Source organism: Phoenix dactylifera, chromosome 7, assembly GCF_009389715.1.
Source record: "Phoenix dactylifera cultivar Barhee BC4 chromosome 7, palm_55x_up_171113_PBpolish2nd_filt_p, whole genome shotgun sequence".
In the NCBI taxonomy this organism is placed as follows: Eukaryota; Viridiplantae; Streptophyta; class Magnoliopsida; order Arecales; family Arecaceae; genus Phoenix; species Phoenix dactylifera.
This window is the reverse complement of record NC_052398.1, coordinates 9413751-9557607: the sequence shown is the minus strand read 5'-3', so window position 1 is coordinate 9557607 and position 143857 is coordinate 9413751. Positions and strand designations below refer to the sequence as shown.

Genomic DNA, 143857 nt, shown 5'->3' with positions numbered 1-143857 from the left:
GCGCCGGAAGAATTTTCTGAGGCCTAACCCTCGGATGCCCGGCTTAGCGCCGGAAGAAGTTCCTGAGGCCTAACCCTCGGATGCCTGGCCTAGTGCCGGAAGAATTTCCTGAGGCCTAACCCTCGGATGCCTGGCCTAGTGCCGGAAGAATTTCCTGAGGCCTAACCCTCGGATGCCCGGCTTAGCGCCGGAAGAAGTTCCTGAGGCCTAACCCTCGGATGCCTGGCCTAGTGCCAGAAGAATTTCCTGAGGCCTAACCCTCGGATGCCTGGCTTAGTGCCGGAAGAATTTCCTGAGGCCTAACCCTCGGATGCCCGGCCTAGTGCCGGAAGAATTTCCTGAGGCCTAACCCTCGGATGCCCGGCTTAGCGCCGGAAGAATTTCCTGAGGCCTAACCCTCGGATGCCCGGCCTGAAGAAGTTCCTGAGGCCTAACCCTCGGATGCCTGGCCTAGTGCCGGAAGAATTTCCTGAGGCCTAACCCTCGGATGCCTGGCCTAGTGCCGGAAGAATTTCCTGAGGCCTAACCCTCGGATGCCTGGCCTAGTGCCGGAAGAATTTCCTGAGGCCTAACCCTTGGATGCCCGGCCTAGCGCCGGAAGAATTTCCTGAGGCCTAACCCTCGGATGCCCGGTTTAGCGCCGGAAGAAGTTCCTGAAGCCTAACCCTCGGATGCCCGGCTTAGCGCCGGAAGAAGTTCCTGAGGCCTAACCCTCGGATGCCTGGCCTAGTGCCGGAAGAAGTTCCTGAGGCCTAACCCTCGGATGCCTGGCCTAGTGCCGGAAGAATTTCCTGAGGCCTAACCCTCGGATGCCCGGCCTAGCGCCGGAAGAATTTCCTGAGGCCTAACCCTCGGATGCCTGGCCTAGTGCCGGAAGAATTTCCTGAGGCCTAACCCTCGGATGCCTGGCCTAGTGCCGGAAGAATTTCCTGAGGCCTAACCCTCGGATGCCTGGCCTAGTGCCGGAAGAATTTCCTGAGGCCTAACCCTCGGATGCCCGGCTTAGCGCCGGAAGAAGTTCCTGAGGCCTAACCCTCGGATGCCCGGCTTAGCGCCGGAAGAATTCCCTGAGGCCTAACCCTCAGATACCTGGCCTAGCGCCCGAAGAATTTCAAGAGTCGGGAGTCAGCGAGACGCTACCAAGAGTTAAAAAGAAGAAGGACGAAAGTGAAATGAAGAAACTCTATTTGCATTAACTTTCATTGTTTCAGGGCCGAGACCCATACAACTTGGCAAAACGCCAACACACAAAGAAAAGAACAAAAATACAGAAGGTCAGCTTGGAGGAACCCCCGGGTCGGGAACACCGGGCACGTCCGCAGGGGGTAGGAAGACGGTTGGAGAATCAGCAGGCAATGGCGCCGGAGGGGAGTCGAGAAGGGAGATCCCACTCAGGTCAATTTCGGGGTACTTAGCCGACACCCTTGCCAGGCCTTCCTCGAAGCCTAAGACAAAGGAGTCGGACCCCGCGTCCGACATGTCACGGACGAACTCGTCAGACTGACGATAGGCCTGTACCGCTTCCGACATATCACGGGTGAACTCGGCGGACTGACGATAAGCCTGTACCGCCTGACGCCCGATCTCCGCACTCTTCTCGGCCAGCGCCGCCTCTGCCCGCTCCATAATCTGAGCCTTCGCCTCCAAGACCTTCGCCACAATCCGGTCATCCGCCTCGGAGGAGACCCTCAGCAGATCAGCCTGAGCCTCCTTGTGCTTCGCCTCGGCAGCAATGCGAGCAGCCTCAGCCTCCTCCAGGCGCGAATGAAGCTCCTGGTCGCTCGCGCGGAACTTCTCCAAGGCCGACTCCAATTCGCCCAGCTTGGCTTCAAGAGACCGGGTTCGGTTGCGGGCGTTGTCGGCTGACCGCTGGGCCTTCTCCCACCTCTCTCGGTAGTCGGCAGCCTTCCGGGACTGCTTCTCGGCCCGCTCCTCCGCCTTCTTGATCTCGCCCTCGAGACCCGAGGCAACCTTGAGTTGCTCCTGAGCCTCCAACAGTTGCTTCTCGAGGGTGACGAAGCCGAGTGCCCGCTCTTCGGCCACCTGGAGCCTCGTCTCGAGGTCCCTGGTCGTCCTCCCCGCCGCAGCCTGACCTCCCTCCTCTACTGCCTTCAGTTGGCTCTCGGCCCTCGCCAGAAGCCTCGCCTGTTCCTCGTAGCACTCCTCCAGGCGGATCATGTACTGGGCGAGCTAAGAGATAAGAAAAACGAGGGCGTCAGGCGGGGATCAACAGAGCCTATGAATGATGAAAGCGACCAAAAGAACACTCACCGACATGAGACAGACGCAGCTGGCAGCCCCAACGTCAGGGACCCTCATCTCCCGGACCCGCCTGCGGTCCTTCTCCAGCAGCACCGTCTCGATGAGGTTTCGGGCGCCGGCGAAAGTGAAGGCCGACCCCGACTTCTCCCCGGAGTCGGACGGTGGTTCTGCAGCCTTACCCTTACCCATCGCTTGGGGAAGAGTCATGCTGACCATGCTCGGGGCGGGGACCGCCCCTGGAATTGACAGGGTCCCGCTCGGCCGGGGCCTCGGCGCGTCCCTCCTCGTATCATCCAGAGCCGACCGAGTCGAAGGCTGGGCTGGTGACCGATCACGTCCGACCCGTCCATCTCGGGCGCGCCCGGGTGATGCCTCCGGAGAAACGGTAGTCTCGGCATCGGAGGGCTGATACAGCGTCAACTGCCGGTCCGCACCCGCGGCGTCCCCCTGATCAGTGGGTCCGGACCCGTCCGTCGGCGTCGGAGTCACCTGCTGGCGGGACTTCTTCGCCGGTGGGGCCCCGCTCGGAGGAGCTCGTTTCTTCCTCCGGACTGCTTCCAGTAGGGACGTCCTACCAACAGCCGTTGCCTTGTCCGACCGCATGACGTCGTCGATCTCTGCAAAAAGGACGAGGTGGTCGGAGGTTGAGAAACTGAAGGAATGAACGAGACGAAAGAGGAGAAAAGAGCTAAAAAAGAAATGGTGGCGGGCTCACGGTCAGCGGGGACCAAGCTCAGACCGACGTTCACCAAGGTATCCTCGGAAATAAGGCGAGCCACCGGGGGGAGCCGGCCCTCGGCAACCAACCCCTTCAAGACGGCGACGCCATCGGATTCCTCCCTTGACAACCTCGATAGGCCAATCGGGGACTTCATCGGCGTCTCCCAGGTTGCCCTAATTCCCCAAGAGGGATCTACGTCAATGAAAAAGAAACGCTCCTTCCAGCCGTGAATGGAGGAAGGAGCCTCCTTGACGAGGCCGCACCCTCGCCGCGCCGCAAAGCACCACCACCCTCTGTCCTGGGGGTGGCCGTTCAGGCCGTAGCATTCCCAAAAGACATTCAGGGTGGCGGGAACCTCGTGCATGCGGCAGAGAACCTGGAAGGCCGTCAGGGCGCGCCATGAGTTCGGCACCAGTTGCGTCGGCGCCACTCTTAAACCCCGAAGCACCTGCACAACTAAGTCCGAGGGGGGAAAGCGGAACCCGGCCTGAAGAATGCCCTCATTGATGGCAACCTTCCCTGGAGGAGGATGGGACATCCTCTCCTCAGGCCCCGGGAGCGTAACATTGCAGGCCTCGAAAAGGTGGTATCGAGCCACGAACCTATCTAGGTCTTCGGCGACCAGCTCCGACTTAATGCGGTCTGCTCTCACTTCGCCCATCCCTAATGGCCAGTGAATCTACGGTCAGGACGGGGTCAAGAAGGGGGAAAGGACCGGAACGACTGGAGTACACTAATACAGAAGGAGAAAGTATGGAGAGCCTTAAATTGAAGAATGGGCAACTCACCGGAAAAGAAGGAAGAACGGCTCCGAGAGCGTCAAAGGAGGAGCAAGCGAACAGTCCGACGGCAATGACGGCAGCGCAAAGGAGAAACTCGAAGATGTCTGTAAAGAGAAAGGCGGACGGAGGAGGGCCCCCGGTTAAATAGGCGGAAAGGTGGGCGACGCCTCGGTGACGCCAGAGGACGCCTGGCTGCCGAAGGGTCGCTCGCGCCCCAAAGGCAAATCGACGCCATTAAGGAAGGATGTCCGCCGAAATCCTCAGACTGCCAGGTCAGCAACAACCGCCATACGCCATAAAGAAGGCGGGGAGCTCGAAGCGCGCGCGCCTCTCCGAGGGATGGCGGCAATCTCGAAGCATCACTCCCTTCACCCGTTCCCCTTCTGGTTCCGGGCTCGGAAGTGGGGGGCTACTGTTACGGGGGAACTTAGCCACCATGCCCCACGTGACCGGCACGCGCGCCCAGAAAGACTACGGCAGCCCCTTGATCCAGCGATCCGACCCCGAGTCGGACATCTTCGTCTCCGCAGCCCGACCCCGAGTCGGCTGCCCCTTGATCCAGCAATCCGACCCCGAGTCGGACATCTTCGTCTCCGCAGCCCGACCCCGAGTCGGCTGCCCCTTGATCCAGCAATCCGACCCCGAGTCGGACATCTTCGGCTCCGCAGCCCGACCCCGAGTCGGCAGCCCCTTGATCCAGCGATCCGACGCCGAGTCGGATATCTTCGTCTCCGCAGCCCGACCCCGAGTCGGACATCTCTCGATAACGACAGGCTATTCCCCAGAGGCACGCCGCAGCCTCCTGCTCCACTACTCCCTGCAACGGTTGTATCTGGCGCTGCTCCACGATCCCCTGTAATAGCCGTACAAGGCGGAGCTCCACTACGCCCTGTCATGGCCGTACCCAGCGCTGCCCCACGACGCCCTGTAACGGCCGTGTCAGTGGCAGCTCCATCGTGCCCCACGATGACGAACCCCCCTGAAAGACCCCCCAGCCTGGTATATATGCGGCTGGGGGAGGAGGGGGGGTAAGCAAGAACTTCCAGTGCATTCTCTTACTTGCTACTATTATCTCTCCTTCTCCTCCAATCTCCTCTGACTTGATCGTCGGAGGGCCCCCACTACCCCAGTGGTGGTGCGAGGCTTGCTTGCAGGTTTCCCGGTGGAAGGTGGAGCGCAATCAACACCAACCAAGGCAACTCAAACGGAACCCCGTTCACACCGCTGTGCCAATCGTTCTCGGTTTGGACCACCAGCAACACTTAGGATGCGATATCATTCAGAGAAAACTCAATTCTGCTGAAATATCTTCCTTCTATACCATTGCTTCTCTACCCTAACTTAAGCATCAGAGGCTCTTCCATCAAAAACCTAGGAAACCAGTTATCCCCATCATAGCCAATCGATTCGGCTCGGTTTCTGCCGACCTCAGGATCATCCGAGCTACACTCAAATCTCGGCCTAGATTCAGTGGCAACAGTTCCAAGCCTTCTTTTCTGTCACCATTGTTTTAATTCATTTCACATGCCTAGGTAGAAAAGAAGCAAACATCTCTTGTCGGTTGTTTAGCATGGCAACTGTGGCAAGCTCGAAATGACCAGATTTTTCAGGATCACCACTACACTGTTATGCAGCTGGTGAGGTCCTCCTTGTTGTATGTGCTGGGTGATGGGTGATTCCTCTAATATTAACATCCCATTTAGAACACAAAGGGATCGAGGAAAATCTTGTTCTGCAGACCTTTTATTTATCCAACCGTTAAATGGATCCTCCACTCCTAACTATTCTGAAAGGACTGATAGCAGCAGCGACAAGTTATGTTCTAAGAGACTGTAATGCCAATCTTATTTATATAGCTCGCCACCCACTATCATCAAGCTCCGTACCTTATGCTGAATTAGTACGAGCATGGGAAAGGATAAAATGTGCCATTTTGAATTATCATGTATCACAGTTATGGGCTGTAGGTGATTCCACCACCGTGATGATCTCACTGCTTACCGCACAACATGCGCATAGGCTTGCTTTTTTTTTTTTTTTTTTTCAGTACATAATAGGAGAAGCTCACCCGCATAGCAACCCCACACTAAGCTCCCTCCCCAAATCCCCGCTGGAGCATGTTCGATTCAAGTCGCTAATTTCTGCGTGCCCTCCCCATCCGTGGTTATCCACGTGTATGTACGTTACCCCAGCACCGCTCCGATTGCCAGCAGACCAGTAGCACTTCTACTAGCAGCATCCAGACGTGGAGCATCCGGTCTCCGAATGTAACCGACATCTGCGTGTTTCGAACCTGGACCACCCTGGTGAAAGACATGCCCCGTTGTCACTAGGCTACCACCTCGGTGGTTACAGAGGCTTCTTTCTAGCCCTCTATTACTGGACATAATTGCATGTAGGTATACTTTATTCACATTTATAGCTACACATACTAAGAGAAGGTATTTATGTAGCTGACTGGAGGATGATTTTTGTATTATGGGTGTTAATTCAAATCTCCGGGATCTTCAGAATCTATTATGGAAATATGTGTATATGCAACTGTGCACCTTTACTATTTTTAATTTAGGCTTTAAGGCCTGTTTGTTTATAAAAAAAGAAAGAAAAAATTTGAGGCAAAGCTATAACGCAATGTCATCAAATGTTTGATAATTTTAAAGAAAATACTTCTATTTCTGCATGACATCTCATTGATGTCCCAAATGTTATCTGCATCTTTATGGGGCAGTATGATATATTCTCTTTCCCTCTGCGACTGCTTTGACGAATACCATTAGAAAGACAAATGGCTTGGCACATGTCGAGCCATGTATGGCCAGTATGCCCCACGTAACAACACAGGGCTCTTGAAGCACGCATCGCTCTGGTTCTGCTGCCATCTTTTGCCTTCTACGAGAAAAAAAAACCATTTATCACTAAATTTTGGCTGTTATATACATGCTACAGGGTATAGGCATAGTTTAAGGAGGGGAAAATAAAAATAAAAACAAAAACAAAGAATCTCATCAACGTACTCTGTTTCTTCTCAGAGAATCGAGAAAGACATCAACAAAAATTCGAGCAGACGAAAGGTAGAAGAAGGTCCCAAAGAAATTCTCCCCGCGAGTGAGAAACAGCAATAAGTTGAAAGGGATGAATGGTAGTGGGATTTGGCAAAACATGTAGAGAACTATAAAGAAATCAAATGGTAGAGAGCACTGCTAGAGACTCCTCTCTTGTAAAGGAAAATTGATACAAGTGATGCCAAAACAAACGGAGTTTGGTTCCATTTGTGAGATCGACAGACTTTCCGTGCGCAGTGGAAACATTTTTCGATGACAAATCATTTGCATACACAATTTTGAGTAATGCTGTGGGGAGACAGCCGTACATTTACAAGATTTTGGAATATCTAGAGATTAGAAGAAGACTGTTTATTTGGAGGGAATAAGACATCTCCACGAAGACGAATGGTACCAATAGTTGCCAAGATTAGTGGGATACTCTAAAAATTCACTTTACACATGGTCCAATATGATTGGCATCAATAGTTTGAACTAGTGGTAGAAAAGAACTGCGTTGAATTGATACCATGTCCCATAGGGTGCCAATCCATATATCCAACCGAAAATATAAGGGTCATGTCCAAATAGACTGTGTAATCCAGAAATCCAATAGAAAAAACTAGTCTGAATCCTCCATTTGCACCATCCTTCGTGTATTTTTTTCCATATCAATAAAATGAGAAGAACATAAGCATGTTGGATCAATGCTTAAAATGCCTAGGAACAGAAGTTTTGTTCCCTGTGCTAAGAAATCCCACAACCTCAACAAAACCCCCAACCAACTGAAAACATGTGACAGTCGAAAGAAAAAGATAGCCTGGTTAGATCATGATTCAGTTTTCTTGCTATGGTTCACATACAGCTTAGGACGATTCGACCATATGGGCCTCAAAACCACACCAAAAATTATTGTGGAGATCAAATATCCAAAAAGTTCGTAACAACAGCTGCAATCATCAGAAGTTCAATGGAAAGCTCACAAGATGTGTTGGTCGCTTATTTCCCTTACTCAAGATGTGCTGGATCCAAAACAGGACTACCAAGAATCAAATTATGGAGTTGTACACATTATCCTCCAGTCACTTAAACCCAATTAAACGAGATAGAAATTCACAAGATCAGCTCTTTTCTGGGTGCTTATAATAAACTGAAAACTCAGAGAGGAACCTGATAGAGAATATCTGATACAAACCAGTTCCAAATACCAAACCAAATATGCCAAAATCTTCCCGATGACTCAATAGTAAGAAAATGAAAAACAAATGAGAATAATCTTCAAAATTCAGAACACATATCCAAAGACGTTGATCCTAAAGAAGACCAGAAGTTTCTTAGTTAAAAGGAAAACAAAAGCAAACAACGTTTTTAGCTACTTCTTAAAGGGTCTCCGGCATCATCTTCAAACATCTTGGACATTCAAACCTGCAACATTAAAAGCATATCCAATCAGTGCTCTAAATTATAATAAACCCAGGTTATTATTGAAAAAAATAAAATGCACTCCAACAAAATTTCCCATGTTAACAATTTTTAACCAGAACCAAATTATGTTGCACCCACATCTATCTTCAAGGAACAAGAAAAATAACAATATCTAATAGCATGTATAATACCACGTTACTCTTTCAATTAAGTATAACATATAACAATCTTTTTGTGGGATTCTGCGGTAAGGATCCCTATTTACAACTTCTTGTAACCATTAGAAATTAAAATTGGAAAATGGTTCGATTAAAGATACAGATTATATCTGTATTTATAAGAGACCATCTCTAAACTTGCTCAGGCAATTTTAAGAACAATTACATAACAGGTCGTGGTTAATTAGTAGCAAAATATCATGGGTAGAATACTTTTTTGAGCAATATGATGATTCTTTGCCACCACCAGATAGAGAACCTGAGACCTCTCCTATAGAGAGATGACAACTAGCTGGGCTGACAGCTGTCGACTCTCATTAGTAATATATAAAACATTATGTTCTACATAAAACTTTTACAACAACAAAAAAAATGAAACATTAAGATGCAACTGTGTCTATGCATCATTACTTATTGAGTCTGCCAACAATATTTTAGTAATGCTGCAAAGGTATGAACGCTTGTGTTCTTTGAATAACAGATAACTTAGGAACGTGACTACATGTATATCTGAATGGCACTTCCAAAATCTTATGGGAAACAAAAAGTGGAAATAGTTAGAGACACCACCAACCTGGAGGAAGAGATTGCTTCAACTTGTCTGCTTTTTCAGAGTCAAACACACACAGTGTATAGAGGTACTTGGAGCATCGAACTTTGAACTTGACAACATCCTTGCTCCTCTTAATTTTGACAGAGCGTGCATCTTTCCTTCTTGCCGTGAGAAGGAAATCCTTAATCTCATGAATTTGCTTTGGCTGTAGACAGCAAAACAGATATGGTTATTTGCTTACAGCAACTCCCAACAAACTGAATCTGCATTTGCAGACATGTTGACTAGAAATATCATAAAACTGAACCTTCAGTTTGAAACTCAAATAAAGCTACATGAACAGGTTCATAATAAATTCAAACACCATATGCTTTTTAAAGATGTAACGAAGTGATTTGTGTATTCAAAAACCAAATGTAAGCCTTCAAGATGGTTGTGGTTGATCTCTATTATCAAGCGGTGGCTTCCACATATGGAACTTCAAAATGACAAACTTGGCTTCTATAAATCATGCAAACATCCTCAACAACAAATACACAACCAGATAAAGCAGATTGCATTGATCTTTAGGCCATAAGAAGCCACTCGGATTGCATTCATCTTTAGGTCGTAAAGCAGACTGCATCAGAGGTTGATCGGACGCTAGTGCTGAAGCACTAGGCTGTATCAGAGGTTGATCAGTATAAATATTGGGGGATTCATTGAAACCAAAAGTTGCAAATATAGTAGCATCATCATGCTTCTATCCTCGGTAGCCTGCGCCACATCTACCAAATATGTCTGGACTGATGAAAGATTCATCTGCATGACTGACAGGCAACTTGCAGTCAGACATGTGTGGTGACAAATGATTATGCATTATAAGCATACTTGGAGGTGGTAGCAACAGCATATGAACAAATAAATATTTCGTGCCTAAGCCCTTTCCTGGCTCCATTGGTGTTCCCCATGAGTGTCAAATAATTGCATCATACAATTTAATTGCTCAAGAGGCAGGTGCCAGATAATTATGTCTCTCACTGAAAACTGTGCTGTAAGTTGTGACAGAAACCACAAGAGAGTTCTGGATAATGTTAATAGCAAAACCATGAATATATACATTTCGAATATTGCCAAGAGGATTGGACTGCTAAGAATGGTTTTTGACACTGTGATTGGCATGAAAATTCAGCTTAAATATATTGAGGTACCAAAATCAAATGAAGAGCTTCCTATGTTAAAGTTCTCCTGTTCATATGGAGTCAGCATTCTAAATCAAGGCGTGATCTACTAAAGTTTGAAGACATTTTATGTCAATCTCTCAATATGGCATTACATTTTAAGACGGGTTACTCATAAGTGACACAGATTAAGCTCATGCAACTGAGGATGTACACCGATTTATCTTCTGCGCACGCAAGGAGCCTTAAAGAAGGAAAACAAACTTTTATGTTGAAAACAGCATATATTTTCACAGAAGGAATTAAAGCGAAAGAGAGAAATCAGAACATCATCCCCAGAAACACAACAAGACCCAGTAGACCCAATAAAAATATTACATATCAGATGATAAATTCCAAGGCTAATCAAGCAATACGCATCTACAAAGCTCAGGATCAAAAAGAAAGAAAGAAAGAAAATTAATCTACCTTCAAGAAAGAAACTTTGAACGGAAAAAAAAAAAAGAAAACATGATTAACCTAGACGAACGCACCAAAGATTCAGAACCTACGGGATCTGCCGATATGATGAAAGCGAACTAAACATGTCATCCTAAAATCAAATCAACACAGAATGCTAGAAGACATTTAGCATCACATCAAGAAAATCTCTAACAGTCAAGATTCATGGATAAATCCATGGAAAATTAGATCGAAACTCCACTAAAATTAGAAAAAGAAAAGCTAAAAAGTTGAGATTTTGATTAGAAAAACAGATAGGAGAAGATGAATAACCATCTTGAGGGCTTCAGCGGCGAAGGTGGTCGGCTTTCCGAGTCGTCTCCCCCCCTGAAAACCCTAATGCGCGAATTGGGACCCAGCGAGATTGTAGTTTTATAGCGCAACGAAAGGGTAGTTCTAAATACACCCCCCCGATTGCTCAGGACACCCCCCAAAAATTAAAAAAAAATTAAATACTCTCTACACCCCCCCATTTGCTAAGGACACCCCTAAAAAATTAAAAAATCCTAAATTACCCTTCACCCTCCCCACCCCCTCACCTAAATTGCTCTCTACACCCCCCAAACCCCCCCCCCCCAACCCCGCTCTTCCCCTCCAAAACTCCACTCCAGCCGGCTTCTCCCTTCCGCCCAAAAAACTTCGCCTCAAGCACCTCAAGCACCTCGCCGGCGGCCAAACCCCCTCCGTCTCCCCCTTCTCCCTCGCCCAAAACCCCCCGTTCCCCCTTCTCCCTCTCGTCGCCGGCATTCTCCCCTTCTCCCTCTCGTCGCCGGCATTCTCCCGGAACCACCTCCCCGGCCATCTCCCGAGCAACGAGCACCTCGCCGGCGCCTCCACGACCACGTCGAGGTAGCTCCCCGCCCCCCCGCCAACAGTGCTCCGTTCGGCACTGGATCGCCGAACAGAACCCTTCTGTTCGGCTGAACAGTGCCGAACAGAAGCCCTCTGTTCGGCAACACTCAACCGAACAGAAGCCTTCTGTTCGGCTGCACGGTGCCGAACAGAAGCCTTCTGTTCGGCTGCACAGTGCCGAACAGAATGGTTCTGTCCGGCTCTGAGCAGCCGAACAGAAGCCTTCTGTCCGGCTCTGTGCAGCCGAACAGAAGCCTTCTGTTCGGCACTGTGCAGCCGAACAGAAGGGTTCTGGTGCCAAATCGCGTGCCGTGCTGAATTTTGTGCCGAACATTTATGTATGCAATTGAATTATTTTCTTTGATATAGCCTAACATTGAATTTCTATATTTTCAGACATGGATCCCCGTCCCGCCAGAGTTAGACCTACGGCGTCAGCTAGGAGACGTCGTGCTAGGATTGCTTCTCCCGAGCCTGCTCATATGCCATCGGACTCTCCTGAGTCAGAGCATGATGATATGCCCGCTAGGGGCGAAGACGATGAGTCCGTTGGACCATGTCCAGGAGGTCCAGAGGATGAGTCCGTCCTGATCAGTTTCAGGACGCATATAGCAGCTTCCATCTGGAGGCAACAGGTATTGTTTATTTGTTATAGCATTATATTTTGTTTATTGATGTTTTATAAAGTAGTAGTAATTATACATTTATATTACAGGAACGAGCTCCACTAAAGTGCATGAACCATACTGCCAAGGTTGGTGAATGGAAGTGGTGGTCTTCAAACCAACCAAATACCAGGTTCAGAGCACTATTGAGGCAGTCGGGCCTCGTAGAGTTAGTACAGTGCTCTTATCAATTCATCGATAAGATTCTGATTTTGGGCTTCGTAGAGAGATGGCAGCCCGAGACGAACACCTTCCATATACCATTTGGCGAGATCACTATCACGTTGGATGATGTATCCGCCATTTTAGGGATTTCTGTCGCAGGTTCCTCAGTATCAGTTTCTCCTGAGAGGATGAGTGATCGGGATGCTGAGGAGCTACTTGTGGAGTTGTTGGGGGTGTCAGCTGGAGACGCGCGTCAGGAGGTACTGTCATCGCGCGGTCAGTCTGTGAGGATGGAGTGGCTGAGGACTCAGTTTCACTCTGTATCTGATAGAGACAGGCAGCAGAGGATAGAGTGTGCAGCACGAGCCTATTTGTTATTTTTGTTAGGCTGCACACTCTTTGCTGATAAGAGTGGGACCAGGGTGCCTATAGCGTATCTGTGTTTACTGCGGGATCTGGATAGGGTGAGCACATATGCCTGGGGTACAGCTGCCTTAGCATATTTGTATCGGCAGTTGGGGATTGCGTCGAGGTCATCAGTGAGACAGATCAGTGGTTATATGACGCTTCTGCAGGCATGGATTTATGAGCATTTTCCAGCACTCAGTCCTCACCCGTCGCTCGAGTATACTGATGCCAGTCCCCGCGTGCACCGCTGGATGCCCGGTACTCCATCCCGTACCACGATGGACCATTTAGTGGTTCTACGTGAGTCATTGGACCTTTTGAGCATCGATGAGGTACGTATCATATTACCATTTGCTTGTGTTTGTCAGTACTTTTAATATGCGATATAGTATTAAACTGAAATGGACCTTTTGTTTTACAGGTTATTTGGGATCCCCATCATCGGCTTCGGGGAGATCGCCCATATATACCCGTCGCATTTTTTAGTGGCTCCATCAAGTGCCTTGATATCGTAGAACCCTATCATCCAGAAAGGGTTCTTAGACAGTTTGGTCGTATTCAGACCATCCCTTGAGCGCCACTAGCCCCTACGCGAGCCAACAGAGGTTCCACAGCAGGCTCGTACCGGATACATTACTCCTATATGGATCAGCTTTGGGAGCGGTGGGAGGACCACGTGCTGAGCCAGGCGAGCAGGAGCCACCCAGTTACCCGGCCATCAGACAGCGTACCGGGATACATGGAGTGGTATCTCCGTATCACGCACGTTGCAGTTCAGCCTCCTCATCTGCGCTCGAGTACTCATTCTGGAGCTAGGGGAGGTCATGATGATGTTGACATGCACCGGCGGCGTAATGCAGCTGCACTCGGTATCAGTACCGACATTGTACGGATGGGTCCCTCAGAGGCTACGTCACTAGGTGCCGGGCACCTATATGATGCTATTTCTCAGATGCATCAGGTACTTCTGGGTGATGAGCCTGGCCCGAGTACAGCACCCTCTCATTCGGATCCAGGACCCTCTCATTCGGACGTACAGCAGTACACGCGTCGACGATGGCGTCATAGGGATTGATAATGGAGCCTTTGTAATCTTTGTAAAGCCTTTGATATTAATGAAAAATATATATTTTTGGTACATTTACGTGTAATCTTTGTAAAGCCTGGCCCGTTCTATTTTACACAAATATAACAGTGCACATAACAATCAATCTAACAATGCGAAGACAGATATTTTTTGATTTATATTGATGATGGAGTTTCACAGTACATGACTCTAAGAGGCCAAAAAAATTTACAACTTTCAAAAATTGTACATATATAAATAATCAATCTAACTCTACTGTCTCGCTAATTATAACATTAGGTGAGATGCTCTCTTTGAACTGTTGAATCCGTGCTTCATATGAATTTTCCCATCCGGTAGCACAAGGAAGATGATATTTTCGCCAGTTGGTCGCTACTGGCGGAACGGGATGTCCCGGCAACAAGAACACCTTCAAAATTAGAAATAAGAAAATATTAATAGCTACAAAATTATAAATAAGCAAAATTAAATAAGCAAAATTAAATATTCGCAAGTGTTGTGAACGTAGTACCTCAACAAAATGATTTCCATTTACGAATCCGATAGCGATATCTTTGCGGGATAGAAGAGGTACTGGCACAGAACGGAGAGGTAGGAAGGTCAGACATTGTTGCAACGAGAGATGGTATAGGACAACATTATAGCAGGATGCTATAAGATGACCCATGTCCGGCATAGTCATCCATCTGTCATATGGTGGACAATCATCATAATATGATAATGCATGAGTGATCTCAGCAATCGTCCCTTCCACACCATATAATGTGCGATAGTGGTCCGAATGACATTGCAACTCTTGCAATAAATCCTTCCTAACACGCACCCAGTCATTTTCTCCAAATCCCAGTAAGTCAGCTATTGCCCTAAATCCGCAATTCCCATCAGCTTTTACATCCTTGATATGCTGGATGTATGGTCTCAAGGCAGAAGGAATAGCATCAATATAGATAATGGGCGTATGTGACTGGGCTCTAGTACGAAAAATCTGCAAATAATATCAAATGATAGAAAATATGTAACAATGGCAGAACATGTCCCGTATCGGCACATCTCGGCACGGCACATCCCGTATCGGCACATCTCGGCACGGCACATCCCGTATCGGCACATCTCGGCACGGCACGTCCCGACATGTCCCGTATCGGCACATCTCGGCACGGCACGTCCCGACATGTCCCGTATCGGCACATGACATACCGGCACGGCACGGACCGTCCCGTAGACGTTGTGATACCTATTGTAAGGAAATAAATATTTGGTACTTACCTTTTGCTTGGGCCGTCTCTTTTGAATCTGAGTAGATGGATTGCGGATGGTAACTTTCTCAACACCAGGTGAATAACTATCCTGTCCAGATAGAACCAACTCAAACGCAGACGGGTCACGTCGAGTAGACGTATCAACCTTCAGTGAAGCGCGCCCACGTGAACCGGTCTTCCGTTTTGCAGGCTCTAAAAGAGGTGTACTATCTGGACTTGCAATCTCTCGTAACTTCTTGATCATCTGCAATTGAGAAGCCCCATCTAACTTCTTGAATCGTAGCGCAATCAAATCTAACTCTGCATCACAACTCAACTGAATTGGCTGCACGGGGGGGGTAGGCAGAATATCAAGTTTCCTCCAATGAGGATCTATGCAGTCGAGAGGAATGGGCCGACCTTCCACCCTGTACCGCGCAATCTGGTGAGCACATGGTATACCATGTGTGCGTCGAATAGCGCACCCACAATTTGAATCATCAAACCCAACTGAATTGGCTCGTTTCGATTGGGCGAGGACATGATTTAACGCACTTATAGATATGAAACCTCGCAACTCTTTGAATTCAGCTGGCTTGAAGTTGTGCTGCACTACCAATAAACTCTTCTCCAATGAGGCTTTAACGGAGCTGTGCTGCAACTCAATCAATCCATGTATTCTAGTCCAAGATGACTCGAAACTTCCTTGGCTTGATCCAAGCTGCTTTTTGAGCTTTGCATGTGCACTCTCGACCCTAGTAAACAAATGAAAGTTAGATATAAGAATTGAGGCAAATTAAAATTAAATGAGTCTTTATTTGTGATACCTATTTGTCGTCACATTTCCGTAGTGCCTGCATGTATCAGTCCACGCCGCAACAAATCTTTCCTTGTATTTGCTCAGCCAAGTATCTGACACATAATGTAGTGCATCTGGATAGATACCGAACTCTCTCTGCAGTGCACTCCAGCGATCATTATACTCGTCTTCCGTGGAGGACAGCACTAGTACATTCCAACTCATAATAAATTTATCCCATTTCTCCTTCAATTCGAAAAATTTTTTGCACTTGGCCAAAACATTCCTACTAATATGCCATCTACATAATAAATGTCTAGCAGTAGGAAATACTCTATGAATTGCATTCATCAAAGCCAAGTCTCTATCTGTAACAATCAACTCAGGCAAAACATCATCAGCTATGACACTGCGCAATCTCTCTAATGCCCAAGTATAGCTTTCTTCCCCCTCAAAATTTAAGTATACAAAAGCAACTGAAAATGTCATGTCAGTAGATGTCACCCCCACAATCTCTAAGAGCGGAAGACGATACCTATTCGTCTTGTACGTGCAATCCATTATCAACACACGGGGAAATGCACGGAACAAATCAATGCTGCCAGGGTGTGCCCAAAATAAGTCATGCACAACATCCGTATTAGTACAATTCCTATGCCACTCAATATATTTAGCCTCTGATAATTTACCTAATAGATGTTGCATTTCAGACCTCCCGACTTTCTCTGCAACCTTAAACCGTTGACGTACATTGTAGATAGTCTTGATAGTCGTAACATTGAGAGCATCTCTTTCCTTCAATGTGGATAATATGTCCTTTGGACGAACCAAACTCTTCGACATATCCACTAACAATTCCGTCTCCTGCTCAGATAATCTCCCTGCATATGAGTGCCCCTCCAGATTCTCTGCAGCGGGATGATTGTGCACTCCACATACGACCAGTAATATCCAATTATCCACAGTATCCAATTTCTTTCCTCTTAATGCAAAAGGGCATCCACACTTCTTTGTCCCACAGGCAGTCTTTATTCGCTTTTCTTTTGTGGTTCGGTACGTCCCACCCCTCTCACAACCTAACGTAATTCTGGGTTTCTTAGAAATGGTACCTGCATCGGATGATTTGATTACAACAACAAAACCATTTCGCCTCCCAGCTTCACGACACCAATTACACAAGTCCTCTCTACTCTTGAAGATCTATACATTAAACAATTTATGTAAGTACACAGTTGTAAAAATAGCTCGCTAAACTAATACAAAATTGCACAATATATTATAATACCTCGTAAGTTGTAAATTCGCTTGTGTAATCCAGTACAAATTCTGATCCAATTATACTCGATTCGGTTGTAGCATAGCCCTACATATAAAATAATTTATCACCAAGAATTAATGAATCAGAGGATCTGTTTGGCACAAAATTCAGCACGGCACGCGATTTGGCACGAGAAGGCTTCTGTTCGGCTGCAGAGTGCCGAACAGAAGCCTTCTGTTCGGCTGCAGTGTGCCGGACAGAAGCCTTATGTTCGGCACTGTGCAGCCGAACAGAAGCCTTCTGTTCGGTAGAGCGTTGCCGAACAGAAGGCTTCTGTTCGGCACTATGCAGCCGAACAGAAGCCTTTTGTTCGGCGATCCAGTGCCGAACGGAGCACGAACCGTGAAAAAAAAAAACTTTCGAAACAAGGTGGAACACGTACCTTTGCGGCCGATTCTTCGTCCCAAATCACTAGTTGCTTGTCCATGCTTCGAATGGGGCTTAAATCTCCTTCAAAGATCGCCTAAACGATGTAAATGGATCGAGGGGTTTAAGGGGGGTTTGAGGGGTGGTTTTTTTTTTCCTTTTCAAAACGAAACGGAGGAGGAGACGGAGGAGGAGGAAGGGGGGTGTACTGAGAAAATTTCAAGGGCAATATGGTAATTACACTAAAGGTTAGTTTGGGTATTTTTTTTTTGGTTTTTGGGGGGTGTCCTGAGCAATCGGGGGGGTGTATTTAGAACTACCCACAACGAAAACCCCAGTCTCGCGCTTCAGTACAAAATTACCCCTGGACTTCATTTTAATATCGAGACAGTACGAGCCATGGTCCGTGGACCATGGGTTGCGTCCGGGAAGGAGGAACTGACCTGACCCGAAAATCTAGCCCTGGTTGGGTCAGGTCTGGGTCAGCAAATTTTTGGTCCATATTGGGTTTGACTCAAATATTTTTAAAACCGGATGTTAAAATAAAAAATAGATATTGACGCATGCAAACGGAAGTATAAACAGAGAAATAAATTATAATTAACAGTTGAGCTGCCAAAGAAATTTGGGATTTATTGGTGCACAGGAAACATGGAAAGATGCTAGAGACCGGCATGAGTTGAAACTGATAACTGCAGTTTGTTAAAAGAAGATGAGATTTGGTATTTAGAAGTTTCGTCTCCTAAGAAATTTTGTTCCTTTCTTATTGCAAACACAAAATATGAATGGAAGTGATTAGGAAAAAATCATGGATGGTTTGGAGTTTAGATCCAGAAAGGCCAAGCTTTTGGATTCGTTTGGTTGGAGTATGTCATATTATAAGGTAATCTGATGATTTCTAAAAATTATTTATCTAAAAAAATAATTACAGGAGAAAAAAATTATTATATTTAGTTAATAAAAAAATTATTCCAAAAAGTGGTATCGTAAAAAGATTACTATATCTGGTTGGAGATAATCTTATATAGAAATATTAACAAATTTTTAATAATACTCTTGAATAAACTATTCAAACAATAATAATTTTTTCGGTATATTTGTTGCTTATTTATAGTCCATTTACATAAACACTACCAATTGGCTCTTTCACATGTTGAAATATATTTATATAAGTTAATAAATATTTTTAAATTAATTTTTGTATATATGAAAAATATATCTCTTATTATAAATAAATTTTAGTATATTTTGGTATATAAATAAATATCTTAATTATCAATAAATTTTATATTAGAATTTATTTACAATTAATAAATATTTTATTGATTATTTTATTAGTAATTAATTTATTAATAAGTATATTAATATAATAAAAATATTGTTATTTATAAATATTATTAGTTAATATATTAATATATTTATAATATATTCATATAATTAATAACAATTATATAATATAATTAATATAATATTAATATAATATAGGTGCAGGGATTTTTGTTGAGAAATTATAATTTCAGGGCACCTCTACTCAGTAATCCAACATGAGAAAATAAATACTACCCCATTCGTATTTGTTTTACCTCCTCTCTCGTAAAAATGGACATAGAACCCATCATTTATTTCATCATTTATCTCATCTACTTTTTCATGCCAAACATGATGGTGTGACACGAGATTTATTGTTTTATACCAAATTATCCACAACCTAACATGCCTCTTAAGATAGAGAAGAAAGTTCGTTGGGCGAAAATTTAAGAGAGTCGCATGGTGTGTCATTTTTATTCTCTTACCAAGGGTACGACGATATTTCGAATTCGATGCAAACTAAGCCAAGATATGTAAGCCAATTTGAATTTTTCGATAGAGTAAGAGAGATGGTGCATCAATTGGTACAACCACTAGTACTATCTAGAATATAGGAAGCATGTGCCATATAAAGCTTGAGTTATTGCAGCTTCGATAGGATCTAATCTATGACGATATGGATCATCAACAAGTTTGTATATAGCAAAGGATGAAAATGGAGAGTGGTTGCTAGCAATCCTATGTTAGAATAATTTCAAAATATGGGCTTACACTGATTGCGTATTTTTATTTTATAAAACGGATTAGACGTATGGCTCAGAATGGTACTATGGTTAAGTCCAATATGATGTGTGATTATTTTATTTATGGGCTTTGTGCACCTTGGATGTATAGGATTGAGTCCTATTTATTGTGGTAATTTTGGTATGTAAACCAGGAAACCCAATTAGGGTTTTGGAGTCTTTAATGGGAAGGCTTTCTTATATTTTCTATATAAAGGCTAGGTCCCCCTCTCCTCTCCATATAGTTGATAGCTTGCCTCATTGACGGCTATCTTTTGTGAGGAACAAAGAAGGGAAGACCCAGTCGCTATTATTCCAGGTGATTGAAGAACGTATTCAATATGTCTTCTGCAGGTATATCTTTCAAACTTGAACATTGTATTACTGTGATTCTAAATCTTAGCATGTTATTATTTATGATTAACAATTGGTATTAGAGCCTCCATGCCAGGATTAGAATCCTTCATATACAATTATTATTTTATCTAGATTTATGGATTAATTTTATGCATTGGTGAATGGATCTTCTGCATCTTCCATTGATAATCAAATATCTGATTTGATTTTATTTTAGATTTGCATGAAATATGATTGTATTTGATTTTCGGATTAATAAAAAAAAGAAAAAAACAAAAGGATTTCACTGTTCATCCTTTTTTTTTCCTTTCCTTCCCATATACTTTTCCTCCCAACCGCAGGCCTATTCCTTCATCTTCTTCGTCGTTTTCTAATTCCCCCTTTCTTGATCTATTCATGGAGGATGAGTAAACGAAGAGGAAGATGAGAAGAATGGCATAGGGCCTTCCTCTCCGCCGGCCGGCGCCTCTATGCCGTGCGACGGCCGGCGGAAGGAGGCCGAGGCGGCTCGCTCGCCACCACCGCAGGCGGACGGCCACCCCATGGCGCCACAGCAGGCGGACGCCGCTGCCGCTGCGGGCCATGGGCGCATCCCAAGCCACCCCACGGCCGGCCGCAAGCCGTGGGGCCTCGCGGTGACGCCGCCACGCTCGACCATGGGGGCCTTCTCCCGGCCACCCCATGGCCGACCGCGCATCTCATGGCAATGCGGCGGCCCGGGGAGCCTCGCCGGCCGCTTGCAGTGGCCCGCGTGGGTGGAGGCCATGGGTGGCAGCTACGGGGTACCACCATGAGGCAGTGACGGGTAGCAGCCATGGGGCTGCTCCCTAGACAAAAAAAAAAGGTAAAAGTGGCGGCGGCCAGAGGAAGAAGATAGGTCTATATAAAAAAAAAAGTTTAGGTTTTTCCTTTTGATTGGGCTTGGGCCTACCAAGCCCAACCTGAATAGGTCCATAATTGCAAGTTGGGCCCTTTTATTTAGTCAGCCCATGTTTATTTTATTTGCACTGCATCCTAATGGACCAGAATGGGTTTTGGACCTGGGGCTAAGAGTTAGTAACCCATTTAATTATTATTTAAATATTGAATAATCTGAATCAAGGCCCTCATGCATATTAATTATTAAAGTGTTAAATTAATGAGGTATTAAATTTTGGACACATCTTGTTGTCATATATGCCTTAAATTTTGTAATTAATATTTTTGTTTGATCAATCACATTTGATTTTGATTATGATTGTAGCATGTTTGATAGTTATGATTTTGTCATATAATCATTATTTTTGTGATTGAAATTTGTTGGGCATAAAGATTATTCTTATTTTCCCATTAAGAGAATATTCTGAAATTGAAGTGGATGGTAGCCGCCAAAGTGGCACACTCACTGATGTTTGTCTGATTCTCTCAAAAAAAAAAGAAAAAAAGAAGGGTAGCATTGCATTTTTTTCAGATCATTGAATGCAATATCTTGCCCGAAGGTGTTATTGTGTATGATGATTTGGAAAAATGACATGAAGTGATTAATGGGATTGCATTAGCCTAGAATCATCCTTCTGCCCAAAGATGATGGTGTTTCGAAAGTTGATATGATTTTGTTAATCGGCTTCATGATATGTCTTAAGAGTACCTTATAGCATGTTGTATTGTCCGCCCAAAGGTGACTCTACAATGATGCACCGAGGCTCTTACCGTAATTAGACTTATCTGTTTTTCAAATTTGATTACAGACTATCTAATTAATAGCCTAAGTTGATTAGATAGATATGTTGTCATCCATTGATTGCATGCATCACATTTGGATGATATTAAATAAAATATGTTGTTTCCGCAGTTTTGATACTTCTTTCCTTTCAAGTCAATTGTCTGCTATTGAAACCTTGACTGGAAATAATTATGTGAGATGGAAACGAGACATAGAAATAGCACTGGGTTTCTTGGGTTTAGATTTTGCTTTAGAGGAGCAGCACCGAGCTACGACCTCTCTGATGCACTAGTAATTTCAGCACCTCTTCACTAATCTGCAGATCCTCTCAAGTCATGAGCTAGGCTTTGGGTTCAATTTTGATAGTCAAGTAATGGTTTAAGTTTTATGTAGGCAAACAGATAGATCCCAAGCTCATCTACTAGGTCTTATTGGGGAATTCTGAAGGTGTCGATAAGCATTAGGCTTTTCTAAGCAGAAGTTAATGAGGGTTTTCAAGTTTAAAAAAAAATGATGATGGGTTTTTGGAATCAAACAACAATTGTACCGACATAGAAAACAAACCGCCCGCTGATCACAGATCCATACTTAGCAGCAATGGATGGAGTGATGTGAGCAACAGACCAACTTGCTGATCAAAAATCTGCACTTAGTGGTAGATTGGTCATGGTTAGTAAGCTGAGGGCTCTATAAGAGCTGAGTATTAGAATAGAAAATATTCTGAGAAGGAGAGGAAGAAAGAAGACTTGCTCTAGACTCCCCATTTTGGTCAAGCCTTTTACTGAAACAATAAAGCCCCTAAGTTGGTTTAAACTTGAAACTAATTTTTAAGGAATCAAAACATTAGAGAAAGTAACATGTGACCTTTTTATAACCAATACAAAGGTCAACTCATCTCAACATTTTTGTCAAGATTCATCCAACATCTTTAATATGTCTTGAAATCATGGCAGACTCCATGAGGACTACTGCAGCTAATTGATATGTCCTAAATATGTGGCGGACTCCACAAGTCCTACTACAGTTTATTGGCATGCCCTATCTCCTTTGGCAACCATGACATTCAATATGAACCTGCTAGCATGGTCGCTTTATGATCCAATTTCATGATATAGTCACCTGCAATAAGGCATGTACTACACCTACTATTAACGGTAAAATGCAATTTCCCCAATTATTTGGAACGAAAGATCTGGTCATCGAGCCTCTGTTGGTTTTGATGCAACTGATATATTTTAAGCCATCAATAAACATCCATTTTCTGTGTTGTAGCATAAACATTTAGGGCATATTTCAAAGGAGCGAATGGAAAGATTGATGAAAGCTGACATTCTGCCCTCTCTGAATTTTCAAATATTTACACTTACGTAGATTGTATTAGGAAAAAGCTGACTAAAACTATAAGAAAGAGATCGACTAGGAGCGATGGTTCTTTTGAATCTTATTCACACTGATATTAGTGGACCGTTACTTTCTACTATATGTGAGAACAAATACTTCATAATCTTCATTGATGATTTCTCGTATTATAGTTATGTTTACTTGAGTAATGATAAATCTTTCGCTCTTGAGAAATTTAAGATATTTAAAATGGAAATAGAAAAGCAATGTGGGAAGAGTATTAAAATTGTGAAATCTGACCGTTGTGGTGAATACTATGGTAAGTATGACGAGTCCAGTCAGAATATGGGTGATTTTGCGAGATTTTTACAAGAATGTGGGATAGTTCCTCAATACACAATGCCAGGAACAGCTGAGCAAAATGGTATTTCTGAAAAGCGTGATCGGACTCTGAAGGATAAGGTTAGCAGTATGATTAGTAAAACAAATTTGCCAGAATTCTTATGGGGTGAAGCATTGAAATCTATCATATACATTATGAAAAGAGTTCCTAGTAAAGCTGTTAAGAAAACTTTTTTTGAATTGTGGATAAGTCGTAAACCTAGTTTAGCCCGTTTTAGAGTTTGGGGGCTGCCCAGCTGAGGTTAGGATTTATAATCCTTCTGAAAAGAAATTAGACCCTAAATCTACAGTTGGTTTTTTTCATTGGGTATCTAGATAAATCAAAGGGCTATAAGTTCTATTGTTCTAATCGTGGCACCAGAATTGTTGAGTCTATTACGGCAAAGTTTTTTGGAGAATGATGTTGGTGAATAGTGGGAGTTCTGTATTAAAGAAAATTTTTATAGAACTAAGTTAAGTTGTGGTTTCAATTTTTGTTGTACAAGAAAGAGTTATTTTTCAGCTGATTGCCACAGTTAATGAAGAACGTGGGTATCAAGAAGAGCCTCATGTTCCTCCAACAGTGGTTGAGTTAGTTTTTTGAACCACAGGTTAGGAGACCACAAAGGGAAAGAATGTCTGCCTTGCCTAATGACTATATTGTCTATTTACTAGCGAGTGATTTTAATATTGAGCGTAACATTGATTCCGTCCCTTTTAAAGAAACATTAACAAGATCTGACTCGGATAAATAGCTGAATGTCATAGAAGATGAAATGTTTTCTATGAAGAGAAGTAGAGTTTGGAAACTTGTTGAGCTTCTACCACATGTTAACACGATAGGTTGCAAATAGGTTTACAAATCTAAGTTAGACTTAAAAGAAAAATTTGGTGTGTAAGTTGAACAAATCTATATATGGGCTCAAGCAAATATCCCGACAATGATATTTGAAATTTGATGAAGTTGTGACTTCTCTTGGTTTTGTTGAAAATACAATGAACCAATGCATTTATCTCAAGATCAGTGGGAGAAAATTCATTTTTCTTATTTTATATGTTGATGATATTTTACTTTCCAATAGTGACTTGGGGTTACTTCGTGAAACAAAGAAAAATGTTATCTGCTAATTTTGAAATAAAAGATCTTGGGAAAGCTTCTTTTGTACTTGGTATTGAAATACAGCGTGATAAAGGTCATGGTTTGTTGGAATTTTCTCAGAAGACATACATACGACGCGTCCTAGAAATGTTCAATATGCAAAAATGTGCACCTAGTGATGTATCTATTGTAAAAGGGGATAAGTTTAAGCAAAACCCAGTATCCAAGGAATGAACTTGAAAGAAAATCTTTGAAGAACATACCGTATACAAGTGCTGTAGGGAGCCTAATGTATGCTTAAGTTTGCACTAGACCAGACATAGCCTATGCAGTGAGTGTCCTTAGTAGATTTCAATCGAATCCAGGACAAAAGCATTGGAAAGCAGTTAAGAAAGTTATGAGATATTTGAAAAAGACTGAAGGTTATATACTTACCTTTCAGCATACTAATCATCTTAAGGTGGTAGGCTGCTTAGATTCTGATTTTGCAGGATGTCAAGATGATCTGAAGTCAACTTCAGGTTCTATTTTTATGATGGCTGGTGGTGCTATTTCTTGGAAAGGCATTAAGCAAACTCTAGTGGCTTCCTCTACTATGCAGGATGAATTTGCGGCATGTTATGGAGCTACGGTCCAAGCCATTTGGTTAAAGAATTTTATTTCGGGACTGAAAGTTATTGATTCCATCTCGAGACCAATTACCATCTACTGTGATAATAGTGCAGCGGTGTTCTTTTCAAAGAATAACAAGAGTTCTGGTGGCTCTAAGCATATAGACATCAAGTACTTGGTGGTCAGAGATAAAGTTAAAGAAGAGCAAAAAAAATAGAGCATATAAATACAAAGGCAATGATTGCAGATCCATTGACTAAAGGACTCGCACCGAAAGTCTTTAAGACACATATTGCCAATATGGGCATTGTGGAAACCTTTGATATTTTTGCTTAGTGGGAGTTATTTATGTAAAAGAATTGTGTTTTGGCTTGATCCCCTTTACGGGATACGTAGGCAACCCATATGCTTCGGGTACAGCCTCTTCCAATAATAATAACATTTATCTTCCTATTTATAATTCTATATTTTATGCACAAAAATTATAATTATATTTAAGCATGCATTTCGCATATGTCTTTTATTATAATATCATTTTGATCTCGAGATATAATGCATAAAGACATGATGTGAGTCTCTTTTGAGACATGTAGATTCTTTTGAAGCATTTATGAGGACCAATATGAATTAGCACACTTTTGATCATATTTTGGTGTTAAGTTCATACTACATACTACCACATTGCTTGGAGGATGGGGATCCATATCGATAAGGATGTTAACATTTGTAACTGTGGAGTGGTCTTACATCGATTAAATGGTGTAACGACTTCCATGTTCAATGTTGATGTTCTTGTTGGACCAGATCATGTATCCAAAGTGATTATCATTTGAGCTATATGTGTGGCCACTTTTGTAGTCTAACCCGAGAGTCGTTTTCAAAACAAAGTTTTTTAAATTAATATGACAATCCGTGTTCGCCCAAGTGGAAGAATGTTGAAATAATTTCAAAATATGGGTTTACACTGATTGTGTATTTTTGTTTTATGAAACTGGTTAGACGTATGACTCAGAATGGTACTTTGGTTAAGCCCAATATGATGTGTGATCATTTTGTTTATGGGCTTTGTGCATCTTGGATGTATAGGATTGAGTTCTATTTATTGTGGTAATTTTGGTATGTAGTCCAGAAAACCCAATTAGAATTTTGGAGCCTTTAATGAGAAGGCTCCCTTATATTTCCTATATAAAGGCTAGGTCCCCCTCTTCTTTCCATATGGTTGATAGCTTGCCCCATTGACGGCTATCTTTTGTGAGGAGCAAGGAAGGGAAGACCCAGTCGCTATTATTTCAGGTGATTGAAGAACGTATTCAATATGTCTTCCGCGGGTATATCTTTCAAACTTGAATACTGTATTATTATGATTCTAAATCTTAGCATGTTATTATTTATGATTAACATCCTAGTGCTACATGCGTGCACCACACTCTTGCACATAGCTGAAGGTGATATATAGATAGAGTTGCCCTAAAATGGGCTAGCACTACATTAGTACGAGAAGTACTAGTACAGTTTCAATTATATAGACCGGAGCACCATTACGACAAAGTGGTAAAACGGGATTTGTTCGCAGTAGCATCCAAATTGGTCGTTTGAAAAAAAATGTGATCATCATTAAGGGAGATTTGGCCATGGTGATCAGTTGGATATGGAAGGAGGGGAGAAGGACGGACGTACGCTCTCTTATTGATGACATCCGATGGCTGGTGCGAGATTGCAGGATGTTTTAGGCAGTATATGTGTATAGGGAGGCGAACAAGGCAGCCAACTGGATCACCTCCTATGCAGCGCAGCATTCCGAGGAGAACCTCTAGACGCATCAGGAGACTAGCCTTTCACAGTTATGCCATTTTGTATCTCTTGACTCTGCTGGCTACACATACATCATTGTAGGGTGAGCAACCGTTGTACCAAAAAAAAAGAAGTGATAATGAATTGATCCCTTTTTTTTGAGTAAAATAATGAATTCTCTTAGTTGCTACATGCAAGGCTGGCTTGTGTATTTTCAGTGTGTTATTTTTCTTTGAACTATAGCAAGTAGATACATGTACTTACCTATGCTCAAAATAATATGCTCCGAGTTATATCAGTTCACAATGTTTAAACGCCCAAACATGATCCAAGTCATGATTGGAGGGTTATCTTAGTGGTCCCACCCCTCCACCTAAAATCTCCGAGATTATAGGTTCAAGTCTTGAGTGGTGACGCTCCCTCTTGCTTATTCAAATTGTCGAGGTCTAGAGGATTATTCTACAAGAGCGATGTATTTTAGATCGAAACCTCAGTTTGAAATTCGAAGCCACGAAAGAATAAGGGATGCAGTGAAGTCAAAAACTATTGCCAGGCGAAAATAAAGAACCTAATCCTTTTGATTTATTTCATCTTACCCATTATAAGTGCATAAAAATATACTTAATTATATATATATATATATATATATAGACACACACACACATTCTGCTAAATTAATTCACTACTGTATTTGTTGAGAAAGTATTGATATATATTTCTGATTTTAAAATTATTACCCATGCTTGTATTGGTATACATAGAATTAGAACTAGTATGGATGTTAAAAAATTCCAAAAAAGAAAAGCTATTTGCATTTCAAAATGTACCCAAAAGTTGTCCATTGGATATTATTAGTGGATTGCCGAGAAAAACATTTAAGACTCAAAAACGCAATCCAATCCACCAATAAATCACACTGCAAACTTAAGTTTGGCCTTTTTAGGTACACTATAGGATTTGCGCAACAACATTCATGTTAAAAATATCCAAGTTATTTCTACTTTTATATTATCATAATGCAAACTACTGTGAGCCTTCATCTGCATTTCCAAGCTTTGTTTATGATCTAACATGTACTCCTCTTTTAATGAAGGAAAATAGTTGGTAATTCATTTTATCAGAACTGCTGTTATGGCATATATCTTATTTCATTCATACATTCCTTTCATCAGCTAAAAAAGCTGCTAATAGTATACAATGTTGGTATGAACAAGCTTGGTTCCAATCTTTTCTCCATCTATAAGGGGATTCTTGTGAAAATTGTTTAAATATTATTTTTGATAAATCAAGCTGATACCATGTTCGCTAAAGATTGTCTAGATGTCCAAATAACAAATTCTTAGAATCGTGCATTTATTAAAAAAAAATTTATTTAATAATTTTCATACCTACAATCCGGAAGAAGAATGATAAATACAATAAATCACATTAAGAGGAATGTACAACCTTTATTTTTTTTCAAAATTGTAAAATCTCGAAGTGCCTATTCCATTCAACTCTCCTCTTTAATTGGGCTCTCTTTAGATTTTTGTTATTCATGCTTTATAAGATTTACTTATAAATAACTTATTTGGCCATCTAGTGAACCGAAGCATATATGTTTGAATCCATTCGTATTCGAATCCATTTGGATACAAATACAAATTTAAATATTTAACTAATATCTATATCTATATTTATAAAAAAAAAGAATAATAATATAGATAGACAACTATCCAATCTATATCTAAATGTTTGATTTTGTTTGCAATCATATTTAACCTTATATAGTACTCAAAAACTTTTTTAAAAAATAAATGATCAGACTAATATATTGCTAATTTAATATATTTTTTATTTAATAATATATTTGAAAAGTCACAAAGTTTAACTGTCTATTTACATTCATATTTGTCTAAAATAAATATGTACATGAGCTTTTGCATACGATTAATATTAGCAACTGCATCCATATTCATCAAATATAAATAGATGTGAGTATGCATAATACTTATTCAATCAATTTTCAATTCTGCCTCCACTCAGCATCATGCTCTTATCCATTTTCATCCCTTCAGGACAGATGGACAAGATTTTATCGGCGTACATTCGCGCATGGCGGCAGCAAGACAAGCCAACGAAAGCGGTTTAACGGCTGTCGAGACCGGTAGCCAAGACCAAAAGATCGGATGCCGGCCCAAATCTGGTACGACCCCTGTGAACTTAACTGTATTTGGGCCTCGTCGCAGCATCCTTCCAATCCCTTTACGCCACATGGCCTAGCACTTACAATATTTGGGCCTTGTAGCGAATGTGAAGCCCCAGCCGGCGACAATGGCACGTCAACTTCCATTAAGTTTGGGAACCACGACTTTCTAACCCATCCTGTTATTTTTTTCCGATCCGAAGTTAACGACACCGCCTTTGCCGTCTCCCTCCAACCAACTCGTTTGACCCCTCTCTCTTTCTCGATGGCCGTGCTTTCTTATTCCTTCCAACTCCTCCCATGGACCTTCTCGGACTGAGAAACCATTGAAGCGGCGCAGAAGAAACCCTAGATCGCAGTGCGCATCGGTTCTCTCGGCCGCAATGGCGGGCATCTCCATCGGTTTTTTATTCCCCTCGTGGTGGGAGATCGAGGTCACCGTCGCTGTGGCGCTTTTCGTGATAGCCGTCTACACCTTCTTCGAGTGGTTCTCCGGTGGCCCGGGGATTGAAGTCTATCATTTGTCTGGTGGCGATGAGCCTCTACCAGCGAAAGAGTCTCTTCCCGACGATAGGGAGAAGGTTAGTTCTTTGAATTTGCTTTTTCTCTCTCTTTTTTTTCTCTTTTTAGAAATATCGATTTTTGAGGAACTTGGAATTCAAGTCGAGTATTTGATCGAGAAAACAGCTATTCTTGGATATCCAGATTACTTAGTAGCCTGTGAACTTGATGGTTCCATCGGTACAAAATGATTAGGAGAGTCAAATAATCATGGTTGAAAATTCTAAGGCTTTCTTTTAAGAGAAAAAAAAGGGGAAATTTTTCAGTTTTTAACTGTTAGATTCGTCAAAACAACTACATGGAATAGGCTTTTCTAGTGCTTTTGTTTATTTTTGTACAATTTTCATTTTCTTGATTATACTGTGGGATATGTACAAATTTTTAGTGCTATATATCTGAATACCTGTACTGGGTGTGGATGGAGTTTCCCACAAAGGTTATTGAGTAGACACAGTTACTGTTATATGGCAAATAATATCCCACTTCACATTGATGTCCCTAACCTTTGTTGGACGATGCTGGAAAAACATGTTATATGTCAGCATCGATGATATTGAGCAGCAACCATCAGTTACGGTGTGGTGTAAATCAAACAATTATACTATGATACAGAATGCAAATAGCTTTCAGAAAGGAGATAAATGCTGTGTAATTATCTTCAAAATGCTTATTTATGATTCTTTACAATTGGCACTCTGTCGGTCACCAAAAGAGCAGCGAGAACTAAATTGCAAGACTTTGAAATTTTTATTTCCTATTCTAACTGGGTCAAATTGTATCTAGAAAGAATGGGTAGTAATACAATTTTTGGGCGAGAACTGAGAAATTGAGCAGCAAAAAAAGAAAGATGACTTATGTAACATGGAAAAGATAATAAAATTGGAGTACTGGGAATAGTTGAGTGAGGTAATGGAGGGTAGACAAATCCAGGGTGACTTGGTTTGTAAGGGTAGTGCCTTTTCCTTTTCTTTTGAGTAGATGGTTAATATGTGTCGAAACCAAGGTTCGTCATACCAGTGCATACTGCTTTGTACTAGGTGTACTGTAGACCAAATCGAGACTCATGGGAAGGAGGGGAGGCATACTGAGTCTTGGTATGCCGAACTAACACCTGTACCAAGCATACTAGTATTGTACCCGTGTGGTACCGGTATGAGGTCCGGTATTGAGATGGAAAACTTTGGTTGAAATAAAATTCTTGGTATATTTATTATTATTATTGTCTACATCAAGACAATTTGTTGATGATGGAATTTGTATGTTAAGCATTTGTTTAGTCAATAAATTTTTTGGTGTTTGACATTGTTGTTTTTGTCATGCAAACGTTGGATTGGGCATGAAACTTCTACTAATTTACTGCAAGCAGCAGCATCCTAATCTGTGATTAAATAGGGATGTATTGCTTCCTTTTATACCGCAAACATGCACATAATGCATATATGTGTTACCACAACCATTTTTCCATATACAACCAACACGTCAAGTTAGGGAAGTCAAAGGGATGTTTCTGGGCAATGCATATGTAGAATTATGAATAGACCTGACACAATGTCCCAGTTCAAACTAATATGATATTGAGGAGCAGGCTGGGCTGTTGGTGTTCCTACATAAAATCCCAAATTCCTGGTAGATTATGCATAGAGTATTTTACCAGCATTTTCTGATTGCTCCTGCAGCATGATTCTTTATGATGACATTCATGATTAATTTGTGTGCTGAAATTAGAGAAGCTGACTATTTTCTCTATCATACTGGTATTAGAATAAACTAAAACCAATGCTGAAGTGTTTTTGTTTGTTGAATTATTGGATTACTAGCCAGCATGGTTGCATTCAAATTGTTATCTAGTGCATCTGAGATTGGAGAGAGTCCGTCCTTTAATTTTTATGCCCAACCTTTCTTTTTGTTAAACTCATGATAATAAGAAAAGGCATGCTGAGGGCTTAGAGTTTTGAAGAGCATCAACTCCTTTCTATTCACTATTTTAAAGCTCATCTGATTAACCCATTCTGCCTCAATGTCCTGATTCAAGAGAGAGGCGCGTACAGAGCTCACAGTAGATGCGAGTATTATAATTTCGGGGCAACTAGTGGATTGATATGTAACTGACCCATTTTATTGGAGGACAATATCTCTCTTGTATTATCTCCCCAGGCCATGATTAAATGTTGATTCTTTGGTGCCTTGAGGCATTTTCTGTTAGGAACAGTTTAGCGCTCAAGACAATGACCATGATGCCCTGGTTTTCACAATTTGTTTCCACAGGCATTGGTCATATCTATATTTTTAACTCTCATGTAATATTATACAGCAGAGTGTTCAAACATTGTGGAAGCTCAGTAGCTTAGCAAATATTTTTACACGTAGACCTGCATACTGTCCAAAGGAAAAATGGAAAAAGATATGACTGAAGCATATGATAAGTGTGCAACTGTTTACGTCACTGCTTTCTTACATTGCTACTTGTAAAAGTTGGAATTTCATTGACCCAGGTCCTCTAAGTCCTGTCCTTATTTGGTGTATTAGGGAGTTGTTACAATCATGTTTTCATGTCACAGTTAAAGCATTTGCTGTACTAGTCAAGTAATCATGATTAAACTTTGTTAACGCATGCTTGAGGTAGTTGATGGGAAGGAAGAAAGGAAAAATGTTGAAATAATAATGGTCCACATGGAGGCTTTGTAACAGCAGTTGATGTTGCAGAAGTTACCATATTATTATAAACTTAACATTTTTTACCATATCATTATAAACTGAAATTGATTTGTATGAGTGTTTTAAACTGTAAATTTTTGTTATAAATTGATCTGTACGTCTGTCTGATTATTTGTATGCATGTATGGATGCACACATGTTTATGTAATTGAGCACACAAGGCATGTACATATGTATGTATGCATGTGTTATTGGTCAGTGGGTGGGAGGGAGTGGTCATGTGCATATTTTTAAATTGTTTTCCTTTTGGCACTTGCTTGAATATTAAATAAGATTTTTAAACTTTCTGAATTTTGCAGTGCTAAGTTCTTGGATTTGTTACCTTCCTGTTGTATCTTTAAGTCGATTATGAACATGTTTTATATTCACTATTGTTAGCTCACCTCTCAAGGGTGTAAATGGATCTGCATGTCTAGTTTTGTTGTCTACATTTTTGTCTCTACAATTTTATGTTAATTTCAGGTCATATTTGTGTATGTTTTTATCTGAGATTATGGTTTTTGATGTTAAAAAAAAAAAAAAATCAGGTTTATGGACTCAATCAGTAACCTTACTCATTGTCTGTTTCATGAAATAATTCTTCCATTTCTTTGACATGCAGTTTTCCACTTATTTTGTAGTTGAGCCAACTTAATGGAGATTCTCAAGGCATTTCTGCATATTTGATCAAGGTATTTCGTGTTGGGTAATGCTTCTCTTGGATGAGAAAGGACTTTTGATCTCTGGAGTCTGCAAATATCATGACTTGCTTTCTCCATTTAATTTAGATTTTGTTGCTGTACATAAATCATACAATTATGCTATTTATTTGGTTCTGTTGTGATGGCCTGTTGTTGTTCTTTATTTCAGTTGGAACTGTTGGCTGCGAAGAACCTAATTGGTGCAAATTTGAATGGCACATCGGATCCTTATGCAATAATTACCTGTGGTGAACAAAGGCGGTTTAGGTGACTATATTGACTTTTTTTTTCACTGATGATATTTGAAAAACTTTACACTTGGGCAGCTAGTTTGTCCTGAATTAGTTCAGTCTACTGGGTATGATTGTAAATTCTCCGAACTGTTTATTTTTAGTAGAAAATCACCCTTAAATTATTTCTAAAAGATTGAATTTGCAGCACCTTCTTTGCTAAATATTTGGTAATTAGTCATTACCTAGTGATCTTGACTGGTCATTAGATATGGAGGAAAAATGTTTGAATGACCAGTTGTTACCTAGTGAATTTTTAAGCACTTGATGGATAAAAAGATGGCTAGAATTTTCCTTTGCCATGTTTAGTGTTGGTATTTCTTGGAGGTACCTTTACATAGAGTGCGGGTGATGATTCAGTTAAATAGTGGAGATTCTGGTTATAACAAGGTTAAGCTGATCCCTTGTTTCGACACCATCAAATAACGGAACAAGTATTGGAGTCATGGTATGCTGTACCGGTCGGTACCGGGCGTACCGTACCCGTATTGATGGGTACCGGTATCGGTACACCAATGTCGGTATACCTGGCGTACCGTATACCGTATCGTACCGACACTCGGTACGCCTATACTAGTGCGGCACCGGTACAGGGTTCGGTACCGATACGGCGAACCTTGATTGGAGTAGCATACCTGCACTGCAGTATTAGTGAAGTCAGAAGTGGGTCTGCAGAAAATGATAGATGCCTGGAAAGATGGGGAAGAAAAGTTGTTATGGGTTGCACCATGTAAGCTGATATGGGGCATCATTGTCTTCCTTTCTTTGATAAAATATCTCATTTTTTCTAATGATTCTTTGGCGGATAGCCTACTTTTCTTGTGCAATAGTCTATTCTATTACACTTAAGGAGCGAGTAGCATAGCGGTTTAATGTGGATCTATGAGTGGCTGAGAGAAAAAACAAACTTATACTCCAACAATCATCCATATCCCTCGCCCATGACAGTCATGCACTTGGTACACAAACTACTGCTTTTTAGATATATCATGGTAGGCTAATAAACCATAGCTCCGTTTTGTGGCTATGTTCAATCTTTTAAGGATAATGAGGGATGATAGTGGTTTATTTTTTTAGTTCTTACACTTTCATTTTTTGGGTTATTGAAGTATTTTTTTTCCTTTTTCACGTGTTTCTACCACTTAAATTTATTTTGCATATCTGTTACTATGGAACTCAAAAGTGAAATAGGCTTATGTATTCTAGTGATATAATTTGATTATGAGTTTCAATGAGATACAATGTCATGGAAACCTTCTTGTTGACCAGATTTTTTTTTAAAGGGTCTAAAAAAATTATTCTGAAATGTGTGCCTAAATACAATCTTTGCTATCATCATCTTAATGCAGCTCCATGGTGCCGGGATCAAGAAACCCAATGTGGGGTGAGGAGTTTGATTTTATTGTTGATGTTCTTCCTATTCAGGTTATTTCAGGTCCCAGTATTCCTAATTCATATTAGTTTGTTTATTTAGACCACTTGAAATAGGTCCTTAGATAACATTATATGATGAAATAGAAATATTTTCTGAAGGATTTTTGAATTTGCCCTTCACCCCTTTTATGAAACAATTTGTCTCCCATAATCCATTGAGCGTTAATTTTATCAGTCCTATATTCTGTTAGGGACAAGTAGTTTTAACTCATGAATTTTATGATGCTATAATAAGTGCCAAAAGATTGTAATCTCATAATGTTTTAATCGTTTCTTGCCTTGTATGTTGTGTCCAGCAATAGATATACATTAATCACGTTATGTTAAAGCAAGGACTCAAGTCCCAGCAGGACGTCCCGTGGGACACCAGGATGGGGTACCATCCCAAGTATCAGGACATGACCATCTCACCATTGTCGTAGCATCTCGATCGGCACGACTTGGGGCATCCTCTATCCAAAGTGTCGGGATGGGGCTAGATGGTGGCGTGTCCTGCTCTATGGGAAAACCGGGACAACCCTGCTCATAGGATTTAAAACCTTGTGTCAATGCATCATGAATCATTTTGCATGGTGTACTCATCACATAATGTATAATGTCCTCAATATATTGTTGTGTAATAAGCACTGAATGTGGTTGTGCATCAAGAAATAATCATATGGCCTGGGATGCTATTTATATAATGTTAAGTATAAATATAATTGTGTTCTTTTGCTCATCCTCATATTGAGCCATATTCCATCCTTCAATAAACCAATGAATTTTTATTGCACAACTTTCTGTGATGGACTAATCATGATATACTTCATTGATCTGAGACAAAAGCCACTGGCTATTTCCTAAACAGGTAAGGTTTAGATTGTGGCTCATGATGCTTATATCATCATAGGTTGCCTTGTACATACAAGCATACTTCGACAAAGATGTATGTAGCTTAGAATATGTAAATAGTCCACAACTTTACACTCAAAGACCTGTTTCCTTAATAAACTACTTTTTGACAACCAAAACATAAGCCTTGTTTCCTTACCAAGCTATCTTAAATGATGTGATTTGGGCAAAGATAGTACAAGAGATCTGCATGGGAAAAGAAATGGATTAAGAGGTCTCAAAGAGTGTGGTATCCTATTTTAGTTTCTTAGAAGCAAGAATTTAATTCTTAAAATGTACTGATTTGTCCCAATTAGTGCTAGGAATTGGCTCATGGCTGACTCGGCCACGCTTTGGGCCTGACCCGAAATGATTCAGGCCAAGCTTGAGCCTAAAATTCATGGCTCAAATAAATTTTGGGCGGGTTCGGGCTAGCCCTTGGCTTGGCCCAAAGCTCCGAGCCTGCATCCCAGCTCGAAGCCCAAGCTTGAACCCTAGCTAAAACTATTGGTTTTAGTCAAGGTTCTTCATATGAACGCATATCACCCCGTACCGGGTGTAATGTATGTACTATTATCAAACTAACCCCTATATCAGGTGTATCAGTATGGTACCAATATGGGGTCCACTACCCTTCCATCAAAACAATTTACTATTATTATTTCTAAGACCTAGGTAAATGTAAAACTGGGTTGCCCTTGTTGATTGCGGTTGGAACCAACAAGTATTGGTATGTCGGTACTAATTGATACTTGTTGAGATGGGAAAGAAAAAGATACTCGAGCCTCTTTTTTTCCCTTTTTGCTTTGCAGTAGAGATGGACGAGCCAAGGAATCCTCCAAGACCATCCAAAGTCCAAGCACAAGTAGGGCTGCATGACATGGATGATGGGGTAGAGTAGATTTTGCTTGCAAGTTAAGTTGACTAAAGATGGATAGTAAATGATATCGCATCATATAAAGAGGATGTTTCAGATATTTGGCTATTGGTATGGCACTCAGGCATCTAGAGTTAGTTAAGGCACGAGAAAGAGCCAGAGAGCTAGGGTCAGTTAGTAGATAGGGGCTAGCTGGGCCTCAAAAGAGGTAATGTTAACCAGGCTAGCAAGGCTACTGTGTCCAGGTAGAGAGTTGGTCAGGTTGGGAGCAAGAGGTCCAAGTTGAAATTTGTTGTGCCAGCTGATCTGGTAGAAGTTGTTGACTACTAATTATTATGGGATGACAGGTAAGATTCTCGAACCCTAGAACTTGGCATATATAGATCATTTTAGGATATTGGCAATAAGGATAATGTTGTAGAGGCTCAATCCATTTACCTGCGAAGCAAGTTTTGACCATGTCCCCTAGGATCAAGAGCATGAGACTGGTAATGGACATGATGCAAAGTTGAGGTCATTTTGGAGGAGATATACTATTGTTTGAGCATGCGACCCACTGACTAATGATGTTGCAAGGTGAGTGAATCAAGGAGGATCCAAATTGCTCGGGCATGTGACCCATCATATCCAAGGGGACCTGAGATTTTTTACATGAGGCAATGTTGAAGTCATTTTGGAGGAAATATACTATAGTTTGAGCATGCAACCCACTGACTAATGATGTCGCATGGTGAGTGGATCAACAAGGATCCAAAGCTGCTCCAGCATGGGAACCAGCATATCAAAGGGGACTTGAGATTGTGTGAGCATGCAACCTTGTTGCCCAAGGTGACAACCCAAGAGGGGGGGGGGGTGAATTGGGTTTTCTAAAAATTATGTTCCCAAATTTACTTTGAATTAAATGCAGCGGAATGATAAGGTGTTATCTTATTTAAGCTCTAGGCAATTACAAGTAAAGCAGTGAAAGATTAAGCTAGAGCAACTACACTATGCAAGTATGAAAGTAAAGCAAGATGCATAAGAAAAACAATACAAACACAAGCATGTATAGTGGTTCGGTGCACCCTAAGCACCTACATCCACTCCCCAAGCATCTTCTTGGGAATTCACTATAATTCCACCGATTACAGTTCGGTTGTTTTACAAGCTCACAACCAACTTGTTTTCACGAGATCACAACGAACTCGGCCGATTTTCACAGGCTCACCGACTAGAACCAACCCGATTGTTTTTTCGGGCTCACAATCCAACCCAGTTGGTTTTCCCCGGCTTACCAACTACAACCTATCTCGATTGTTTTCCGGATTCACAATCAACCCAGTTGGTTTTCCCAAAGGCTCACCAACCAAAATCTTTTCGTTTGTTTTTCGAGCTCACAAACAACTCGGTTGGTTTTTCCCAAGGCACACCAACCAAAACTTTCCCTTGTTGAATCCTCCTAATTCAACAACTTCCAATTTAGGTTTGGAAGAACTTTTACAAGTGGAAGAATTGAAAGAATTAAAGTACACTAGAGTTTTGCTCAAGATATAAAACACAAATGAGAAAAGGAGCAAAACTCGGGTTGGCGAAGTGGTTGATCTTTGAAGCTCTTCACCAATTGGTTGAGGTTGAGGATGTGATCTTGAGGCTCTTGGTGGATGCTCTGATTGATCCTAACTTGAATAGCTCACTTCTTGCTCAAATATTTGGCCCTTTTGTGGTTTGGCGTTATGCTCTCTCTTTTGGAGTTCTTGAAAAGATTTGATCTTGTGGAGCTCTTCCTCTCTTTGTTTTGTGGTGTTTTCATGAATTTATAGCCTTAAGAACATGTGGGAAGCTTCTCCTAGCCGTTAGAGACGAAATAGAGCCGTTAGAGATGAAAAACTAGCCGTTGGAGTCGTGAAAAACTAGCCGTTATGCCTTCCAGCATGCTCGAGTCGACTCGGCTGAAGCAGGAGTCGGCTCGTGAATAGGAGTCTGCTCAGCACTGTAGCTGGAGTCGACTCGGCACTGTAGCACTGAAAAACTGTTTTCTGTCCTGACTGAGAGCGAGTCGGGTCGGCACTGTAGCGAATCGACTCGGTACTGTAGCTGGAGTCGGCTCGAGCACTGTAGCCAAGGTCCGCTGTACTGGTACCGGTCGGCGTACCCGTGGCTCTAAGCTTTCAGGAGTCAAAGTGCCAAAGTCAACTCTAAGCTTTCAGGAGTCGACTCGAGGACTGTTCTTTTGAATTTTTCTTTAGAATTGTCCCTCCAACTTGATTTCTTTGTACTTGAAACTTGGGCCAATGAAGTGTGGCTTTCTTCTAACTTTTCTTGAGAACTTTTGAGGCCTTCTTGCATTCTTCTAACTTGCTATATTCCTTATAAAACAAATTATCTTTCTTCTTGCAACACAACCATTAGTAATTATACTTTAAGATTTTGTGATCATCAAAATCAATCTTTGGGTCAACAAACCTGTCCAATGAAATCAAAGATGTCGCACGCATGTCCGCCTCTCGAACATGTTAGGATTCGATTGATATAGTAAAGAAGATGGAGGCCTTGGTGAAGTAGGTTGGAGCCATAGAGGGAGATAGAGGTAAGGTCGGGAGGGAATGAAGAGGGAGACAGAATGTGTCTTAAGGAACAGAGGGTGGGGGAGATGGAGGTAAGATTGCTTTAGTAATTGGAAGGGAAGGAGAGGGAATAAAGAAGAGGTGTCTGTAGTGATTTCTTTTTTTTTTTTTTGGAAGCGGTGGACTTTATCCAAAAAGCTTACCCAAGAAGTTATTATTTAGATTCCTTGGCTCTATATAAGTAGCCAAAGTCTACCCATCACGCAACGATATTGGACTAAATAAAAGGCCCACATGGATCCTTACATACTCTCCTTGTTTAAGCCTCGGCATCCTTGCCAGGCTAACGATCCAATCCAATCAAATCCAATTATAAACAGGATGAATGGCCCGTGGTTAGCTCTAAAAGGGCCCCTGTTATAGGTCCACTAGTCTATATAGGTTATAGGTTGGATCCGCTCTAATACCATTTGTGACAGTCTGTGATCTCACCTTAAAAAAGCCGGCCAATAGGTATTATTTGGATTCTTTGGCCTTGTATAAGAACCCAAGATCTCCTCAGTGCACAACTAATTTGGGACTAAACACATGTCACATAGGTCCTCACATTTCTTTTGCCATCCTAGCCTATATTATTGCTAGTTTACTTACCATAATTATCATCAATTAGATCTATTATTTAGTAAGTCTGGCTGCCCTTGTGTCAAGCAATTTATTTTTTAACTTTGCATTCTTTCTTTGTCCTAGTTCCATCTTAGTGGTTTAACCATTACTATTGTAATTTAAACTTTGAGATCTCGTTACCATATGGTGCCTAGTTCCAAAAGAGTGACATTTTTTTGGGCATTATATCATCATCTCATTAGCGCATTTGTTAAATTAGCGTATCATTTTACAAGTGACCTCTTTTTTGTGATTGGGCATCCTTGAGTATCTTTGCATCTCAACCCATGAAATTCGCAATTTGGCCTTTGATTGCTCATGTAGATTACCATTCTCTCAACTTAGGCCCCATTTGGCAAAGTATTTGGTGGGCTAGAAAACGCTTTCTGGCATTCCAAAAGTACTTTTAAATGGTATAGTAATGTTTAGTAAAAAATCGAAAAGCTGTTTTGGCTCTGTCAAAAAGCTTAAAACATCTATTTGGAAAAAGCTTTATTTTGGAGCTTCTCTCTAAAAATGCTTTCTAGCCAATGTTGGAAAGCTATTTTGGTTTTAATAAAACTTTTTTGATGACTAAAATGCCTACTAACAAATCTCATGATTACATATTATATTATATCATATCATATCTGTTGAGGGAAATACAGGTCACCTCGAAACACATGATTAGACGACCGACCTCAAACGTCCGACCCCGGGCGACCGACCTGGTGCCCGACCACGGATGACCTGGCGCCAGACCAGGCGCCCGACCCTAAACTCTCGACCTCGGGAAGCCCGACCTGGAAAACGCCCGACCTGAGAGGGCATCCAATCCCTAAAAGTCAGACCTCACCGACTGCCCGTCATTGTCACCACCTCCTACGGCCCAATTCGGAGCTACGCCTTGGGCGGTTTACGCAACAATTAATGCGTATGGTCTCTGCAGACCTCCGGCCTACGCAATAATTAATGCGTATGAACTCTGCAGACCTCCGGCTTACGCAACAATTAATGCGCATGGTCTCTGCAGACCTCCGGCTTACTCAACAATTAACGCGTATGGCTTCCGTTGTCTACGGATCTCCAATCCTCCACGGCAGACCAGCTCGGCCGCGATCAATCAGCCATGACAACTCCATGATTCCGACCTTATCCTCTACGGCAAAGCATTAATTCTCGCGATCGTGCATCAATTTATGTGACGTGCTCAGCCGTACGGCAATCTGGTCCCGTCGCATCGCAGGTAACTCAGCACCTCACTATAAAAGGGGAATACCTCTACCATAAGAAGGGGATGGAAAAAAACTCTAAAAGAGAGGCTCCTGTTCATATTCTCCCTCTGACTTAAGCATCGGAGGGCTGGGGCCGGAAACCCCGGCCACCGGCTTTTTGCAGGCCCCCCACGGAGGGCGCTGCTCGCCGACGTATCGCCGCCCGCCAGTGTTCGCCATAGCTCCTCCTCCTCAGCCGACGGGCGCCCCTGAGTCTAATTTCCAGCAACAGTTGGCGCTAGAGGAAGGGCCCCGAGTCGTGGCCATGAAGTTGAGGAGTAAAGGAGCTTCCAATACTTTCCGGCGTCTCCCGCCAAGCCCTGGACACTCTGTCCAAAACTCACCACCTCCGGTTGATCCGGTTCCTCAAGTCCACCCGGAACATTTCAATATTCTAATCCAGCAAGTTCAAACTCTGGCCGCTGCCATCCAAAGCCTGCAGCGGGCAAAGACGCCACCCATGCCGCCTCCTCAGGCCCCGGTCCGGCCGGTCCTTCCCCCAAACGGACCGGTCCTCCAGGGCCGAAGCCTCCATGGCTCTTCAAGGGCCAACAACGAAGAGCAAGCGTCCCCCCAGAAAGAAATACCGGGAGAAGATATGGACAGAAGACTACAGCCCTCAGAGGCTGAGTCAGCCTCGGACCGTCACGAGCTGGGACAGACTACGGTGACAATCCCCCAGGTTGGGGAGCTCGACAGGAAAGTCGAGAATCTAGAGCGCCAGATTGAGGCACTCCAAAGCAGGAAGGCAAGGCGCGAAGGAAACTTTGAATTCACCACCAAGTCCCCCTTCTCTCGCTAGATCGAGGACGAGCCGGTCCCACCGAGGTTCAAGATGCCCCAAGTGGAGCCCTACAGCGGAACCACCGACCCCCTCGACCATTTGGAGAGCTACCGAGCTCTCATGGCACTGCAAGGGTCCTCGGAGGCCGTGCTTTGCAAGGCCTTCCCAGCGACCCTCCGAGGGACGGCTCGGCTTTGGTTTTCCGAACTAAAGCCGAGCACGGTATCCTCTTTCGAGCAGCTCGGCAGGCAGTTCGCCACTAACTTTGCTGCCAGCCGGCGCCAGCGGCGGACATCGGACTCTGAGGATGATAGTGTTATTTTGATGATTAACAAGCAATTATCTAGAGCATGCTATAAGTTAAATTGATACTTCATTTATAAGTTCATTACTCTCAGTATATTTGTTTAATTGAAAATGGATAAATGGCCTTGTTCATTTGGATGAATCTAACCTTGAGAATGCAGCAAAGTGTGGTTTGAGTCGACCCATAGGTTGATTGGGTCGACCCCGGCACATCAAGAAGTCATCTGGCACACTCCTGCAAAAATGGCACAAATGAACAGTGAGTTGGGTCGACCCAAGGTAAGCATGAGTCGACCCAACCTTGAAGAACCTCAAAAACACAACTGAAGAATGCTCTCTGGATTTACTGAGAGGGTCGACCCAAACAGTGGTTGAGTCGACCCAAGCTTGAGTCGACCCAAACCCTGAGAGGGTCGACCCAAAGGCAAGACAGAAAGACAGACAGAAATTGGTTCTCTGGAATTACTGAGAGGGTCGACCCAAGAAGAAGTTGAGTCGACCCAAGTGGACTTTGAGTCGACCCAAAGAATGGTTAGGTCGACCCATGGGAAGGAAGGCTGAAATTGAAGTTTCTGTGGTTTCTGAGAGGGTCGACCCAAGGAATGTTTGAGTCGACCCAAGGCAAAGTTGGGTCGACCCAAGGACAGGTTGAGCCGACCCAAACACGGGCTGAACATAACGGCTAGTTGTGCAGAAATGCTTTTTGGACTCCCAACGGCTATAAACGGCTAGTTTCTTCAATCCAACGGTCAGAAAGGACTATTTGGAGGTTGGAGAAGTATTTAAGAGGGAGTATTCATCAGAGGAAGCAAGCTTTTGGGAAAATACATTAAGTGCATTCAAGAGAGAACCCTAGCAAGGCAAGCTTCATCCAAGTGCTTCATTCAAGAGTCAAAAGAAAGGGGTTGAGCAGATTCAAAGAGTCATCAAGAGCTCCATCCTCCCTTGAAGAGTGAAGCATCCTTGACAAAGAAGAGCAAAACGACTTCAAAGCGATAAATACTTTCTAACTCTTCTTTGTAGTTCATATTGTTTTATATGCTCATTTAGGAGTTTGAATCTTTTCTTTTTATTTGTTAAACACTTTGTAAAGGTTCGTTGGTGAGCCCGCAAAACCAACAAAGGTTTTTGGTGAACCCGGAAAACCAAGTGTATAGGTTCGTTGGTGATCCCGCAAAACCAACAAAGGTTTTTGGTGAACCCGGAAAACCAAGTGTATAGGTTCGTTGGTGAGCCCGTAAAACCAACAAAGGTTTTTGGATTGTGAGCCCGGAAAACAATCCAACTGTAATCCGCGGGATTATAGTGAATTCCCAAGGGGACGCTTGGGGAGTGGACGTAGGTGCTAAGGAGAGCACCGAACCACTATATATTGTTGTGTTTGTGTTGTGCGTGTGCTTACGTTTATTCTTGCATCATCTTCTATCTTTGCACTAGTTTAAATCATTCAAATAGTTTAAGGAAGCATCCACCGCACTTAATTAAGAAAACGTTTAAAGCACCAAAATTTAGAAGAAACCAATTCACCCCCCCCTCTTGGCTTGTCACCTTGGGCAACAAGTGGTATCAGAGCAAGGTGCTCTAATAGTACTCATTGATCTCACAATCAAGAGTTAAAGATCATGACAACCCAAGTGGGATATTCTATGAGTGAGGGACAATTAATTGATAGACCTCCACTATTTGATGGTATAAACTACACATATTGGAAAGCACGCATGCGCATTTTCATTCAAGCACATGACTACGATTTATGGAGTATCATAGTCAATGGGCTACACACAAACACTAATCATGATAAAGAAAGGGCTCAGCAAAATGCAAAAGCCATGAATATTCTATATTGTGCATTGGATGATAGTGAACTTAATAGCATATCTTTTTGCTTATCTGCTAAGGAAATCTGGGATACTTTAGAAAATATTTATGACAAAATTCAGATTAGCTCACATGTGCTTCAATTACACACTAACAGTGAGCCTGCAGAAAAAGATGTTGAATCTCCCAATCCAGAAGAAAGAACAATAAATGAAGAATTCGGTGATGAAAACAAGGACCCATACCCAAACACCGAAAAAATTCAAAAGCTTCCTAAAGACAAAGAAGAAGAGGAAGCAAGAAGAAAGGAAGAAAGAGATAAAAAGCAAGAAAGCCTTGACCAAGGAAGAGTCAAGCAAGAAAATGAAAGTGAGGAGCAACAATAATGATACTAGCTCCAAAGAACTACAAGAGATAACTAACTTATGCCTTATGGCACAAGAAGATAAGGTAAAATCTGAATCTGATTTCACACCTAATGAATTTCAAGAAGAATTCTCTTATGATGAACTATTAAATGCTTTTCATGATTTGTATGGTGAATGTAGAAAATTAGCTACGAAAAATAAAAATCTTAAAAAGCTAAATCTGGAAATGTCAGAAGAAAGAAATTCTTCCGCTGAAATGAAAGACAAATCAAATTCTGAGAATGAACGCTTAAGATTAAATTCGGAAGAATTGATTCAGAAAAATCAGAATTTAATTAAAGAAAATCAAAACTTAAGTGATGAAGTTAACCAATTGAAATCTTTTATTAACAAATTCACTGTAAGTTCAGAAAGATTAAAAACGATGTTTGAAAGCCAACATGCTGTTTTTGATAAATCAAGACTTGGCTGGATTCCTTTGCTCAATAATAAACCCCTAAAGAAAAAGGTTATCAATTCGCCAAGCAAACCATCAAATAAGATAACTTATTTCAAACATAAAAAGATTGGGCATAAAAACTTTACCTATGGTTCTAATACGAATAAATCAAATGGTAAAGTTATTACGATTAAACAGATTTGGATTCCAAAAGGAACCATATGCACTAACCCTCAAGGACCCAAGCAAGCTTGGGTACCCAAAATGAAAATATGAGGGTGTAGATGTAGGTGTGCCAAGCTACCCATGGAATAAATGAAATTTTCATACAAATGGGTGCGTTAACACATAATTAAAGATAAGTCTCAATTTATTCATTAAATCTAGTATAAGGTTTAACATTCTACTTCATGTATTGAAATTATCTTTTTATGAAATTACGATACTCTCTGCATCAAAGTTTTTAAATGCCTCATATGTTAAATCTTATCTCAACGATTTTAGCATGAAACTTTCTAGTGCTTGCATCATGATAAGAAAACAATGAATGGATATATATATATATAACCTTCTTCTTCAAGTTTACAAAATCTAAATTCCCTCTCTAGTATAAACACTTGATGCTGATTTCATACCTTCATGTTAAAACTTTATTGAGCATAATACTTATGAAATCTTATTTCATTATTTGTAAAGGTATGAGTATAATTTATCATTATATCACTCATTCCTTATGTGATTATTTGAAATATATTATGATTTACTCTATAAGTCGCATGTATGCATCATATGTTTCAATCATAAATGATTAATGTGTCGTGATCATAATGGGAATTCTACTAAAAAGTTTTATAACAATGGATTGTTTTTTCTTTATAAGTAATTCTCAAGACTATTCTAAAAATCTAAGATTAATAAATCTGATCTTCAAAGTGTTTCATTTAGTATAATCATTGTATCCTTGATTGAATGATTAATATCCTTACATAAAATTATCTCAAATTCTACTGATTAATGTTAACACGTCATGTTTAATCTGAGCATAAAAATATTCTAAAAGTATGAATATTAATTTCTTTGAACCATCTCCCATAAGTCAAATGTAAAATCTTAATTAACCTAAAAGAAAATTGCCTATCTCTCTGAAACAAGATTATTTGTATTGAAAGCCGAATCATAACCAGAATTTTGATAGAAACAACTATTTAAGATAATTTGATTAAAACTTAACTGGTATATCTTATTGATAATTATCTTAAGCAAATAGAATCTAAGCTAAATTGCTTCTGAAAATAAGAAATTGGTTTGACTTTGATAAATCTTCCTATTGCCTCACATGGGTGTCCTTGAACCATATTATTTAATAAAATTATCTCTTTAGTTCAAGTGACTTGTGCTTGCTTATACTTAGGCAATCTCTTGAGTAAAGTGACTCAAATTCAATTATTGTCATGTCTCATGTTGAGTCATCTAGTTAAGAAATATGTTGTATGAATGTTTTTGTATCCTAGAGAACCTAATGAATTGCCTTCAAGAAAAGAAAAAGATTTTGCTAATGATACAGAATTTATGAGCAAGAAATTTCAACTTGAAGGACACATCGATGAAAGATACAATAAACATTCCCTTGCAAACAAAAAAAGAGAGAGATTTTCTTCAGCCAAGGGTGTAAAGAATCTAAAAGGTATTTGGCTTGAAGAATGCTAAATGCACTGGTAATCTAAACTCTTCTCTTGCGAGTTAGTTGAGCAAAATCAATAGTGTGAAATTATATGGTTGCATGATTAAACCTTTAATTGTTGATCATCTTGATATCATGCTTCATTCTCATGCTAGTAATAATTGTTTCATGGTGTGATTAAACTACCTTTTTCTATATAATGCATAACCATGAAATACACAAGCTTATGCCTCAAACCTCTAATTCAAAATAACTTGTGATAAGCTATGAATCATTGGGCATAATGAAAATGCTGTTTGCATGGTATATATTTATATGCAGCATATTAGATTAATTTTTTATTCTGCTCTTTCATGTAATTACTTGAAATAATAAAAAGAAAGAGAGATAAAGAAAAGAAAATGAACAATTATTCAAGGGAATACTCCAATCTTTAGGAAAAGCAAAACAAGCATAATATATTTGACACATTTGTGAGACTAATATGAACATTCCTTTTGGAAGAGATAAAATCTGTAATTAATTACATAAAAAGTTTGAAGTGAACATTTTAACCCTTCTATATTGCTCATCATAGGGATGGTGCTAATGGGGAGGCTAGTGGTAGTACCCGGCACTATTTGACCCAACTATTCGGTGTAGGGCATATTAGGGACGGCACAAGAGGGAGGCTAGTGGTAGTACCTCGTGCCCCTTCCAACTCCACCGGATAGGGAGCAAATAGAGTATAGAGCATAGAAAAGTAAAATCAAAAGAAATGAAGATTAGAATATTCACTGAGTGGTTAAAGAAAGAAATTCAAAAATGAGGAAATGAATGACAAGATAAATGAAAGTATATAAAAAGCTTGTGAAAAGCCAAATGAAGTTTCGATCACTTGAAAACACACCTTAAGGATAAAAGCTTAAATTTAATTTAAAAATGCTTCTATCGTTGCGTTTTTGTAACTTTCATTATATACTTCAATGATTGCATCATTTTGGGGAATAACTCAATATGATTTCTAGATGAAATCTACGGTTTAAGAAAAATAGAATTACTTTGGATACCTTGGTTGGTTGCTCCGATACGCATATGAAACATATCATTTTTTATCTTATAAGTGTACTGAAATTGGTCTAAATGATGTGTTTTTCAATGATCTTGATTGCAAATAAATGGTTCTAAACATATGATATTATTTTGATATTAAAAAGATTTATGGTGCTTCATATATACATTGCTGAAAAACTATGACTAAGAAATTAATTTTTTTTTTCCTCTCCTACATTATTAAAGACTTCTATCAAAATATATATGTATATATATATTATTAAAAGAGTGAATGATCTTAAGTTTAGAAATATTTCAGCTCACTCAAATGATTCTTAAAAGAAAGAAAATGTAAATGCTTTTGAAAGAATTTGAGCTTCAAATGAATTATTTTCTGATTAATATTTCAGTACATTTTCTCAAAGATTAAGAGGAAGCATAACTTGTTCTTAAAAGATTAAAAAGAGTGATTGCTATAAATTTTGAATAATTCTAGATCACTCTACATTCTTGATATCATAAAGTTTCAGTTTTATTCACGTTTATCATTAAAATCTGAAATTCAACAAAAGATAAGAATAATTAAAGAAGAATGCATCTTTTAAGGGGGAGCTTTAGATATTCAGTATCTTATCCTAAAGTTACTTTAATTTGATGCATACCTTGAATTTTATGGATTGATTTTGATGAACCTCCTTATATTGCAAGACTTGCTTTAATTATATAATAAGTTTATACCTTGAGATGAGTTCTATAAAGGTTGTCTTATCTCAAACTTTGAGTCTTATGAAAATAAAATATATTTTCGAGATTGACAATTTTATTGAACAAATTCTAAAACTCTCAAATGGAATGATTAATTAAGGGGGAGAAAGAAAATTTCAGAGGGAGAGATCATATAGAACTTAATCATGTAAATTCACAACTAAAGATGAGAGAAAGAATACTAAATGTAAAGTGGTATTAAACTTTGTGCCTCATTGAATATCTTTTGAAAGTTGGATTTTCATCTGTACTTAATTGGTAAATCACTTGTTTTGAAAACTAAGTGAAAAGGATTCCATTTGTCTTAGTATTGGAAATTTATTTTGGAATCTACTAATGAGCTCTTATTGGCTTGCACTTTAGTGTTTCAATCATGAGCCAGTTCATTTTAATTGATTTTGATGATATGATCTTTAAAGGAGTAAAAGAAAGTCTTTAAGAGAGCTTTCAAAGAACTTTCAAAGCCCTGAATTTTATGTATCCTACATTGCATAAATTCATATTTTGGTATCTATGCTCCAATACTTTTATATCATGAAAGAACTTTGAAGTCATTAAGAATTAAGGATTCAACATAATCTTATGTTTTTCGAGTATATAAGTTTTGATCTTTATCTGCTCTTGTACTATACTCTAAAAATTAATTAGATTGCTCTCATGTTGCTATATACTTAATATATTAAAAAAAAGGGTATTGAAGTTTCATTCGTGCTTTCTTTGAATATTATTCTTGATACTCCTTGAAATAACTTGAAAAAGATTCCATCTACACTTGATTTCAAAACTATCTTTGGAATCTATATTTAGAGATCACTTCTGGCTTATATCCTAAATATCTCATTCCTAAAGCCAAACACATAGAAATAAGATATGATTTTATTAGGGATCATGTGCAAAATGGAAACATATGTATTGAGCATATATGCACTGAAAAACAATTAGCCGACATATTCACAAAACCCTTGAGTGAAGATAGATTCTGCACGCTAAGGAGAGAATTAGGTATATGTGATCCTTTTTATTGAAGAAATATAAAAGGGAGCAAGTAGTCTCATGATACATTCCTCCAATTTCTAAAAATTCATGAAACATGAGTCAAACTTGTTATCTATAGATTCCTTACTCATGTATCATTGTCCCAGAAAGAATTTATAAGGATTGGAAGCAAGAAAAATTTTTAGAAGCAAAAAGGAAGAGAAAAGAAAAAATTCTGCACTTGGGTCAACCCAACCCAGAATAGGGTCGACCCAACGTTGAGTCGACCCAAGAAGTTTCTTGAGTCGACCCAACGTCGGGATCCCACTGTTAAAAGGGGGACCCGTGAGCTATCTAGGGCACTGTTTACCCTTTGTCCTCTTCCGAAAACCTTATTTTCCACTCTCAAATCTTCTCCAATCATCTCCAAACAGTAGATTACTTCAAGATCTTGGAGAAATGGGACCCGAGAGAGCCGTAGCCAAGCGATCCGGGAGAGTCTCACGATCTTGTTTAAAGACTAGGATATGTATCTAGTTCTTATATGTATTTGGTGGTTATCATGCATCTTTAAACTTTGATTGAGGAATATTGTATTTGCTTTTGCTTTTGATATACTAAAATGTTCCTATTTTGATCAATGAAGTTTGAAGTTTGGTATTTATTGCATCTTTTCCCATGTACCTATTTGATGATAACAAAAAGGGGGAGAAGTAAAGAAAGAGTAATAGGGGAGAAGTAAAGATATCTTTACTTCTCCCTTTACTTCTCCTAAGATACTCTTTCTTTACTTCTCCGCCAAGATGATCTTTGCTTAAATAGAGTAACAAAAAGGGGGAGAAGTAAAGAAAGAGTAATAAGAGGAGAAGTAAAGAAAGAAAGAGAAATAATTTGTAAAACAAATTGAAAATCATATAGGAAAGCATATACATCCAAGGGGGAGCAATTTGCAACAATGAAAATGATCAACTCAAAAATTTATATCAAATTTCAGAATTTGGCACACATAAATTCAGAATTTGGCACGCACCTCTCGCACCCCGATACATAGCCTGAAACTCATATTATCTCAAATTTTTGAAGTTTCATCGCTAATGAATTATAAATGAAAGGGGGAGCAATTCAAAGAGTCAAATTGGCAACATTTAAATGATATAGGGGGAGATTTCACAAGTATATATGAAAAGCTGAAATTCAGCAGTTTAATCCCTTTTATAAACTGATTTTAAAGACAAGTATCAATAGGCTTATACTCTTTATTTTGTAATCATCAAAAAGGGGGAGATTGAGGATGATAGTGTTATTTTGATGATTAACAAGCAATTATCTAGAGCATGCTATAAGTTAAATTGATACTTCATTTATAAGTTCATTACTCTCAGTATATTTGTTTAATTGAAAATGGATAAATGGCCTTGTTCATTTGGATGAATCTAACCTTGAGAATGCAGCAAAGTGTGGTTTGAGTCGACCCATAGGTTGATTGGGTCGACCCCGGCACATCAAGAAGTCATCTGGCACACTCCTGCAAAAATGGCACAAATGAACAGTGAGTTGGGTCGACCCAAGGTAAGCATGAGTCGACCCAACCTTGAAGAACCTCAAAAACACAACTGAAGAATGCTCTCTGGATTTACTGAGAGGGTCGACCCAAACAGTGGTTGAGTCGACCCAAGCTTGAGTCGACCCAAACCCTGAGAGGGTCGACCCAAAGGCAAGACAGAAAGACAGACAGAAATTGGTTCTCTGGAATTACTGAGAGGGTCGACCCAAGAAGAAGTTGAGTCGACCCAAGTGGACTTTGAGTCGACCCAAAGAATGGTTGGGTCGACCCATGGGAAGGAAGGCTGAAATTGAAGTTTCTGTGGTTTCTGAGAGGGTCGACCCAAGGAATGTTTGAGTCGACCCAAGGCAAAGTTGGGTCGACCCAAGGACAGGTTGAGCCGACCCAAACACGGGCTGAACATAACGGCTAGTTGTGCAGAAATGCTTTTTGGACTCCCAACGGCTATAAACGGCTAGTTTCTTCAATCCAACGGTCAGAAAGGACTATTTGGAGGTTGGAGAAGTATTTAAGAGGGAGTATTCATCGGAGGAAGCAAGCTTTTGGGAAAATACATTAAGTGCATTCAAGAGAGAACCCTAGCAAGGCAAGCTTCATCCAAGTGCTTCATTCAAGAGTCAAAAGAAAGGGGTTGAGCAGATTCAAAGAGTCATCAAGAGCTCCATCCTCCCTTGAAGAGTGAAGCATCCTTGACAAAGAAGAGCAAAGCGACTTCAAAGCGATAAATACTTTCTAACTCTTCTTTGTAGTTCATATTGTTTTATATGCTCATTTAGGAGTTTGAATCTTTTCTTTTTATTTGTTAAACACTTTGTAAAGGTTCGTTGGTGAGCCCGCAAAACCAACAAAGGTTTTTGGTGAACCCGGAAAACCAAGTGTATAGGTTCATTGGTGATCCCGCAAAACCAACAAAGGTTTTTGGTGAACCCGGAAAACCAAGTGCATAGGTTCGTTGGTGAGCCCGTAAAACCAACAAAGGTTTTTGGATTGTGAGCCCGGAAAACAATCCAACTGTAATCCGCGGGATTATAGTGAATTCCCAAGGGGACGCTTGGGGAGTGGACGTAGGTGCTAAGGAGAGCACCGAACCACTATATATTGTTGTGTTTGTGTTGTGCGTGTGCTTACGTTTATTCTTGCATCATCTTCTATCTTTGCACTAGTTTAAATCATTCAAATAGTTTAAGGAAGCATCCACCGCACTTAATTAAGAAAACGTTTAAAGCACCAAAATTTAGAAGAAACCAATTCACCCCCCCCCTCTTGGCTTGTCACCTTGGGCAACAGACTCCCTCCTAGATATCAAGCAGAAGGAGGGGGAATCTCTCAAGGAGTATCTTGACCGCTTCACCGCCGCGACGTGGGAAGTTCGCGAGCTTGACCAGTCATGTGAGATCCCGAAACTGGGCCCGGTCCATTGACCGGCCCAGCCCAAATTTTGGCCTCACGTCGCACGTGAGGGCGTGTGAGAGGGGGGGAAGCCATCCCGAAGAAGCCGGCTCCCCCAGTCTTTTTAGGGCTTCTCCTCTCTTTGAAGGGATGGGAAGAGGAGCCGCTGCCGCCCGAGAGGGAGAGAGAGGGAGCCGAGAAGCCACAGCGCGGACGATCCTTTTCCTCCTCCGTTTGCCGCCAGAAAGAAGCCGCCGGATCTTCGCCGGGGCTGAGGTAAGATTTCTAGCTTCACCTCTTGGTTATACCATATAAAAGAAGAAGAAGAAGAAGAAGAAGAAGAGAGAAGGAAAAGGAGGGGGAGGCACCCGTGGCAATCGGCTTGCCTTCGGCCACAGGCGCCGCCGGCCCTCAGTGACGGCCACTTTGAGGACCGAAGAGCACCCCCATCCCTTGTTCCTCTTCTCTGTTCAGTGAAAACAGAGAAGGAACAGTGGAAGGAGAAATAAAGAAGAAGAGAGGGAAGAAGGAGAAGGTGGTTTTTCCTCTCCTTCGGTGCCCATACCTCCTCCGCGGGAAGGAGAGAGCCGGCCGCCGTGGCTGCCGCTGGCCTCGACTTGACCTCTTCCGAGCTCGCCGACCTCCATTCGCGGGAGAAAGAGGAGAAGGAAGAAGAAAGAAAAGGGGGAAGGAGAAGAAGTCGGGGAAGCTTCGGGAGAAGGAGAAAAGAAAAAGAAAAGGGAAGGGAAGAAAAGAAAAGAAAAGAAAAGAAAAGAAAAAGAAAATAAAAAAAAAGAAAAGCAAGAAAAAGAAAAGAAAAGAAAATAAATAAATAAATAAAGGGAGAGGGTGGTTTACGGGTATGAACCCGAAACCGAACCCGAACCCGAACCCGGGGCTCTAGACACTTCTGCAGGGTCGGCCCTGGAAGAATGTTAAAATTTAAGTTTTATATATATTGTGATTAATTTTAAAAAGAAAATATGATTTTTGGATATTAGGTTCTGCAAGGAATTTGTGAGATTAATTGGATTGTTGTGGATCGCGTTCAATGTAAGTAATGAACTGCCTTCTCTAGACTCTTCATTTATATAATATTATTTTTGTATCGAATAAATTGTTAATGAATTTATATGTAATTTATGAATTTTATGAGATGATGCTTTGAATGAAAAATGGATGTGTGAATTGGAATAATATTTTTTGGACTATTGTTATATTACTGTTTTTGTATCATATATGCATATTTAGATCGAATTATGATATATTTATTATGTTACAAAAGAATTTTGATTTGCATCAGATTTAGAACTCTCAGCTTGGCTATGTTCTGGACCCTGCCAATAGGGGGTTATGCATTGGCAATTCTGGCTCCACCACAGGGTATAAGTGTGGTATTCTGGCCCACTCCGCAGGGTATAAGTGCGGTATTCTGGCCCACTCCGCAGGGTATAAGTGCGGTTCTGTTTCTGGCCTAGCCACAGGGTATAAGTGTGGTCGTAGCTAAAGGCTGATGAGATGAATATGATTTGTTTCGAATCAGATTTATGATTATGTATATAAATATTTGAAAAAAATACGAATTTCAATGAATTTGTGCTTGAAAAGGAATTGATTATGTTATTATGTTGATTCATCGTAATTTGTATTTATATTTTATGTTATTATATGAATTGACTAGTTAAGGTGTTTATTACTTACTGGGTTGTCTAGCTCATTATACAATTTCTTGTTGTTTTACAGATTCTGAGAACTAACCTATCGGAGATTTAAAATGGGAGAGCGACTAGAAGAACTGAAGCACAAGTTATCCTAGATTAGGCTTTGTTTAAATTGATGTTTTATCTTTATTGTTCCGCTGCGTATTTAGACTTGTGAGACCTTATGACTTGAGTTAGTCAATGGAATAAGATTGCACTTATTTCAGCTGAATTATTTTAGTTATATATTTGAGATTATTTGGTTTAGATGCCTCGCATGCTCGTAGAGAGAGTTTCCTACGGGTGTGCGGCGGTTGGCGCGACCCCCGGCTCGCGATCTCGGGCCGGGGGCGTGACAAGTCAATAGCCATGTCGGCTCTGAAGACCGGGGCTCGCTCTTACAGATTCTTCTTCTCTATCGAGAAGAACTTTCCCGCCGACTTCACCGAAATGCTGGCCCGAGCTCGAAAGTACGCTAAGGCCGAGGAGGCTATTGCCTCCAGGCGGGGTACAACTGAACAAGCTTCAAAGAAGCAGAAGAAACGCCGCGAGGAGCGCGGCCATCAAAAAAGCCGGTCCCCCGCCGAGAGAAGAACCTTCCCCGGCTGAGGAGCCCGCCTCAACAGCGGGGACAGCCTCGACCGAGGTCCCCGCCTCGGCCAAGGTCCCCGCCTCGGCCAAGGTCCCCACTACTGATGAGAGTGCAAAAGTGAAATTTTTGTATTATCTTAATTAGTATTATAGCTAATCTTTATTAATAAAATTAATTAATTAATGTTTTATTTGTGTCTGAGTACAAGTAATTCAAAAGACCCAATAACGCTAGGTTTGAGCCCAATGCTTGGCGTTCCGAGCTCAACAAATTCTTAGCATCTTCAACCGTCCGTGTGGCTCTCCAAGCATCATGGCATCTCATCCAAGGGACCTAAACCAAACCCAAGGGACCTAAGCCAAACCGGCTCGTCATTCCAAGCGGCATCTCATCAGCGTCCTTCCGTCTCCCCTGTTTCTTCCCAGCTCATCCAAGCATGGAGCGTGCGACGGAAGAGGAGGAGGCCAGCAGCCATCGGGAGGAGAAGAGTCCCAAGCCGAGTCCTCCACTTCTTTTCCAGCAGCAGAAGCGTCACAACAACCGGATCATCTCCGAAGCCAAACCATCCCTACATCCCTTCTCGGCAACTCCCCATCCGTTCGAGCACGCATCCGTGAGGAGCTTCCCAGCGTTCGACATCTCCAAGCATTTCTTCCCAGCGTTTTCCAACCGTCCGTGGCAGCATGCAATCACATTGAGTGAATAAATTCCAGCCGAGGAGTCTTCTCAAACACCTCAACGGCCATCCATGTCTTCATCTTCTTCCAAGCGTTTCAGCCGCGTCCCTGATCCGTTTTCCCAACCGTATCTATAAAAGGGGGGGAACCAGGGAACCAGGAGAAAGCAGTCCGAGAGAAGGCAGCCGGCCGGATCCATCCAATTGGTAGCAGCTTCCGGTAGAGGGATCAAGGAGGAGGAGGACACGGAGCGAGGGACGGAAGAAGGAAACCAGTGGTCTCCCAAACAACCGCAGTCCTTCTTCCGATTTTTCTCAGCCGGGCAAGAGAAGGAGGAGAAGCATCGGGAGGAGAAAAGAAAAAGAAAAGAAAGAAAACAGAGCACTCTGTTTTCTTAAGAGAAGAAAGAAAAAAAAAGGGATTTATGTTTTATTTTATTTATTCTATACTAATCCCTTTTATAAAATTGCTTGCATCTCATATGGATAGCTAAATCTTTTTAAGCTAAGGCTAGGAAAAAGCCTAGCATTTTCTTCATGTATTTCCTTTAATCATCAATTGGATTTTAATGTTTTTGATTTGATTTATGGTGCAGTAGATTGATAGAAAATATTTCAAACTTATATATTTTCTTTGATTTGTTATTTCCCCCGGGTATAACAGATGCTTAGAAATTCCTGTAGTTTAAAATAGAATTACTGTAATGCTGCCCATAAAACTAAATCTATTTTATTATGATTAATAGATGATTTTAAGAAAAGCATGATTAAGTGCTAGGCTGAATCCTAATGCCTTAGTTATATTTTTGTCAATCTGAATATTATTTAACCTTTAGTTTTTGTTCACTGTCAAATTCTTGTGGATTCGATCTCGGACTCACCGAGAATATTACTTTGCTACACCCTATATTTGGGGTATTCTACATTTAATTTTCCTTTTAAAAGAGCAAGATTAAAGACGTAGCAACTACGACCTCGGATGCATCCGGGGAGGTACGAAAACTACACTCCCATCAACGCACCCCGGGCCGAGATTTTGATGGAGATTGAAGGTCGGGACTTTTTCCGACCTCCGCCTCCTATGCGGGATATAGGAGTCCCGCGCAACCCCAGAAAGTATTGCCGCTTCCACCGAGACCACGGGCACGACACGGAGGACTGTTTCCAGCTCCGAGATGAGATTGAGGCGCTTATTCGCCGCGGAGTACTCAATCTCCATCAATGTAAGGAACCGACGTTAGGAAAGGAGGCCAGTGGAAAACGCCGTGCCGCCTGAAAATCCGAATGACAACAGGCCCATCGCCGGCACCATCAATGTAATTGGAGGAACCTCGGCTGGAGAGCCAGCCCAAGAAGGGATTCCCCCAAAGCGCCTGCGCACTTCTGAAGCCATCTCGTTCTCGGACGAGGATTTGGAAGGGGTTGAGACCCCCTCACGATGATGCTGTGGTCATCTCTATGATTGTAAACAAATTTGATGTAAAACGTGTCTTAGTTGATAATGGAAGCTCAGCTAATGTTCTGTACTACCATGCTTACCAAAAAATGGGGTTAACAGGAGGCCAGCTTCGAAGAATGAATGCTCCGCTGGTCGGATTCACCGGAGACTCGGTCCCGGTAGAAGGCGAGATCGATTTCCTTGTTACAGTCGGGCTCGCCCCCTGAGAAAGCACCGTGAGGACGGATTTTCTTGTGGTCCGCCTGCCTTCGGCTTACAATGCCATTCTCGGACGACCAGGACTTAATGCTCTCCGAGCTGCAGTCTCCACCTATCACTTGCTCGTGCGATTCCCCACTAACCAAGGAGTAGGCGAAGTTCGTGGGGACCAGGCAGCAGCTAAGTGGTGCTACATGGCAACCCACAAAGCAAAACAACCGGCCAAAGCGTTAAGCCAAGAGGAGCACGCAACCGAGGCATCAATCCAGGCACCAAGTCAGGCGCTGCCCATCGAAACTTTGGAGGTGCGGGACGACCTTTACAAGAAGCGGGCAGAGCCTGGTGAGCTTCTTACTCAAGTTCCATTAAGACAAAATTGCCTAGAGCTAACCGTGCAGGTCGGCTCCGGCCTGAGCCCTCTCGAAAGGGACCGACTGATCGAGTTCCTTCGGTCCAACATGGATGTCTTCGCCTGATCGCCCGTCGACATGCCGGGGATCGATCCTAAAATCGTGACCCACCGGCTCCAAGTGAAGCCGACTTGCAGACCCGTGCGGCAGAAGAAACGGGGCTCCGCTCCAGAACGACAGCAAGCAGCAGCAGAAGAGGTGGACAAACTCCTCAACGCCGGCTTCATCCGGAAGGTCTCCTACCCGGATTGGCTCGCCAACGTGGTCCTTGTGAAGAAATCGAATGGGAAGTGGCGCATGTGCGTGGATTACACCGACTTGAACAGAGCCTGCCCGAAGGACAGCTTTCCACTTCCCAATATGGACCAGCTCGTCGACTCCACCTCGGGACATGAGCTGCTAACCTTCATGGATGCCTTCTCGGGATATAACCAAATCCGAATGGCGTCTGAGGACGAGGAGAAGACGGCTTTCATCACCGATAAGGGCACCTATTGTTACAAGGTGATGCCGTTTGGATTGAAAAATGCGGGGGCTACATACCAAAGACTGGTTAGCCGAATCTTCAAAGATCAAATAGGCCGAAACATGGAGGTCTATGTGGACGACATGCTGGTGAAGAGCCGAACAGCAGAACACCATGTGGCTGACCTTAATGAAACATTCTCCAAGCTTAGGAAGTACCAGATGAAACTGAATCCTGCAAAGTGCGCGTTCGGAGTCACCTCGGGCAAATTCCTGGGCTTCGTAGTAACACAACGGGGAATCGAAGCAAACCCCGAGAAGATCCGAGCGCTACAAGAGATGGTGCCTCCAAAGACGGTCAAAGAGGTGCAGAGGCTTACCGGGCGGGTCGCGGCTCTGGGGAGGTTTGTCTCCAAGTCGGCCGAGCGCTGCCTTCCATTCTTCAAGATCCTCAAACGACCAAAGAACTTTCTATGGTCGGAGGAATGCCAGCAAGCTTTTGAAGAGCTTAAATGTCTCCTCGCCTCCCCTCCGCTACTTACCAAGCCCCAACAAGGCGAAGTCCTTTACTTGTATCTAGCAGTCTCACCGGTTGCAGTAAGCTCAGTCCTGGTCCGAGAAGAAAGCAAGCTCCAGAAGCCTGTCTACTATACCAGTTGGGTCCTCAGAGATCCTGAGACCCGATATTCCAAACTGGAGAAGACGATTTTCGCCTTGATCACTTCAACTCGGAGACTTCGGCCCTATTTTCAGGCCCACACTGTGGCCGCACTGACCGACCAGCCCATAAAGCAAATCCTGCAGAGGTCGGACCGTGCTGGGAGGATTGCCAAGTGGGCGGTCGAGCTCGGAGAATTCGACCTCGAATACCGTCCGAGACCGGCGATCAAAGCCCAAGCACTCGCCGATTTTATCGTGGAGTGCATTCTGCCGGACGACCCCGAGCACCCACTCATGCCAACAATGGAGACCCCAAGCCAGCCATGGGTCCTGTATGTAGACGGCTCCTCGACCTCGGGGGGAAGCGGGGCCGGTCTTGTCCTTACAAGCCCAGATGGGGTGGTGGCAGAGTAGGCCCTGCGCCTTGAGTTTCCGGCTTCAAACAACGAGGCGGAGTATGAGGCGCTCATCGCCGGGCTCAAGCTAGCAAAGGAGCTGAAAGCGGAGGACCTGAAGGTTTTCAGTGACTTCCAACTGGTCGTGAGCCAGGTCTTGGGAGATTTCGAAGTGAAGGAATCATCAATGCAGAAATATCTTCAGAAGGTGCGGAAGCTCATATCCGCCCTAGGCTCCTTCAACATTCAACACATTCCCAGAGCGGAGAATCTCAGGGCTGACCAATTGTCAAAGCTGGCGACTTCCCGCATGAGCGAGCTTCCCAAGGTAACGATGCTTGAATATCTCCGAATGCCCAGGACAGAAGAGCCTGAACCGGCCATGTGCATCGACACCGAGCCGAGCTGGATGGACGAGCTCGTCGGCTACCTGCAAGATGGAACCCTCCCCACTGACGAGCTCGAGGCTCGCCGAATTAGACGTTTAGCCTCCCGGTTTATATTATACGAAGGCAAGCTCTACCGGAAATCCTTTACCTCCCCTCTCCTCAGATGCCTCCGTCCGTCAGAAGCAGACTATGCTATGCGAGAGGTCCATGAAGAAATATGCGGGAACCACCTGGGAGGCCGGGCGCTGGCTTATAAAATCTTGCGCCAAGGTTACTTTTGGCCCACTCTCCAAAAGGACACTGCAGACTTTGTCCGAAGGTGCGACCGATGCTAGCGGAATGCCAATATCCAGCGCCAACCCTCGACCCCGCTGACCTCGATTATCGCCCCCTGGCCATTCGCCCAATGGGGGATTGACATCCTAGGGCCTTTCCCCTAGTCGCCGGGCAAAGAAAGTTTCTGGTCATCTCCATCGACTACTTCACCAAATGGGTCGAGGCTGAGCCCGTAGCCCGGATCACCGAGCAGAAGATGCGGGACTTCGTCTGGAAGTCAATAATCTGCAGATTCGGGCTCCCCCACATTCTCATATCTGACAACGGTCGCCAGTTCGACAACATCCGTTTCAGGGAGTTCTGCTCCGAGCTCGGCATCGACCACCGTTTCACCTCGGTCGCCCACCCCCAAACAAATGGAGAAACCGAGGTAACAAATCGCACCATTTTGCAGGAGCTCAAGGCCAGGCTCGATCGGTCCAAAGGACAGTGGGTCGAGGATTTATACAACGTTCTCTGGGCTTACCGGACTACGTTCCGATTATCCACTGGCGAGACCCCCTTTCAACCTGGCATACGAGACGGAGGCTGTTATCCCGCTGAAAATCGGCCTCCCATCCTCGAGGGTGGAGCACTACGACGCCGACTCCAAATCTTATCGGCTCAGGAATAACTTGGACCTCGTTGAAGAAATACGAGAGGTCGCCCGAATCCGCATGGCAACGTACCAGCAGAAAACGGCCCAGTATTACAACTCCAGGGTCAAGCCCAAGCTTTTCAAAGTAAGAGACCTCGTCCTCAGGAGAGCCGAAGCTTCTCAGCCCACCGAGCGAGGAAAGCTCGCCCCAAATTGGGAAGGACCATACCGAATCGCTCGAGTGCAACGACCCGGAGCATACAAGTTAGAGTCTCTCGAAGGGACCCCCATCCCGCGAAGCTGGAATTCTGAGAATCTGCGGATGTATTACCAGTGAAACCCTGAGGGGTCCCTAGTGATTGGGAGCATGAATCCCGCCTCCTTACAATTACTCATCTACGACTCTCCTTTAATCACGCTATGCTTCTCCTAATATTGGGACATTTGTGATCCTCAGATTATCTGGCTAAGCTCGGATACCCGACAAAGTTCGGACGCCCGACCGAGTTCAGATGCTTCGGTTAGACCTGAAACGTCCTCCCGCGATGATATCAAGCCGGGCCTTGACCTCGCGTATGATCCCTCGACTAAGGTCGGGATACCCCGAGAGTCGACCGTAGAGTTCCAAACTTCCTCGACCTCGGAAAGCGTCGCGGGTCGATGGTGCGTTCCCAGATCCCTCGACCTCGCGTATGATCCCTCGACTAAGGTCGGGATGCCCCGAGAGTCGACCGTAGTCCCAAACTCCCTCGACCTCGGAAAGCGTCGCGGGTCGATGGTGCGTTCCCAGACCCCTCGACCTCGCGTATGATCCCTCGACTAAGGTCGGGATGCCCCGAGAGTCGACCGTAGAGTCCCAAACTCCCTCGACCTCGGAAAGCGTCGCGGGTCGATGGTGCATTCCCAGACCTCTCGACCTCGCGTATGATCCCTCGACTAAGGTCGGGATGCCCCGAGAGTCGACCGTAGAGTTCCAAACTTCCTCGACCTCGGGAAGCATCGCGGATCGATGGTGCGTTCCCAGACCCCTCGACCTCGCGTATGATCCCTCGACTAAGGTCGGGATGCCCCGAGAGTCGACCGTAGAGTCCCAAACTTTCTCGACCTCGGGAAGCATCGCGGGTCGATGGTGCGTTCCCAGACCCCTCGACCTCGCGTATGATCCCTCGACTAAGGTCGGAATGCCCCGAGAGTCGACCGTAGAGTTCCAAACTCCCTCGACCTCGGGAAGCATCGCGGGTCGACGGGGCGTTCCCAGACCCCTCGACCTCGCGTATGATCCCTCGACTAAGGTCGGGATGCCCTGTGAGTCGACTGTAGAGATCCAAACTCCCTCGACCTCAGGAAGCGACGCCAAGTTGACAGCGAGCCTAAGCTCCCTCGACCTCGTGCTCGGTTCCTCGACCAAGGTTGAGATGCCCCATGGGTCGACCACAGAATCTCGAACTCCCTCGACTACAGGAAGCGCAATTAAGTCGGCAGCGAGCTCGAGCTCCCCCGACCTCATGTTCAATCCTTCAACTAAAGTTGAAACACCCCGCATACCGACCGCGGAGTCTCAAGCTCCCACAGCTTTGGGATAAAATATGGGAAAGAACCTGCGCTGTCGCCGTCAGCGCCCGACCCCTGCAACGAAGTAGCACCTGCACGGCCGCCCGAAGACTTCAATAATAAGGTCGTATCTTCGCGAGCCCTCTGACTTGCAGGCATGCTCGGGGTAAACGTCGCCTCAACAGGAATGCGTCATCCCCCCCGGCTCAGCTAGCGCAAAAATACCGCCGCACAAGGATCTCGCCAAGGCGACTGGCTAAGGAACATCCCGAGAGACCGATTGTAGAAGGGAGTCACTCTTTTCAAACCGAGATGATCGATTCCAATGAAGCGAAAGGTATGACCCAACTCGGTACCTAGATTGTTATTCGTATACGTTACATAATGATCGGCGAAATCCCGACAAGCTCGAAACCAGAAAACAGGAAAATTCAACCTTGGCCTCATGGGACCTCTTCAGAGCCCAGCCTTGAAGCTTTAACAAGCTTATCCAAAAAGCCGAGCCTGAAGACTCGGCAAAAGTTTCCGAAGGACGAACCTAAATACCTAACGTCAGCACGGGACCTCCTTAGAGCTCAACTTTGAAGCTTCGGCAGGCTTACCCCGAAAGCTGAGCCTAAGGACTCGGCTAAATCCCTTAGAAAGAAGATTTAAACGCTTAAGCGAAACTCCTTTGGAAGCCGAGCTAAATGCTTCGGCAATCTGGAAGCCGAGCCCGAGGGCTTAGCAGATCCCTCCTCGGAGGAAAACTAAGGGGCCTAGCGAGACCCCCTCAATGCCCGAGCTCAAAGACTTAGCAAATTTCCCTAAAAATCTGAGCTTGAAGCCTAAATTTACTAAGGCCAAGCCTAACAACCCGGTAAGAGTAATTGAAACCTAACTCTGTCAACTGAGCTCGAGCACTTAGGAGGATTCATCAAGAATAAAAACCCACCTACTACACGGAAAAAAGAGAAAAGTAGGCGCAGAGTGGCAAAAGAAAATCTTTCCATTAGTAAAGGGCCGGAAGGCTGAAGTACAAAATTGGAGGTCGGCCGTTCAACAGATTTGGAGGCCGACCTCATTTACAACAAAAGGGAAAAAGAAATAAAAACTACATCCTAAGGGGCGGCGGCTTCTCCAGTGTCGACCTCGGGATCGTCTACGATGATAACCTGAGGGCCTTCGGCAGGCGTTGGCTCGGAGCCCCCCGCGGTGGCCTCGGCGGAAGGCTCGTTAGCGACCTCCCGGACGCCATCCTGGGCTTCCTCTGGAGGGACCTCCAAGGCCGCCTGATCGGCTATGTTAGCTCCGACCCCGGCGGCCTCAGGCTCAGCGACTTCTCCCCCAACCTCGGCTTCGGCGGCCTCCTCGTCCTCGAATCCGGAGGGCAGATCGAACTCGTCGCCGAATCCCGATCTCGGTCTGATTCTTGACAGATCGTATTGAGGGCAGTATCGGGCCATCTGTCTTCGAAAATTTTTGAAGCCCCGGAGGAACCCGTCGACGGTCTCCTCCTCTAACATGTCGCGGAACTCCTCCGACTCTTTGAAGAGCTCCACGGCATTCTCAGCCCGCTCGAGTGCCCTCTTCTCTCGGGCCTCGAGTTGTTCGATCTTCAGGCGAAGCACCCCGCCCTCATATTTATGGCCGGCGGCCTCGGCACGGGCCTCGACAAGGCGCACCTCAGAGGAGCGCAATTCCGACCTCGCCAGCGCATGCGCGGCCCGCTCCTCCTCGAGCTCGTCCACTAGGGCTCGCCGACCGGCCTCTGTGGCCTCCTTCCGCGCCTCGGCCTCCGCCAGCACGGCCTCCAGTTCGGCTATCCTCTTCTTGGCCGGTTCCAGTTGCCTGAAGAGTCGCTGGGTCTCATTCTGGCATTCCGAGGCGATGAATACCAGAGTGTCGACCTCATAGATGTGCTGCAGAGAAAACGATTATAAGTGAAATGAAGAAAATGCTAACGACTAAGGATAAGAGGAAAGGGTGACTTACCCGCGCAGTGTGGCAGTAGGTTTGGTCGACAATATCCTCCAGCGAGAGAGACCGGAATTCAGCCCGGTCCGCTGGAAGCATAGCGCGGCGGAACACCTCGCGCGCGACATCGGCGTCCCGGAAGGCCGAGCTCCCTTCAGGAATTGGAGACTCCGGCTCGGCCGACTCCCTCTCCTCGGCCCTCGATGAACTCGGCCCGACCGAGCTCGCAGCGACTGCATGGGGTGCACTCGGAACCCCGGGACCTCTGCTCGGCTCAGGTCCCAAACGCCGTAGGCGGATGATAGGCCGTCTTGCCCGTTGCGAGATGGGGGCAGGACCGGCCGGGGACGCCGAACCAGACGCCCCCCAGAGCCCGAGCTCGCACGCTCGGCAACCAGGGCCCCTCCTCGGGCAGGTCCCAAGGCTCCGGAACCCCTCACCTCGGTAGGGGTGGGATCTGCGACCGACTTGGCCTTCTTACGGGGCTTGGGAACGGCCCCTCCAACCTCGGCCGATCGCTTCTTCAACCAAGCGAAGAGTGAAGTGCTACTGGTCGGCATGCGGGAAATAGCTGAAACAGAAAGAAATTTTTCTAAGTATCGAACCAACACCAAAAGAGCAAAAGAACGAAACAGATAGGACAAAAACTAAAAGAGCAGCGCAACTGTCCTTACCCTCAGGGCGTGTCGAGCTAAGGCCGACGTTCGCCAGGGCATCCTCGGGGAGGTCGGTCACGACGATGTCCTTCCCAAGACTCCGCAGAGCATCGAAGACCCTCTGCTCGTCTGCCGTGAGACTGGTGAGCCTGTTAATGGCCTTCAGCCCGGGACGCCCCCACCTTGGGTCGAACCCCCACGAAAGCTCGGATGCCAAAAAGAAAAATCTCTCCTTCCACTCATGAATAGAGGAAGGGGCACCTCGAAAGAGCGACATACCGCTCCTCCAGGCAAAGTACAACCACTCCACATCCGCCGGGTTTGTTTTTAACATAAAACAATGGCGGAAGACACTCACCAAAGTCGGGATCCCGTGCGCAAGGCAGAGGGACGCAAATCCGACTATAGTCCTCCACGAGTTTGGAGTAAGCTGTGTTGGGACGAGTCGATACTCCGCCAGCAGCTCACTCACGAACTCGTAGAGGGGAAACCGCAGGCCGGCCCAGAGTGCATCGATGTACACCTCGATCCGGCCTGGTGGAGGCCTCGTCACTCGGTCTTCCGACCTTGCAAGTTCCAGACGAAACCCGGGTCGGAAGAAAAACCGGGAACAGATCAGATCCAGTTCCTCCTCGGTCACGGTAGACCCAACTTCACCGGGACCAAGACCCATCCCAGAAAGAAGAAAGAGGGAAAATGAAGGAAAGAAGTAGAAAAATGAAGATAAAGAAAGGAAAAGACGACCTCAAAGAAAAATTCCTCCGAGCTAATGTGGGAAGACGACCTGCTAGGGGGTCACCGGGAGTTGTCTCTGGTCACCACCGGAAATCGCCTCCAAATACTGCCGGAAAGACTCAGTTGCAGTTGGGAGAGAAAACGGCAGTGGAAACAAGCAAACAAGGACCTTTTTTAGGGCTAAGTCGGGGGGTTTATATAGACCTCCCCACCGGTCCAGATCGGCGGGGCTCGATCAAGCCTTCCGTCCAGATCGCGCCGCATGTCACCCCCGGAAGCCAGAGCAGCGCATTTATTCCGAACGGACGCCTCGGATACGGGATCAAGGCGCCGTCCCATCGGATCTCGGAGCCTCATCATAAGCCCGCTATTCGAAGCAACCTCGAGGGACGAAAGGGCATCGTTTCCCCTTCCCTCATTAAAGGCCCTCCGAAGCGCGCAAAGCGTTGGCGTAATTTAAACCTCCATAACCCCCACCACTGCAATAAAAGCGATTACTTCCCACGTCCCAGCTCACTAGCAGCTCGGACTCGAAAGTCGGGGGGTAGTGTTGAGGGAAATACAGGTCACCTCGAAACACATGATTAGACGACCGACCTCAAACGTCCGATCCCGGGCGACCGACCTGGTGCCCGACCACGGATGACCTGGCGCCAGACCAGGCGCCCGACCCTAAACTCTCGACCTCGGGAAGCCCGACCTGGAAAACGCCCGACCTGAGAGGGCATCCAATCCCTAAAAGTCAGACCTCACCGACTACCCGTCATTGTCACCACCTCCTACGGCCCAATTCGGAGCTACGCTTTGGGCGGCTTATGCAACAATTAATGCGTATGGTCTCTGCAGACCTCCGGCCTACGCAATAATTAATGCGTATGGACTCTGCAGACCTTCGGCTTACGCAACAATTAATGCGCATGGTCTCTGCAGACCTCCGGCTTACTCAACAATTAACGCGTATGGCTCCCGTTATCTACGGATCTCCAATCCTCCACGGCAGACCAGCTCGGCCGCGATCAATCAGCCATGACAACTCCATGATTCCGACCTCATCCTCTACGGCAAAGCATTAATTCTCGCGATCGTGCATCAATTTATGTGACGTGCTCAGCCGCACGGCAATCTGGTCCCGTCGCATCGCAGGTAACTCAGCACCTCACTATAAAAGGGGAATACCTCTACCATAAGAAGAGGATGGAAAAAACTCTAAAAGAGAAGCTCCTGTTCATATTCTCCCTCTGACTTAAGCATCGGAGGGCCGGCGCCGGAAACTCCGGCCACCGACTTTTTGCAGGCCCCCACGGAGGGCGCCGCTCGCCGACGTATCGCCGCCTGCCAGTGTTCGCCGTAGCTCCTCCTCCTTAGCCGACGGGCGCCCCCGGTCCAATTTTCAGCAACAATATCATAATATATTATTATACTATAAATATAATATAATATAATAATAAATACTTATTATATTATATTATATTGCATTATTATAATATAATAATATATATTATAATATAATATATTATGTTATTGTAGTAATAAATAATTATATTATAAGCATAATATAACATTTTATTACAATCATAATAGTATATTATTATAATAATAATTATATTATGATAATATAATATATTGTTAGAATATACTATTAATAATATAATGAGATAATATATTAGGTTATATTACATTATATTATATTCTATTATATGATTATATTATAATAATGTTCATTATTATAATATAAATATATAGTATAATATTATATTACAATAATGCAATATAATATGATAATATTTAATAGTAATATAATATTATTATGCTATAATAAAATATAATCTATTATTAGATTAGATTTTAATCCATTATATTATATTGTTATATTATATTACAATATTAGTATATAATACTATCTTCTATTATGTCATAATTATAATAATATTATATTATATTGTAGTAATATTGTACTATTAATAATACGTTATTATATCATATTATATCATATTATATTATGTTATATTATGTTATATTGTTATGCTATAGACCTATAGTATTCGATATTATATTATACTATATTATAATAATATTATACAAAATAATATTTTAATATGTAATAATATGTAATATTATATTGTATTATACTCTACTATGCAATACTATGCAATATCCTTTATTGTCATTTTATTATACTAAAAGTACTTTTTCATTTTGGTTACCAAACATATGTTAAAGCTTTACAACACTTTGAAAATGTAGTTACCAAACAATAAATAGTTTTTTTATAACAGCTCTGCTTCAAAAGCTCTACTTTTCGAAAGCTCTACTTCTGAAAGCTCTATTGCCAACAACAATCCTAAACAAGGCCTTAGTTATTGTTCTTTCTTGCATTTTGTCATCTTATGTCAAGTTCTTGATGGGATTTTAGTTATAGTTTAGATGTAAGTGGTAAATTATACAGTTGTTTTTTATGGTGTACATACTATGGCTTTTATAAGCTAATATTTTATTCAACTTGTTTTGATTCATAGTAATTATTCATACCTAGATGTGCAGTTGAAGTTTCTGCATTTTGCACTCGTTTAATGACTTACTATCTGGGTAATTGGGCATAAGTTTTGCCATTTGTATCTATTGGCTACAAGCCTTGATGAGATAGTGGTCTCATGCCGACATTTGCCCCGGTGATTTGGGGTTGTGATTGTCAAATCTCCTTTTCAAGTTGAATTGATCCAGAGACATATGTATCTTCCAGTTTAGTTAAATAGTAAATTTTATAATATCTGATGATCTAATGGTATAGTTTGGACGTTCATTGAGAATTTTATTTCAAAGAAACTGAGGTTTTTTTTGTGCTTTTTGTGATAATTGGTTGAAAACTACTAGTTGTGTTTGTCTTGTCATGGCCACAATCTTTAATATGCTTTTTATTGGTTAACATCATTAGGAGTGTAGCTTTAAGCTCATTATCCCGCTTATTATTGTATTCTTCCATATATCTTATAAGCCTTATTAATTGAGAAAGCATGCTTGAAATGGGTCAGGGTTATTCTAGTCCTAGTTGAAATACAAACCATGGTCATAAACCAACTTACTGCCATGATAGTTGTGTTATAGTTCAAGGTTTCAAATACTAGTACTAGATCTAGTACCAGTTTATTTTTGCCAGAATGCTACGATGTTGGTATCGGCAGAAGGCACGACTCACGAGACATAGTCTTGTATTGACACACTATGTACTGGTGGCAGAAGAAGCCTACCAAAATGGTATGGTACCTTTAATACCTTCCCATTGTAGTGATATTTGAAACCTTGTTATACATAATGTCAAGCTTAACTTGGGATAGTACAATGCCAAGACCTACACCAAGAAGCTTTGAACAGTGAACTAACCAATTAAAAGCTTGGGCTAAATGAGAAAAGGATGTCTTGATATGCCCTTTCCTCTTTTCAGTCTGCCCTATTATGGGCTTTGCTTTATATATCCATATACATATGTTGGTAAGGAGGAAGGACCATCGGTTGCACTCACACCCTTTTTACCTGGCCGATCTAATTAAAGAGCCATGCTATTTTTATGTTTCTTATTGACAAGTTTAGTAGTACATCATCGTGTCATCTATGGCTGATTTTTTTCTTAAACAATACTTGGAATTATATAATTGCATGTTAATAAATGACTGAAAAATACAATGATTATCAACATGCATGCTCCATGATATGTACAAATGAACAAGAATTACCCAAAATTTTATCATAAATTGACACAAATTTCACGATGATGTTTACAGAAATACTTGGTTATTTAGCATTATTGTTTACATTGATGACATATATGTGGAGTGCATTTACATGCATTATATTATGCTATGATGGTATCTTATTTGCTTACACAACCCTCATTATCCGTGTCCGTACAGATGACATGCATGTTCAGTCTACACATATTATTTAGTGCTTTATTTTTTCAGTTTATTTATTTTCTATTCTAATCGTATTGGATTTTTATTTTCAATTATATTTTGTAGATTAACGTGACAATATATGACTGGGACATAATATGGAAAAGCACGGTTCTTGGGTCTGTAACTGTTCCAGTCGAAAGTGAAGGCCAAACTGGAGCCATCTGGTACACTTTGGATACCACATCAGGACAGGTACAATCTTATGTTGCAATTGATACATAAACTATATCATGTGCTCGGAGCTTTGTAAGGTATATTGTGAATTGAAAAGATGTTTTTTCCAGGTTTGTCTACATATTAAAACGAAAAAGCTTCCTGCAAATACTTCCAGGTGATTTCTTGTTTTGGTTTTGGCCTGCTGGTTGTTTCCCTTTCGCTAGCATTCTATTCATTTTCTATATAGTAAGGAAGTATTTCACCTGAATTCTAGTCAATAAATTTTTGCTCATGTAACCTGCTTAATTCTGGAAGCTTTAATATGCTATTTATATACAGATGTTTATTCTTATCATGCTTTTGGCTGAAGAGGAAAACAAGAATTTCAGATAAACAACTGTAGATTTTATTACTTATATTTTATTTTTTATATATTTTTTCATTCTTTTTTGTACATGGAGGGGTTTATCTGTGAGTGTGTGCATGGAGGATGGTGGGCTGGGGATTATGTCTTGGCTGGTGGTTTTGGGCAACTGGAGTGCTCTACGGTTGCACTCCTATATTTGTTGTGTTATGTTGGTTGCATGTGCTTTACTTATGAAGTTCCATAGATGCTAATGAGTAATGACTAATATCTGTCAATATGCACAAGCTCTTCTCTGTTCAAGATACTTTGATCCATTTTGTGAAGTTTATCATATTTCTCTATCTGCTCACATTTCATATCACTCCTGTATTTCTTTGATATTCTTGAACAATTTCTCTTGATGTTTGTGATTCTTTGCCATGTTGAACATATGGGGTTAATTGACGTAGTTCCATCTACTGAATGCAACTATGAATAATAATGACAAGGTTTTGACTGAACCTTGTAGTAGTTTTTCTAAAGTTCAAGATGACGTAAGTTGATTATGACAGACTGAAGGCTTGCAGGGTAAGAACATGAAAAATTATATATTATGCCTACATATAGCTGGCTCTGTTCATGGACTAAAGTAAGCTGAAAGTTATGCCTACTGAGCCACTAGCCCACAAGTAATTGCGGCCATATAGGGGGTTCTAAAAGACTGAAAGCTGTACCCTAAGAACGTGAACAATTGTTTAGACTGAACGAAGTGATTATATATGTGGCAAAGTTCACTGAGATTATGTTCATCAAGCCACAATTATCATGACTAAGCAGTTCTGCTTGTATTGTGGTATATGCCATACATTGTAGTGGTTTAAAGTGATGGTCCTATGTCATATCTATGATTCATATTGTGTTAGTAGGTTTGGACATGGTCTGAGGCTTCATACCACTGGATCATCTTTGTTCTCCTATTGCTATTATTTTGTTGTGCCATTGCATGATCCCTCCACTACATGCAAGGTTGATTTGTAGCGTTTTGCATTTCAAAGTCCTAGAATGCCATGGATATTATGGTTTTTTTAAACTTTCTAGGTAGCAGATGCGGTATTGGGGGCATCTGGCACATTGCATAGTGCTTCAACGCAAGGAAGGGGAGGATAAGAAAGAGGCGGCCAAGGTTGTGGAGGGTGAGGGGGTGGAGAAGATGGAGGTGAAGGGAAGGACGAGGAAGGGAGGATGAGGAAGGGAAGGAGAAGGTGAGATTGGAGGAAAAGGGAGGAGGATAAGGAGAACAAGGAAGAGAGATTTTTTTTTTTTTTTTTTTTTGGTGGGGTGGTGGGGGGTAAGAGCAGGGTTGGAGAAGGCGGGTACTAAGATTTATGGTCCTTAGTTTGGACAGCCGTCCGTAGCATCATAAGGAGCACCTCCCTTTCGAGGTACCAAAATGGTACGGTCTTTATTTGTGTTGTTGGTTGGTCTTTCTCAACGTTAGTTATGTGAGGTGAAAATATATGTCCATATGTAGAAGAGGTCACTTACTAAGATCTATGAGCTTCTGAGAAAAAAATGATGTATTAGACCAAAAAGAAAAAGAACCAGTGATTGGAGAGAAAGAAGGGTTTAAGTAAGACAAATTCTGAAGATAGAGTCTAGTTCATAAAATAGAAACAAAATAAATGACTTATAGGAAGAACGACACCTAGTGCCCCATGCCTTCATGAATCTAGGCCTCACTCCTAGGTTTTTGCCAGCCTCATGCTCAATCTAAGGAATCAGACCACAGGGAATAGAGAAAAACTTTTTTATTCTTTCATTCATCAAAAACCACCCATTCACTATATTAACTTACACCTTTCTCCAGGTTTTATAGCCTTTTCACCCATAACATGGGAAAATTCAGCAAATTAAGAAGTTGAGAAAGGAAGAAAGATGAATAAAGGAAGAAGAACATCTGTGCAAATGCTATTGCAACTTGAATCTCTCCATTATCTTGCATATTTGTTAATATAGCATCATTATGCACATCATCATTCATAAATGGTAAAATCCTTGGTTGGTGATCATCCTTGGCGGGAGAAATGTTGATATTTGATTGACTACTTATTTGCAGATTCTTCCATATTTAGTAGTACCTTTGCTTGAATGTCTTTTGCCATAAATAAACCCATTTTCCTTTTTTTCCTTCTCAATGAACATCTCTTTCTTTTGATTCTTAAGAATCAATTTCAATTGCCTCATGGCAAAGATTTTTCTCCTACTAGTAAAATCATTACAATAAGGTATTTCGGTGATCAAAAACAATAAATTAAAAGAATTTAATTAGGAAATGGTCATGATCAATGAAGCTCCAATCATGCTTAAGATGTTCCTGTTATCACTAGTTATGAATGCATAGTATCGCCATTGGTTTTGTGTCAGCCCATAGAAGTTCTTTTGTCTTTTGTTCCATAGAAGTGAGGCCTCCGCAGCATTATATGCTGTGTTTTTGTCTACAAATTTGAGTAACATATTAAGATATATTGACCATAGATACAGAAAGGTGGATCCAGATGCTTTACTAAAATCCACCTAATGATTTTTTCCCTTGTGCTGTCTGGATCACATTGATAGGTGTGAGATTCTCATTAATTTTATTTTTTTATTTTTTTGAATTTGTACTTCGTATCAATTTTTTTTATCTCGTATCTTAGTCAAAAGCAAAGTCAAAGAGGGTGTCTATTTTCTTTCTTTTTTCCCCAAAAAATTGATATCTAGGGCTTTAAATAGCTTTGCTGGTGCTGATGCTCGAAGAAGGATTTCTTTAAATAAACAAGGCCCTACAGAGGTTTATCAAAAACCTGGGCCGTTACAGACTATATTTGATCTTCCTCCAGATGAGGTAAGTTCCCCTATATCATGAAAATTGAATTCACTTATTGCATGCGACCATGCGTATAGTTTAGTGTTCAAAAATTGCAGCCTGTTATAACTGATGATCGAATTAGGGTTGTATTGTTTCAGGTTTCTGATCATAGTTATTCATGTGCGCTTGAGAGGTCCTTTTTGTACCATGGACGCATGTATGTCTCTGCATGGCACATTTGCTTCCATTCTAATGTATTTTCTAAGCAAATAAAGGTTAGGTTCTTCTACCTATCTGTAAGGTTTACTACTTGTTTTAAATGCATCTTTTCTCGCATTAATCTTAAAACCAATATCTATATAACTTTATGATGAGCCATGTTGAATCAACCTGATCACATTTGGTTTGGTTTATTGATTAGTTTAGAAAAAGAAATTGAAAATTCTTGCATTGAGTAGTAGACTAGTAGTTGTGTGTTCATAGAGTGGTAGATTGCTTCACTAATAGCAATTTATTTTATTTGATAGGTGGTTATTCCCTTAGGAGATATCCATGAGGTATGTTGATTATGTTCTTTCTACTTATTTCTTAGTCCAGTATCAAAATTTTATCTTATGCTTATAGATATGATTGCATTAATTTCATTTTTTATTAGCAATGCAGATGCGACGAAGCCAACACGCATTTATCAACCCTGCAATTACAATAATTCTTCGCATGGGTGCTGGAGGGCATGGTGTTCCTCCTTTAGGAAGCCCAGATGGTCAGTGATATACATAATATCGTGAAATTGTTTCAGTTTTCTATTTTACGTCGCATATAATAAGATGCTTTTAATAGGTTTTTACATTATATAGAATTACAGTGGTAATTGAATTAACATATAATTTTTTTTTAATATTAAGTTGGTGTTTGGTTGCTTTTTAAGGAGATTTATGGAAACTGTAAATGATGCAGCAATAATTGCACAAAATTTATCAATTTTCCCTCTTAGATTGCTTTTTATTTCTGTAGATGTGTTTTAATAATTTTGAAAAATGGGAAAAAACACACTAGAAACATGATATATTTTTATTTCTTAAGTGGTAGGGGAGGGAAATCCTACAATACATGTATTCTCAAAAAACATTTGTTGCTTTGTGGTAGAATACAATGTTTACCCTAAGTGGCTCAAAATTCACAAACTTGATTCTTAAAACAGATATGTCAAAGTATGGTTAATGAAAAGAAATTAGTGTACTACAACAAGTGTAGAACCTACTAAGCCTAGAAAGGTAGAATATATGGTGGACGATATACCTAACAAAATAGAGTTGGTTGGAGAAATATTGCTGAGATAAGGTGTTTGAAAAATTGAGGGAAAGAAATGCCTAAGTACATTATAAAAAATGTGCACTAATGTTTCTCTCGTATGTTGTTTAGCATCAATGTGTAATTTAAGCTTTTTTTCTTCCATCTAGTCATCAACTAGTGTTAGTCACTAGTTTCAAGCGATACTATAGCTGAGAGTGAAAAAAGATGTTGACAACTTGTGTAAGTATGAGGCAAGGTCGAAGTAACCGGTACCGAGCACTGTATGGGCCGTGCTGAGCCTGTACCGACAGAGAGCACGGTACCGTGGGAGAGAGAAAAAGAGAGAGAGAAGGGGGAGAGAGGGAGGGAGGCCGGAGGAGGGTGGCGGATGCTTGCGGAGGGATTCGAAATAAGGGTTCGGCCGTGACCCCGCTTCCCGCAGGCTCAGCCAACCTCTGCCGGCGTCCTGACGTCTCCCTCTCGCTTCCGCTCGCTCTCTCTTTCCTTCTCTTTCTCTAGCTCTGGCAACGAGTCTCATTTTCGTTGCCGGAACCGTACTGGTGAGCTTTATAGCTTGAAATAGCCGGAACCGCCCTGTTTGGGACGATTCCGCCGACCTTGGTATGAGGTGTGTAAGGTACCATATTGATCATACCGGAAACTTATGAGTATTTTTTCTGGTACCAATTTTATGGGCCTTGGTTTAAACCATTGAATAAGGACCAATGTATTGCCTTTTGTTGCTGTGCCGGTTAGCGGGCGGTGTAGTATGCATAGCATGTTATACCTTATCCATGGCTGGAATTAGATCATTCGTTTGGTCAGGTTGGGTTCAAGCTTGGTTTAAAGTTTATATCAAAGGCCAAAATGCTAGCATGAACTCGGCCTTGCCCGACCTAGGGCCTATACTTTTCAACCCAAGCCTAGCCCGATTGCTAAAATCCAAATATGAGATCGGATTGTCCTGGCTTGGCCTGAATCAATCTAGGGTGAGTTCAGTGGCCAGAGCGGAGAGACGTGAGAAGGGGGAGAAAGGGGGGGGGGGGAGGAGATGGGTGGAGGAGGGGGGGGGAGGAGGAGATGGGTGGCTAAGGAGATGGGTGGAGGAGGGGGGGGGCCGGAGGAGGGAGGGAGGGAGAGAGAGAGAGAGGAATGCCTAGTCTCTATCAAGGTGGGGAGAGTGGGCGAGAGCGGCAGGGACTCAGCGGTATCTTTAATACTTCAAATCGATGAGGAAAGAGAGGGGGAGAGGAAGAGGAGGGAGGTGGTGGGAGATTGAGTTGAGGGAGGTGGATCGATGTGGCAGGAGGTGGGGGGATTAGGAGATGGATCAGGAAAAAGAAAGGTAGCTTTTTATCAGTATTAATATATTTATACATTTTGTTAATATCATAAACATAAATAATATATTATATTGTATTTATAAAATTTTGTGCTGGGCCTATCTATTTTTGAGCCCCAGTCAGCCCAAATTTCCATGGGCTTGGAATTCCTGGCCTGAGCCTGGTCAGATGGGCTGAAATTCCTGCTCAAGCCTGCCAAATCCAGGCCATGCCAAGCCAAAAATTTTTAGATCAACATTGTAAATTATCCTAGTATCTGTAGTAAATTCTATTTGCCATTTGCACATAATAATTTTTAAATTATTTTTGATACAAACTAACATTGCTCAACTGTTTCTCACACATGAAGAACGTGATAATCTTAAAATTCAAGGTACAAACTATAGTGTGACATATAACTAAGGAAAAATACTTATTTAGTGTACATATTGTAAACTGTTGGCCGTATGAACAAGTAATACACTATGGAGTACAGCCCCACATTGGATAGTATGTGCCCATCGGATATGGGGTTCACTACTTTGTATCACAGGTGTTGTACTCGTGCTGGTACTATTGTGAGATGCTTGCATATCGATTCTACTGGCAGGCTTGTAAATTCTTGTCTATGCATTTGAAAACAATCATGCTCCAATCGTTGTGCCTTATTTTGGACTTGTATCTGAGTACAATTAGAGTACTGATGTTGATTGCATCTTTTTATTTATGCATAGAAGTATGTCTTTTCTTTTAGCCTGTTAATGATGTGAGAGTTCTGATAGCCACATTTGGAAATTTCAATTCTTTCTTCAGTGAATGTTTGTTTTAAAATTTCATTCATTCTAGTGTAATTTTACATGCATCAATGTTCACAGACAAAGTATATATAGTGGTGCAAAAACCTAGCATAAACTTGAAATGTATGTTGTAATAATTAATCAATTTTATGATCATTCTCATTCACTAACTAATCTGTGTTTGAATAGACAAGTATGCATTTTTTAAATGCTCTTGTGAAAATAGCTGCTGAAACAGCTGGTAGTGCACCCTGCTTTGGAAAATTCTTCCACAATCCAGTTTGAGATGTTAAATGCATTGCGTGTTCTCCTATTCCTCTTTTCAGGAAGAGTTAGGTACAAATTTGCGTCTTTTTGGAACAGAAATCATACACTGAGAATTTTGCAACGCCAAGCAGAGAACTTCCGTGCAATGTTAGAAGCTGAGAAGCAGGTGTTCTTAGAAATTGGTCTACTATTTTGTCTTTCTATTACTATTAGACTGCTATTTTTTCCCAAGTATCAGGGCACTAAATTACTTTGTTGTTTGTTTATTATAGTTTATATACCGACATTTCATTAAATTCTTGTCATGGATTAGATTATTTTTTATTTGATATATTTATATTATGTCATGGCCTGGAAAACTGGTATAATGATGATCAACTTTGAATCTTTTTACTGGAATGTCATTATTAATTTTAATGATCCTTGCAGTTATTGTTCTAAAACGGTTTATAAATTTCTATCAGTATTTTATTGCAACTTTAACAATCATGCTGTCATTGTTCTAATTCAATGTATAAATTTCTTTCAGTATTATGCAAGAAATCTATCTTTAATTTTGACTGTTGAGGTTAAATTTCATTTGTGTTCTATGACAATTGACTTGTATGTATCTAAAAAGCTTGAGGATATTCTCCATTTAGGCTTCCAACAGAGATTGCTACTTTTTGTGATCCAAGTTTGGTTTTAATTATCTTTTTATAGGTCTGGTCTTATTTCTTACCCTGATATTTTAGTGGGAATGTTCTAGAATTTTGATACATTGTTGCAAACCCTTTTTCTCCCTAATTATGCCCTCATTCTTCCCAAATTGGTCCATTTATTAAGACTGGTATTTATGCATAATTAGGTTTTAACCCTCATTCTGTTAAGTCTCGATATCTTGAAATGAAATAATCCAGTGTCGTGATCTTGCCAACAGCCTTCTTGTGTTCATTGTGTTAGTTATATCAATGTAAATCTGAACATGTCTCTGAAAGATGCTTTGTGCTTACTGCTGTAATAAGATTTCCTGCATCAGTTTTATATCTGGCAGGTTCTGTTATATACTGTTTGCTTTTCATATGGTACCTACACAATTGGTTTAGGTTTTTGAGCCTAGAGCTATGATTGTGTCTTCTGATTTTAGTTCTTTGTCATTTGAGATTCTTTACATATATAATACTTGAAGACAGAAATTTTAACACTGCATTTATTTGGAAATGCAGGAGTGGGCACAGTCAGCATTGCGTGCACACAGTAGCTCTGTCAGAGGCAGTAGAAAACAGGTTGAAATTCTAGAAGATAATATTGTCAAGACAGGAAAGTTCCAAGCTTTCATCAAAGAAGAAGTTCTAGTTGGCATATTCAATGTACGCATCAGACTCATCATCCACAATAGATACTGGATTTCAGAAATTTATTAATCTTTATCTAATTAGTTTACCAATCTTATCCCAGGATAATTTTCCATGCACAGCTGAGCAGTTTTTTAATGTGCTATTGAGCAACGACTCAAAGTTTATCGAGGAATATCGGAGTGCACGGAAGGATACAAATCTCAATGTAATGTGTCAGCATGCGATGATTATCACTCTCATTATGGTCCTTGAAGTTCTCTGTCTAAAATTCACTAGCTTTTGACTGTGTGTTCTCAGTGATAGATTGCTGTTACATGATTGGTTTGTAATTTTTTCTGTTTCCTTTTTGTTCTTTTGTGCGTGTGCGCATGTGTGTGTGCATGGCAAGCTTCATGCAATTGCTTCAATGAGCTCGCCATTCAGTGGTAAGCCAATTCGTGATAACTTTTGGTTAGATGAAGGCATGTATTCTTATATTCTGAGCAGAAACTGATGCTTACTATGTAGTGCTCTTGTGGAAAAGTGGTGGTGTTGTCATCTTTTCCCTCATTTTGCATGTCCTGTGGTCAAATACATTGTATACAATTATATGACTCCAATGTGGAATGCCCCTCACAAGGAGGGCTTTCTGCCAACCAAGAAACACGCAGGACATGTTATCATTGTCCTAATGCCTGTTTTATTGCATGTTCCAGCTATTTAATGGCTAGTTGCCTGTTTGTTTATGTTTTGTTCATGTACCATTATTATCGGTTTCTGTATACTCTATAAAGTATAGTATAAAAATATTCTATAAAATAAAAATAAAAAGTACTACAATATGAAAGGGAAAAAGTAGTGATGCCACTTCTCATCTTTGTCCAAAGATGAGAAATGGAAGTGATTTTCTATGCAGAGTAGCTTAGATGGCACCACAGTATTAGTTTGCTCCTAGTTCTTTATAATGACCGTAATATTTGTGTTCTTTGCAGTTGGGCCAATGGCATGCTGCTGATGAATATGATGGTCAAGTCAGAGAAATAACCTTCAGATCATTATGTCATAGTCCCATGTGTCCTCCAGACACAGCCATGACAGAGTGGCAGCATGCAGTTTTTTTATCTGATAAAACAACCTTGGTGAGTTCTTTCATTTGATAAAACAACCTTGGTGTGATTTATTGACTCAAAAACCAGATGTGGAAGATGTTTTCCATTATGTTATTGTGACTCGTTGAAATTTTTCATTGTTTTTCTCCTAGAATCTCCTCTGACGCATATTTTTCATTTAATTCACAATATTTTAATGTATCAGGTCTTTGAGACCGTGCAACAGGCACACGATATTCCATTTGGATCCTACTTTGAGGTATTAAACAAAAATTTCTTTTTTATTTTTCTTCAAATGGTATGGTTGTATGGATCAAGGTCGGCGGAACCGTCCCAAACCAGGCGGTTCCAGCTATTCTGAGCCGTACCGGCAGCCTATTAGTACGGTTCCGGCAACGGAAACGAAAACCATTGTCGGAGGCGAAGAAAGAAAAGGAAAAAAAGGAAAAGAGAGAGAGAGAGAGAGCGGAGGAGGGAGGGAGGGAGGGCGGCGGAAATGCAGCAAGGGGAAGCCGCCGCCAGACCCCTATTTCGCCTTGCTGCCCTGGCGCCGGCCTCTACCGGCCTCCCTCCCCCGCTCTCTCTTTTTCTCTCTCATTCTCCCTCTCCTCCGCTTCTTCTACTGTATCGGTACGGGCCCGACACAGCACGAAGAACCGGTACGATGCCCGGTACTGGTTCCGCTGACATTGGTATGAATTTTGACGAGTTTTTTATGCTATTCGCATTTGTACTGAGCGGTAATGTCCACTACATGTTGCATCATCTACTTGGTTGAAGACTTGCATAACTGCCTTCTGTTTTATTCATTGCATTTATCTGATCTATTATTTGGTTTATTTATACGTATGTAAACTGATGTGGAAGAGTATATTTTTTGGGAGAATAATGTTGTTAAAATCATCAGGTACACTGCAGATGGTCGTTGAAAACAAACTCTGAGTCTTCTTGTATGCTTGATATAAGAGTTGGTGAGTTATTTATTTGATCTTTTAGACCCATTTCCCTTGTTCTCTATCTGCTTCTGTATTCTTCCTGTTTTGGATGTTTATTTTGCTTCATTTCTATGCTAGCATATGTGCTTCTGATTCAAAGAATTAAAACAAATTTTGGATATTTTGCAGGTGCTCATTTTAAGAAATGGTGCATTATGCAGTCTAAGATAAAGACTGGAGCTGTCGATGAGGTTTGCATTGCATTTTCTTTTCTCCTGTCCACTTCCGACATATTTTGTGCTAGTTCTGTACTCATTAGTTGTGTTTTAAGGAGTACCAGCAGAATAAGATATGTTGTGGACGGTAGTAGATTTATCCTGTTCAACAGGGCAGACATGAACCCCTCCTCATATGCATGGTCACTCAAGTTGCAGGAACCTTCCACCTTATAGGTGGCCATGTTGACTTTTACCTCACTTCTGCTCTTCCCTCTGCTTCCTGATGTCTTCAAGCTTTCTTGAATTGTTTCAAAGCTAAGGCTAAGATAATTCAGTATACCTTCACTTGTGCCTTAACTACCTCAGTATTTCTTTTTATGTATGCACATTAATACCTTGATTCTAAAAAATCTCTTCGAAAAGATCAATAAACACAATTTTCTGACAAATATATCAGTATTTATTTATTATTCTTTACCAACACATGGGTGTTCTTCCATCCTATTTATGACAGTTATTTTGTTCTTGTAACTAGCATTGATGGGTTCATAAGCAGAGCAGTTCATTGGCTATCTGTTTTGTGTGTAATAGTTACGAAGCTGGGCAGTCTGTTTTATTTTGTCACATGCAAATAGAGTATTTGAGTAATACCCATGGCCTTTAAGGACATCCTCTTTTTTTTATCGATACAATCATCATACAACTCTCAGACATATGAAATCATAGTATTGCTTACAAAACCCCATTTTTTTCTAAATAGTACAGTTGCTAAGGCCTTTTCTCATACATAAGAAATCACAGCCACTTATTCCTAAAGCTGTGGTTATTCAAATGATAGCCATCCCCTAGTTTTTTTTTTTGTTTTTTTTTTTAATGCAACTGTTGCCAACTATGCTGGATATAACAAAAACCCACCTGCCCCCACCTGACTAAGGTCAAACAGCTGGTGTGAGTGAATCCAAACAGGCCATATAACTATGCATTATCGCAATACACTTTTATTAGGGTAACGGGCCCCATCTTGAGCTTCATATGTAGCTCATTTTGGCCTTAGTCTTCAGGCTTTATCTCCTTGTTGTGCATGACTGTCTCATAGGAATTATCATATTCTTACCCCACCCTTACTGCTAGGAGCATGCCACTTTGAGCCGCGCTGCACCCTAGTTAACGCGACAAATGCCGTTCTGCCACCCTAAGCCTCAGTTGCCATTCCTTCATTGGCCAAATCTTGGTTGTTGTTCCTTGATTTTCAGATGGAGCCAGCATCAAGAAAGCATTTGTCAAGAATTTTTTTTCTTTATTATTGTGTGTGCCTTCTCTTTCTGTTGCAGTTGCTACATCATATCCTTGGACACACTTGGTCCCAACATTATATTGATTGATTCTTCATTGCCATTTTATCTGACACATCTTTTCACCTGTACATGCTGACAAAGTGCTTCAGACTACTGGAATATGCTGGCTGGACCTTTTATTCTCCTAACATTGAAGGCATCAGAAATAATCATAACCTTGATTAAAAATTTAATATGACGCTTCATCATATTACTGGGGGAAATTAGCAAATGGCAAAAGTAGCTGTGAGTTATTAATGCTTTTGCAACTTCCATGTATCTTCTAGTAAATGATATTATTCAAATTGCATGTGATAAGTGATAAGTGCTAAGTGCAGATTCTAATGTGTCTGGGTAACTATATACAATGTTGTTTTATAAAACCATGCAGTGTATAAGAATAACCTAATTACATGATGTAGCATTTTATGCATGCATCTAAGTCAGAGTTGGTTGCGTACTTAGTTGTCTTTGTTCTTTTTCTGTCTACAGTACAAGAAAGAGGTGGGTCTGATGTTAGAAGTGGCACGCTCGTACCTTCTCAAGGCCACGGCTTCGAACCAAGAGCCTGATCAGGCATCAGGAACTCCATCTGCTCAGGATAGTTGAAGTCCACAGCATTATCATACGAAGTCTGCCTGCTTGGCACCCTCGCTCGATGAAGTTCCATCTTTCAAGCCACTGTAATCTGCTCTATGTTACACCGGTCATCCTGCGCTGGTATTTATGCTGTATTCTAACTCAGCCTTCATACAGGAGAATTTTGTGGTGTGTGCATATTATATCTAACATTCTATATACAAAGTGTACACAACTCGTCAAATGTAGAGTACTTGACTCTTTCTTATATAAGATCTCACTTTTTTAGGGGAAACATCCATGATTTCTTTTGTAGTGCGTCTCTCTCTCTCTTTCCTTATTAATATTATAGTTGGTCGTAGTAATTTTCAGTGTTACGAGAGTTCTGATAGGATTTGCTAGTCCTGTGCCAGGATGGAATGAATGTTTCAGCCGTTGGGTACTGACTGAACCCTCAACACGCCTGCAATAGAAAGTTGATAATATAGATGATCAACAGACGAGGGAAGGCTATGGGACTTTCTCCATCGTCAAATACGGGATACTAACTTTCAATGGTAGGATCAAGCCTTGCATCTCCAGAGCCATATGAAGACTAACTTGATCTAAGCTCGGTCTATTCCCAGCCTAGTTGTGCATAACCACATTAGTGGGGAGGAGGGGGGAGTAATCATCTTAATTTAGTCTAAAACATTTCATCGCCTAAGATAAGGAAACTACCTCTTTTGAGGATCTGAAAGATTTTATAGCCTAAACTTGGCACTCCACCATACGCTACTTGAAATCTACATACACGAATCCTCGACGCTAAGGTATGCAACTTTCACATCCTCCTTAAGACACAAAAGAACCTCCCAGCGAACGTTGAAGTGACCTGGCATCCATCTTGGTCACTCTCCTCGTTTTCCGCTCCAACCTGGCTACGAATCTCTAGGCTCCTCTCCATTTAGAACATAAGACTTTTACTACAATAATTCTCTTTGGTTACAACAGTGATCCTCTTTAATGCTCATCACTATGTTTCTAACCCTTCTTTTATCTACATCAGCTGACGGTGAGCCTCGCACAACACCATTGGAACCCGAAAGTCCCAAGCTCCAAATACGAAAGTAAGCTCCGCAAATGGAGATAAGATTACGTACATTTAACCTCTCAACCCTCCATGAAGGAAGTCTTATGCACTGGGCCATCCATTATCTACTTTAGTTATTTGAAATTATTAATTTTCTTTGGCATCTCAAAAAATAATTAATAATTGTGGTTTGGCTTCGACATTAAGATCTAGAATTGAAAACTCCCAACTTTAAACTAGACGGAAATTTTCTTTAATAAAATATTATTGATGATGCAGACATAAAAAAAAGTGAAAACGACACTTGCTTGCAATATGTTAAAAAGAGTGTTGGGCCTTTTTTTGGGTCTAGCAAATTTGTCCATAGATGAAATATTATTTGATTCATAAAATTATTGCTATAATGCAATCATCAACATGAATTGTTTTGGAATGAAAAATATGTAAATAACTAGTCTCGATTCTTTGTTTTGATTGCACATCCATATCTAATAACATCTTTCTGAGCACCCCAAATCTCTCCTATCTCTATCTATTTAATCTCTCTTTATCTTACAATCTTATTTTTCCTGTATCTCACTCCCTCTCTAACAATCTTATCTACCTCCAATCTCTATCTCCCATTTTAAATCTTATTTAATAGTATTTAATAATTTTTATGATATTTTATTTTTATTTAAAATCATGATACTTATTTGTTATTGTTTTATCTGATTTTTATTTCTACTGAATGCACATTGCCCATACTTGTATGACATGTTAGGTTCGTGTACTTAATAAAGTGCACCAAGTTGGCATAGATGATGATTTTGGAATTCTAACTAATAATCTTTGAAGGGGATATATGAAACAAATCAGATTTTCTTTCATAATTTTCTTTGCAGTGTTTAACCAATACTTTCATATTGCACGATATTAATTGAAAAAGACCGTCGCGTTGATTAAAAAGAAAGCCTGATACATCCTCAAGAAACTCAAAAAAGCATCTGCTCGACATTAGTTAATTAGGTTCCAGGAAATATGTTTCCTACGAGACATTAGTTTCTCTAGGAATTCAACTCAAGAAACAGAGTTGGTTTAGTACAGGATCTTCCCCCGTAAGGCGAAAAAACAGAGCTAAAAGGTCTTGTTAAATGCTGCAGGCTGCAAAAAGAAGTAGAAAAATAATTATTTTTGAAAAAAATAGATAAATAATTTGAAGATGCATGTATGTATATGCATATGTGTGAGTATATGTATATATATGTATATAAATAATTTGAAATGATGGGTGCTTTGGCCACAATTATACTACAGAAAACAACTATCAAACTACAAAGCATGCCAACAGCAGCTCGCTCTTAAGAGGTACACTTGAGGTGAATCTTTTTGAGCAAAGCCAATCTCAAAGCCCGCTTGAACTTAAATCATGCTCCAAAACCAGTCTCAAAGTTTTGAGATGCATTGCATTTAATACTACAGATTTTTTTTTTTATTCTCCCGAATTCGCAGTGGTGTTTACATCCAAATGAAACAAAGAAGGATAGGCTGACACCGTGTTCTCTAACAAAGAAAGAAGAGTGAGGGAAGGCCAGCTCTCCAATTTCCGCAGTTCAAATCTTTTATGAGATATCTATCTCACGGTAAAAACTAAGCTGCCACTTGTTAGGATCAACCATGAGCAATGACAATAATTAATCCATTTATAAAGAGACCAAATGGACAAATGAGATGAATAATTTTTGATTGAGACGCAGGTTGACAATGGAGATGATGGCCTAGGAGAGCTTTTACTAACAACCCTGGTACCCAGGCGGCTTGATTTGGATAAGAGAACCACCCCACTTTGTTGGCATTTACGCCTCATTTGTTTTGAGTAGCTTATAAGCAAAATTCCAAACGTCATCTTTCTTTCCTATGTGCTCTCCTAAGCTATCCAACCATCCTCTCTCTCTCTCTCTCTCTCTCTCTCTCTCTCTCTCTCTCTAGTTTGTCACTTAAAGGATGCAAAGAGCAGTGAATCTACAAGAACCCAAGAAGAAGCAAGTTATGTTTCTAGACAAAGCAATTTCTATTATAACAACCACATAAACTTGCATGCCCATTAAAGGGTTGACACATTCCCCTTTTTAATAGAATGTAAGCCCACTATATATTAAAATAACCACACATTTCCTGAACCAATGCCACTTGCATCAATAGAAGCACTCCAAAAGCAAACCCAAGTAGTAGAGATTGTTTGTGCCCATCATTGGTTTCAAGTACAGTTTGAAGCCCATACAAAGGATGGCCAGCTCAGACTCTCAGAGCCACATGCTCTGAATGCAAGGCAAGAATGTAGTAAAAATGCTGGGTACGTACCTTTATGCTGGTATCTCGTAGCAGCTCTCCTATTTCTCTAAGTGCCAAGTGATCTGCTGCAATTTTCTAATAACATAAGGAGGCTGGCCAACCAAACTGTTCCTCAAGTGCCTCTGCTGCCTCAGAAGGCTTTGTAGTCAAGCAAAGTTGGTTGGGGTGTCATGGAGTGAGAAAGTGGCCACCCTCCTCGTCATCAATCTAAAAGAAAACTACAAGACTCTCTACTCACAAAAAAAGCTGAAAAGGAGAGAGAGAAAAGGGATCTCTATCCTTGCAAGGAAGAACCAGATGCCAAGTTTCTTGAATGAGAAAACAAACAAGCGATACATATGTTTGGGATGGTGAAGCATAGGAGCAATTTGTCTAGGGTGAGTGGAAGTTACCAACTACCAAGTTCAATTCATGTCTAGCTCCATCCCCTCCTCCGGTACAGTAGTAGGTTTAGCTCTGGAGGTAGTTCTGGAGTTTGGCCAAGGTACCAACTATACTGTTCTGGAGCTCAATTCCATTGCATGTGTTGGTCATAGATGGTTAAATGTTTTGCATGAGGTCTTTTTCTTCCTCCTGAGGGAATTCAATGTACTGTTGAAGTTTAACTGGAGGAACAAAATTAGAGAACTATAAGGTTCTTTCTTCTGGATTTGTGCACTCTCTTCAACATATTCTGGTGTTGCTCCATTGTTGAATTTGTCAATAAATCTTGTATTCGTCGCTATTTTCTGCTATTTGTATCATGCAAATAATATCACAAAAAAGACAGATATTCAGAAGTCAGGGGATGAGTTTAGTGTTACTTGATGAGCGCTGAAAGTTACGGGTTAGAACTCTCTGAGAGTGATGAGTTGTTTTTTTTTTTCAATTTTGGTTTAATTTTCCGTGCTTCCATCTTAGATCAGAAGTTTTGTATAATTTTGAGATTAATTGATGAGATATATCTGCATAAACGTTCTCATCGTATCAAATTTTCTCAGCTTTTCCTTTTAATATATTGATGGTGTTCTCTATTAAAAAAGAAGAAGACATGAGATGGTCTAAAAGAGTAGCTGGAATGATCAAAAACCTATATTTTATGTCCAGGAACTTCTTCTAATTGGACCAAATATTAGGAAGTGCAAGGCTTTTACAGATAAATGTTTTGCCATGATGCAATCAGTTAATTGCTTCAAGATTTCCATGTACTGTGTATTCAAGTTATATCATGTAAAGATTGCTCAAGATTTTCTTCAAAAGATTTCCATGCACCATCAATTTTGACTTCAGTTTTCTCCATGGGAATGATTTCCACGAGGAAAGATAGTTTCTGTCCCTTTTTTATGTTTGAATATTGGATGATTATTATGCAATCAATATTTTTTTCTGTCATAACATCTGTTATTGTAGGCAGCATTTGCATTTATTCTCAAGTGTCAAAATGCTTTGTGAACAGAACAAGTAAAAACAGAGTCACAGAGAGTTTAGCAATTTTGATCTCCGATTTAAATATAAGAGGGCGCTTCTATGAAAACTTTAATGGATGATTTAGAATTAGAAGAAATAGTATGTAGAATTTGGGAATTGTAGTCTCTTGCAAAGAGGTGGGTCCAAGCTGATTACAGGGACTTCATTAGTACAATCTATTAAATGGATGTATGTCTTGTTGACTTAAAAATAAATGGATCTATGGAGGAACCACATATAAGAGATGAACCTCCATATGTTCACCTTGCATGAATTTGAAGATTCTTATATCCTTCTATAATTTATATTTAAAGCCCAACAACTCCTAATTTCATTTACCAATCAGCCCAGCAGTTGTCTTCAGTTCAGCTAGTAAATTATCTTTCTTTTTTTTTGAATAAAAGAAGAAGAAGAAGAACTTCTAGTTAGGTAGGCAAGGAAATGACCTTCCAAAGTTCCTCAGAGAGCGACATCTTACCTTTATTGGTCTTGATATCTGGGTTGGCTCTGAAGATGGTTTTTCTCTAAGCTTCCAGGTAAAGGAAATGATCATAATCTTATTATTTTAATTGACATTATTCAGAGAACCTTTTACTTACTACTAGATTGTATGTATGAAGTTACTGTACCAGTGCCACATGTTTTAGGGAGGTAAAATACATGCAGATTATTCTCAAAGCTTGATCGGTACCAATGTACACATAAACATGCGAAGCCAAGTAAGTATTGTACTTACCCTTGTTTTAATTCTTGCACTCAGGCTTATGAGGTGAGACTGGTGACGCCAAGGAGATGGGGAAAAAGGGGAATTGGTTTACGGCTCTCATAAGGGCATTCACTTCGAGCTCTAAAGATAAAGATAAGCCGATCGATGTAAGTATTCAGATGAAAGTAGAACTTACTGGATTTAAAGGATTTATCGTCAGCACCACCAAAGTCTGCAAATATAGATAATTCAATTGACATTCCTCAGGAGGCCCACATCCATGGAAGGTTCAATCATAATGTACTCTTAAAGGATTACATGCATAATAATTACTTGGCACATGCAATGTCTGAATATATGTGAAGGCCTTCAACTCTCCAACTTCAACTAAACTTTCTCATCATATAAAGACCTCAACTAGACTAGGCAGCCTAAGAAATCCATTTGGCAAAAGTTTGGTTTGAGAAAAAGAGTTTTATATTTAGCTAGACTAGATACTACATTTTTAGAAATATGTAAAAAGATAGAAAAACAAATCACATACTAGTAAATAATTCAGACATTTAGCTTACATTTCATTATATTTCATCTGTATCGGCCAGGGAAACTGCTTCTTTGCATGTCTGTAAATTTGTATGATCTGCAAAACCACAAAGGTTCTTAAATTGGAGCCTTGTTAGAGCCAGTGAATGCAAGTCTCATTTCCACTAGATATGCTGGTTTCAGATTGACCATCTAACATAGTTTACTCTGAATTTCTAACCCTGTTTTAGGCTTTCAAATTTCTCTCTGCAAACAACATTTTGCCTCAACTGTGCACAAATTAATACATGCATTAGATTCCAAGTTTCACTAATACTAGTGCCTAGTGCAACTAAATCGCGCTCATTGCAAGAGAAGTAAATTCACTTGATACTTTTCTGAGGAGGTGGTGGGTGCAGGTGTCAGAGAAGAAGAACATAAAAGAGAAGAAAAGATGGGGATTTGGAAGATCAAAACACAGAGAGGTCAATTCCTTCTTTCCTCTCTCCAGAGAACCGAGCAGCATTGAGAAGATATTATGTGATGCTGAGAGGGAGCAGCGCCACAAAATACAGCAAGCACCTCAGGAGAAGGTTCAACCGCTCAAGAAAACTACACCTGCTCCTGCACACTTACATGCACCTGCACCAAAACCGTCGATCACCCCAAACTACGTTCAAATGTCAGCAATCAAAATCCAAGCAGCCTATAGACGCCACTTGGTAAATCCGCTACTCTTTCCTCTATGAATTTGGGAATAGCACACCTCAAATCACCTCTTCCTCTCTTTTCACTTAGAGTGGTAGGCATGGGGGTCTTGTCTAAGGTTTATAATAAGCATGTATCTGACATATTTTATGCAGGCTTCAATGCATCACTTACATATATACTCACATAAACATATTAAGAAGTGTATGATTGTGTGATAGAAATTAGAAACAATGTATATCCATGCTGTCTTCCATGTAAAACTATTTATTGAACAACTAGAGAAAGTTCACAATAGGTTGTTTTGCATTCAAAATTTTTCAGTACCAAATTTGAAGGAAGAAACCATGCTAGCTTTAGATTTTCATACCATGGCTATGTTGATGATGAGTGAATGTATATGATAGTATGAAGAGGTTATTTTGGGTAGTGTATGGATAAATCCACTTTTCTTGTCCAATATAACTATCAAGAGAATGGACTCATGGCTTGTTTTCAGAATGGATGATGGTTGACTGAGGTGGAACCCATATACAAAAGAACCTGTATTTTGTGGTATTGCTCCATATCTGATATTAACAAGAGAGTTGCATGGACCATATCGACCAAGCTTCAGCTGCATCCATAACTATAATCAACAAGCCATGTAGCCATGAACTTCCGCATATGACGTCAAATAACGTGCGGTAAAAATAAGCTTTCTCATGATGCAGGCTAAAAGGAGCTATCGGGCGCTAAAAGGATTGATGAGACTCCAAGGTGTGATGAGAGGGCATAGTGTGAAGCGTCAGACCATGAATGCAATGAAATGCATGCAGATGCTTGGGAGAGTCCAATCACAAATACGTGCAAGGAGGCTGCAAATGATGGAGAGCAGGAGACAAATGAGTGACAAAGAGATCGCGAGCAGCTTCGGCAAATGGAGCGTAACTCACCAAGTGAGACAAACTGAACCGCAGAGCTTCTTCATTCATTGCTCTGCATAATTTGCACCTCTTCATTTAGAGTAAAAAATGCCGAGCAAAGTTTGCTGTACCGGTCAGTACCATATCATACCGGGCATACTATATCGGTATCGTGCCGATATGCAGTCTCATATCATGTGGACACTCGATACGCTTTGCCGTCTCGTACAATATTGTGTACCGATACTATAATAGAATGATACTAATACAAAGTCTGATACCGAAGCTTGATGCCAAGCTTTGCCCGATCTAGCATATAGCTATTTTGCATGCACTAGCTTAAGTACATATAACTGAAAAGCTGCATGCCAAACACAATTTTTATGTGGTACTATGATCATATTTTTTTGCTCCTGTTTCGAAGTGAACTTCAAATCTAGACCTAACTGATGGCATATGCTATATATGCAGTCAGAGGTGGAAGCCCATGAGAAATGGGATGAGAGCGTGCTGACGAAGGAGGAGATTGATGCAAGAATGCGAAGAAAGGTGAAGGCAGTCATCAAGAGGGAAAGAGCTCTGGCCTATGCCTACTCTCACCAGGTATTATCCCTCACCTCCTGATAGAATCAAACTAGTGTTGAATGTAGTACTTGATATAAAATACTGGAGGTGTTGAATCTAGCTTTTGACTTTCCAGTTGCTGCCAATATTGTTAGATTGGTACATTTCTGGAGATATGGCAGCCAAATTTTAGGAGGAAAGTACTAAACCATCAAATGAATAAATATATAGCTGCCTCTAAATTTGCAGCCAAGTGAAACTAAAAACATAAAGAAGTTGCATGCTTTCCAACACTGGATCTCCTCCTAGGGCCAGCCCCACCAACCAAGCAACAATTATTGGCACAAGGACCTATAATAATTGGATCTATACTAAATATTCCTCCATTATAGCGTAGAGGCTAAAAAATCATGATATATTAATCTCTGATAGAGAAACCGGCTCTGTAAGTTGATATGTCATATTTCATTGGTAGATAAGGTGAGCCTGTCCAGTCATGTCAAATGGCACCACAATGGCCATGCTTCCTATCTTCTATCTTCCCATAGCAATTCTATATGAATCTATGATCTAGTTACAGTTATCCTAGATCAACATTGTATGAAGAATTTGTCTTGCCACTAAAAATGTTCCATCTCATCCATGTATTATTATTATCCTAGATCAAACTCTATCATAGCTGCCAAACAACATATAGATGATGATAGTCGAAAAAACTAGACCTCTCTAATTCAACGCTTGATCTTTGGGCAAACAAAGGTGGTGACTTCCACCCGAGCTTGAACTTCTAGAGTCGACCCAAAGCGTCTTATAAGTCAGGTGGTGCTAACTGCTATATTCTTCGTATCTATCGTAGATGATCATGTTTTTAGGAGACACTATTAGGTGGAACCTAAAATGAATTTAAGACTGAATCTGGTCTATCTAATAATTTTGTTTATTTAAGACCAAAGGACCTTTCTTGTGTCCCCACACGTACCACTTTCCACCACCAACACACTTGACGAGCCAACCTCATCTAATTTTTTTTTATTGTTGAGCTCAGCTAATGAAGGTGACGCCCAAGTCGGCCCACGCCGTCCTGACCGACATCCGCAACGGCGGCTTCCCCTGGTGGTGGAACTGGCTCGAACACCAGCTCTCCCCCGCCGCCCGCCCCAGTCCCGTCGCCAATCCCATCCCTCGCACCCCCATCACCCCCTCCGCCGCCTCCCAGCCCCGCACTCCCAGCCGCGGCACCCCTCGCCCCGCCTCCGCCTCCCACCGGCGGGACCACCGCGGCGCCGCCGGACGCCTCCGGGACGACGAGAGCCTGACCGGCTTCCCGGCCCCCGCCGTGCCCAGCTACATGGCCCCCACCGCCTCCGCCAGGGCCAAGGTGCGGACTTTGGCCGAGGATTACGACGGGAAGCGCCGCTTCTCGTTCGGGCTGGGCCAGAGCGTCGGGTCGCTGCAGTGGAGCAAAGGAGGGTCGCCCTTCGCGGCGGCGAAGGACGCCGGGTCGCAGAGGATGGGTGCGGGGAAGCACAAGACGACGCTCTCGGTGGACTCCACCGTCTCTTTGCCCGCTGGAGTTGGAAGGACGCCTTTCAAGTAGACGAGGTAGCTCTGGTGTTTGATTGGTAGATCGATCAACACCTGCGTTACTTTCTCTTACTTCTTCTTCTTCTTCTTTTGCTTGTTTGTTTCCGCACACGCACATAAAAAAAAAAAAACACACACACACACACACGCACAATTACTTGGTTGCGCTGGTGTTATATTGGGTCTTGTTGTTTGTGTGGGGTTAGTGTTTGTAATAAACATCAAGACAAGCGTGGTTGTAATGTAAAAAATAGTTATCTTCCGTAAGCACTTGACCTACAATTTACAAACAAAGCCGGCATGGATTTTATATGGGCTTAATGACAACATTCTCAGGATTAAAATGTCTTTCAGGAACTCTTATTTGGCTGCTGTTCGTTTTTTATTTATCAGCCAGCTTGCATATTTTGGTAGAAATATTTTTTACCATTTTTATAGATAGGGTCATAAACCAGGATACCCTTGTAAAATGAAGTTTTCGCTAATAAGCATCCAAATTCTTTCTGTTCGAGGAATGCAGAGCATCTTTTAACTAAACTTTTGTTCATGTCAAAGAATTTCAAGGTTCGTGTGGTTGGGGCATGCTATGAAATGATCCGATGATTCTTGAGAATTATTTATATGAAAAAATGATTAAATTTTTTTTATCATATTTGATTAGTCGAATAATTACTCTAAAAAGTGGTATAAAAAGGGATTAAATGTGATCTTATATAGAATTATTTTCATATTTTCAACAATACTTTTGAATAAATAATTTGAGTAATAATCATTGTTTTAGTTTTGTTGGCCATTTATGACTTACTTACATAAACATTGTTAATATTATCTATTTCGAATATCGAATTATATTTATATGAGTTAATAAATATTTTCAAAATAATTATATATATATTAAAAATATATTTCTTGTTATAAATAAATTTTAGTATATTTTGGTATATTAATTAATTTATTAAATATTAATAAATCATATGTTAGATTTATTGATAATTAATTTATCAATTATTTATTAATATTTAATATTTATAGTAAATATACTGATACATTAAATATACTATTGCTTATAAATATTAATAGTCAATATTTTTAATATATTTATAATATACTAATATAATAATAATATAATATGTATTAGCAAAATAAATATTAATTATATGATATAATTAATAAATATTAATATAATATAAGTGAGAGGCATTTTCATCAAGAAATGTTTTTTTAGATTATCTCCACTCAGTAAACCAGCATAGAAAACAAATACCACCCCTTCTCTTTCAAAAAAATAGGTATGGAATCCATCATGTATTTTACCACCTCTCTCGTCTATTTTTTGTACCCAATATGATAATCTAGCATGAAATTCATTTTCCATACCAGATTATCCCCAACCAAACACGCCTTAAGTTAATCTAAGAAGAAAGAAGGAAAGGAAAGAAGGAATGGGAATGCAAGCATTCATACACCTAGATACTAATGGTCTAATATTTCATTGTTAGATTTTATAATTTTGTAGTACTACAGTATAGAGAAACAATATATTTTATGATGTCTTGATTTTTTATTGATCACATAACGAGGTCTTTGATAGAGAACGAGCATTGGCGCAATAGCTTTATTATGAATTGGAGGTGTGTATTGGACATGTCCAAATGAGTAGATGAACTAATCTTTCACCATCATTTCCCTATCTTGACACAACCATTTAGCCAACTATTGGTGCGTGCATCTTGGAGAATATTTTTTGTTTCAATGATCTTAGTAGCTCGTATGTCTATAATTCTCGATGATGGAAATATCTCCCTATCATCCACTTGCTCTATTTTCATTAAGCAATGAGAAGCACTTACTTGGACCTTGTGTACCTTGCTACAGATAGAAACCATATATGCAATATATCTCCAATTAAGATACGATGGAGACAATGAGAAAAATAAGTTGTGGATGGATACTTCCTTATCACCCAAGCATAAATGATGATTAAAATAGAAATGTATTAATTTTTTAATTTTCAAAAATAAATTAACTAAATATAGAAAGTCAATGCATAATATAAAAATAGGCATCCCAAAGCCCCCCGCCATTGGAGGATCTGAGAAGGATCAGATAAATGTGATCTTACCCTATGTAAAAAGAGATTATTTATGTGTTTCGAATATGTGCAGTTTAACGCAAAATGTACACCATCCTTAACCGGTTTTCAAAAGAAATTTTTTTTTTTTATGAAATAGACTTTGCCAACACTCCACGGCTAATGCATGATAGAGGTGCCAATACTCAAAAATCTTGGAAGATCGTGGATAACTACTCACTTTTGAATCATTCAACGCCCTTAAATTAAGCTCGTGGGAAGACCACATTTATTCTATGGAACATGGACCCCCTACCAAATGTAATTTATATGCTTGGGTTGAGATATGCTGGAAGGATTAAATAATTTGATCCACCGCAAAACCTCACATGATATTTTCGCGGACTCTTAGCTAACATAAGTCATATTTATTCACATTTTTAGACTTTTTTAACTCAATCCATATGTCTTTTACAACCCATTCAAACTTGTGTTTGGCTTTTAACTATAGGCTTGAGTTGGGTTTGAGTTTAGCTAGGTAGTTAGGGTAATGTTTGAATTACATCAAATTAGAATGGGTATTTTGTTGGTCAAGTTTGGCTTCATGGACTCTAATCACTCCGGGGAAGTTCTTTGGACCAGCAAAGAAGAGCTGCTTAGGCGTTGATTTGTTGTATTTTAATTTTTTTGGATGTATTCATACTAGCTAGGTATGAGTCATTTAGTGTAGAAAAAAAAAAAATTAAATAGAGGCTAACATTCAAATAGGAAGCATGGTGATTTTATTTTATTATTATTATTATTATTTTTTACTTCTTGAATTTTGATTTGGTAGTACCTAGGAAAGATAAAAAGAAACAGAGATTGAGCAGGGGGAGACCTAGTCTGGGAGATACCTATATCTTACATCTATTGTAGGCCTAACATTAATTGCAGATCCAGCAGCCAATCCCCATGTAACCCAATGGCCAAAAAAAAAAAGAATCTAATAAAATTTATCAGGTGGATGGTCAGGATTTAATCAGATAGGCGGCACACAACCTATGCAAACATCTCTGCCGCTATTTTTCCCCCGCCAAACTGATGGAGGCAAAAAGAAAAGTTGGCGGGAAGATTTTCGCGTGAAACGCCTAATTCACGCGCTTCTTAAAATTTGATCCGACGGCATCTGAAGCTCTAACTTGTCATCTGGCTTCATCCCACATTATAAACCGTCGGATCTTAAGAGTCTGGAATCTGGATGCGATGGGCTTTCTCCCTCGTTCTCTCACTCTGGCGACGTCAAGGTTCGAGCAAACGTAGGGGATAAGATAAAAAAGCGACAGGGGTTACAAAATAGAGGGAAAACCCTGTCAGAAATCTTTGAGCAATCCAATCGCCGCCTTCATTTTGGTCGCAAATTGTGTCAATTGGCGGTCGGATCTCAAGGTAATGCTTCGGATCTTCCATTTTCTGTGGTTCTCGGTTGCTCTAATCGCCAGAAATGGGGAAATGAGGGTTTGAATCCTTGTTATTTCGATGGATTTGGGTCGATTCATGCGTTTTAGTTCCTTTTTTTCTTTGACGTCTCTCTTATGGCTCAGTAAACCCTAGATTTGGAGGAATAAGCAGCCATTTTGTTTTTTCCTTTTTCCTTTTTTTTTTGTTGCAGGTATTGCTCGTGGACTGTTGCTGAAGAAAAGGACCGAAATGATGCTTATTTCAAAAGGTTTAGAGCAAAATACTTATCTTTATCGTTTCCAAAAGCCTTGAAGGGTTTCGATTCGCTGTTGTGGATTCGATCAGGGAGGAGAAACAAGATTAAAGGTGTGAATTTTATACCGATTATAGGCATATTGCCTAGAAATCGGAAGCCTTAGCTTTTGTGGAGTTATTTTGCTTACTTTTCCTTTGATAGTCGCGGGTTTGGTTGAACTACTGTGATGGAAGGCGTTGTGATTCTTGGTACTGTTCGAGCCGGAGACTCAAATCACGCTGATGCCGATGGGGGCTCCATGATTGTAGATAGTTCTCCGGCTGGAACATTGAAAGAATGCCAAGCAAATGAGAAGCATCTTGTGGTTCTTAATAGGGTTCCGGAAGTTGATGGTGATTCGATGATTGTTGATTCTTCTCCAGCAGAAGCATTGAAACAAGAACAACCAAGTGTTGAAGAACCTGAGAAGGTAGTTGTGAATTCCATTGTTGTGGATCTAAAAGGTGTGCCGGTGGAAGGTTTAAATCAGCCTGAAGTAAATGCAGACACCATGATTCTTGATAATCCTCACGCAGTATTACTGAAAAAGCCCCAGTCTGTTTTGAAAGATCAGAGGGGGGACCGGAAACAGTTAAAGCGGAAGAGGGCTTTGATTGATGGGAATGCAACTAGCTTGAATAAGGAATCCTTGGTTACAGAATGTTGTCAGGAGCTTGATGACCTATTTGAATATTATAAAGAAGTTTCAGGTCATAGACTAAATTTGGAAGAGGGCACGTGCTCTTCAAATAACTCAATGATTTCTTGCTTGCTGGAGGAGAGCAAACTTCCATTTTCGAAGTTGGTAGAGGAGATCTATGATAAGTTAAGGGCAAGGGAGGGGGTCACTTTGGCTTCGGTGCGAGGTGCTGTTCTCTTTGTTGGGCAGAGAGTGATGTATGGGGTTCCCAATTTGGATGCTGATGTACTGGAAGATGAGTCGCAGTCTTGCCTTTGGTGCTGGGAGGTAAAATATTTTGAATGTTATTTTTTTCAGTGTTTATCTTTTTTTGTGTGCAAAAAATTATAAAGTTCTTCTTGATGGTTTGCTGATCAGACGAGAGACTTAAAGTTGTTGCCTGCAACTCTACGGGGGTTTCTGAACATTCAACGCACTGCACGGAAGAAAATACACGAGAGGATTTCTGCTCTTTCAGGTATTATCTTCATAAAATTTTCTGCTCATTCTAAATAAGGTTTAGAAGAATCATGGTGACATGAAATTCATTTATCAATTTAAATTTAAATAATTGCTTGCGTTCTTGAGGTTCTTAAAGGCTGATATCCTAGCTATTTTGGAGAATGAATGATACTGTGATGCACCAATGTATCAGTTATCTTGATCAAGAAGAAATTCTCATAGGCTGAACAATTTGCAATTATTGAGATAGCCTCATATACCATTGGCTAATAAATTGAAAACAAGATTAGATATGATATTGAAATATATTTTAATATTGAGTGATAAAATCCATAATAAGAAAGTGAAGATTGGAAGATCTTGTCCTGTATATTGATATTGTTCAGCCAATATCTGGAAATACATAGGTGAGATAATAAGAGCTGATTGTACACATGCATCGTATTGGTGATTGCCAATTGCAATGCAAACCAGTATTACTTCTATTCATGCTACATGTAGTGTGGCATAGGGATGCACATGAATTGGATTTTGGCATATTCATATCTATATGCAATTTTGTGCGGTGAATATGGATTGCAACATATTAATTGGATGCTGAAATTTGTATCTATATTTGCTTTAAGTGAATATAAATACAAATTGGACATTATTAATATGGATATTACTGTGGATATAATTTGGCTATACAAAATTTCACGACTAGGATATTACTGTGGATATAATTACTGTGTATCTACTTTATTTTTTATTAACTCAAAAAAGTATTTAAGCCCTTATTTTTTATTAAAAAATTATGATCACAAGAAAAAAACAGTGAAGAAATAACTGCATCCATTTAATCAGATGTCTTTTGTTGGACCCTAACATTGTTAAGTTACATGCTTTGAGTTAAAAGGCTGACTGTTAAGGATGCAATCCATCAAATTGAAGATGTCACTGTTTGGTCGTAGAAAGTAAACTAAAAGCACACTGATGATGTCACTTCGTCCCCTTTGATGTTTACGTGAGCTATGTGAGACTAAATAAGGTTGACATTGGATTTGGATACGGATTGTATCAATATACGTATTTCACATTTCTTTAACAGATACAAATATGAATATGGATATTAGTGGGACGTTAATCGTCATGCCTATATTTGGATAGGTTCATATATGGAAATAGATCTAGATGAATATTATCTATCCATTCTTTACATGCATAGTATGATGGTTGGTTCTTGTTTCTATGGGCAATAAGATGGATTATTCTCATAATTTATTACCCACCAAAATTATAAAATAGGAGAATGGGAAAAGTATTTGATGGATACACTCATACATGGATCATGAATATCGTCATGTACATATCAGTTATTTGATTTGGTTTTTTCTTGGTAAATTGAGATGCTTTATTAACTTCAATTCTTGTGGCGTTTAACGCAAATGAATAACTAGTGTTTTCAAAAGCAATGAATGCATGCATATGCAGATGCAATCGTTTGAGTGAACTGCATTTTCTATATGCAGCTACTATATGTGGTTTGGTTGCCTATAGGTCAAAAAGGTGGTCCTTGTAGCGTTGTATGGCTACATATGTGGCTTTCTTAGTTTCGTGTTTTTTTTGCATATTTAGCCTGCTTAGTTTTGTGGGAAAGCATATGTGGCTGTCTTATTGTTAGGTTGGGCTCAATCGGAACCTGACCAGCCCAACTCATGTTGGGTAAGGTTGGGTCGAGGTTTTATAAACTTGGCTTGGGCTTGGGCTTGGGCTTGAAACTCCCAGCCTAACCCAAAGTTGTGTTGGATTAGGGTGGAGCTAAAACCTAACCCAAACCAAACACGATATGTAAATAACTCTAAACTTATGTTTCACATAAGATACTTATTTGTTTTGTTTAACTATATTTGTAGCCTTGTTAAATCATAGGATTATTCGTGAACCTAAACAAGTTCCCAACTTATGCAATGCTAGCATAATAAGAATGCTGAAAGCCTTTTCTCTATCTTAAATTATCTATACAACACAATCTAACATGATTAATTTGAAAAGAGCAAGTGCAACCTAACACTAACCCAAGTACCTGACTCAACTTGAATTTAGCTAAAAAAGGTTGGGTTGGAGAATTCCCAACACAAGGTTAGCTCGGTTGAGTTAGGGTTGGAAGATATATAGGTTGAATTGGGTTAGCATTATCTCTTAACCTGATCCAATTTGCTTGAGTTGCAATGCTACTTAGTATTTTGTGAACAGATATGTTACCAACTCATATGCAGACCTATGCAATTGGGATGGCTTCAGGCTAATAGTTGGGTTGGATGTGGGCTTCGGGCAGGTTGGATACATCTTTATTATTAATTAAAGGTAAACATTAATTATTAATGTCAATGTATTAATTGTGTTATAAATATTTCTATTAGGAACTACATCCTAAATAGTAAACATTATTTGTTAGTTTTTATTCTTATTAATATTGCTATTTTTATTTTAAAAAATATTATTTGTTCTTCATATTATGTCTAATTATTTTACTTAATTAATTTTAAATATTAAAGGTACTAATAGAAAAACATGTTCCTGCATTTGTGGCTTACATACCACATATGCCCTATGTAGTCTCTTGACAGCTTGTATACAACAACCATCTTTTAAAATGTGGCCAATTACTTTTGCATGTGTCATGGGAAATTGAAGGTACAACATTATATATTTTTGAACAAGAAATTAGTATTCAGAATTACATGGTACGTACTTAGAACTGAAGAGACTTTTATTTCTGTATATGTTCTGCATGCTATAGTATCCCATCTAATGCATACACATGGTACGCTACAAAAAAAAAGCTTCATATGGATGTTGCATTATTGCCAAGTGGCTTCTAATATTTAATGTGTGCCAGTTTTCTTATCATATTTTATTCTAATTGTTGAATATTTAACAACTTTCCTTTCTTGTTTAGTTTACTTATATTGATGTAACCCAATATAGTAATGACAATGCTATGCGGGGTTGATGCATCACGAAAGGAAGAACGGTGAATTGTTGAGGTTATACTTTGAAGATCAACACGCAAATAGAAGTAAACTAGATTGAAGATCCCTTCGCTTGGTGAAGGAAATTTGCTTAAAAAAGAATTTTATTTATATCTCAAAAGGCTACCATATATGATATATTAGATGCATATGTTATAGGACATGATTTCCTAACCCTAATTCGGGCATTAAATCAGATAAACAATTATACAAAATACAAGGCGGCAATAAGAAAGCATGCTAGAATTATTCTACTACAAATATGGAAACTTTGATAAATTTTGATATAGTCCCCAATGAAAAATTTATAAGAAAATCCAGTGAAAAGCTCTGAAGCCCATGCACTCGTATACTTGCACACGGGATGGGAATAAATCACATATTTGCCTATTGAAGTCTTTGTCCACGAATCTGTTAGCTCCTGCAGCACTTGGCATGGTTTAGTTGGTCATAGTACATGTTGGTTGCACCCTTTGTTGCATCGAGAGTTGCCTGACTGGTTTTTATATTGGTCATTGTGTGAGATTGGTTTTTATATTGGCATTTAAAATTCTCAAGTTGGTAGTTCTAATTGACTTATGGCATCATAGTTGATGTGTTTTATTTTATGGATAAAGCTGTCTCTTTACATTTCTCGATACAATCTGTCATTCTTTTTTTGTTTTAAGAAAAAAACATTAACTTACTTTATCTCTAGGTGCTTCTAGCGCCCTAGGCTCTAGTGCGCTTAAGTTACGTATCTTCGGCCTATAACCTGCTAAAGCCAATGCATTGCATGCAAAAATCCTTCTGTTAGGGGAATGATTTTTCTAAACTTTTAATTTGATCTATTATTTGTATCATGTAGTTTATAAGGTTTGAGCTAAACCATCTTTCAGAACTATTCTCTAATGTTGCTCAAATTTTCTTTCTTGTAATGCTTGGTTGTTTCTTATGCAAAGCATCAGGCTTGCAAAATATTATTTTGTATGAGTATGCTAATGTTATTTGTCTTCTTACAGCAACATTGTCAGCATTGTCAATTCCTGAAAGTCATGACAGTTATAAAAGTGATCTAGCTAAAGCATTAGTGAAGCTGGGGAAAGTATTAAACGCAGATGGGATTCGGTCTTTGGTTGAAAAGTTGAAACAGAAGAATGCTGCTGACATGTATGTATTTTTCTTGGACTTGTTTCTGATGCTCTGTACGCTGGCTTTGCACAATTCCCACTTTTGTTTAATACTATGACATCCTAAAGGCATTATTTTTTTTGTAACGAAAGGGCTGAGAGAGAAGCCAAACTAAAGGAGAAAGAGCTAATCAAGGAAATGGAGAAAATTAAGAGGAACACTGAGAAGGAAAAGAGAAAAATGGATCGCGAACTTCAGAAGGAGAAATTGCAGAGTGTGAGTTCCAAGTTTTGCTTATGATATTTAAATTCATGTGCATTTGTTAATTATGTTTCCATGTTTTATGTTAAGTCTAAGTTGGGTTTGGGTATCTAGAAGCCTAATCTACTCTCTTAACCTGTCAAGTGTATAAATATTGTCCATGTTTTTATGAATTAGATCTTCATTATGAACATGTTCATAAACGTATTTGTTGCTAGTTGCATGGTTGGTGTTGAAGAGCTTTCCCCAAATCTGGGGCTTTTCAGATCAACATGTTCTGTCCCCAATACCGTTTCTCCATGTCATTCAGAGAGTAGTTATGCTGATTGCCTGGGTTGTATATTTTTTTGAAGTGGCTTGTAAGAGGGTACCGGCCATATTGGAATATCACAAGTTAAAGTTCTGAGTCTTGGTATCGTCCTTGTATTGGTAATGATACGGCCCTCTACTGACACATGGTACACTTTTGGAGTCGGCACATCTGTACCTTGTGTTGGTACAAGGCATATCAAGCCCTCATATTGTAGCAGGACTGTACTGTTGGTATGGTATGGCCTGTACTCCCAGTATGTGGTGGTACTTAAGACCTTGTCACCAATTCTAGTTTGCTTGCATATTATCACTTTTAAATATTCTTTTATATTTATCTGCAGGAAAAGGAACTTAAGCGGATGCAAGAAGAAGCTGAGAAAGAGGAAAAGCGTCGTGAAAAAGAAGCGGCTGAACTGAAGAAACAACTTAAGAAGCAGCATGAAGAAGCTGAGCGGGAACAACGGCGCCGTGAAAAAGAGGAAGCTGAATTGAAAAAACAACTTGCAGTAAAAAAACAAGCGACTATAATGGAACGCTTTCTTAAGAGAGAGAGGAGTAAAGATAATACTAATAATCCTGACAACAGATCATCTATGACAGGCTCAATGTCCACCTCATCTTGCAAGAAAGAAGAGGCGGTCTATACAGTTACATCATCAATGGACTGTGCCTTTTCTCAGAAAGATACCCTATCTGCAGAGGATCTTCGCAGGTTAATAACAACATCTTCTTTTTTCACTCTGCCTTTTATATGCACAATCAATCTTTTAAGTTTTTAATTTTAGTTTGTTTATTTCTCTATAACATTCAAGATAGTTAAATTCATCTGTGGCCATGGAAATGACACTTGAAGTTAATCCTACAAAATAATTGAATGTTAGTCAATGCTTGACAATATTTAGAGATCATATTGTGTAAGAGTTGCAGGCAATTAGTTAGTAAATAGGAGCAAAGTATAACAACAGTGCAGAAGCTTTTTGTAAGATTGCTGAAAACAAAACTTTGTGAAGTATTGCAAAATTATGGTGGTTTCTGAAATTCTCAAAAATAATTTCTTTGACTGTGATTTCACATCATAGGTTGCATGTCACCCGCTGGCATAAGTTAGCTCGCTGCAATAGATCTTGCCGATGGGGTATTAGGCAAAACCCAAAGATTGAGTTGGTTAAGGAGCTTAAGCTACAAAAATCATCCTTGGATTCCGAGCTGCTTGAAAAAACTATGACTCCAAACAAAGATCTTTCCTCTTATAAGGGGAACCAAGGCAGCGAATCAAGCTTGGATAAGCTTGTAGATGAGTTTGAAGAATCTTTTGTTGAAATGCCATGTCATAATGGTACTGACTCTGTCCCAGCTTCAGTTCGTTCATTGCGGAAAAAGCTTTTGCAGTTTGACCAAAGCCATAGACCAGCATATTATGGTACTTGGCGCAGGAAGAGGCAAGTTTTGTTTCCTGGATATGATTGGAATTTGCTGCATTTGCATTTTTGTGATCTTTGTCATATTTTTATTTACATTGATACTGCTGCTTATTTCAGTGCTGTTGGCCCAAGGCACCCATTTAAGAAGGACCCTGATTTGGACTATGATATTGATAGTGATGAGGAGTGGGAAGAGGTACAATCACTTCTCTCTGTAAAAATACTTAAGTGAGAGAAATGTGTCAGCAATTTGTTTTGTTTTTATACAGGAGGATCCTGGTGAGAGCCTTTCTGATTGCGACAAGGACACTGAGGAGGATCATTTGGAGGAAGAAGCTTCTAAGATTGAGGATGAAGATGAAAGTGAAGATGGCTTTGTTGTACCCGATGGCTATGTCTCAGAAGATGAGGTACTCATAGCACTAGCAAATATAATCCATGCGCAGTTCTCTATCTTTCTTCGGGACCTCATATCACTCATGCATCAATTACATTTTTATTATCTTTTGAAGATGTTGCTTTATATTTTGTCATAGCAGTTTGCCCAATTATTGCTATCATTATGATTTTTAAATTGTTTTTGCCTATTTCTTATTCTATGCATGCCCTTGAAATGCTAGATGTGGAGTGGGTCAGACATGAAACCACATAATCCACCAAAAAGTTATTACGAAATGTTCCAAGTGCATTGAATTCGACAACGTAGAAGAATCAAAGATGAGGATGATGCTAAATTGAGTATGAGGATTTTAAAGATTAAAGATGCCCCCTTTGATTTTATATGTGTATGTAGATCGGCATCCAAGTCAAGAGGCGAGACTCTTCGTCTGGGCTCAAGTCTAGAGGAACCTTTTTTCTCTCGGTGATTTCAAAGGTTCAAAATACTATAGGCGCTAGATGGGCAGCCAAGAAGTGGCCTAGCAGCTGGGTGGGTGCCAAGTGGTCTCGGTGGTCCAAAATTAATAAATTCAAAAGTAATACATATAATTTAAAAACCTAAGACGAGAGTAGCAGCTAGGCAAAATTTAGACTAAATAATGAATCAATTTTATCCTCAATACTCAAATGCAATGCAAACCATCAACACAGGCATCTAAGCAAGTGCCAAGCCGGTTGGCTTTTAGAACATTGGTTTGGTTCTGTGATTTGATGAGTTGAATTTTGTTTTTTCAATGGTTTGTCATAGGCTACTCTCTTGCTAAAAGATTGCCTCGCCTGGTGATCAGGGACCAATTGATAAACCGTTAATGTTGGGTTGAAAGCCACTTATAAAAGGTTCTCAAATCTTGGGAGATCATTACCTGAAACATAAAGCTGATCCCATATAAAATAGATAAGGTCTTTTGATTGAGGTTAAAGTATGCTGATTGGTATCTTATAATTCTTTCTTTCCATATTTGACTGCAGGGAGTCCAAACTGAGACCTCATCGGATGACATGGAGGATGAGGCCAAAAGCTCACCCTCTGTTAAATCAGATGTTGAAAGTGAAGAATTCAGAGCATTGCTGCAACAGCAGAAACTTTTGCACAATTTGACCGAGAAGGCTCTTCGAAAGAGCCAGCCATTGGTTATATCTAATCTAATGCATGAAAAAGCTGAACTAATGATGGCCGAAGATCTCGCCGGGGCATCTAAGATGGAGCAGATCTGTTTGCAAGCTCTCAGAATGCAGGCCTTCCCTGGAGGTTCCATAGTTGATCTATCAGCAAGTCACAGCCCATCAGTTGAGGATCTTGTGCTCTGCCAATCCAGTAGAAATATTACTCCCACAGCTGCTGCAGCAGTCATCCCAGGCTCAGACTTGCCAGAATTTGTAAGTGCACAAGAGAGATGGACCGAACTCAAACTAGTCCTCACCTTATGTGGCATAGACTCAGATTTGTTATTTCTTCTATTTCTCATTGTCGTTATGATTACTCATTGGGATTATGATTACTCATTTTCATTATAATGTATGTGTTCCAAATGTTGAACTGCAGGTTAGGGTTATTCATTCTTGTTCACAAAGTATAAATAAGGTGGTAGAGTTGTTGCAACAAAAGTTCCCAACCGTCTCAAAGGCACTATTAAGAAATAAAGTACGAGAAATCTCCGATTTTGTTGATAACCATTGGCAGGTAACCTGCAACTGTGTTTCTTGCTTTCGGAGTCAGTCATAGAACAATAAAGCCTTTGTCTTTGAAACTTGATTACCCTTTTTCATAGCAAGAAAAAACTAATGTGTTTCCGTGCAGGTTAAGAAGGAGGTATTGGAGAGCCTTGGCTTATCCATCTCCCCAGGTATTAGAAGTTATCTATATTGCATATTGATATGGAAAAATTATGTTCTCCAAACATCTCATATCCTAGGCCACTTTATTGAATAAAAATTTTGCACAAGCCTCCTCATGATTATAAACTGTAGAGCCATAATAGTCTTGCTATGGTATGGTGATTAATACTGCCTATTGATGTTTACTTCTTCTGACAGACAATGGTAGGAGGCCAAAAGGCATAGCAATGTATTTCTCTAAACGCTGTTTACCTCCTGAAGGGGAGTCCATCAACATTTCCGAGTCTTCTCCTCAATCATGTTCAAAAACAAAGGCTGACAATGATGGCAATAATAGCCACACCTCGCAGGCTGACTTGCAGTCCACTCCTCTGAGCTTTGTATGAGATTGAATTGGCTGTAATCTGGCCTTGAGGCAGATGCTCCTTGAAGCACTGGGTTTTGTGGGTATATGGATGATAGATGCACATATGCATGGATAAGAAATGCACTGGGTTCAGTGGGGCCTCTCCTAATTTTGGTTACATTGTCGGGTGAAAGGGATATAAGATTGGAGGTTAAGATCAATGGAAATAGTACAAAATGTGTTTTGCACTAGTGGAGTTGCAAACAGCAATAGATGTTATAATATTACATTGTTTTTTTTTAATGGAACTTTGTGTTGCCATAGTTTTTATCGTCCAATTATTTCTCCCACTTGTCTCATATGTCTACTTCAAATCTATATCCTGTAGCTTGTTTGTGTTTTTTTGCTGTTGCGGGTGCTGGCTGAAGGTGCTCCTCTCCACTGCTCAATAATCCTCTCCACTCCTTCTTTGTTTTTGTTCTCTGTCGTCATTTATACTTCAGATTGAAGTTTCATCACCAAATCCTATAGTTTTTATCGTCCAATTATTTCTCCCACTTGTCTCATATGTCTACTTCAAATCTATATCCTGTAGCTTGTTTGTGTTTTTTTGCTGTTGCGGGTGCTGGCTGAAGGTGCTCCTCTCCACTGCTCAATAATCCTCTCCACTCCTCTTCTTTGTTTTTGTTCTCTGTCGTCATTTATACTTCAGATTGAAGTTTCATCACCAAATCCTATAATCCCCATGCCCTGCCCCCCTCTTCTTTGTTTTTGTTCTCTGTCGTCATTTATACTGCAGATTGAAGTTTCATCACTAAATCCTTTAATCTGAACTCCGGCCAATCGTTGAGGAAGGCTGGAACAGTTGTTGGCCTGTTTGCTGCCTGCTGATTTCCCACATCAATTTTTTTCAACTTTTTCCCTCACTGGTTGAGGTAGTTAGGGCATTCGTCTGGCTAAATCTAGAACTAAGTTGCCTTCGATCCAGTTTCCAGATCCGCTATTCTTTCCTAGTGGCAGAACTCATTCATCAGAACCAACAAGAGGGGGAGTTTCCTACGCTATATAAATTAATGAATGCAAGCTTAAATGGGGAAAAAATCATCACTGATATTGGGAGGGAAAAAAAATCATATGCACCCCAAACACATGTAAATCAAACAGAAGTCACTTCACTCAACAAGTACAGCTTATGCAGCAGCCAAAAGAAATATGAATAAACGAATTAACTTGAGAAGATAATGCGAAAACTCATTCCCGATGTACATTAAAAATAACCCATCAACCAAAACCCTCTTAATTCTTCGCTACAACAGCAGAAGGAGCATCTTTTTTTCCCGATGTGCAGTGAGCTAGACTTGGAAGGGCCATGGCCAGTCCTTCGTCTCCTCATGCTGCACCCTGGCACTCCTCATGGCAGCATTGCTACCGGAGTCCCCCTCCATATAGGCATGGTACCTCAGCACAAAAGCCAGGGCCAGGACAACCCATTCCAAGCAAAAGATCACCATCCCGAGACCACCCACCATCTTCAGTATCACCTCCCCATCCTCCTCCCTCACATAGGACCGCAGCTCCCCGAGGAAGTCCGGCGTCCTGGCGAACACGAGCAGGGCCACGGAACCTTGGAAGATGGCTGTGAGCACGGTGGCCACCATGTGGGTGGCATGCCATTTGGTGGAACCTGGCGAGGCCGCGCACCCGGTGGCGGCCACGATGATGGTGAAGGCATGGAGGAGGATGAGGAGGAAGCCGCAGGGTGACGGGATGAGGCGGAGGGAGAGGGTGAGGAAGATGCAGCTGGAGGCAGCACCGAGGAGGATGTAGTTGAAGAGGAGGAAGACCTTGTGGGAGCGATAGCTGGTGCCAGAGGCATCAGCGGGTGGATTCCCCATGGGAGATTGGGACTGGGTTAAGGAGAAATAATTGGGAAATGGAAGAGAGAGAGGTTGCTTGTAGTTGTAGATGCTCGATAGAGAGAGGGAGAGAAAGAGGTTGATGAGGGCTTCCTGGGGCGGAGGTCTTATTTGAAGGGCTCAGGAGTAGGCTGGAATGTGACCGTTGGAGGCGAATGCAACGGCTAGTTGATGCGTTTCCTTCCCAGTAGCCGTTGGCAGCTGGCTTTTGGCACAAGCGGGATGCACGTGACGATGCGGTGAGTTCACATCTTTGCCACTAGAATGCAGCGGGAGGCCAGCACGTGAGGTCCACGTGCATGGAGAAATCATGGTTGTTCTCCATTTTGAATTTCTTAAGTGATTGCTTCTTATTAGTGCTCTCCATTGCACCCACTTTCAGAGAAAAATGGATCGTGAACTTCAGAAGGAGAAATTGCAGAGTGTAAGTTCCAAGTTTTGCTTATGATATTTAAATTCACGTGCATTTGTTACTTATGTTTCCATGTTTTATCTTAAGTCCAAGTTGGGTTTGTGTATCTAGAAGCCTAATCTGTTCTCTTAACCTGGAAAGTGTATAAATATTTTTCATGTTTGTATGAATTAGATCTTCATTATGAACATGTTCATAAATGTATTTGCTGCTAGCTGCATGCTTGGTGTTGAAGAGCTTTCCCCAAATTTGGGGCTTTTTTCTTTTTTTCTTTTGCTGAAATGGATGTATCATATATAGCGGATACGAATACACTAAAAGAAATCAAAATATAACAAGTCTTGGAATGCACCGGGTAGTCTTCTCTCTCCCAGCCACAGAGTTTCCTCAGAGTGGTTAGCCACATAGGAGGTTACCCAATCTGCTGCTCCGTTGGTTTCTCGATACACATGCTTGGCCCGCAGAGCCATCCCACTCATCACCATCTCCCGAATATCCCTAAGGAGTGGATGGTAATCATCCACCCCTTCCACACTCCGCTGGATCCAACCAATGACAATAGCCGAGTCACCCTCAAGCACTAAGGTATTGGCTTGCAAAATGCGCAAGGCATACCTTAGGTCGGTCCAGGCAGCCAGCCCTCAACTTCGCCTCCGAGACAGAGGTATCGAAAATCTGGCAACCACCAGCTGCAATCACTCTAGAGTCTGGACCCCTAATGACGAGCCCATTTCTCCTCTACTACCACCATCCAGTACGCATCCATCAAAATTAACCTTGAGGAAGCTCGGAGGTGGGGGTTCCTAGGTGAAGAACACTGGGCAAGGCGCTCTAGGAGCAGGATAGGAGCCCCAAGTGTCCCAAACTATTAATGTACTATCCAACAGATGTGACCAAGTCATCTCCGCTGCTTGGCTCCGGGCCCTCTCGGCGAGGAATCTCGGTAGAGAGCAGCTTTCACCAAACGTCCAAGCATTCCTGGATAGCCATATCTAGTATGCTATATATGTCACCATAGTAGCCACCTGCCTCGATCGTGGCGCAGACGCCCATTGACTGACCTCCTATAGGAATGACGATGTATCACCCCAAATCTCAAATGGAACCATGGCACACTCCCATATTCACCGCACATGCTAACACTGGAACAAGGCATGATCCACGGACTCAGTTACGAAGCACAGGGGGCACTGGGGATGGATGTCCAGGCCCCTTGTACTCAGGATGAATAAGACCTCCCCCAAACAATCTTCTAGAAGAATAGGGCCATCCTAAGATGCAGACCAAAGCGCCAAACCGACGCACAGTCAACGCCTGGGTGCTGCACACTCTGAAGGAGGCCGTAGACATTACCAATCCTCACTGAAGATCTGTAGGACGAGCTCCAGATCCTCACGTCAGGCTGGCGCATCTGGGGACTGGTGCTGACCGGATCCTTTCAGCAAGCTAACCTCCAAATAGTTGGGCCACGCGGGTAGCATCCCACCCTGCCCCTTCGAGAAGAAGGAGGTCGTAAACCCGCAGTCCTCACAAGGTGTTGACATTGACCATCGTCGGCCACCGCCCCAACAAACCGCTAGCTCACATGTCTGAACCGGACCATATTGGACTGCCATCATCTGATTCCAAAAATACTAGAATACATTTGGAGCTCTTCTTACCAACATGTTCTGTGCCCAATACTGTTTCTCCATATATCATTCAGAGGGTAGTTATGCTGATTGCCTGGGTGGTAAATTTTTTTGAAGTGGCTTGTTAGAGGGTAGTGGTCATATTGGAATATCACAAGTCAAAAGTTTCAAGTCCTGACATCATCCTTATATTGTTACATTTTTGGGGTCGGCAAATCTGTACCTTATGTTGGTAAAAGGCATATCAAACCCACATATTATAGCAGTACTATACTGTTGATATGGCATGGCCGGTGCTACCCAGCATGTGCTGGTACTTAAAAGGCCTTGTCGCGGATTCTAGTTTGCTTGCATATTATCACTTTTAAATATTCTTTTATATTTATCCACAGGAAAAAGAACTTAACCGGCTGAGAAAGAGGGAAAGCGTCTTAAAATAACTTTAAGAAGCAGCTTGAAGAAGCTGAGCGGGAACAACGCCGTCGTGGAGAAGAAGAAGCTGAATTGGAAAAACAACTTGCAGTAAAAAAACAAGCGACCATAATGTGAAACGCTTTCTTGAGAGAGAGCAGAGTAAAGATAATTATAATAATCCTGACAGCAGATCATCCATGGAAGGCCCAGTGGCCGCCTCATCTTTCAAGAAACAAGAGGCGATCTATACAGTTACATCATCAATGGACTCTGCCTTTTCTCAGAAAGAGAGCCTATCTGTGGAGAATCTTGTTAGGTTAATAACAACGTCTTCTTTTTTTCACTCTGCCTTTTATATGCACAATAAAACTTTTAGGTTTTTAATTTGGTTTGTTTATGTCTCTGTAACAGTCAAGATGGTTAAATTTATCTATGGTCATGGGAATGGCACTTGAAGTTAATCCTACAAAATAATTGAATGTTAGTCAATGCTTGACATTATTTAGAGATCAAAGCATCTCGTGTGTGACCAAAATTATTACAGTGATCACGGTGTGGTTGACCGATAAAAAAACCCCGCTCTGATGATATCATGCCATGAGAAATTTGTATTGGAAATAAGATTTGAATTGCTTATTGTATTCATGGCACCGGTGTGCTTTATATATGAGTTGAGCTCCTAGATATAGTAGAATACAACAATAAAATTTCATGATTATGAGAATGATATTAAGAACTGGGTATAATATAATACAATAACAAAATTCTATAATTTAATATTAATACTAAATTTGAATATGACAATCAAATTTCATAATTTTTGGATATTGATCTGAGCTGATATAACAAGATTGTGATGGATCCCGCTATTTGGTAGCCATCGACCGCGTGGTCGACATGTGGAACACAGCGCCAGGTTCGCAGAAGGAAGAATCGTTCCAGTGATGGTTTTGTTGCGAAGACAAGGGAAGCAGAGCATGTTCGAGATTAGGAGAGGATGCCATGCACTCAGCTCCCACGCGAGGACGTAGGGAATGAGTTGAGCAGATGCCATGAAGCCAGATCCCATGCGAAGATGTGGGAAATGAGTTGTTGAAGTGACGACCCAATCCTTCACAACTCACCTTTCACAAGTCAGTTATCAAGGAGTTATGGTGGGAGGATAAATGGGAGGTTGAGTGAGTGAACGTGGAGGGAAGTTATTTTCTTTATATATTTCCAATATACAGTGGATGTTAGGGGTTTTTCTTTATGTGGGTTTGTGAGTGTGTGGATGGGTTCTTTCACCCATAGTAGAGGACACATGCAAGGGTTTTCCTCTCACCTGAAGAGATGCTTCGAATCAACTATCTCTATTCCAACTTCTTCTTCTCCTTCCCACGGGCTGGGACCTAACATCTAGTACCAGAGCCATGACGAACAAGGAGAGGATCGAGCGGATGGAAGCTGAGCTAAGCACCCTACAGGAGGAGTTGCATGGCTTGGACGAACGGGTGGATGGACGGCTCACGGAGGTCTTGGAGGCTGTCTGACATCTCTTGATCATCGCGCAGCCACAACCGCCGTTCGAGCAGCTGTCACCACTACCAACTTCACCAAGAGGAGGAGGTATCGGGTGAGTGGAGGAGTATGCAGGTACCCAACGACATCCGAGAATGGACTTCCTGCTGTTCATTGGAGATGACCCAATTGTCTGGTTGGATCGTGCGGAGCAATATTTCAACGGTCAAAGAGTTCCGGCCAACCGACGAGCGACCACCGCTTCATTCTATCTTGACGAGGAAGCCAACCACTGGTGGCAGTGGTTGAGGAGGGCATAACAGGATGAAGGAGACATCGTCACTTGGAGGGTGTTTGAACAAGAGTTGTTGGCTAGATTTGGTCCCAATGAGTATGTGAACTTCAACGAAAAGCTCTTTCGTGTTCAGCAACAAGGCTCGGTGAGGGAGTATCAATAGGAGTTTGAGAAGTTGGCTAACCGAGTCCGGAGCTGGCCACAGGATGCGCTCCTTAGCACTTTCGTCAGAGGACTCAAGGAAGAGATCGCAAAGGAGGTATGCATGAGACGACCCCATTTCCTGCGAGAAGCAATTACAATTGCTTGAATGCAGGAGGAGAGGCTGGAGCAAAAGTAAAAAGCAGCCTATAGTGATGGACTTCCGAACCCATCTACCCCTGCATCGTGGCTTCTCGCTCCAGCACCGATCCGATACATATCATGGGAGGAGATGCAGCAACGATGGAAATGAGGACTCTGCTTCAAATGCAACAAGAATTTCACTCCAGGGCATTGATGCAAGACTTTACAGGCTTATCTGATAAAAGCAGATCGCATGGAGGATGTGGAAGGACCCAGTAGGGGCGAAGTTGACTATCACGGCGATGGAGCCAGCAGTTATCAAAGATTATCGTTGGAAAACAAACTTTATGGACAAGGTTTTGGCCGAAGGGGGGAGGGATGATGGATCCCGCTATTTGGTAGCCATCGACCGTGTGGTCGATATGTGGAACGCAGCGCCGGGTTTGCAAAAGGAAGAATCGTTCCGGTGATGGTTCTGTTGCGAAGACAAAGGAAGCGGAGCATGTTTAGGACTGGGAGTAGATGCCATGATGGGAACATCAGAGCCCTTCATCCAGATGATCCTGAGCCCCCGGATTGAGCCAGACTCGTTTATTTGCATATTTATTTTATTATTTTATTTTTGGGCTTATTTGCATTCTAGGGTTTATTTGTGGTTTATTTTATTTCTGGGCTTATTTGCATTTTAGGGCTTATTTGTGTTATTTGTGGGTTCATTAGGATTTATTTCTGTGTAAGGGGGGTTTATGCAAGTTGTGTATTTGGGCCCTATATATAGGGAACTATTTTCATGATTAGGGTTTAATGAATGATTAAGAATTTCTTTTCCCCCCAGATCTTATTCTTCCTCCTCCTCCTCCCCTTCTCTTCTTCCTGTGTCTCTAGAACCTCTTCTTCCTTCTTCCTCTCTTGTTCTTCCTTCTTCTCCTCTTTTTCCGCATTTGTGCGGCATCAACTTGGTATCAGAGCAACCGGTTTTGCTTCTATTGCCAAAGCCCCGATCCGTCAACAGTTTTTCTTTCCCTCGGTTACCATCAACAACAAGAACAGACCCCTTCCCTCTGTCAGTCCGCTCACCAAAGAAAAAAAAAAAAAGGATCACTGCCGAGTCTGTGAAGGCCCAGATCGACAGCCATCCGCATCCGACCCCCCCTCTCTCTCGGTCTGTGTCTTCACCAGAGCAAAAAAAAAAAAAAAAAAAAAAGTTCTGCAGCCGAGAGAGAAGAAAGAGCCACAGCCCCTGCACCAGACTCTCCTTCGCGTCTCTCTGACTTGATCCATCAGTCGCCGCCGCTGCCCAGTGAAGGCCCGAGCCCACCGTCGGAGGAGCCAAATCCCACCACCCGTCGCGCCCACGGCCGCCTTCACCCCGCGCACAACGTCAGCAGCGCCACCAGCTCGCCCGCGTCGCCCACGGCCGACCCGTGGCAAACCCGGGAACGCCAGCCATCCCCCGCTGCAGGTCACGGAGCCGCAGCCGTGACTGCCGACGCGTCACCGGAAGCGCCGCCGGCCGGAGCCCGTGACCGGCCCCGCCCGCCGCCATAGGTCCCAGAGCCCCGGCCACCGCCATCGCCGTGAAGATCGGAGCCTTCTCCCGAAACCATTGGGAGGTTGAAGAAAACAAACCTAACGGGTAAGATCCAAACCCGTTATCCGTTTCTCTGCTAGCCCGGATCCATTCCAAAAAAAAAAAAAAATAAAAATAAAAAAATACACGTGCCTTGCACGTGAGGAACTAACGGGTTATCGGAGCGGTTCACGCCCGACAACCCGAATCCGACCGGATCCAAGGTTATAACAACACACGTGATCTCACGTGTCTCAAAAAAAAAAAAAAAAAAAAAAAAAACCAACCTCTATTCTGCCGAAAAGGAAACCCTAGGGTTTCCACCGTCCCCTTCGCCGCCGTCGCCGAGCTCCGCCTGCAGCGCTGCCTCTGGCCGCTCCGCCTTTCCTCCTCGCCGCCGTCGTGCCACCCCTTCGCCGCCGTCGCCGAGCTCCGCCTGAAGCGCCACCACCAGCCGCTCCGCCTTTCCTCCTCGCCGCCGTCGTGTCAACCCCATTTCCGCCGCCTCGCCGAGTCTGCCGCCGCTCATCTTTCGCGGCAGCCTTCTCTCTGCCGCTCCATCTCTGTTGCACCACCTCCGCCGGGCTCCGTCTCCACCGAGCCTCGTCCGCCGCCGCCGCCGTGTCCGCCTTCACTGCGACCCGAGGACGTCTCCCGTGAACGACACCGGACCCACGCCATCCTCGCCACCGCCACCCCGAGCACCTCCCCGACTTCGGCCGCCATCCCAACCGTCGCCTCCCTCATCTGCTCTCCCCCTTGGCCATCACCGTCGCCTCCCTCATCTGCTCTCCCCCTTGGCCATCCATCTTTCCCGCACGAACCAAGGCCCCAGCCGCTCTTGCTTCTGTACTGGCCCAAGCCCGTGCGCCATCAATTGAGCGCGGCCCAAGCCCAAGCGGCTGCAGGTCCGATCTCAGGCCCAAACCAGATTGTTCTTCAGCCCATTTCAACAGCCCCGGAAGCCTTGTGCTGTAGATGCAGGTCCATAACTCCAGCTAGCTCTGCCCGGCGCCAACTTCGTGTCCGAGACTCCACGAGCAGACGATTCTGGTTGACTGCATCCGCCACAGGTGATAGGTTTCTACTTTTTCTGGCTTGTTCATTTAATTATGTTCTAGTTCTCTTGCATGATAGCCACATTTTGAAAACTTATATTGCTGTTATAATTCAGAACATTGAACCTCTCACTTCCGAACCCGTCCTATTACCCTTTAAATCTTGACATTAAATTAGCACACCCTAGTAACAGGACGTTTCTCAACATTATTCGATCATATTGATTTAGGATCAGAACAACTGTACTACTTGATTGCAATCTAATTTCTTAAATTGAATAATCTTAATCCTTAATTCTGAATAACCGAAGTAAAAATCAGCAACATTTAAATTTAAGCTATTATTGTGAAGACTTGCTGATTTCTGAAATCATAATAGATTGCATTAGTAGGTTGTCCTGCATCAAATTTGGTCCTACATCATAGTTATTAGGGTTTCATTAGTGACACTGCATTTCACATCATCACCCAGTGTCATCATTGCATGCCAACCTGTAGTGATATGGAGTACTATCTCAATCAACCTAAAACCCCTGTAGCTACCATGAATTCCGACATTTTGAGGTCTATCTTAGAACAGATCGTTGTCATACGGGCTGGATATAAAGAATTCAGACAAGAGATCCGTGAGCTCGTGCAACATTCTAGGACCCCTAAATCGCCAACCCCTGTTACAGCCCAACCTAAAATCGGTTTGGTCGCACCACCTGTAGTCCTTCCCTACTCTCCTAGGCACCAAACCCAATACTCTAGGTGTCAACAATTCGGCTATATAGCGCCCCAATGTTCCACTAAGACCTACCCGATTACTGAACCAGAAGTTAGGAACCAAGAGGCCGAATATGTCGAAGAAGTCTATGAACCAAATATAGAAGACTATGAAGAAGACTTTGAAGACGAACCTACAGAATTAGACTTTGTCCAAAATGATTCCCAAAGGGAGACTAGTGATCTAAGTACAACCAAGCCACTTCACATCACAACTGTGGAAGAGGTAGTGACAGATATTGAGAGCCAATCATCTGAATTGGCACTTGTAGCTAAAGTTACCCATGCGGAGTCCAACCTTGAACATTCCCCGGTAGTAGTTTCCCTTCTAGAGGAGTTTCATGATGCACTCCCTGATGATCTTCCGGATGCACTTTCTCCAATGCATGATATCCAACGCGCAATCGATCTAGTTCCCGGAGCATCTCTGCCCAACCTTCTACATCATAGGCTCAGACCGAATGCATATGCTAGGACCTGGAATTTAATGTTACCGACAGTTGAGTTTGTATGTAATAGTTCGGTTAACAAGTCCATAGGTATGAGTCCATTCGAAGTAGTGCATGATTACAAACTTAGGCAACCCATAGACCTGTTTTTCATGTCTCATCAGTATAGAGTCTTTGAGTCTGCACAATCAATTGTATCACATCCACATTCATTGCATCGAGAAATCAGCAATTGTAGTCACTTTAATAACTTAAAATATAAATCCTTTGCTGATTTACACAGACGTTATAATGAGTTAAGTGAAAGAGATTACATCATGATAAGAATTAGGTTTGAACGACTTTCTTCGGAAACGTTTAAGAAATTGCAAATTTGTAGTGCAGAACAGTTCAAAATCTTAAAGAAAACCAGTTCGAATGCATATGTTGTGGATCTTCCTGATGACTATGGGATTAGTGCGACATTTAATATTGAAGATTTAGTCCCATACAAAAAGATAATATTCCTGCCTTCTGACCCCTTTATTGATATACCTGCCTATGTTGGATACCCTGCCCTATTACCTGCTGTTGAGCCACCACCTCTCAAATTTCATGCACGCAGAGAACAAATAGAACATATATTGGATGAGCAGGTTATTTCAAGCAGGAACGGTGGTTACCAACGTTACCTTGTTCGGTGGAAAGGTCGACCAAAGTCTGATGTGACGTGGATTTCCAAAGCACAGTTGCAGCGCATTGACCCCGATCTTCTAGAGCAGTACGACAGCCGGCCAGACCTGTACTCGACGGGGTCGAGTTTTTCTCACCCGGGAGGAGTTGATGGGGACATCAGAGCCCTTCATCCAGATGATCCTGAGCCCCCGGATTGAGCCAGACTCGTTTATTTGCATATTTATTTTATTATTTTATTTTTGAGCTAATTTGCATTCTAGGGTTTATTTGTGGTTTATTTTATTTCTGGGCTTATTTGCATTTTAGGGCTTATTTGTGTTATTTGTGGGTTCATTAGGATTTATTTCTGTGTAAGGGGGGTTTATGCAAGTTGTGTATTTGGGCCCTATATATACGGAACTATTTTCATGATTAGGGTTTAATGAATGATTAAGAATTTCTTTTCCCCCCAGATCTTATTCTTCCTCCTCCTCCTCCCCTTTTCTTCTTCCTGTGTCTCTAGAACCTCTTCTTCCTTCTTCCTCTCTTGTTCTTCCTTCTTCTCCTCTTTTTCCGCATTTGTGCGGCATCATGCCATGCACTCAGCTCCCATGCGAGGATATGGGGAACGAGTTGAACGGACGCCATGCACCTAGATCTCAGGCGAAGACATGGGAAACGAGTTGATGAAGTGACGACCCAGCCTTTCATAAGTCAGTTATCAAGGAGTTATGGTGGGAGGATAAATGGGAGGTTGAGTGAGTGAACATGGAAGAAAGTTATTTTCTTTATATTTAATTCCAATGGACTGTGGATGTTAGGGGTTTTTCTTTACGTGGGTTTGACAGTGTGTGGATGGATTCCTCTCACCCAGAGTAGAGGACACATGTGAGGACTTTTCTCTCACCCGAAGAGAGGCTTCGAATCAACTATCTCCATTCCAACTTCTTCTTCTCCTCCCCACGGGCTGGGACCTAACAGATTGTGATGCAATATGTAGCAACTATAATATTCAATATCGTATATACTATAATAGGCGAGATTGTGCATGATTCTGACAACTGTAATAACTTGCAACTATATTTTTTTTTTTTTTTTGGAGCCAGTCATAGAACAGTAAAGCCTATGTCTCTGATATCAGTGGGGCCTCTCCTACTTTTGGTTGCATTGTCGAGTGAAAGGGATTAAGGATTGGAGGTTGAGATCAATGGAAATAGTACAAAATGTGTTTTGCACTAGTAGAGTTGCAAACAGCAATAGATGTTAAATGTTACTTTTTTTTGTTTCGATGGAACTTTGTGTTGCCATAGCTTTTATCTTTCAATTATTTCTCCTACCTGTGTCGCATATTCATGTCTACTTCAAATCGTTATCCTGTATCTTGTTTGTGTTTCTATTGCTGATGCGGATGCTGGCTGAAGGTGCTCCTCTCCACTGCTCAATGATCCCTATGTCCTCCCCCTCTTCTTTGTTTTTGTTCTCTGTTGTCATTTATACTGCAGATTCAAGTTTCATCACTAAATCCTAGAGTCTGAACTCTGGCCAATCGTTGAGGAAGGCTGGAACTGTTGTTGGCCTGTTGATTTGCCACGTCAATTTTTTTCAACTTTTTCCTTCACTGGTTGAGGTAGTGAGGGACCACGACGAAAAGATACGTGTCCGGTGTCTCAGCTACGAATTCTTTCCATCCCTTGTCTTGATTCATGCCTAACTCTTTCAATGGCAACTTCGAACTTGGAAGTTGGCTTGATGGACCCTCCTGAATACTCCTTATCCTTGAAGCCCATACCTTCCCATTCTTCTATTATCTCTGCAAACTTGCATTGTTTAGACCATCAGACTCTACCCAAACTTGCATGGGACCCCCACTTACAAGGCTGAGGTTGTTGAATTTGCTATCACTATTGGCGAGATATCCAGCGGCATGGGAATTGATCGATCTCATTAAGTCGACGTTGATACCAACATGGTTGTCGTTGATACCAAAGAAAGGATTCTGAATTTGTATAGAACTTCACAGAGATGATACGGTTTGATGCATTGCCATCGTTCTTTGGATCGAGGAGGCCAAAGTATTGGCCTTGACCAAAGGAGAGTGTTTCATTAGGGGAGATGCAGTTCTGTCTCACCTTCGGATTGCTAGGTGGTGTTGGTTAGTCCACGAGTCTCATAAGGTGATATTCTTGCCATCCTTTCTAGGCTAAGGTTTATGCCACCGAAGCTGTTGAAGGTGAACTCATCAGTTGTGCCTGCAAGCCTTAAGAAGAGTAAACTCTGAGAAGAAATCAACCTTACGGACAGGTGATTTCCTGAAGCGAAGTGGAAGCGGTAAGAAGACATGGCCTTCTACACGCCTTTCTAAGTTGGTCAGAATCAGGAGTCCATGGGATGAGACAGAATGCATTTAAATTTTCAGCATCATTTCTGGCGAGTAATGCTTGAAGAATTTTCAGAGCCTAGGATTAGTTTATTATGGATTTTTATGTTCTTCCTAACTAGTGCAAGTTTCTTTCAATGTGGGAAAGAGATAATTGGGTTTTTTTTTCCCAAGAGTCTGGAATAGTCTTCATGGGACAACTGGGGGTAATTTGAAGACTGTACAAGTGCAATAGGCCCTAATTTTAGTTGGCAACGGAGCTGTACAGCATTAGATTTTGACTAAGACCATTATCAAGACTTAAAAGGCAGCTGCCTTGGCATTTATTGAGAAACATGCTGAGGTTGTCACCTCCATGTCATAAAAAATGAAATGATACAGAAGCTCCGCAAAGGGGGATGATCTAAGGCCAAAGGGAACACCCCAAGAGGAAAAAATAAATGAAGACTTTACGGCCACAGATTACTTTCATTGAATGTTTCTTCTTATATATAAAATGGCTCCAAAATTTCTTGTAGTGACTTGTGATTCAGAAAAAATGTCCAAAAAGGTGCTTAGTTCAGCTGGTTGGCAAAGCAATTGTCAGGTTCAAGTGAAAGTATTCAACTCTATACACTTCATTTCGAATGAATGATGTTTTAAACCATTTTTTTTGAGCAAAATGTTGCTAATTGACATGCTATGTGCCGGACACTACTTTCTCTTCTGCTTCTCTTGCATTATTATATATCGATGTGATGATATTTCTGGCACAGTTTCTGCTACCTCAGAATTCAAATACATGCAACCACATATTTCTGCTAATTATGCACCTGATCACCACCACTTCTCTTCCTATCCTTCAACTTCATCAAAGTTTCTGAAATCCTAAGAGAGCAAAAGGAACAGACACTGAAAAAAGAAACAGGAAAACAAGAGAACAGATAGGAAGAGAAGTGGAAAAAAGAAAAGCAACTGGCGCCACAGTTTCAAGGGCAACTGCAGAAGTAATTTCATATGGCAAAGCCCCCCCCCCCCCCCCCCCCCCCCCCCCCCCCCCAGCCATAAAGGAGATGAAGGGACTGGTAAGGGATTCAGGCATGGGACTCATATCTTGTGAAACATGTCGATTCCTTACTTCCCCAAATACGATTAAAGATAACCAGAGTCTGTTAACCCCATCAATCCGAAATGAATTTTCTTCCAGACAATGGACATGAATCTAAAATTAATCCGCCTAATTTTATCATTGGATTATGCCGAAAAAACCACTTTCCAGATCCACTATTCTTTCCTATTAGCAGAACTCATTTATCAGAACCAACAAAAGGGAGAGTTTCCTCAACAATGAATGCAAGCTTAAATAGCGAAAAAATATCACAACACTGACATTCGGAGGGGAAAAAATCATATGCATCCCAATCACATGTAAATTAAACAGAAGTCACTTCCCTCAAGAAGTACAGCTTTTGCAGCAGCCAAAAGAAATATGAATAAACGAATTAAGTTGAGAAGATAATGCGAAAACTCATTCCCGATGTACAACATTAAAAATAACCCATCAACCAAAACCCTCTTAATTCTTCGCTACAACAACAGAAGGAGCATCTTTTTTTCCCGATGTGCAGTGCAGTGAGCTAGACTTGGAAGGGCCATGGCCAGTCCTTCGTCTCCTCATCATGCTGTACCTTGGCACTCCTCATGGCATTGCTTCCGGAGTCCCCCTCCATATAGGCATAGTACCTCAGCACAAAAGCCAGGGCCAGGACAACCCATTCCAAGCAAAAGATCACCACCCCGAGACCACCCACCATCTTCAGTATCACCTCCCCATCCTCCTCCCTCACATAGGATCGCAGCTCCCCGAGGAAGTCCGGCGTCCTGGTGAACACGAGCAGGGCCACGGAACCTTGGAAGATGGCTGTGAGCACGGTGGCCACCATGTGGGTGGCATGCCACTTGGTGGAACCTGGCGAGGCGGCGCACCCGGTGGCGGCCCCGATGATGGTGAGGGCATGGAGGAAGATAAGGAGGAGGCCGCAGGGTGACGGGAGGAGGCGGAGGGAGAGGGTGAGGAAGATGCAGCTGGAGGCAGCACCGAGGAGGATGTAGTTGCAGAGGAGGAAGACCTTGTGGGAGTGATAGCTGGTGCCAGAGGCATCAGCAGGTGGATTCCCCATGGGAGATTGGAACTGGGTTAAGGAGAAATAATTGGGAAATGGAAGAGAGAGAGATTGCTTGTAGATGCTCGATAGAGAGAGAGAGAGAAAGAGGTTGACGAGGGCTTGCTGGGGCAGAGGTCCTATTTGAAGGGCTCAGGAGTAGGCTGGAATGTGACCGTTGGAGGCGAGTGCAACGGCTAGTTGATTCTTTTCCGTCCCAGTAGCCGTTTGGCAAACGCTGGATGCACGTGATGACAGAATTTTTTTGACCGGGAAAAATAGAATGCAACGCTCCATCGATGAACTCAATTAGTGCTCTCCATTGCACCCACTTTCCTTCACGTTGCCGATTGATATAACAAGTCAGAATGACTTGAGCTAAGTTCAAATTACACTCGACTTGAATTTAATTCAATAAAGTTCGGACCTAGTTCATAGGCTCAGAATTAGTTTCAAGCCAAGTCTAAATTTACCTAACTCAATTAAGCTAAACTTGATGAAGCACAAGAATTATTGTACATGCAATACCGCATACATGCACGAAAGCTTTAATTGATGGCTTAATTAAATTGTTATGTTTTATGGCATGATAATATACTTTATAGTATAATTAATATTTTTATAATTTTTATTATCAAATATTAATTACTTGAATCAATTAGAAGTCAACTTAAGATTGAACCAAGTTTAATTCTTAAATTAATCTCAACTTGATTTGAATAATCAAGCTGATTGATTAGGCTTTTTTGTTTGGCTTGCTTCAAAAACAAGCTCGAACTATACCCGATTAAATAATGAATAAATTAAGCTTTATCTCAAAACTCAGGTTCGAGAATAATTTCAAACCGAGCACGATTAAATCTAGACTTGTTCAAAAGCTCTGACTCCATTACACCCAAACTTCACTCTCCCAACTTCTTCTCTTTTCCTTTGGATTTCTTTTTCACATATTGAGCAAAAAATGAAAGAAAAATGCCCAATTGGCCAGACATCTTGTTGGAGTTTGCTGTTGCATTACAATGGCTGGTGCTGCATGTCAAGAAAAATAGCCATTGCTTGACCTTTTGTTGTTCATCATATTATATTGATTTTCCAAAATCAAATCTCCATTTTCAAAGAGAATAATAAGTTGTTCTGCCAGCAGTAACATAAGCAAATAGAGAAATGTTACCATAACAATAAAATCTCACAACAAAAGTCAAAACAGCTGATAAGAGAAGCTGAAAATAGACTCGTTACCTGGGGCAAAAGAAGCTGAAAACATGTGCACATAATCACTTAAGACTATCTTGCAGTGAAAATAGGTTCAATATCTGCACTTGGTCGCATTCTTCCAGTACACTTGATAAGCAAACCTACTGAAGAGAGACTCAGAGAAGCTGAAAACAGGTACACATAATCGCTTAAGACTATCTTGCAGTGGAAATAGGTTCAGTATCTGCACTTCGTCACATTCCTCCAGTATACTTGATAAGCAAACCTTCTGAAGAGAGAGTCGGCACACACAAGTCCCTAGAAAAGGAAAGAAATTTTTGTTAAGCTCCTAAGAAAATGAGAGCAGTAAAGTTCAAACAGGAGAAGCAACCAAATGAAAATCTCATAAGGAGTCTATAGCAACCTGATATAGGGCTCTAAATTTTTCCATTCCCACTTTGGCCGCTCTCAAAACAGTGCTGCAACATGCTCAGCTGGAGTTGATGGAACATCGGAGACACTGAAAGCATGGATCCAGTTTTTGACACCAAGCTTTTCATACAACACTTCACCCTCAAGCATTTTTAAGTCTGCATTTATTCCTGAAGGAACACTTTGCATCCACTTTTCCACGAAAATCTCCAAATTCATCTTTCCACCATCCAAAATTCGTTCAGCAAAAGACACAGACCCGCTTCTCATCCAAACTCCACAAATTGCTTCCTTAATTCTCCATCTTGCTTCCAAATTTTTCAAGTCAGCGGAGAGCAATTCTGTGAGGGAACTCGTCAGCTTCTAAGAATACTTCATTTTCTGAAAGTGCATCTAATGGCCATTCATTTTCAGAATCTTCCTCAAGTCTGTAATTCCTCCCGTTAAAGAGGAATTTCATTTTCTCAAGCCTGGGATATTCCCTGGTGCCACTTTGATGACAGATACCACTGCACCAAGGACTGCTATGTTGTTTGTCTCACTACCAGTTGCCTGCATAATACGAACTCGAAGGAGTTGGCTCTCCTGGGGTTATCAATAATACAGAGTTGGATGTGCCTACATACTTCATCACATAGGTTGGAGTGCACAGCATAGCTCCCTCATCAGGCTGTCATCAAATGGTCACCCCTAAATAGAGGAAGATCGTCAGGCAATTGCAATAGAAAAACAAGTTCTTATTTGCCAAATAAGCATGAGAGAAATTAATAGATTGAACCATGATACAGATTGGTGAAGAAAATCATCAAAAGAAAGCATCTTGGGTTAGGAACACCAAGAGATTGTACTTACAAGATGATGTGAAGTGCCATGGTAGGCAAAGCTTAAAATAATTAAAGCTCATTGATGTCATATAGAATAACCAACAAGTTATGTCCTACATATATCACGTTATGACCCATCAAAGATCGAGAACATTTAACAAGCACTTGGTGTTATATTCTTTGACCAAAGTATCTTTGAACTAAATAGGGGCATAAGACCTAAAATGCCAGTTATGTATCAAGGGATTAGTCATCATGTTTTACTGTTTAAGCTCATAAAAACATAAAGAAAACTGGGTTCAGGCTAGGTCATTCACCAGCTGGCTGCTTACAGAAACCAGCAGGAGGAGCAGGAGCATCATGTTTGATGTTGGGTTATTTCAATGAGGTCAATCTTCTTTCGTCGTGATCTTATGTCTAACTTTTGCCTTTCTTTGTTAGTTTTGTTTACTCTTTGTTACATTGAGGACTTCATTACTATTCTGGTTCTAGTCTGGACAATGTCTTTGTTTTGATGGGGGCCGATATCATTACTCTGATATCATTCAAATTTAATATAAATTCTTTGGCAGCCTTTTAGATATTTCCCATGTCTCTCAGACCAACTTTCTCCCTTTTGTGGGTTTAGTGGTACACTTCTGTACATTTTGATCTACACACATGAACTAACTCTAGATGAAGAGAAAAACAGGCAATGCACTATGTAACCCATTATAGTTCACCAAAGAAACTATTGAAAGACGATCTCTAATGAGTCAGCGATTTGTCTAGTAGCATAGTTCAATGTACATGTTTAGTATGTTAGTGTTCATTCCAAACCTTCCCATGTTTTTTTTTTGATATAATATCAGATATCCATGTATTTTGATCATCATAATATCCAAAACCAAGACAAAGTCTTGACACAAAAAATGGGTAGAATGTGACTCGCATATGTACAAGTTTTGATGTTATTTTGTTTAATCAAGAGTCTTTTCCCAGTTATCTTCAATGATAATTCCTTTGCCAAATAATGTGGTTGAATTACAAAAGTGTTAAATAATTATGCACAACCAGCCAGCTTCTATAGAAAATTAACCATCTTTTTGATGAGAATCATGATCAAATTTTAATTTTTCATGGGAGATGCCATGATCCCTAGTATTGACAAATCAAAATCTATGCTCCTGTTTTTTATGTTAGAGCTGGGTAGAGCTGGGTCTGCAAATGAACAAATAAAAACTCCATGAAGAAACAAATCATTTAGCTAATCAAAATGGCAGGGGCAGACTTGATTGATTCAGTAAAAGAAAAAAAAAATCCTAGCGTCAGAATAATAGCAAGCTTAATAAATTTTGAGGAAGTTTCTCACTTCCTCCATATTTCATCAGAACAATAGCAAGCTTAGAATTAGTGCATGTGCAAAGGAACAATAGATGATCTTCAAAATCCAAAATCTGAAAGAGAAAGAAAGAAAGAAAGAAAAGCACCCCAAGCTTTCCATGTCATTGCAGCGGCAAATAGAAGTTCAAATCCCAACAACCAAGTATACATGTTTTTTACAGCAAAAAAAAGAAAAAAAGTATACATGTTTCAAACATAACATAAACCGGGACGGAAAAAAGAACAGCTTTTTACATAGAAGCATATGGGTTTCCTTTGAAATTGAGAAATACCACAAGCATGTAACCAACAAGCTTAATCCATCATACTTGGCTTAAAAACAAGAAAAAAGAAACATGAAGAAATTAGAAAAAAGATCGAATCTATCAATAGTTAGATATCGCAAGCAGATATCAATTAGCTGAATTTCATATTAATTATCGTTTCAAAGAGAACAAGAAAGACTCACCAGAACCTCAACTACCACAGAGGGTCTTAAAACCTACAAACAGGATCGAGCCAAACATACGACGCGCAAACCCATATCAAGGAATTGAGATCTAAGAAAATTAGGACAAAGAAATAACGAGAAAAAGAGAATTAAAGTGTTGATAAGCTTTGAGGGAGGAGAGGGTAAAGATTTACCAGTGCAGGGCGACATCGGGGACGAGCTTCTCATCGACCTCGAGAAGAAGCACATCGTCATGAGATCCGAAAAGAGAGTGGTAGTGTATGGATATCGAGGAGCCCACAGTCAGGCTAAGCGCAGCTTCCGCTCCTCCTCCCAAGCCCTCCGTCGTCTCTCCCATATCGCTTTCCGGTTCCATCTCTCTTTCCCTCTCCCGCGCCTTTTATATCGATTCTTGGGAATCGAAGACCTAGATCTCCCGCGCGTCGCGCCATCTATTTTGGGTGTAACGGCCCACGGCCTTTGGAAACCCAATTAGTTCAGAAAACCTATACCGGAGGCAGAATTCAATTTTTTTTTCCTCTCTTTTAGTTTTTTATAAAAAGAGGATGGTAATTTATTGATTGAGATAACTTAGTACATCATTGTACAAAATATTTGTAATAAAACTTTTCGATCCGGATAATTTTTAAAGTAGTTTAGACTAGTAAGAATCACTATAACATATGAGCAACATGGGTTGCATTCTTTATTCCTAGCTTCATTTCTGTGCCATGGTTTGAATGTCTACTTATGTGAGATTTGTGTCAATTTAAGATAGTCTTGCAATGATCTTTCATTGTACGCTTGATTTTGCCATTGATCATTGAGAATTATCAAATCACAATTTCAAACTCAATAAACTTTAGCACTTTTGAATCTTTCTTTTTCTTCTTCTTTTTTTAAAGGCTACAGTTAATGAATGTATTCAGAGAAGCTAGAATGGCATATAGAAGTGCAAGATGATGTTTTATCAAGCATGAAAGGTGTAAAGAACCAGGCTTATCTTACCTATGGAGTTAGCTTTAAGACCAAGGTAACTATCCAAGGTTCTATTCACCAAAAATGTTTAATGACAACTTCTAACTTGTTCTATGAAAAGTGTCATGAAGAGTCAAATAGATACGGATAAGAGTAGGTGAAGAATTAGAAAGCATGTGAGGGCATTTGTGGTTAAATTGCAAGCAATTAGAATAGCATCACCGCAGCAATGCTTACAAAATTTTGTGTCAATTTGTAATGCAAAACCAACTTCTGATATATTATTCATATGACCGCTAGTTCCATCTATTGTTTACAGTGGGAGCTAATTTACAGTATCATCTGAAAGAAAGAAAATTTGGAATCTGCCAAGCACGAACTCAGTACATCAATCACATCTTTTTTTTTAAGACGTATACAAAAGCCTGCAGATCTTCCTTCAAAGAATATTAAAAAAAATGTAACATCCATACCGAAACCGAGCCAATTAGTCCATAGCTTTTAAGTTGATTCTGTTGCATGATTGGCAACTGGATGCTCTCAATGCATTTGGACCTAAGGCGAACTCATTAAGAGAAGCCTTTTTGCTTCCCGTTTTGTCTTTGAGATTTTTCCAATGATGAGTCGGTTTAAGGCGAACTCACCAAGGAAGGCCTTTTTTTCTTTTTGTTTTGTCTTTAAGGCATTCTCTGCGGTAGGCCTTTTTTGGGCAGAACCTTAGCCTCAGTCGTCTAAAGGTTGGTCCAGCCCTGTAGATGCATGCACCTAACCATTTGGCATCCTGTAAAATTTATTTGCTGTATCATAATCCGATCTTTTTGAGGCTTCTTGAATTGGGTCATAAAATTGGAGCTACAAATGGTTTGAGATTTAAATCTGAGGTTTGCCTTGGCTCATTGATAGTCCAATCTGGGTTTGTTCATGGGAACCAACCGTCGCCTTCCACAATATAAAGCTTCTTGCCATCACCCTGCTCTGAGTCTCCAACTCTAAACAAAATTTGCAAGAACCAATTTGGTTTCCTTTGAATGTAGGTGTCAAGATGCCCAAAAACCCGCAATTATCTTGAGTTGATGTACGTTCATTGGCAAGGAATACTTTTTTGTTGATATAAACGATCAATGAGTACCATAAGCAACGTCTATGAAACCATCCGGTTCGAAGCATCCCGATCCGTACCGACGGTGGACCAGGACGGTTCCAGCAAGAAAACTGAGACGCATCGCCGGAGAGAGAGAAGGAGAAGAAAAGAGAGCGAGCGGGAGAGGGAGAGGGAAAGGGAGAGGGAGGGAGGCTAGCAGATGGTGGCGGAGGGCCGTCGGAGGCCCGCAAATGGGGAAAGGAGATGGAGGCTGCTGCCAGAATAGTTTGAAATAGAATTCCGGCTGCAGCCTCCACTTCCTTCCCCGTTTGCCGGTCTCCGCTAGCCTCCATCTCTCTCCCACCCTCTCCCCCTTTCTCTTTTTCTCTCTCCCGTTCCCCTCTCCCCCGCCTCCTCTGCTATGTCGGTACGGGCCTGGCATGGTACGGCACGGCTCCATACCAACTTGTGCCGCTGAGCAACCGGTACAGTGCCCCATACCAGCACAGCAGGCCTTGACCATTGGTCACACACCACAAGGTTCTATGAAGATACAGGCACATGGGCAGAGGCATGAGGGAGGTACTGAAAATAGGATGGATTGCACACCAATCATGCGCACAAATAAGTGATTGTTACAAATCAACCACCTGTAGATGACTGAAGTAACGGCAAGCCCACCTTCAAACATATGGATATTACTCATCTCAAATTAAAAGCTCGTGTTTCTTAAAACATGAGGCAGAAATGGTTTAAAATCCATTTAACAGTTAACCTAAAGTATCCCAGTCAATTTTCAGCCAACTGCCCTGCAGCAGAGTGGGTCAGTCTGGTTAGTGAATGATGAATACATCTGGTGGAGGGAGGTGGAAGGAAGCAGGAGCATATGATCATTTGACCTCATAACCTCTAATCCTTTTGATCATCACTACTACAATATAGTGGTCGAAAAAAGGCGTAAGGCCCAAATCTGGCAGTCACTCATTTAATCCAATCCATGGTATCAGATATAAAAGTTTAAAAATTGCACAACAAAACATGAGAGGCTCCAGAAGTATTTAGACAACTTCAGTTGATACCTAGGCACAGAAGTTTGCCATTCAAGGTGTTATGCTTCTGAGAGGTCCAAATTCTCATTCGTTTGAACCGGTGATTCTTGCGGCAACCCTTGGGCTTCCTCAGCATCAGATGGTTGAGATTCATGTTTTGCGGCTGCTTGTAGGACACGATCCTGAATAGCTGTTGATGAGGGTGATGTTGGTAGACCAACTTTGTTTGGTTCTAATTTCCTAGCAGCCCAAGAAAAAGCTTGCGCTCCCAGTCTCACAGGAGATAGAAGCAACCTGAACACAAGAAAATTTTTTGCTCAGAGGACAATGGATTTGTGATCATGATCACTATAAGAACCGAATCTAATGTATACATATAGTCATATAACTAAAAAATCTATATCATGGGCCTTTCCTCAACTGCTGATGGACTTTGGCCAAGCCTCGTAAACCATAGAAGTTAACTAATAAGCCTGGTAACTTTAGAAGGCTCACCCCACTGAAGAATGTGGAATTCATGCCCCACAAACCATCGGTCTAACTTAATAAGACTAGTTTAAACCACCCTATTTACAGTAAAGTGAGTACTCTTCCACCAAATATTGCCTTTCCAAAGGAATCCTACAATGGCATACAAGGAACCAATTCCAATTAGGTTTCCTGACCCTGTATACCTGTAAGCATTTGGTTCTCTAAGTTTTTCATTAACTACAAAGAAAACCCTAGTGTAAATTAGCAGAATATCATGTGCTTCCGGGAAACATCAGGACATTGCGAAAACGAAGGGAGAAGCAAAACTACCTCACATCCTGCTTTAAACCCTCCGAGTCCTCATATGAAGCCACCCGTCGATAAAGAGACTAGCAAATAAGCAGAAAAGGTACATATTAATAGATGCAAGAAAGTAAAGAGATATGATCACCCAATTACTTCAATAAGACATGATGTCAATAGGTATGGATGTAGCGCCTCCATTCATTGGCAATATAGTTCCAGATATTATGATTAGAGACATACAACAATGGAAAGTAACTAAAAATTCAGATATAATTCAAGTACCAAATAGTCTTACCACATCATGATTTGACTCTCATAAATGAAATGGCGATACATATTAATTTCAAAGTTCGGACAGGTGGTGACAGCACAGCTTACTAAACGGTTGAAAATGCAAAGGCTAAGGCATGGTTTTTGAACTCCCAATAAGGCAAGGCATAAGCCTCAAGATGTAAGTCAAAAACCTTATTTAAATTTTCTAAATGGTTAAGAAATGTCAAAGGATAATGTAAAATAAGCAAAGCAAAGGATGTGGGTGTTTGGATTGACTATGAAATTTGTTAGGTGAGTGAAATTTTGTGGTGCACATTCTCAAGTTTCTAGAAGTTCCATTGAGATATATTAAGAACAAGCATGACTATGTACAGATTGTATATCCAAGAAACAGTGGATAAACATGTAAGCAGGGTGAAATAGCAACCTAGCAGAAGGTATAATATCTAAGAAAATAATTTCTGATGCAGTTTGAAAGCAATCCCTGACCTCACCAACTTGAAACAAGGTGGTCAATTATATCATGAATTTTATTCGCCAGCATCCGAAGGAGGAAACTTATGAATCTAAGGGCATTTTAGCCAAAAGGTTTGCCAAGAAACTCTAGCATTTCAGTGATGAGTTATGTTTAAAAAAAATGATAGCAAATCATAGGATGGAAATTTGAACCACAAACTAAATTGGAAGATGTCCTTAAGATATTTATTGGAGAAATAAGAATTAAAGGGAAAACAATATTGATGGGATTAATCCTTGGCGATGAGACCATGTTATCATTGAGCATCCCCTTGAGTTAAGCAGGGGAACAATAAAAATAAAAAATCATCAAGTTTTTCATGGTAAAGCACAGAAGTAAACATAAAGAATATAAAAATGTTGGTAATACCGCCATCACAATACTGATAGTATACAGAAAAACAATTCAGAAGACTTATAGTGAAAGAAAATTTTTTGTGCACGCTCTTATAAAAGACCATCTTACTGACACCTAGAAGGTGAAGCTGATTTTAAAATTATTTTAGTAATACATGAAAGCTATTGTAGTTGAAAAATCACTAATACAAGTATGGTATGGTATTCTTAACCAATTCTTATGATTTCCTATTATTGAGGGGGTTATTAAAATGCTCTAATTATTCAAGATGAGTCCAGATAATAAGCAAAAGTCTGATGACTGGTTCTCTTCCTCCATGAAATGGGAAGCAAAAGTTTGTATTTCAAGTACTCTTGATTGTCCTGACTTACAATTATATGTGTGTGTGTGTGTGTGTTTGACTTTTAGATGTGATCTATAAATATTGCTAAGAAATTATATAAAAAGTTTTCTCAGTTACTCTTAAGTTTTTCCTTTCTACTCAATGCTTCAGTATTTTATATCACTAAAATCATTTTTGCACAGTAAGAGATATGGTGGAATTATAAAAGAATAAATGAAGTGCAGGTGCAGTGGTGTTATCACCACATGCCTTCTAATTCCCAAGGAAACCTCATATGTTAGCAGTCATGTGGTGGCTATATTAAATTTTGGGCAACAAAGTGGGTCCATGAACACTAAAGTGAATGTTTGCTGAGATGAGAACATGAGATGGATTGGTCATTAAAACAATATTGCAAGGATTATGATTACAGAAACAATAGTGAATTTAGCTATTGCTAAAATTAAGGTGACATGTTGGAGAAACAACTGAGCTGGTATGGGAATGCAAGTAAGATATATGAAGGCCTTGAAAAGTAGAGAAAATCTGGTTCGTGTCCAAGGGTCAGGAAAAATGGAAAGACTGAAAAATAAACTCAATGTATTTTGCATTAAAAGATTTGAGAATGCTTATATTCCCAGGAAAAGTAGCCCTTAGTAGAATCGAGGGCCTAAAGGCATACAAATCCTGATATATGTAATTGCGACAAGGCTTGTAGCTTATGCTTACTGTTCTCTTTTGTTGGTTCTCTAAGAATCTGCCAAAGTGTTGCCAAGTTTTGAATCTTTACTCGTCCAAAAAAAAAAAGAAAAAAGGGAATCAGCTATGCTATGCTTTTTCAGTTCAAGCTTTTAAGAATATTTTTCAACAAGACTTGCTTTCTTAAATAGTGTTACTTGGAAATTTCTAAGTTAATATCTCATTGTAAAGATTTTTAAGTTTATAAGCGCATCATAAAATCTGCAACACCACTCAACACAGTATTGGTCAAGTTGTTAATGACATGTTGGTTAAATATTTTAATGATGACAGCTAACTCATAAAAGGTATAGAAATGGTCGAGGGAATGAAAAGGGCAATTCTATCGTGCATCCAAGCAAACCAAGTGATCTTAGTTGTCTTTGCATCATTATCTTCATCGTTGAACATATATACTCTAGACAATATAGGTATGCTACTGGGTTGACAGATATGGGCATGATATTCAACACCTAAACTCTCATTTTGTGGAAATCAAAAAAATGTTTAATCGATAAAATGATATCCTGTTAATTATAAGTAAGGCACCATTTATTATTCATCTGCAAAAAGAAGTCCTATAGGTAAACAAAGGGATAAAAACCAGTTTTCTGTAGATGCATATGCCTACGTGCATATATTGCTTTATTATGCATTTGAGTGATGGAAACATATGACAGTTTTTAAAAAAAACATTACGAAATTGTGAGACAGAAGATGGGCATTATTAAAGATCAGTTTTATGTTTTCATTCATTCTACAGGTAAAAGAATGATTACTAATTCCAATTTAGGCTGAAGCCTGATAGATGGAGCATACCTGTCCAAGGCCAATAAGACCAATGATCTGCAGTGTCTTCTCCCATTCTGCAGCAAAATTATCAGTTCAGTTAAAGAAGGTAATCAAGTTTCAACAATAAAGGGTCTTGAGTCTTGACACATTCATTAGATTTTCTGGATAATACAAATTTTCTATCATCTTTAATATTGGAAAAGAACTGGATTTGTCCAACTGAAACATCCAAAATACATCTAACTACATTTCCAGGTAAATTGTGGCAGAAGTTAGAAAGTCACTGGTGTTACTAGTTCTTTCCAAACCTTTTCAAATGGCTGATAGTTGGCCATAAGTAGACCCTTTTCTTTCATATAATCACCAAAATGGTTCCAAACAATATTGTGTACTAGTCTCCATAGATTTTTCTTATTCATGATGCCAATTATATGCAAAAGAAAAGCTAAAGATGATTTCTGACATAATGCAACTTTCCAATGCAATTCATTCTCGAAGTGCTCTTAAGTACCAGAAACATGACCTGCTAAAACACACAAAGTTACCATAATAAAAGAGTTACCAACGACAATGTAATTTCGAAATTTGAACTTTATGTCATGAAAATGAAGTGCTTCATAGAACTGTGCTTGGAATATAATGATGTTCCTAACTTGGAAAGGTCATATCAACACAGTAACAAATGGTTGAGAAATTTTATATTTTTCATAAAATCCATACAAAGTTCAAGGAATATCATTTTGACGTTCTTTCTCTTAGTCTTCTTGCTTAGCAAGATATCTGCCAGCATGTCAGTATCATGCTTATTCTAACTGCTCACCTAGTAAAGCGTAGATGGCCGCAGACATTCCCTGTCCATAAGCACCCAAAATCAGTAATGCACTTGACTGGACAAAAACTAAAGTGGCTAGAAATTATAAAACCACAGAGCGAACATTTATCTGCTTCAACATATGGCTTAAGTATCTACACCTAATATTGAATAAATCATTTATAGTCAATGAAGGAAAAATATCAATAATATGACAAGAGGGCAAATTCTATGATGGAATCAATGTGCAGATGATGTTCTGGAAGAAACTGTTCTCAAAATAAAAGGGTGGCAGTCAACTTACCAGACCATATCCAATTACAAGTGCCGGATTAGGTTTAAAATCCTCAAGGATTGCCTCAGCTTCCTGCAGCGATTCCAAATGAAACTTGTAAATCTGCTAGAATGTGGACCTAGTATTTTCAGGAATCAGCACTACTGATAGCTGAACTATCTCCAGAGAATACCAGTGCTATAACCTTGCTAGTGATTCTGTATTACTTAGCACCTCGAAATTTCCAGAGATAAAGCATACTTATCCTTAAATATGGAGACGTGTTTGCGTGCATGTAGGTCTGATTAAGGAAACAGGAATTTTTGAAAACATGACATCATCACATACTGTCAAAGTCCAATGTCCCTTGTCATGGATTTGCATCTTAAAGACATGTGGATGTTCTAATATGATAGAACTTTGTCTTCAAATAAACACAATTAAAAGGTAAAGATAAAATTTACTGAAGTCCTAGACGAAGTTTTATAGGCAAAGCATGGAGCCATACAAACAATCTGGCATGAAGCATAGATAGTATGATGCAGCCCTTCACACAAAATTTTCAGGCATGTGTAGGAAACTACATAAAGAGAGGTTCCAAAGCTAGATTGGAAGTACAGGTCAAATGATAATCATAGACTCGATGAGGGCAATTTCATTCATACTTTAGGTTCTGATGGTTTTACAATACCTCATTTAATACAGTCAATGTGGTCTCAGGTTTGAGCTCTTTAACACGGAAACCCTGTTTTGCCCATGATTGAAAGCCACCTTGAACCATGTAAGGTTTCTGTCATCCATATATGAAATTCCAAACAATTTAGCAACATTAACATGTAAACACCTGAATAAGGGAACACATTTTGGCTCAATACTTGCCTTCACACCAAGTTTTCTCAAGGTTCTTGCAATGCCTTTGGACTGACCACCATTAGCATCCATAACGATGACCTTTGACCCATCCTACACATGTGAGAAAATTAAGAACTAGAGCCATTAAATTTTAGCAACATCAAGAACTCATTGAGGGTAATATATGAATTTGCACCATAAAACGCTCCTCATACTTTAACAAGTTTCAAGTTGCGGATGACAGCTGCAGTTAAGGCATCATCAATCTCTCTTCCCCCCTTTAGCAGTTTCTTTATCGAACCATCAACCTGAGGATGTCAACAAAAGCATACCATAGCAGTGATAATAAATTTTCTAGCTAAAAAGGTGAAAGAAGAAAACCTTACATCAGGACTATAGTGAAACAAATAGATATTTCCGAAAGTAATAATTTGAAATATAAAAATAATAGAAGCAATAAACATCATGAGAAATTAAAAAAGACACATAAGAGGTTCTTAAGCTCTCCCAGTTCAAAGTTCAAAGAGGCAAATTCTTGATGAGTTTGACCTTTTTGTCTTAAGTGTGCCATTCTTTTGAATGACCTAGACAGAGGAAACAAATTGATATAAGTCCAAGAATTGCCCACCAGCACTCGATGATCTAAGAATTATATTTCTCAATGATAATGGTAAAACATCCCAAGGAGATCCACAGATACAATCATCCCATTAGCACAGTAAGCAAAAGTTGTTGTATAAATAGATATCAAGAATGATTTTCTAGAACAAGTAGATTTAGTGAAAACCTAGCAGTATTCTGCAGTGCAAAAATATTACTTGAGAAGGGTGAAGCTGTAAAAAGAGAAAGTAACAAACCTTAGGAAGGGTCACGCTAGCATATTTAGCCCTAGCTGCCCGTCGAAGATCAGGAACACCATCTCTCTCCCTGAGATCCTACACATAAATACACAAACATCAGGAGAGGAATCAACATGTTTTATATCTTAGATAACACTATATCTGTTGATCATAATATGAAAATTGATGAATTACTCTAAAAGATAAGCCTTTGTATGTAAAATTGATCTCATTGATACCAAAAAGACTATGCGAACTATGTTAAAAAGTAGATAATATGTAATAGGACTATTAGGTGCATGGACTCAAGTCTTAATAGGACACCGGGATAGGGTACCATCCCAAGTGTCGGGACAGGACGTCCTGCTATTGTCCTAGTGTTCCGATTGGCACATATTGGAACATTTCCTGTCCCAAGTGGGTGTCTCCCGTTCCATCGGAAAACCAGCCCACAGGATTTAAAACCTTGTTTAGGTGAATATAATGAAGCAAAGAAGAAAGTTGATAGGAACACAAAGGACAGCCTCATCACCAGAACATAGAATAAAAGAAGGCAAGAGAGATTGTCAGTAGAACTGCAGGAACTGTTATGGGAGCCAAAAGCATCAAATATCTTGTATAGAAATAATATTTATAAAGAAGAGGCTGGTGAAATTTACAGTCTCTTGCCTCAGGCCGGACATCTATAAGTACAGCATTCTCTTCATTTTTCAGCAGCTCTAAAGTTGTTTCAGGAGCCAAATCACCAGAATACCCGCCATACTTTAATAACCAGTAAGATACTCTGTGAAAATAATATAAGGTGAAATGTTTTTCCAAGCACAAATGTCAATCTACTTTAGAAATAATAGAAGAAATTACAAAGAAGGAAATAAAAGAGATGCTATTACCCTATCATGGTTGAACTTCCAAGAATAAGTATGAATTGCAGTATTGGATCATTTGGATCCAAACCTAGATTTCTTTCAAATTCTTCAATGATGATGTATACCTGTATGACAGCATGCATGGTTAAGATGCTATTGGAAAACACATTCATTACTTGATAACAAGTTTAACTTGATATACACAAATCTATCAAAATACCTGCTGAAAAGCAGCACCAACAGGATTAAGAATCTGTAAAGTTTTCTCCTCGGATAAGTCTAGTGCATCCCTGACATCTGGTGGAAGTAACGACTTCACTGATCCATAAGAATAAACAACAAATGTTGCTGCATTTGCCAGAGAATCCTCCACAGTTATAATCACCTGCCTCAGTATGTCAATAGCTGAAGTGCCTGCTCTGGACACATTTTCCTTCAGTGCACTGGAGTAGCCTGTCACTTCATTACTAGCCTGTAATTTGGAGTTTTCAACTGAAGAAAATAAGCCACTGCCCACACTGTCAAATGATTTTGTCACACTTCTGATGGTATCTGAAACCGATAAAGTAAATGCATCATATGAGTCTTTTGCAGCACCTTCCACTTTACCTATTGATGTATTTATAGATTCAGTAATTCCAGATATAAAATGATCAGCACTTTCTTTCAGATTTAGGATTCCCTCATTAGCCACTTTGAATGTATCAGAAACTGGTACTGGACTGTCAGTAAGAGCAGTTTCTGCAGCATTAGGGACAGAAAAAGAGCCAGAAGATGTGGAACCAGATAATCCATTTGAGCTCTGATCAAGAGAATTTGGAAGATCCTGAAATGCATCCATTCTAGGTGAAACAGCAGGTGGTTGTTCTATAGTGGGTGATACCATGGTCTCTGCTGTGACACTACGACTGCTTACATCATCTGCAATATCATTGCCAAGTTCACCAGGCAGCATATAAGCCCCTGATAATTTTGAAGTCTTTACATCTTTTAGGTCCTCAGCAATCGGATATAATCCACTCCTCTCTCTTGTTGAGTAACACCAGTTCTCAGGCTCACTTTCAATGCATTCTTTTGAAAATCCACGTACTATATCATCAAATCCATTTGGGTATGGAGAGAATATGGAGGAATCCAAGGAACCCGACTGATCAGATTTTTCCACGATTAGTGAATGCATACATTTAGAAGCATGGGTTCTGAAAGGTATATCCTGAGCAAGAACACCATCTTGGTTGCAGGCAAAAGCCCTGCCTTCAAAAATGTGTCTATCCTCTAGAACTTTCTGCAGTGGATAAAAAGCTCTGGTGCCTACATGCAGAGATATCTGCAGACACAATTATCCGAATAACATTAACAAGTGTTGCTACAACATGTTAACAACCAAACATATCATTAGAACTGCTTTACAATGTATAAATATTCATCACATTCAAGAAGAATCTCCAAGAGCCTACTCTAGTTTAAAAGCATCCAAAATAAGCTGGGATCTATTTTATATTTTCTCCAACTTCCTATCAGAGTATGCCAACCAGACGACAAGCCTTTACCCATTTAGATAGGGTCAATTTTAAGAATTAAGGTATAATCCATCAATCTTTCGGACCATTTTACAATTGTCAGCCTTCTGTAATATTGAACCCGTCATCGTTTTTAAACTCCAAAGCATCCATTCATCTAGTCACTATAACCAAACATTCAATGTTTTGAGTAGCAATATTCTCTTATAAGTTAAGATGGCCCAAAAAAACTCCCATCCATTCAAGAAGGCAAAGAGCATGTTCTTCGACATGTCCCACAGACAGGTATCCAGCTGAAAATCTTGGCAAGATACAGAACAAGATACAAGGTATCGAATTGCGACTGGAGCAATGATGCCAAAAGTGCCATAAAATGGCAAGTGCATTTAGGTGCTAGAAAGTCATTGGTAAGACTCGAGAATGGTTCAAAGAATCCAACGGCGACCGACAAACTTCTCAGACAACTTCTTCGAAAAGCAAGCAACAATTTTGATGCTTGATGTCTAATCATGAGCAAACGCATCATTACCAAGAGTTGTTAGTGCATGGCAATAAAAGATCAAGAACCACGAGAGACCCAGTTCAGCTTCACGGAAGACCTCTACACTTCATTAGAAAAAAGATAATTTACGGCAAGAAAAGCAATAGGCTGGACTCGAAATAAAGGAACTAATTGCAACTCAAAATTAGCACTAAATCAAAGACCTTCTTTACCTGAGAATGAGAAGAACAGCTCGATACGGCGGAGCAGACCGGCAGCATCGTCCTCAAGCTTGGCATTCAAATCACCATCTTGTGCTCAAAAGAACCCCTCGATCTGTGAGACCAAGGCCAAAGGCAGCTCCTTCACATCATTTCCTCGAGGGTTATCCAATCGAATGGCGGGAGAGCGACGTGGGAGATGGGGATGATCCGGAGATGATATGGCGCGGCTCGTCGAGGCTACATCCCGGCCTCTCGTTCTTCTCCCGCGAGATTTATAACCAGATATAACCGGATAAAACCCTGCCCCACTACTTTGTGGCAGTCCGGTGTCAGGTGTCGCCTACCTCGATTCCTTTAAGCATGATACGTAAAAAGATAAATTGTCGCTTCTACATGCAAGTTTCTCTTTACCCTTCTTCCTTTTCCAATTTCACCTAAATGTTAAATCCCGCATCCATTCTTCAGATTTTTTGTTTTTTTTGGGGTACAAGCATGGGCTTAAAGCTGAAAATAGACTCTGGATACAATTTTAGGCGACAGAAATATAAAACCACAGGATCTGAAAAATTCCAACATACAAACTAGATACAATACAGTGGATAAGAAAACTAAAACATAGCTGCCGGATGTAAAATCTTCAGACTTCTTTAAAGGAATGATGAATTCGACATTGAGCCTGTTTTATATCTTGCAAGAATATTCTGCAGTAATCACGCTTCTTAGTCCACCCAGCCTTCAGTCTTTTTTAAGGAAGAAAAAAAATTTTATGGAGATCTTCTTATATTCCTCCCATAGATTCCGGGTAGATCTTATTATTCCTCCCATCGATTTCGGGTAGGGATGTGCAAGGTTGACACGGGCTATGCCCAAATAAACCATCCAACCTATGAATCCAATAAATTTTTTTGCTTAATTCTCTAATCCAAGCAATTTTTTTTTTTTTTTTTCCGGTTACTCACCCAGCTCTAATATAAGTATAGCCAACTGAATCAAGTGCAAAAACCCAGCACAGCAGTATAGGAGGGGTCCCTGATGAGTCCAAAAAATCTTTTTGAAATGTTGAGCTGCATATAAAGCAACCCAGTCTAATAAACCTTTACTTCATATAGAGAGAAAGACCTAAAAGATAAATTGTAAGATAGAAAGTTTTCTTCCCTCTTTCTCCTGGTTAAGACACTACAATCCTCTTCCCTTTGTAGCTTTACCAACGCTAGCAACAACAATTCTTAATGACGATGCGGCATCATTGCCTCGTACGAATAGGCTGGGGGGAGGGTCGAAGGAGGCAGCAGCACTGGCACTGGCTCCGCAGGAATGGTTGATCAAAAATAATTGTAAGAGAATTGCTGCAGCATTGATGATGAAATTTACATCAATCAATTGCATTTGAACAGAAAATATTTAGTGGAATTTTTTTCCCGAGCTGTTACCTTATCAATAATTCATCTTTCTCTCCTCTTAATTTGGCATCTAGCTGATTATTTTTATTTTATTATTTATATTAAATTATTAAATTAAAGAGTTTTAATTTGGCATCCAACTGATTATTTGTATTTAACTACTTATATTTATCAAATACAATGGCACCAAAGTAAAATGAAAGATATTTACATAGTACATTTTTTTAGAATGAGTTTAATTATTATTATGCATGGGTATATTGACTACAAATTTAAGTTGCCATATGAGAATGTTTTTCATCATATGATTGTCAGGTGAATAATATGGTGTAACAAATTTATTTTTCAAACACGGGTAGGAAAATTTATAACAACAAAGGAAGGTATATTGCAGTTGCATACAATTCTTGTGACTTAGGTGAATATTAAGATCTATGATGTCTTACTTCTATAAACTTAAGGTGAAGGAGGTGAATATCGAGATCTAAGATGTCTTTCTTTTATAAACTTAAGGTTACAGCTGCGGCTTTATCATCCTTTAGTCGCATGTCAAATAAGAGCAAAAAGTTTGTCAATGCCATCAAAAAAAATTTATATGGTGATTAGGGTTTTGAGAACATGAAGAGTTGTAAAAAAAGTCCATTATTTTGTTTAACATCCCAGTTTGTTAGCTAAGAATTAGTTGCCAAATAGGCATAGACATCGAATATGCTATTCCCAATCAAAGGATCCTATGCTCATTTTTGGGCGTAGACTATTATGTTCATCTTGGATTAGCCTTACGCCTGCTCTTTATAGCAAGTTTACCTCTTTGATTGTACCCATGATTTTTAATTTTTTATTATGATTATTTCATATAAATATTATAGTATGACGATCAACATTGTAACTATAATATAATACATAATATAGTATTGGTAAAATAAATTATTATTATTTTTGTACTACCATAGAAAAATATTATAATATTATTATCATCTATTATAATAGATATGATATCATAACATATCATAACAAGTTAATATTATAATATCCTAAAAATATATTTTTATCATAATAAAATTTGACTATTTCATAGTAGTAATAAAAATATTATCATAATATATGTATATAATTTACATATATAATATTTCATACTAATAGTAATTTAGTTAGCATAACCATATTTTATTTATTACTAAAGACATGTAGTATCACATATTAGGATATCTATAGTACATTAGCCCATATGTTCTATAATAGGTGATATTATAATTAAATAATCATGTAACATTGTATTAATATTTGTAAATGATTAAAAAATATAAAAGTAAAAATAATATATGAATATTTGATATTATATAACGGAATATATTAATATAATATATTACAATAATAATAAATTGATAACATTTTTCACATATAATAATGTTATATTATAATATATTTTATTATAGCGTATGATACTTTGTTATTCAATGAAATTCATTAAAAAATATTAATTGCATATTAAGATGTCATACAAAAATCATATTGGATTTTCTGTCAATTCAAAAAATACTGGATCATTAATTTTATTTTCTAGTTTATTTCAAATATTTTTGATAATTAAATAATATTTGATGCGAACATCTAGTATAACTATGTCACGAAATGAAGTTTTCTTTTCAAGCTTGGTTCTTAACTACAAAGAGTTGTACATTCTTTGATGACTACCACATTATCCAATCAAAAAGATAGGGGATTTTCAAACAAAGCATGACTGTTGTATCAAGTTACATGCCATATAAAAGATGTCATCTTTGAATATTTGACAGCTATCCATCTTTTCATGAATTGATACTTTTTTATACCTATTTTTCTCATGCTTCTACCAAATTCCATTTTAAATCCCTTAAATAGTTTTTGGTGACCCAAAAGGGATTACCAAGATAATCTTAGATCATTGTTCCTGGGATAATCTGATCATTGATAATCTAAGATCACCATATTTGATATGCTATGTTCCAGTGATTAAAAATTTCTATGTGCCCTTGAGTAACCTACCTGGTATTCCATAGGAATCAAGATCACTGGCTATATGTTGACCCAAAAAGTTTGATTTTGATGATGCAAAATATTTAAGTAAAAAGTTCATTAATCAGTTAATTGGAGTATATTTGAATGTTTGCAAGAAGCTAAAAAGAAATCTTTCAATAACTTTCAATATGAAGAAATGAAGCCTAATTACTTAAAGCTCTAGATAAAAAGATTCGACTCCAAAAATACCTTGCAGTAACTCTTTAATGCTCTTATGCAATAATAACAAATTTCAACTTGGGTATCCAAAGAGTCGACCCCTGGATTACAATGAGTCGATCCCAGCATACTGATACAAATTGGTACGTCTTCACGGTCGACTCCCACAGATCATGAGTCAACCCTAGAACTATCTTAGACAAAAGACAAAAAGTTACAGAAATCAATATATTAGCAAGTCGACCCGTGAAGAACACATGCCGACTCTAGTCATACAATACTCGATCCCAGAAGCAAACGAGTAGACCTTGAATGGTTACATACAAAAAATAGAGAGTTGTAAGATCATCATATTGGCGAGTCGACCCATGACCCCAAAAGAAAAAGAGTCGATCCCTAAATGGCCACAGATAAATGACAGAAAGCAACAAAATTCAGTATGTCGGAGAGTTGATTCTTGAAAATTATGAGTCGATCCCTAAACCAAAAGAGTTGACCCTGAAAGTGCATCCTAGGTTCTTCGGTGTTTAGCATGCTGAATTTTTTTTTTTTAAAACCATGGCTGAACCTGATCGGATTGCCTACGTACCCCTTCACAAGGAGGATCAAGCCACACGTAGTTCTTTTTAAGTTTCAAAAACGCAGCGGAAAAATGAATCAAATAATTTAATTCATGCATGCTTACAAGATCAAATCTAGAAATCAGCACATTAAGAACACATAGGATTATGCCGGAATTGTTTAAACAATTATGCTAAAACTTTTATGCATGATTAACTATCAGATCTGAAACTTAAGAACTCTATTCTAATTAATGTCCGAATATCCATCGAATGGATTATAGAGATATCTCCGTGAGGAGCCCCAAAAGAGGGCAAAATCTTGAAAAATCGGATCTAGACCTTGACACCATAATAAATGATTAATGCTAGATTAATACCTTTTATAATGGATGAAAGTTGTGGATCTGATTCTTGACTTCGCAACCACGCACACGAATAGCCTCTACAAGAAGTACACGCGAAGCCCTGAAGGATCTTCTTCCGCAACAGTGCTAGCAGCTGCAGAACACTTGAAAGCTGAAATCTGCTCGTCGGGATTCAATCAACTCTTGATCAATCGTCTTGAAGCAGATAGAGATGAGGTTTGTAAGAAAAGTAGAGGACTCAGATCTGATCTTGAATCTTCTAGACATTCACCCTAAAAACCCTATCTAAAATGGAGAAGAAGAGGAGGAGGAGGCGTGTGAGGAAGAAGGCTGCAATGGATATGTTTTCGGTGCCTATGTTTGACCCCTTTTAATGGCCTCCGAATTTTTATTCAAAATTCAAAATTTATCTTCAGAAAATCTTCTTTAGTTGGCGCATGCAAAGAAATAGAAACAACCCAAATCAGATCTCAACCAAATCTGATTTAAATTCAAATTTTAAACACATGTGCAAGAGGGGAGGAATTTGAAATCCATGCAGCAGAATTTTCCTTCCTCTTGTCGCATATATTTCATTTGAAATTTGAATTTAAATGATTCAAAGGTTCACACGCCAGCTAGGAAAGTTATTTGATGTATGAAATCATTTAATATATTGCTTAATGTTTGAATTCAAATTCAAACAACAAATAATGTCGCAATGTGTCAAGCAATGGGTCCATGCGCCATGCAATAATTTTGGTTTATTTAAAATTCATGAAATCCAATTCCATGTCACCACTAATTGCCACATCATCTGAGCCTAATTCTTTTGGGTTGCACCTAATCAAATTTGGTCAAACCTGAATTAAAACAAAGCAATTTGGTTGAACCCAATCTAATCTGATCAGACCCTGATTGAGCTCAAATTGAATCCAATTCAATTTTTGGCTCATCCAAACTCAATCAAATTAAATTAATTACTTTGTGTTGGACCTAATCCAATTAGGTCAATCCCCAATTAAGCGCAAATTAATTTAAAATTAATTTGATCAGCTTAAGTCCTTTTTGGTTCCGACCTAATCCAATCAGGTCAAAACTTTGATTGAGCCCAAAGTTGAATCCAATTCCATCTCGACTCACAACTGACTACGCAAGTACTTGACTGCACCCAGTGACCTTCCGTCACTGAATTAGAAATTCAGGTAGTCCGGTACCAAAGTACAATGAGTTGCTTGCTAGTCACAGGTTGCGGTCTCAGGTCAGAGGGTCAAACTTATACCCATATCCACTCGGAACATCTCTTGACAGTAGAGCGTTTCGGAATTGGTCACGTTCAGTGAAATGTACTCCTACACTTCACCTGTGTGGCATACCAGTGTCTTCATACTCCTTGGTTAAAAGGACAACCAACGTATATGTCACACAACGATCCAATCTCGATAATGCTGTCGTCCTAGTAACAACATATCATTTGATCGCGAACAAGTTTAAAGACTCAAAGATAAATCCTCCTTTATCATAACATAAGTCCTAAGGACTTCATCATATAAGAGTTCATTTGAAGATGAAATGATGAATAATGCCAAAAGATCTTTGGTCTTCACCCGGACCCGATGAAAAAAATTGGATAACACTTTATTAATTTGTCAATTCATTTACAAAATTCAATCATCAATATGCTGACGATTGACATTTAGGATACAAATCCCAACAACTCCCACTTAGCCTAATGCCAATCGGCACAGTATCTAATACCCATCTTCGACTTGTGTTCGTCGAACTCTTTGATGCCGATGACTTTGGTAAATGGATCAGCCAGATTTTCTTTTATGTCAATCTTCTGAAGATCAATATCACCTCGATCAACGATCTCTCGAATCAGATGGTAGCGACGTAGAATATGCTTGGTCCGCTGATGTGCTTTGGGTTCTCTTGCTTGAGCTATGGCCCCAGTATTATCACAAACTACAGG

At 40.7% G+C, this 143857-nt stretch overlaps 7 protein-coding genes and 1 long non-coding RNA gene across 14 annotated transcripts; 3 read left to right on the top strand and 5 right to left on the bottom strand.

Moving 5' to 3' along the window:
- Window positions 1–7918: 7918 nt before the first annotated feature.
- On the bottom strand, window positions 7919–11058 carry LOC103707748 (60S ribosomal protein L38). The gene is made up of 3 exons (XM_008792360.4): window positions 10937–11058; window positions 9024–9207; window positions 7919–8231 (listed from the first exon to the last, which is right to left on the bottom strand). The coding sequence occupies exons 1-3, from the start codon at window positions 10937–10939 to the stop codon at window positions 8209–8211; spliced, it is 210 nt and encodes a 69-aa protein (XP_008790582.1). The 5' UTR covers window positions 10940–11058; the 3' UTR covers window positions 7919–8208.
- An 18262-nt stretch (window positions 11059–29320) lies between these two features.
- On the top strand, window positions 29321–81650 carry LOC103707747 (BAG-associated GRAM protein 1-like). 3 transcript variants are annotated; one of them, XM_039128222.1, is made up of 18 exons: window positions 29321–29700; window positions 33016–33066; window positions 33245–33342; window positions 34715–34790; window positions 68895–69023; window positions 69116–69162; window positions 72106–72217; window positions 72340–72456; window positions 72709–72738; window positions 72845–72944; window positions 75920–76026; window positions 77066–77209; window positions 77298–77402; window positions 78169–78315; window positions 78491–78544; window positions 79193–79256; window positions 79410–79471; window positions 81265–81650. In XM_039128222.1, exons 1-18 carry the CDS (start codon window positions 29503–29505, stop codon window positions 81379–81381), a joined length of 1758 nt encoding a protein of 585 aa, XP_038984150.1. In that variant the 5' UTR covers window positions 29321–29502; the 3' UTR covers window positions 81382–81650. The 3 variants fall into 3 exon arrangements, with proteins under 3 accessions (XP_038984150.1, XP_026660683.2, XP_026660684.2); XM_026804882.2 differs by having other exon boundaries at window positions 72094–72217; XM_026804883.2 differs by having other exon boundaries at window positions 32997–33066; window positions 72094–72217.
- A 3128-nt stretch (window positions 81651–84778) lies between these two features.
- On the top strand, window positions 84779–91537 carry LOC103707746 (protein IQ-DOMAIN 14-like). Of its 3 annotated transcripts, none has more exons than XM_008792358.4 (6): window positions 84779–85131; window positions 86961–87073; window positions 87848–88150; window positions 88850–89074; window positions 89513–89644; window positions 90651–91537. In XM_008792358.4, the coding sequence occupies exons 2-6, from the start codon at window positions 86993–86995 to the stop codon at window positions 91200–91202; spliced, it is 1293 nt and encodes a 430-aa protein (XP_008790580.1). In that variant the 5' UTR covers window positions 84779–85131; window positions 86961–86992; the 3' UTR covers window positions 91203–91537. The 3 variants fall into 3 exon arrangements, with proteins under 3 accessions (XP_008790580.1, XP_008790579.1, XP_017698463.1); XM_008792357.4 differs by having other exon boundaries at window positions 84781–85238; XM_017842974.3 differs by lacking the exon at window positions 84779–85131 and adding an exon at window positions 85290–86736.
- A 2961-nt stretch (window positions 91538–94498) lies between these two features.
- Window positions 94499–105212, top strand: LOC103707744 (chromatin assembly factor 1 subunit FSM-like). Its single transcript, XM_008792355.3, has 13 exons — window positions 94499–94688; window positions 94912–95962; window positions 96053–96152; window positions 100152–100299; window positions 100413–100536; window positions 101175–101545; window positions 101913–102272; window positions 102372–102450; window positions 102524–102664; window positions 103662–104069; window positions 104236–104373; window positions 104491–104536; window positions 104727–105212. Exons 2-13 carry the CDS (start codon window positions 95183–95185, stop codon window positions 104912–104914), a joined length of 2883 nt encoding a protein of 960 aa, XP_008790577.2. The 5' UTR covers window positions 94499–94688; window positions 94912–95182; the 3' UTR covers window positions 104915–105212.
- A 752-nt stretch (window positions 105213–105964) lies between these two features.
- On the bottom strand, window positions 105965–106887 carry LOC103707745. Its single transcript, XM_008792356.4, has one exon. It carries the CDS (start codon window positions 106767–106769, stop codon window positions 106227–106229), a length of 543 nt encoding a protein of 180 aa, XP_008790578.1. The 5' UTR covers window positions 106770–106887; the 3' UTR covers window positions 105965–106226.
- Window positions 106888–119549: 12662 nt separating this feature from the next.
- On the bottom strand, window positions 119550–120718 carry LOC120103706. Its single transcript, XM_039128220.1, has one exon. The coding sequence runs from the start codon at window positions 120360–120362 to the stop codon at window positions 119820–119822; it is 543 nt and encodes a 180-aa protein (XP_038984148.1). The 5' UTR covers window positions 120363–120718; the 3' UTR covers window positions 119550–119819.
- A 413-nt stretch (window positions 120719–121131) lies between these two features.
- Window positions 121132–125109, bottom strand: LOC103707742. 2 transcript variants are annotated; one of them, XR_604181.4, is made up of 4 exons: window positions 124802–125109; window positions 121963–122660; window positions 121584–121856; window positions 121132–121478 (listed from the first exon to the last, which is right to left on the bottom strand). It is a non-coding gene; the product is annotated as an uncharacterized LOC103707742 (long non-coding RNA). The 2 variants fall into 2 exon arrangements; XR_005512541.1 differs by having other exon boundaries at window positions 121132–121856.
- A 2305-nt stretch (window positions 125110–127414) lies between these two features.
- Window positions 127415–137778, bottom strand: LOC103707741. 2 transcript variants are annotated; one of them, XM_008792352.4, is made up of 13 exons: window positions 137368–137778; window positions 135354–136460; window positions 135158–135258; window positions 134937–135051; window positions 134286–134363; window positions 133644–133736; window positions 133456–133539; window positions 133268–133366; window positions 132607–132669; window positions 132312–132342; window positions 131519–131565; window positions 128517–128575; window positions 127415–128009 (listed from the first exon to the last, which is right to left on the bottom strand). In XM_008792352.4, the coding sequence occupies exons 1-13, from the start codon at window positions 137431–137433 to the stop codon at window positions 127775–127777; spliced, it is 2178 nt and encodes a 725-aa protein (XP_008790574.2). In that variant the 5' UTR covers window positions 137434–137778; the 3' UTR covers window positions 127415–127774. The 2 variants fall into 2 exon arrangements, with proteins under 2 accessions (XP_008790574.2, XP_026660681.2); XM_026804880.2 differs by lacking the exon at window positions 132312–132342 and having other exon boundaries at window positions 127460–128009.
- Window positions 137779–143857: the final 6079 nt, after the last annotated feature.

What these genes read in the sequence shown, in the direction of transcription:
- LOC103707748 (XM_008792360.4), bottom strand. An exon ending in GAAGCAATCTCTTCCTCCAG is followed by an intron (nt 8,232 to 9,023) that starts GTTGGTGGTGTC and finishes TTAATGTTGCAG; the next exon opens with GTTTGAATGTCCAAGATGTT.
- LOC103707747 (XM_026804882.2), top strand. Translation starts at nt 29,503, where the DNA reads ATGGCGGGCATCTCCATCGGTTTTTTATTCCCCTCGTGGTGGGAGATC. An exon ending in CTTCCTGCAAATACTTCCAG is followed by an intron (nt 69,163 to 72,093) that starts GTGATTTCTTGT and finishes ATTGATATCTAG; the next exon opens with GGCTTTAAATAGCTTTGCTG. An exon ending in TATTTTCTAAGCAAATAAAG is followed by an intron (nt 72,457 to 72,708) that starts GTTAGGTTCTTC and finishes TTTATTTGATAG; the next exon opens with GTGGTTATTCCCTTAGGAGA.
- LOC103707746 (XM_008792358.4), top strand. Translation starts at nt 86,993, where the DNA reads ATGGGGAAAAAGGGGAATTGGTTTACGGCTCTCATAAGGGCATTCACT. An exon ending in AATGGAGCGTAACTCACCAA is followed by an intron (nt 89,075 to 89,512) that starts GTGAGACAAACT and finishes CTATATATGCAG; the next exon opens with TCAGAGGTGGAAGCCCATGA. An exon ending in CCTATGCCTACTCTCACCAG is followed by an intron (nt 89,645 to 90,650) that starts GTATTATCCCTC and finishes TGTTGAGCTCAG; the next exon opens with CTAATGAAGGTGACGCCCAA.
- LOC103707744 (XM_008792355.3), top strand. Translation starts at nt 95,183, where the DNA reads ATGGAAGGCGTTGTGATTCTTGGTACTGTTCGAGCCGGAGACTCAAAT. An exon ending in TCTGCAGAGGATCTTCGCAG is followed by an intron (nt 101,546 to 101,912) that starts GTTAATAACAAC and finishes TTCACATCATAG; the next exon opens with GTTGCATGTCACCCGCTGGC. An exon ending in GTGATGAGGAGTGGGAAGAG is followed by an intron (nt 102,451 to 102,523) that starts GTACAATCACTT and finishes GTTTTTATACAG; the next exon opens with GAGGATCCTGGTGAGAGCCT.
- LOC103707745 (XM_008792356.4), bottom strand. Translation starts at nt 106,769, where the DNA reads ATGGGGAATCCACCCGCTGATGCCTCTGGCACCAGCTATCGCTCCCAC.
- LOC120103706 (XM_039128220.1), bottom strand. Translation starts at nt 120,362, where the DNA reads ATGGGGAATCCACCTGCTGATGCCTCTGGCACCAGCTATCACTCCCAC.
- LOC103707741 (XM_008792352.4), bottom strand. Translation starts at nt 137,433, where the DNA reads ATGCCAAGCTTGAGGACGATGCTGCCGGTCTGCTCCGCCGTATCGAGC. An exon ending in CTAGCGTGACCCTTCCTAAG is followed by an intron (nt 133,737 to 134,285) that starts GTTTGTTACTTT and finishes TGACATCCTCAG; the next exon opens with GTTGATGGTTCGATAAAGAA. An exon ending in GTCTTATTGGCCTTGGACAG is followed by an intron (nt 128,576 to 131,518) that starts GTATGCTCCATC and finishes CTTATTTGCTAG; the next exon opens with TCTCTTTATCGACGGGTGGC.